Source organism: Diprion similis, chromosome 9 (genome assembly GCF_021155765.1).
Source record: "Diprion similis isolate iyDipSimi1 chromosome 9, iyDipSimi1.1, whole genome shotgun sequence".
In the NCBI taxonomy this organism is placed as follows: Eukaryota; Metazoa; Arthropoda; class Insecta; order Hymenoptera; family Diprionidae; genus Diprion; species Diprion similis.
In genome coordinates, this window is record NC_060113.1 from 3188759 (window position 1) to 3322500 (window position 133742).

At 37.4% G+C, this 133742-nt stretch overlaps 10 protein-coding genes and 1 non-coding gene across 19 annotated transcripts in view; 5 read left to right on the forward strand and 6 right to left on the reverse strand.

Moving 5' to 3' along the window:
• The first annotated feature begins 11866 nt into the window (after positions 1-11866).
• LOC124410649 (leucine-rich repeat-containing protein 15-like) lies at positions 11867-79237 on the forward strand. 2 transcript variants are annotated; one of them, XR_006929612.1, is made up of 5 exons: positions 11867-11941; positions 36559-36613; positions 57413-60774; positions 63766-63769; positions 79225-79237. XR_006929612.1 is itself a non-coding variant. In XM_046889171.1 (3 exons), exon 3 carries the CDS (start codon positions 57524-57526, stop codon positions 58838-58840), a length of 1317 nt encoding a protein of 438 aa, XP_046745127.1. In that variant the 5' UTR covers positions 11867-11941; positions 36559-36613; positions 57413-57523; the 3' UTR covers positions 58841-60969. The 2 variants fall into 2 exon arrangements, 1 of the variants encoding a protein (XP_046745127.1); XM_046889171.1 differs by lacking the exons at positions 63766-63769; positions 79225-79237 and having other exon boundaries at positions 57413-60969.
• On the reverse strand, positions 63784-66268 carry LOC124410651. 2 transcript variants are annotated; one of them, XM_046889173.1, is made up of 3 exons: positions 65632-66268; positions 64640-64857; positions 63784-64458 (listed from the first exon to the last, which is right to left on the reverse strand). In XM_046889173.1, the coding sequence occupies exons 2-3, from the start codon at positions 64855-64857 to the stop codon at positions 64203-64205; spliced, it is 474 nt and encodes a 157-aa protein (XP_046745129.1). In that variant the 5' UTR covers positions 65632-66268; the 3' UTR covers positions 63784-64202. The 2 variants fall into 2 exon arrangements, with proteins under 2 accessions (XP_046745129.1, XP_046745130.1); XM_046889174.1 differs by lacking the exon at positions 65632-66268 and adding an exon at positions 65524-65621.
• LOC124410645 (tetratricopeptide repeat protein 37) lies at positions 68972-75227 on the forward strand. 3 transcript variants are annotated; one of them, XM_046889164.1, is made up of 14 exons: positions 68972-69080; positions 69283-69616; positions 69753-70129; positions 70226-70641; positions 70737-71207; positions 71326-71480; positions 71539-71674; positions 71745-72112; positions 72310-72629; positions 72716-73012; positions 73127-73387; positions 73672-74055; positions 74126-74387; positions 74832-75227. In XM_046889164.1, exons 2-14 carry the CDS (start codon positions 69291-69293, stop codon positions 74977-74979), a joined length of 3921 nt encoding a protein of 1306 aa, XP_046745120.1. In that variant the 5' UTR covers positions 68972-69080; positions 69283-69290; the 3' UTR covers positions 74980-75227. The 3 variants fall into 3 exon arrangements, with proteins under 3 accessions (XP_046745120.1, XP_046745121.1, XP_046745122.1); XM_046889166.1 differs by lacking the exons at positions 68972-69080; positions 69283-69616 and having other exon boundaries at positions 69850-69984; positions 70067-70129; XM_046889165.1 differs by lacking the exons at positions 71539-71674; positions 71745-72112.
• On the reverse strand, positions 75136-77215 carry LOC124410650 (pentatricopeptide repeat-containing protein 2, mitochondrial-like). The gene is made up of 5 exons (XM_046889172.1): positions 77037-77215; positions 76204-76727; positions 75737-76036; positions 75568-75672; positions 75136-75412 (listed from the first exon to the last, which is right to left on the reverse strand). The coding sequence occupies exons 1-5, from the start codon at positions 77116-77118 to the stop codon at positions 75266-75268; spliced, it is 1158 nt and encodes a 385-aa protein (XP_046745128.1). The 5' UTR covers positions 77119-77215; the 3' UTR covers positions 75136-75265.
• A 2859-nt stretch (positions 79238-82096) lies between the features above and the next one.
• LOC124410647 (E3 ubiquitin-protein ligase TRIM71-like) lies at positions 82097-92864 on the reverse strand. 3 transcript variants are annotated; one of them, XM_046889167.1, is made up of 6 exons: positions 92732-92864; positions 92530-92576; positions 85578-85893; positions 85140-85454; positions 84728-85015; positions 82097-84524 (listed from the first exon to the last, which is right to left on the reverse strand). In XM_046889167.1, exons 3-6 carry the CDS (start codon positions 85836-85838, stop codon positions 83373-83375), a joined length of 2016 nt encoding a protein of 671 aa, XP_046745123.1. In that variant the 5' UTR covers positions 85839-85893; positions 92530-92576; positions 92732-92864; the 3' UTR covers positions 82097-83372. The 3 variants fall into 3 exon arrangements, with proteins under 3 accessions (XP_046745123.1, XP_046745126.1, XP_046745124.1); XM_046889170.1 differs by lacking the exon at positions 92530-92576 and having other exon boundaries at positions 92732-92824; XM_046889168.1 differs by lacking the exon at positions 92732-92864 and having other exon boundaries at positions 92530-92593.
• A 13858-nt stretch (positions 92865-106722) lies between these two features.
• On the reverse strand, positions 106723-111117 carry LOC124410354 (DNA replication licensing factor MCM4). The gene is made up of 8 exons (XM_046888642.1): positions 110829-111117; positions 110375-110700; positions 109261-110156; positions 108864-109186; positions 108486-108763; positions 107984-108384; positions 107664-107874; positions 106723-107316 (listed from the first exon to the last, which is right to left on the reverse strand). The coding sequence occupies exons 1-8, from the start codon at positions 110986-110988 to the stop codon at positions 107221-107223; spliced, it is 2691 nt and encodes an 896-aa protein (XP_046744598.1). The 5' UTR covers positions 110989-111117; the 3' UTR covers positions 106723-107220.
• Positions 111118-112620: 1503 nt separating this feature from the next.
• Positions 112621-120982, reverse strand: LOC124410138 (retinoblastoma-like protein 1). 2 transcript variants are annotated; one of them, XM_046888280.1, is made up of 9 exons: positions 120503-120982; positions 119301-119832; positions 118852-119148; positions 117753-117854; positions 117020-117117; positions 116534-116923; positions 115984-116423; positions 114944-115892; positions 112621-114846 (listed from the first exon to the last, which is right to left on the reverse strand). In XM_046888280.1, the coding sequence occupies exons 1-9, from the start codon at positions 120638-120640 to the stop codon at positions 114655-114657; spliced, it is 3138 nt and encodes a 1045-aa protein (XP_046744236.1). In that variant the 5' UTR covers positions 120641-120982; the 3' UTR covers positions 112621-114654. The 2 variants fall into 2 exon arrangements, with proteins under 2 accessions (XP_046744236.1, XP_046744238.1); XM_046888282.1 differs by lacking the exon at positions 117753-117854.
• A 250-nt stretch (positions 120983-121232) lies between these two features.
• Positions 121233-123192, forward strand: LOC124410140. Its single transcript, XM_046888285.1, has 3 exons — positions 121233-121537; positions 121670-122288; positions 122376-123192. Exons 1-3 carry the CDS (start codon positions 121386-121388, stop codon positions 122706-122708), a joined length of 1104 nt encoding a protein of 367 aa, XP_046744241.1. The 5' UTR covers positions 121233-121385; the 3' UTR covers positions 122709-123192.
• Positions 122884-127055, reverse strand: LOC124410139 ((Lyso)-N-acylphosphatidylethanolamine lipase). Of its 2 annotated transcripts, none has more exons than XM_046888283.1 (7): positions 126877-127055; positions 126534-126610; positions 126069-126275; positions 125372-125701; positions 125051-125168; positions 124781-124967; positions 122884-124649 (listed from the first exon to the last, which is right to left on the reverse strand). In XM_046888283.1, the coding sequence occupies exons 1-7, from the start codon at positions 126906-126908 to the stop codon at positions 124416-124418; spliced, it is 1185 nt and encodes a 394-aa protein (XP_046744239.1). In that variant the 5' UTR covers positions 126909-127055; the 3' UTR covers positions 122884-124415. The 2 variants fall into 2 exon arrangements, with proteins under 2 accessions (XP_046744239.1, XP_046744240.1); XM_046888284.1 differs by having other exon boundaries at positions 126534-126687.
• A 726-nt stretch (positions 127056-127781) lies between these two features.
• Positions 127782-127853, forward strand: Trnac-gca. The gene has a single exon. It is a non-coding gene; the product is annotated as a tRNA-Cys (tRNA).
• A 2295-nt stretch (positions 127854-130148) lies between these two features.
• LOC124410653 (synaptic vesicle membrane protein VAT-1 homolog-like) overlaps positions 130149-133742 on the forward strand; it is a 25373-nt gene continuing 21779 nt past the window's right edge. Inside the window, exon 1 of the mRNA XM_046889179.1 lies at positions 130149-130727. Within this exon, the coding sequence (XP_046745135.1) occupies positions 130411-130727 (317 nt within the window). The 5' untranslated portion in view covers positions 130149-130410. The remainder of the gene's footprint in view (positions 130728-133742) is intronic.

Here is a 133742-nt window from a genome sequence, read left to right on the forward strand (position 1 = left end):
AATTGTAAAATGGCTCACATTTTTCTTTACATCAAAAGTTAGACTTTATATAGTTTGTTGTAAAATATCGTGGAATTCATGGTTTAGAAAAATAACACAAATTTCAATGTTTCGCAAGACTGGCTCATTCGAACAAGGTGAGATCAAAAATGTACGACAGATTCTGTAAACCCACGTGGGTCTTGTCTGCAATAAATTTCCCTTGTAACTCTGGTGAAAATTTCTACTACTAGGTACGAATTTTTACAGAAGTTGGAAGATTTCGTATTTTTTCGTACAAGGTTGTACATATGCGTAATTTTTCGTAAAGAATTGTTAATTGACTTTGAAAATTTTCATAAAAATCTACAAGTTTTTATGAGAAACTACGCAAATTTACAATTTTTGGTAAAAACAATTTTCCCTACCGAATCGTACGAAATGTTCCAATTTCAATACATAATATTCAACGTTTTTTTGACGATTTCCTACAATTTTCAAGTATTTTTCATAATTCTAACCAAACTGCACTCGATTTTATTTCAGCATAAAAATTATTTTAACCAAGATTAGCACAACTAAAATGAAAATTCCCGTCTGATTTAGACAGCTCGCGCGTGTTTAACCGAGTAGAATTAGGAGTAAGACGCATGTCCGAACTATTGACGGGCGATTTTCCCCATTAATAACTTTGTAAGTGGATAATTAATTACGCATTCGGTAACAGGACGTCGACGTCGTCGAGTCTGGCGTCATCTCGGCGGCGTTTCGAGGCTTCCGTTTTCGGGTATCCGATGCGCAAAGCAAAGCATGAGATCACCGCAATTCTCGTCTGCATCCATGGCAGGCCCAACTTACGTCGCGGTTAATCGGATATTCAGTTTTAATGTTTCCTCAAGTCTAAGACGATGATGATGATGATGATGATGATGATGATGATGATGATGGCGAGGATGGTCGACACTGACCAGCGGTCACTGGCCGTTGGTACCTCCTCTTCCTGGCAGTCCATCCTTCTTTTGGTAGCACGCACAGGTACGTTTAACGCTGCACTTGTTCAACCGAGATCGTTGTGAGTATAATAATAATAATAATTTGCGGGTATAACATAAAATATGGCATAACGCGTATCTGCGCAGTGGAGATCCGCTGTTGGAGTATTACATAAAGGTTTAACATCGCGAGAAGAAGAAGAAGAAGAAGAAGAAGAAGAAGAAGAATAGAAAAAAGAAGAAGGAAGCGAGAGGCTCGTGACTCATCTGAAATTAACGGCAAAAAGAAGCCGAAGAAAGATCATGGATGTGTAAAGGATGAAACAAGAACCAGCGAATTATCGTCCGTGACCGTGACAATGAAATCTCATCGCCGTACTGCCATATGCCAGCACATAATATGCGTGGTTTAATTACAGGACGCATGACGTCACAGTGCTCAAACCTGACCTGAACATTTGTCAACAATCTATTTGTGACGCTGTTTTATTTAACCGGTAAATTACATACCGTCGACTTGTTATATACCTGCAACGTTTAGAATGACACGCGGTTTTATCCGAGTTTTCAATCTCTCGAGTAAGAAACGGAAGCTCGTTGTTACAGATGACGAATTAGATGTGATTAGGAAAAACTACAAAAGACTGATAAATACTATTTTCTTTTTTCTTTTCATTTCCTTTTTTTCTATTTAACACACCTTTGTAGTTTTTATACAGAACGTATTAGAAATAAGTTTCGATCAAATCCAAAGAACGTTTAAATAGAAATTAGTGATGCAGCAGTGTAAAGTGTAAATTTTTTTTTATTGATCCGAAAATCATGTACCTAAGAATTGTTGTTGACCAGTTGTTTGAAATATGAGATTCAAGTTACCAACGTTAGCGGAAAGTAAAAGATTGTTTTTCAATCACTATTCTGTAACTTTGGTATTAGTTTGAAGGAATTGAATTTGCAAAATCTAAGTTTAACTTTAACTTTATCACCGTTTACCGAATCCCAAAACTCTAAGATGACTCATTTTTTTTTTTCTCCTTTTTTCTGAACAATTTTCAACGATAGGTAATACGCAAAAAATATAATTTTATAACGATTTAATAACAATTATATAGTCTAGTGTGGACAATTAAATATCGTGTGTAGGTAATAAACAATATCGATACCGTATGATAAAAATATTACCCAGAAAAAAAATTTTCAATCAATATCTTTGTCCGCAGTTAATACGTATCTACAAATATTATTTTCTTCATCTGTACATTAACTCTTAAGTCTCGATGCTTCATGAATTATTCTTTAGGGCACGTTTTCGTTCCCGCAAACCGTATTCCCGACACGTGCTTAAATAGGTGTATAAAAAAGCCCAGTTTCACGTGTGAAGATATACCGTATAGATATATATGTGTGTTATATATGTATAAATATATATATATATATATATACGTATGCAATATACATGCCGAGTAAGAAATATAAGAACGCATCGAACTTTTATTCAAGATGCGTCGGGGGCAATGAATCTGGAGTGTATAATATGTACGTGTATGAGGCATTCCGCGCGAAATTGAGCCTACGTTCTCTTGGATTTGGTCTACAATTTTTTCTATCGTTGTTCCAACTCTATATATAAGACAATCGAATTTTTCTTCAGATTATATCGAATAAGATTCCTACACTTATGATATTTGAAAACCAAGATATCTTGGACAAAATATAAAATTGATAAAAAAAAATTTCGAGTCTAAACGTTCGTTTCTACACTTTGTTTCAGTTTTTGAAGGAAAAAAATTTCAGGTTTTTTTAATTCACACGTGGATCTCCATAAATTATAAGTAAAACAAGATTTGGCGAAAATAAAAACTTGGGACACTCGTTGAAGGAAATTGGAGAGATCGAGGGTCGATTTGGCACGGAATGACCGATACGCGTACCAAGCTCGCTGAATCTAATGTGAAATTCGACCCTGACACGCAGCGACTGCGGCGGTTCTGCAGAGCCCGGGGTAACAATGAGGCATTGACATTACGGTTCACCTTTTTGCCCAGGTAATTCGTAGACTCAAATTAATTGGTATTGACGTGTTTCCGCGACGTCGACGGCTGCAGGATACCGGCGGAATAATAGATTCGCCAATTGAATTCAAACACTGAAAGGATCCCCGCGCGAAGCACGTCGAGGAAATCGTAGATCGTATCGCCTCGATCCGTGGGTAAATTTGTTATTGGGTATCGATCGTTGGATCCTCTATATACTTGTGCGTTTTTCGATTCTCCGTTGTCACGTACCACACGGTATATAACGAATTTGTTATAACGCAGCTTCTTCGCCTCCCCCAGAATTTTGTGTATGTACGTTGGTCAATTACGAGAATCGATGATTTTTCTTTTTTTTTCTTCATTTTTTTTTACCGATAATTAAGTGTTTCAAGTTAGTTACGGAAAATATTCTTTTTTGATTAGAAAAAAAGAAATACCTACTAGGGTAGGCCAAAAATGGACAATTTTTTTTTTCTATTTTTGAATATTATTGCTTAACAACGGATTAAGAGTATCGTAAAGAGGATAATATATTTTTTTTTGGGGGAAATTGAACGATCTATAAAAAAGGTTTCTTGCAATTTTTTCGTAAATCTACTGTCGAAGAAAAGATGTGCAATTTTATTATCTTTCTGATGAAATTTGTATTCGAATATCCCATACAAAAACCGGTTTCAAATGTTATATCGGTTTAGTGTATAAAAAATTTTCTAATCCGAAAACACAGATAAATAATAAAAGACATTGTTTTCGTTTTTCAAAAAATGCTCTTTTTACAATTGTTTTAATTTTTTTTTTTTTTTTTTTCATTCAGATCTGTACCTACATTCGTAACCACGATGATTAAAGGATTTCCATGACTTTCTCTCGTTTCGAATATTGGTAACGATTTTTTAAATAAATAATATCAGACTCCATTGGCGAGTTAAGTTGTGCGAGATCTAAATACATACAGAAATGTTCGGAGAGAAATTCCTCTTTGGGAAAAATATTTTTTTAGCTAAATATATATATATATATATATATATATATATATATATACGTGCAAGGTTGTATGGATATACGAACGCTGAGAAATATCTGAAAAGAAATTGAACCAAAATATATTTCCACGAGTAAGGTGAGATTTCTGTAAAAATTTCCACACTATTATATATATATCTGTAAAATCCCATAATTTCGCGTCTGATGAAAGAAATGTGATGATATAAAGAAAAACAAGAGGTTTCAGATTGGCCGTGAGCCAACCCTCGAGCTTACACTGCAGGCTCCAAGTTCATAGCGAAAAAAAAAAAAGAATAATATTAAATTCGAAATTCGAATTAGATATGCAGATTCGTGATTAACGAATTTGAAGCTCTTGGATACGATATTACATGAAGATATGAAGTTTCTTGAATTCTAAGCCACTGTAATGGATCCACAATTACAAATCTTGGAAGTCTGACCTTGGATTCGTTATCCATGACCCAAAAAACCTTCGGTAATCAATTTCTACCAAAATCGGAATATTTTTAGATTTTTATACCACATTGGATAGCGATTTTTTATTTGGGAATCAGACTTCAGATTCATGATCAGCCAGGCAATATACCAACGAATACCAATCTTCATAAAAATCCAAATATTTTTAATTTTTTTCCCAGGTTATTGAATAACCCAAATTTAAATTTTACATATCTGAGCTTAGATTCGTGATTAACGACCCAAAAAACCTCACGGTCTCAATTTTCCTTCAAATCCATTCATCCATTCTCAACATATCATCATTATTATGTGATTTTCTTAAACCGTTATCATTAAAATAATTGAAAAAGCACTCGACAGATCAAATCCAAAATCTAATCATTTCTAAGTTTGAAAAAACCACGTCGACTGAGACAAAAAAATTAACCACATACGTAAGTAGATCCACACACACACACACACACACAGAACTCCAACTTTCCAAATTAATTTCTGTCAGTATAAATTCAAGGATATAAGGCCAAAACCCACGTTATAAACGGAAAATCTATTTACAGTTCACAGCGCGTAAGTTTTCAGGGCCGCTAATATGTATATAATATAACGGGTGGATGGACAGTTGGTGTCTCCCGTATATTAAACGCTTATAGATATACATATACACACACACATTTCATACATATATACATATATACATATATATACACCTGCGGGATTGAGTGGAAGTCGATACGAGGGCAACACGTGGCCCCTTGGGTATTTTGAATATATATTGGTTTTCGAACGCAAAGGAGGTGCAGAGGAGGCATTGCTTTTCCTCCATACCTGCCTGCCTACACGCGTAGCTATAGATGCCCACGTGTGTTCGGTTATACATACGTATATATTTATATTGTATATTACATGTTTATGTAATACGATGACGGAAATAATAAAAATACTGGCCTGCTAATAAGAGGACACGTCCACCCCCGCAGCGTTCAAATTTTACATTTTTTAATAAAACTGCGCCTCGCCAAGCTACGACGCATCGTCGAATAACGTGTGTCAGAAGCGTGGAAAAAATAGGTGACGAGTATTTGGTGGGAAAAAATAAAAAAATTTTAAAAAATTGACAAATTTTTATCCGTATAATTTGTAATTAATTGAAAATTCATTAACGAGGTGAAAACAGGAGAAAGAAAAATACACGATGTTTGAAAAAAGGAAAATTATGACAAATTATAGACGATCGGAAATCAAAATTTTTCTTATATTTTTTAATATTAAATCAGGTCAACTTATTATTTATCTAATAAATTTATTGTAATTAACGAGTTTGTAATTCAATTGACACTAGATATTAGTCATTTGGAAAAAATTAGTAACTACTATGGATTGAAATGATTTGAATATGCAGTTACTCTATTTTCATAAAAGTAATGCGACGAAGGAATATTGGAAGAAAGAAAGTGGCCAATTCGAGGTTGAAAGCTCCTTATAATTCCCGATGCAAAATTCGCGGACAGTTATTCATTTTTATTTTATTTTTTTCTTACTTTCTTTCTTTCAAAAGAGAGTATAAAACGTTGAAGTAAAACCTGTTCGTTCATTCACGTATATACAGAGCAAAAAGGTGCGGCGAAAACCTCGCGGCTTTTCAAGACTGAAAGCCGATCCCCTCCTCCTCCATTCCCTAGCTCTCATTCTCCTTCTTTCATTCTATTCACCGCAGATACGCAAGTTGAATAAAATTAAGAGTGTGAAATTGCGAACAACAAGGATAAATAAAAGTCGGTATAGATATAGATATACCTATAGATGTATATATATTAGGATGGCGCAAAAAAACCGACTATCTTTTTTTTTTTTGAGTCTCGTGTGACAAAATGTTAGTTTTTGATGTTTTAAGAGACCGCTCCAAAGGACAGTTGAAAAAAAATTTTTAAGAGGTCGCTCCACATTTTTCAAAACGACAGATATCGTCAAAATTCGATTTTTTTTTTTAAATTTTTCTTTCTCGTTACGGTATAATTTTATAGACAAAAAAAAAATAAGTTTCTGAAAGTTTCAGTTCAAAATTTGAATTTTGAAAGGACGCTCATAATTTTTTTCAATTTTTTGGTGCATTTCTTTAGATCTTTTCGAGCGACCTTTTAATATTCGTATTAAATATCATAATGTTTTTTTCTTTTATTCAGTAAGAAAGAATCGATAACAATACACCATGAAATGAATTAAAAATCAAACAAAATACTGAAAATATAATTTTTTTAATTTAATTTTTTGACAATTTTAAACATTTTTAAAAATTTGGAGCAGCCTCTTAAAATTTTTTTTCCTGAACTGTCATTTGGAGTGGGCTCTTAAAACATCAAAAACTAACATTTTGTCACACGAGACTCAAAAAAAAAAAACAGTTGTTTTTTTTTGCGCCACCCTAATATATATAAGCTGGGAAAACGTTCGGAAAATCAGGGATCGCAAGAAAACCTTCGGGCTAGAACTAAAAAACGCTTAAAGTCCCATTTTTTTTTTTTTTATTTTTTTTTTATTTTTTTTTTTCACGTAAACAAAATTTTCACCTGCCAAGCAACAAATCGAAACGCCTTTGAAGGATGAAGTGAGACGATTGGTAGCCAATTTTGTCAAAAATTTGCCAACAACTTAGCTTCGATTGCCGGCAAAATGTGTAATAAAAATTACAGCCAACTTTTCCACGTTTCGCCTGGCACTCTGCGGTGGCCGGTAACATTAGAACCGATCACAGGCGATGCGAGAAAGGCGGTAAAATTCACCGCAGATTTAATGCCACTTCAAGCCTGATGTTGTCAATTTTACGACCTACTGAATGAAGAAATATTCCAGCGCAAACCTTCGGACTTTTCCTCGTATAGCGTCGCGTCGCACGTAAAACTCGCCCGTGAAACAATCGATCCAAGCGCTACGTCATTGCCGTATTTCATTCGTTAAATTTAGTACCAAACGGTAAAAATTTCAATTATTATCCGAATTACGTACAGTAATTATTCCATAGAAAAAAGGAAAAGAGAAAAAGAAAAAAAGCAAAAACCCCAGTCGCTTGTATTTCAGCAGAATTGAATAACTCGGGAATCATAAACGTGTTACGTCACCCCTGCAACGATATTCTTCAACTTCGATGGATAAAAATTCTTGATTTTTTTCGACAGTAACCCTCCCCCCCCCCCCCCCCCCTCCTTCCCCTTACCGACGAAAAAAATTCATCCAATTTAATTAAAAAGCGTGAAGTGTAATTAATTGAATAAGTTCGTAGGTAATTAGTGTAACGTGGAAATTGACATCTAATTATGCGACTGAATATCCTTACGCTATACGCGATTAAAAGTTGGTGGAAAAATGGAGGGTGAAAAATTTCATATTTTTTGCATTATATCCCGGTATAATGGCTAATCTCAGAATTCGATGGAGAAGGAATGGATGGGATGGAACACAATCGTCTCGACGAGATAATTACAGCCTCCGATCTCGATATCGCCATCAACTCGCTTGCACACCGCCTTGTAGAAAGAATTTCCAAAGTCACCGATAGAAAATACATATATATATATATATATTTATATAAAGAAGTTTTATCTACAGCCACGTTAATAAAATTTCCACGTAATTTCTATCCGTTTTCAACGTAGTCGAGTGGCCGTTAATCGATAGAAGAAATAGGTGTAATATACCTCTCTTATTTTCTTTCTTTCTTTCTTTCTTTCAGCTGTATTATTATAGATAATAATTTCTTCCCGTTAAAGAAAGCAAAAATTATAAGCGTATATGTGTACGTAGGTGTGTGTATATATATATATATACATATCAATAATTGTATGTATATATATATATATATATATATAGGTGAAAATTACTCGCTAGATTTATCCCGGGGATTTTCTTCCACTTCGAGACCGGAGATGATGAGTTTTCACCTTCTGATCCCTTCGCAGCTGCACGCTTCGAAGGAAATGAAGAGCTCGCGTGTGACGATCGGAGACGGGAAGTCGGAGCTTGAAGAAGATGTGCTGACCGATGACGCGCTGATTCGCAAATTCGCGTTTATTTCGTTGTTCACAGAAGAAAAATATGCGAGAGACGAATTATCACTAGACTGAAACATCGGTCACTTTAATCACGAGATTAAAGAGATTAAAGAATAAAGTGCGTTCGAATTTGAAAAGTCAATTTAACTCGAGATTCATATTTTCGTGTTAATTATTTCGTGAGTAACCGAGTGGAGCAAAATACGGTTACACAAGTAAGTCTCAAAAGAGATAATTAAAATTCATAGATCTCATGGAGCAATCAACTTGTACAATATTTAAAAAATATAGAACTCATTATTGTGTTAAGGCGTTTATAGTTTTTTTTTTTTTTTTTTTCCCCCCTTTTCATTTCCCAACTCACTTATTCATTCATTCATTCATTCATTCATTCACACTTCTCGAATACATTACGTATGTAGTGTAAATAAATATTACGCCAGGTACGTGAGTCATAGACACACAATGAACAGGTACATTAAAGGTACAAGACACACTAAGTCTGTGTATTATAAGTTGCGTTAAGCAGCGTCGAGCCATTTCGTATTCCGTCGGCACGAGTAAGTTAATCGAAGACCTTGAAGAGACCGGAAGTTTGAAGGTGGGTGGGGAGTCGCAGGAAGTTTACTTTTCGACAAGAACCACGTATAGTTGTTAGAGAGGCACCAGCCCGAACCTACCTACTTGAAAATTCTCCACCCAAGTCCTTCGGTCGTTCCTAATTATCCAAGAATGGCTTGGCTCCAACCTGCATGGCAATGATTTTTCCGTTTCTTCCTTAAAAAATTGGCAAAATGCAGGAGTTCGATTCTCGAATACTCCTCGTTTCGAATCGTTAAGGGTGTGCAGCAAGACCCAACGATTCGTCGATACGGAGAAGAAGAAGCCCGGAATTGGATTTCGAGATGAGTTTAGGTACGACACGATGCATAGAATTGCGTGCAAAAACAACGCTCAGTATTTTAAAGATCGTTTCTGCAAGGTTCCACAGGTTTCCGCTAGTCACGATTAGGAAATTAGCGAACGACGATATCGTCTCATGTCAGTCACGGTTGCGATTCATCCACTGATTGGATCTAGTATTCAAAATCGTGGCATGTGGAAAAAAGGAATGAAAAAGAAATTAAGCGAAAATCAGGATAAACCAAGGATCGAAAGAACCGTTAATCGTCTTATACCCAAGACGAAAGCCCCTGCGGTTCTTCGATTCACGTCAATAGCTCTGCACTTTAGTCAGGAAGTTTAATCATTAGAAAGGATTGATTGATCGAAAAATTATCCCCTGTCCGAAACATCTGTATCACTTAACTATCCTGCATCGTTAAGTTAAGTTATATATATATATATATTATATATATATATTTATATCCACCGGAAGTCGATCGTTAATTACTTCATCAGCAGAAGTATGATAAGACTTACATACGTTTTTCAAAAACCCAAAGAAAGCCTTGTTGAATTAATTCTGGCAGAATTCTATGGCGTTGTTATTTGCAGACGAACGGCAATTCTAATATAAGAAGAGAAAATAGCCTGCAACCCTGATTGTAAGTGCAGAGCTATTTGCACTGGGTGGTGAAGTACCTACATTGGAGAGGTTCTTCTAGGCGCCCGACGAGGATGGCAAACATAATAATCTTTATACGAGCAGTGCCGCGGAGATGATCAACTATTATTTACCTCTCCTGGGGGTTAGAGCTCTTAGGAGAAGTGGCGATGAATATATACGCGACTGCACACCCACACAAAGAAAGAAGCAAACAAACACAGCATATTCACTTTTCGCAGTCAGTCCGCGGATTTCTTTGAAAAATTAACTTGAATACACCGGGTAGCATGAGCCTTAGAAAAACCTTTCCTCAACCGTATCTGCATTGCAAAATATATATCCGCCATGTAGATATAAAACACGCGCAGACTGTGTTTGGTGCGATAAAATGTTGTGGGTGAAGTTATTTCGTCACGTCTTTAAAAATAACAATCCACTTAGATGTACTTTCGGTGGAAAAGTTCGCGTCGTTGTTCAGCTCCAGTGTCACTTCAAAAGTTAATTATATATCTATAATACTAGACATCGAATGATGGTCATAAGTGTTTCCAAGAGAATAAATTCTCTCGAGTATTTCGTGTTATAATCAAATTTGTGTAAAAACTGATGGTAAAAACTGTATCAGATAGACGCAAAGACAAGCGGAATGACCAATGACGTGAAATTTCCGTCCTGCTCCAACATCGGAAGCAGCGCGTCTTTCATGCCAACTTCCGCTCTGTTCTATCGCAATATAATATAAAGTGGATAGAAAATTGGAACAACGGTGGGTGTATGATCGATACGAAGACATCGAGGAAAGTTTGTTATATATATATATATATATATATATATATATTATATATATAACGTTGTACCTTGGACCGCGACACGTAGACTCACCCTGCACTTGAGCATTCACCATAAAGTGAAAATAGGTCAGACATTGATAGGGTATAGGTTCGTGCCCCGTGGCGTTATTCAATATGTAGGTATACTTGAAAGTAATTCCACCATACGTATCCTCGTAAAGGTTTCTAATCGTCTTGAATAACGTTTGTCGACTGCGCTTATAACGGTTTCGTTGGGTTAGGATGGATCCGTGAGGTTGGTTTATACACGCCGTCGATTATCCGAGTGCAGTTTATCAGAAATGAATATTGATTCTCGGTCCTCGAGGACGGTGCCATCCGCAGTATAAAGAGGACAAGCTCACGCGATGCAAAAATTGAACGCCTTGTAGATATATGGGTGCGCTAGTACAATATCGATAGAATATTTTCATTGTATATGTATACCTTCCCCATTAAATTATCAGTATACTCGACAAAACACTTCTCTATAGCTGCATGCACGGTTCATGGATTGAAAGTAATATAAATAATGGCAGGCACTGTTGTACAGTGTATAAAGGTAGTCGTTGCATGCTCTGTAGAGTGCGGTGCGTGATTGAAATGTCACTGAGATTCACCCTGGAAAATTTTATACATCTAGTTGGCATTTAATTAACTTGCAAAATGATGGAGGAAAATTTCTTCGAGGATCTAAGATTCCAAGTTTCGGTTCTGGTTCCAGATTCCGTTACCGACACTTTATCCGAGCATTCTGGAAAAAGGTTTGTGTCTGGGCTAAGTGAAGTGTCGGTAACGGAATCTGTATTCAGAACCAGCACCCCTAGGAATGTATATCTACTTATATCCATGATTACATTTATAAGAGTTTTTCAAAATTTGATAAAAAAAAAAAATAATGCAGTGTCGATTATTCAATATTTTAATCAAAGCACGATGTATTATATTAATGATTAATTATATGTTTCAGACTTAACACTATCATGGATTACGCTTGAAGGATAAATCGGCTCGGTAACTCGAATTTCTCGGCATGAAAAGATCGGTAAGTAGATAAATTTCTTCATTTTAAAACGACCAAAAATCGCACGCTAAAAAAAGAAACAGGGCAAGTTCGATACATGCGACAGTGTATTGACAAATACACGGAGTTTCATAAATCATCCCTAAACATCTACGTACGTACATACATATATGTACTACATACGCGGTGAAAAATCCCCGGCAACAACTCACGTCAGGCATTCTCGAATTCATATAATTGATCGCTAAAGTTATAATAAGAGCTAGACGTATATATTGCACACACACACACACACGCACACATATACACACATTATATTATGCATAGGTATAATATTTCATTCGGCATTTAAAAAATAATTTGTATAAGGCAAATCCGTCCCGAGGCAACCGCGTATTTTCTGTAAACGTACCTAACACACAACCGACTGTTAAAAAGTGGAGAAAAGGGGAAAAGTTTTGCGGTCTTTTCTTCGTGGCTCCTCATGCAGGCACCTCTTCTACACGAGTTGTATCTCGGAAACGGGCGGGGCTGAGATTTGCTAACTCGTATCCAGCGTGGCTATATATACGTGGATATCTAACATCTAAAGTGGGTTCTTTGCAGTCGGTCGTGCCCGAGTATAGCGGCGAGGTAATGACCCGGGAATTATCACTCGACTCGATGATACTTATTATATATGAATTAGACTGTAGTGCTGCGCTGGGCTGAATTTTCGTATGAATATATAGAAAAGATTTGTTGGAGTAGAAATGGCTATTGGAAGTAATGAAATACGTAAATTCCTCTGCAAGTTTTTTTTTTCAGGACTGAGATTTTTTTTCAACTCACAATTAAACGAGTTCGAATTTCAAATTTGTGACTTATTACAAATATTTTCTTTTTGAATCTGATTGCGATCGAACATCGACGACTAAAACTGATTAAATTGAATTGACAAGATATTTTTCGGTTTTCTTTGTTAGTTATCTTTTACCAGTATTATATATATAACTCGTCCATCCTTAATTTTTTTTTTAATTCTATAAATATATGCATAATCAATTATTGGGTGACTGTTGGAAAACTTTTATACCTCAGATATTGAAGATATAAAAAATTGATAATATATGTATATACAGTTATATACAATTAAGCAGATCATTTGATAGATATCAGCTGGAATCTTCATCTCGACGCTTTTTCTACACTTTACACATGTAATTCCGGGATACATAGGAACGTTTAGGGTGCAGTCTGGGTCTCGTATCTCATATAGCACCGTAAATACAATTTTCCTATGTGAAATTCCCCAAGGTAAAAGCGGAAAGAACCTAAATTGCAAAACTAACATTATTTCGCGGTAAAGCACGACGCTGTAACAAACTCAAAGTTGACCCGGATGTCCTCACTATTAACGTTCAAATTCGGCGCAATACCACGAGTAAAGGTGTTTTAATGAAAAAAAAAAAAAAAAAAAAAGAAAAATAATTCATGTATTCGAATTTAAGCTCCTTTACAAGTATCAACAAATATGTGAAGCGAAACGTCGCAGATTCGAGATATCAATTGAATTAAAAAGCAATTAATAGTTAATAAACTGCCGGAGATTGGAGTAGTTCGTCTGCACGGTGAACGGAACGGATCTGTCATTGAAGGGATCGCGAGACGGGTTGTAGTTCGACCTGGACGTACGTAATCCCACCAGGCTTGGTTGAATTTAGTCTAATTTCCCCGGAGATATGATACGCGTCAGGCTTATTACAGAAGTGCACAAACTGCCAATGGAGGTTAGAATATAATGCGGGCAACAGGTAGGCATCCATGCCCAAGCCCATGATAAATCATCCAAACTCGAAGGACAAAGAAAAGTTTGAAAAAGGCGAAGTGTCTTCCATTCCATTTTCAGGGTGTCCAGTTATTTGTGAAAACGTAATTCCCAGAGAATTCCAGGTTTTCCAGACGAGAATTATTGTTTATCCAGTTTATTCTCGTGTAGACAATAAATGAAAAATACAAGAGTCATACGATCAAGAATATTCTATATTTGATTAGAGCACAGCTCATTGTGAGAGGAATTTGTAAGAATTCGCTAGCACGTACAATTTTTAAGAAGTCAAGGTTTGATTCATGACTATTGCCTGAAAGTTGAAGGAAAAATTTTTATTTTCACCAAATGGCTAAATTTTTATGAATGTAGAATGAAAATTATTATATTCTAGATACGACATGAAATTCCCTGAGAATTCCCTGATTCCATAATTTCCATGAATACTGGACACTCTGGATTTTATATTTAAGAATTGAAAAATGCTATTGCAATGTAACTATAGCGAAAAAATTAATATTGGTAGGCCTGTACGTACAGTATAGATTTAATTATGAAACCTTTGTTTCGTAAATCCTTACGGGGTCACAGCGTAGAAACGGAGATATCGAATGAAAATTAGTTACCTTTAACGAAGTAAAATTTGGAATATGAAAATAAAAATTAATAAAACAACAAAACAGGGGGAAAAAAATCGTAAGTAACCGAATTGTCAACAATTTGAGATGAAAATTGATTGAGTTACTCTCAAGACACGGATATTTGAGAAAAAAGTATGGCGATACTGCGCGATGAAAGAAAAATATTTTGTAAAGAGTGATTGAAGTTGAATTTTTGGCAAATGAATGAATTGACGATTTTTACGATAATTCATTATTTACCTTGAATGAAATCCGATTATTTCGGCTGTTTTTCACATCGAATTTACGGACGAAACGCCGTGGGGTTATTTTGACCCCAGTATGCAGCGTAAGGGTAAAATTCATGAATTCTCTGTATATATACAGTATGACGTATTTCTGCGTTTGAAAACTCGCTGAAAGTTGAAAACCGCGACTTTATAATCGCGTCCCTAAATCTCCATCTTTGCATTATACAACCAGCTAGCTGATTTAAATACGTTAATGGTATTTTCACGGTTCGAGTATATCTATACCGTGTCTTCACCCCCTCGTATTGTCTCGACTCTCAAGATTACCTATGCATTTAAACCCATTATCTCCCTCAACAATGCAACGCGTTTTTCCCGCGATTCTTCGTCGTTTTATTTTCCTTCCGTAAATTTCATTAACTTCTTTTTAATCGCACGACATTTTCACACCGACCTGAGCACTAAGCCCCAGCCACAGTGGGGGAGGGGGGGAGGCTATGAATATTGTATCAGGAGCTGGTTGACGAATGTTTATTATTTTTGAAAACAAATTATAATTCGCTTAAAATCAATACCGCATTTCAACTGGTACTACAGCATGTAGAACCTGAAGGTGTAACCTAAATACATATGATATGATATAATATCTGCAGTTGCGTATCGAATTAAGAAAAAAAGAGGGGGGAGGAGAGAGGGGGTGTATAAAGAACCGGTAATACGGGTTAAATCTTGAATGTCCGCGGTTGGAAACAAGTTTCGGTCAAAGTTTCTGCGCGTGAAGATCGGACGGTTGTTAATTCGAGATGAAACGACTTGAGTAGTTGCTGTAATCAACGAGGATTGAAGGACAAGTGGATATCGGAGAGAAGTCACTACACGTGTTGCAAATGTTTACTGCGAAAGCACGTAGCAATCTCTCGTGTAATCGATTGAAAGCCTTGTATGAAATTAAATTGAACGTTTGCAAAATGCAAGGAATTGCATATTTCGAAGGTTCACTTTTCAAAGAATGAAGAAAATCGATCTTGGCGATATTTAAAATTAGCGAAAAGTTTTCAGACAAGAAGTTTAGGATTCGAGTAATAGTGAAAAATTATTGAATTTGGTTGTTTCGAAAATTATTTTAATACGAAACTTTAGATTCGTGTACTCAAATTGTCATTTGCAAATCGACCATGGAAGGGAATGGAAATATTTTTATTTATCCAACGTGTGAAATGTGGTAGATAAAATATGTAACAATGGTCGAGGAATTTGGCGAGAATTATGGGTGACGAGAAAATTTTAAGACGAGGAATTCCTCGCTGGATGTTTGCATACTACGCTTAATACTCCAGATGTCTCTTATCTTTGCATTAATTACCGCTTATCTCCAACCTCTAATTACACGCCCGTGAATTTTAACTTTAGTTTATCATCTTGACTGTTACTTTACGTTCGGTCTTTTAAATTCGTCGTGATTCTATATAATAACCAATTGAAATTTCTTGTTGATATTAATAAAAATGAAAGCAAGATACGACGAGAAGCGATTTAAAATTTAATTTTCTGTCTTGTGTATAAAATATTATTATAATAACAAAGAGCGTAACGAAAAGTTACAAAATATAAGAAAACTTGAAACTTTAAAACATCAACAAATATGAACATCGCGATATAAAGTACAGAAAATCAAACCTCTCGAAAAATATTTCATCAAACGATTATAATAAATACTGATTAAAAAAGAAAGTATAAACTGCAAGAAAAATTAATTAAATATAAATCTACATGTAAAATCGATTTGCCGTTTAATTTTTATTGATCACGTTCACGGTTTACTAGATTAACGGTATAAAATAAAAGAAATCCAAGTCTAATTGCCGATTAGTTCTAGACGCAAGAAACGAATATCCATCGCAGTAAAGAATAAAAAAAAAAAAAAAAAATCGTGTTGTTGTCACTACGAAAGGGGAAAAACCGTGCATATAATAACAAAGAAAAATGAACAATAAAAAAAAAAAAAAAAAAAAAAAAAAAAAAAAAAAAAAAAAAAAAAAAAAAACAACAACAACAACAAAAAGGAAGAAAAAAAAAAAGAAAACGTCACGATATCCCGCGAGGCGAAACGCCGCATCGGAGATACGGTAAAAACTCAACTGCGTGCTTTTTATCTCGAGGGATCAATGGATAGGCAAATACCAAGAGGGGAACTTGGCGGTTTTATACTTGTTAGCAAAAGGCCGACAGTATCCTCGCCCTGCCGTTCTCTTATCGAGAGTAGTGTCGCCTCGCCTCGCAGATTTATCGTTGCACATAGATTCGCGGTAGAATTTCTCCCTCCTGTAGTGCATTTTTATATAAAAATGCAATCCAAAGTTTACCCATTTCGGATGAAAATGTTTACTCAATTTTCTTACAATATTTTCCACCAATGAAAGAGGACAATTTTTTTTTTTTTTTTTTTTTTTTTTTTTTTTTTTTTTTTTTTTTTTTTTTAAACCTTTGATCTGGAAAATGTGAGTGATGAAAAGAAAATGAAAAAAAGAGAGAAAAAAATACAAACTTAGCTATTCGCTCAGGCTGCACGTGCGTCAAGGTGTGGGAGAAAAAAAAATGTATCGAAAACTATTCATATATCTTTATCGTTCACTTCCTGCTTCCGTTTTATATGATAAATCGTCAAGTTTCTTATAACACCCTCGGGATAAGCTCATGTACCTTATACAGGCCTCGCTTCAAGTTTGAACGGAATATACACAGAATAGAGTGAAAAATTGTCTTCTACCGGTAAATTTCTTATATATACCAAAAAATCAAATGGAAGAAATGTGAAAATTAAACTTTTTACCAGGGCGAAGGTATATCGATATTGATAAAGAAAAATTCGTACTGTTGTTTAATATTCAATCGAGAAATATTGAAAAGAACTTTATCATAACTGCAAAATGATTAGATAGAAAAAAAAATATTGTATAACCTGAAGACTAAACGACATTAAAAACATTGAGGAAGATCAAAAAGATGCGGCGCGCAGCACCTGCTCAGAACTTTTCTTAGATACATCTTTCGGCCCCGAAAGAGTTGATTAAAAAGACGAAAAAAATACACACGATACATTGTAAAAGACTGCCGCGCCTCTGCGTTCGTCCTGTTCCCATAAGGATCCTACACCATGGTCACCATCACCTGCCGCACACCTGTCTTTACCCCTGCGGCGTGTGCTCAATTGTATCATTCATGTATATATATACACACCGCATTCCTTACGAAGAAAATGAAAAAGAAGAGACAAAAGGAAAGGGAAGAGCAAGAAGCTGTGGTGAGTTTATAGAAGGAACGAATTGACACCCGAAAGAAGAAACCAAAAAACTTGATTCGGTATACGTGAATTGAAAGGATATAGAATTGAGGAAGAGGGTTTAAAGGGGTGGTGGGATTGAAGTCCCATTGAATTCCGAATCATTTGGTGGCGGAACTTGAAGTAAAGAAATCAAAAAAGTTAAATTTTCTCCACGAAAAAATTTGTAAATTCAGGGCTTTTAAAACTTGTTAAAATCGGCAATTAAAAAAGGCTGTAAATGGCTGGAGGGAAAAATTGTTAAAACAAAACCGTTGAAAAACTATTTCTCTTCAGTTCCTACATAGTCGATTCGACTTTGTTTGAATTTTTTATTCCCTTCAACTTTCACTTCGAGCAATTTTTTAATACCCGTCTTGAATTAACGTGCGATTATAACAAGTAAAAAATGTTAACCAAGCTGTAAATTTCACGTATACATATAAGTATACACAAGTTAAACGAACACGGATTACGAGGAAAGAAACTTGACGCGTCTTCTCTTCCCATGAAGTTTGAAACAAGCATATTAGAGCCCAGAATGTTGCATAGAAGTTTCGGGTAAACATATAATCAACAAACTCGTCTCCTGAGGCAAATAACTCGAGGCTAAGAAGGATGGAAGTGCAAGAGAGGCGCCACTCGACGCCTAGATTTGCCTATCTCAACGTCTACGCCTAGCCTATGTATGTATATACATATATTGGCTTCACCTATGCAATATACATGAATGTATGTATGTATGTATGTATGTATGTACGTACATAGGTGCAGCAATTGTTTGAACCCGAGGCCGGAGGGCAGGCGTTACTTTATGCACCCATTTGCATTATGGGTATGTAGGCATACGTATACATTGTATACGTAGATAGATAAGACACTGGAAAGTATTCAAATGTGCAGAGTACGTATGGGAATGTTTAAAACCGGAATACACTGAATTATGGAACGAATGGGATTATTTAAGGTGAAAAATTGTGACCGTAGGTCAGGGGGGGGGGGGGGGGGGGGGGGGGGGGGGGGTTAAAACCGAAAAAGAGACATATTTTCGGTAATTTTTTTTTTTTGCGGTAATATAAGCAATATTATTTATAATTTAATTTATATACATATTGTGGTACAATTTCTGAAGTATGTTGGAGAAAATTTTCAACAAAAAATGTTGACAAATACGCCTGTGACGGCGAATTTCCGGAAGCGCCTTGAAAAAGAATTGTTTTGCGGCGAACATTGTTACTCGTTACCGAATCATCTGAAACAAAAAAATCGATATACATTTTAAAGCTAATATGTTTCCCCAGGTAATCGGGAAGAGTTTTTTTTCCCCCCCATTTTTTTCTATTTTTTAATAACAAATGAATCGAATTTTTTTTTTTTTTTTACCAAAATCGCGTTTTTCACTTCAAAATGCTGAAAAAACATAGAAAAAAAAAAATTCTTCCCGATTACCTGGGGAAACATATCACCTTTAAAATGCATATCGATTTTTTATGTTTCAGAAAAAAATCACGAAAAAATGCCTCTTTTTCATTTTTAACCCCCCCCCCCCCCCTCCCCCCCAAGAAAGGAAAGAAAAAAGATCGGGTAGATGATCGTGTCTCGTACTTATGCTCCTACGTATGTATAGAATTATTAGAATAAAGTCGAGTCAGCTACTCGGTTTTACATTCGATGAAAGAAGCGGTTCGAAGTGCGATTTTCAAGCGAATATATATGTATACGAGGTTAGCGAAATGAAAGGGGGAAAAGAATAGAAACAAAAAAAAAATCAAGTTAATAAAAGCAAGCAAGCGATCAAAGTAAGTGTGTGATAATCCCGGTTCCCAAAGGGGCTTTGATAAAAAGCTTGAAACATTTTAATTACCATGATGCAGAACGTTGTTTGAGGGAGATATGATGTTAAACGAGATTGGCTGGCTGACTGGGTGAACGAATTAGGGGAGAGGCTGCAGATTTTAATTTTGAAAAACCGATAGCTTTCATTTTACATCCCTTAATACAACGCCTCTGATAAGATATTTGTTTATACAAAGGAAATTACAACCGTCTGTCAGGTGTTAAAGGGTTGTAAACAGTTAAAATTTTCAAAAAATCGTGCTTGTTTTTTTTTTGAGAAGCCACTATTTTGTCAAATTCGGTGCTCCCGAAGATCAGCCATTGCAGCTTTAAAAAGTAATTATTGTTACAAATAAAAAATGTTGAAAATACAGTTAAAATTTACAATAATATGAGTACAAATTTTTACTTGAATTAAATGAAAAAGTCTTCTCATGAAAAATTCTTGAACAATTGATATTTTTCGAACTCCTGACTGTATAATCGATGCTGCGTGTTTTGATACAGCATTTTTAACAATGCAGAGAAATTCTAACAAACAACAATACTAATACATGTTGTACGGTCACATCTACGAAAGTAAAATTTCGAATGACAATTTGCGACGATTCAAAATTACGTTTAATTTTGTTTTATATTTTTTCAAATCAGCGACTCAGCCTTCGGTAAAACGCCTTATAATCGATGTCCGGTAGATCCCATAAACTTTCGATCGATCACCAGGCCGAGAGGAAGGACCATTATGCTCTCGGTGAAAGGACGTTGCACCGTGGCAAGTATGGAAGGTCTCTAATAAACTGATCCCTTTCTTTTACTGTCCCCAAGCAACGAGGGGTTAATCGTGACAATCTCGCCTCGAAATAGCAAACAGCACTCTCAATCAGTGCCGTTTTCCTAAATCTTCGCTCGGTGGAAATGGCCGAAAAGAAGAAGAAGAAGAAGAAAACAAAGAAAAAGTAAAATAAGAAGAGGAAGAGAAAGAGAAAGAGGAAGAAGACTCGGAGGGTGAATCCAATCTGAAGAATTCAGGTGGACGGAGGTCCGTCCATAAAAAAGTGATTGAAACGTACAGAAATCCAAACACTGACAGATCTATCTCATTTAACATCAATCACGTCCGCACTTCTCGCCGATTCTGTGTAAAATACATACATATACGATGATCGAAACCTCATTCGTCTCTCTGAAGCTCTCTGAACAAGCCATCAATTTATTTCCTTAATTAGCTTTTGCAATTTAATGGAAATTATAAGAAAAAAGAAAAAGAAAAAAACATACTATATTTGTTTATTTGTTTATGTAAATTGACGCGGTTTGAATATCATATTTTTAGGGGAAAAATATTTAGTTTTATTGAAAAGGAAAAAAAGTTGGTTGGCCATAAATAGATTTTATTGTTAATTAATTTTATTATAAAATGATATTCCGTTGCGTATTAATGAAATTATGATTTTCTTTTTGGAAATAATATAAATAGTAGATACTGGAACTATTAACGAAAGTTTAGATATCGATGCTTCGTTTCAAATCACTTTGAAATTATTCAAAATCTGGCAGTTTCTTTCGATTTTGTTCTACAATTAAAATGGCTCATTTTACCTAGAAGACAATTTTCTACAAACTCGTAGAAAAACACTTTTTTTATTATCATGGTGTTAAATATTCGATTTTACAACATCGCGCCGATATTTATTACGATCAATTAACGCTTCTGTTACAACTAACTAACCAACGATCAATATCCAAGCTTCTCTCATAACTCCAGAATATATAGTTTTCAAATTTTCCCAAAGATCTTCATAGATTAGAAATAATCTAATAACTTAATCGCCATATAATCAATAAATAAAATAACTCGATAAACACTCAACGTACGATAATCTCGTAAAAAAACTGAACTGAAAGATCCAGTAGAATTTTCTCTTTTCAAATCTCTCTCTCGCATATCGATGAACGAATTGACAAGAGCTCTATACGTCGGCAGAAACGTATATTTACACAAGTCACGAAGTGCTTTCTTTCCTCATAGCCAGATCTAATTCGTGCCAAAGCAAAAAGCTCTCCGTTGCAACATGCAGCCTGGCACGGAGCATTGGCTTTGCGCAAAGGCATAATAATATGGCGCGTCGCGATGCAGATGCAACGAGTGAGGCTAGGTAGTAGAGGAGGGTGAGTATACCGTTTGATATTCCCTAGGTAAACCCTCGCAAAGTGCAAGTTTTAAAAGAGCCGCCTTTAGCCTCGCCTCTCGTATCTAGGTATCAGCAAGCTTTGGGCGACGCGCTTTTAGATACAACGTACAAAGTAGAGTCAAACGTATCCTGCACCTGTCGCATAATGCAAGCTGCACGCAAAGTGCACCTAGTAACTGTCACCTAAGTTTCTGCCTAAGGTTTTGCAAACACGAGAAGCGAGATCGCGATTTGGTAAAAATTCCTCGTCACGTGGTTTTTGGTCAAATTGGCGAGTGTAATTTATTTTTAAACGAGATTTCTAAGAAACCATAATTTTTTTCTTTACCATTTTCGATTGCTAATATTCTCAAAATTATTGAAACGTATAGATTCGTCGAAATCTGCAATGTGAGGAAAAAAATTTTTCGAAGATATCAACAAAAAGTTGTAAACGTCAAGTTTTTTCTTCTTCTCCAAACGCTTCAAAGACTTTTAAAACGAGGATCTCAATTTTCTAAACGTCAATTATCGGAATAAAAGGAATAAGAATAATAATTTTTGGCTGTTACGTCCTTAAATTTCATCACGACGAAAGTTCATATCTACCAGCAATAAATTTATAAGCCTAAACACGATCAAAAAGAAAAAAAATGTACGCCCTCTTGCCTTTTTCAACAGCAAAATGTCGTCAAATGGCACTTACGATCCATAAATATTGCTATCTAAATGCAATGATCAGAAATCATTTGAAGTATTTTAACCCGAACTTGAATTAAACTGAGATTTGGTTCCAATACTAGCTAAGAACAGGCGAACTAGAACATATTGTAGATCAAGGATCAAGGATCAAGGGTATCTAATCCGCAGCCGATTTGGCTGATCGATTACATTCAATACACGAAAAGTGACGGGCGCTGTATCGAATCTGTGCCACCGCATGAGTTGCGAGTTAAGCATGATTGATCGGTCAGGATTGCTCTTGTCGAGCAATATACCGACGCTATAGACGTGATTAAACGAGCAAAGAGATTCTGAAATTCTAACGTTAAAGTAGGTTGTGAAATTCTCACACAGGACGTAAATCCAGCGTCGATAAACGGCGATGAAAAAAAAAGGAAGTGGCAGAAAATTATGGATGCGGTGTAAAAAGTCAGAGAGAATAAAAACGATCAGAGATAGCATCGAAATTTTTAACTGAAATGTACCTCGAGCTAATAGTGAGTTTAATTGAAATTCAACCTTCTCGATGTAACGAAAGAAAAAAAAAACACGCACACACACACACAGAAATTCAAACCTGACCAAATTCTAACTAAATAATAAGTCAGGTTGTAAATAATTTCAAAACGTTAACTTAATAGCGTCGGTTTTCGATGTTAAAATTAAAGTATCAACGGTATTCCAATATCAATGAATTCTCAACCTCACCGCAGTTGATCGTAAAATGTATTCACTAAAAATTGACGTTGAGATGAATTCTTTAATCTATCGCATTTTAATATTATAGGTATATACCGTTATATTAAAAATTCATTTCATACAATTTGTACAAAATTAAATATTCATCGAAAAAATGAATCTTGAAAAATCAATGTTACATGTTTGTATTATTATACCAATATAATGAATTAACGTACTTCAATCTTAGCACATCTTAAAAAACCACTTCGTTTCAAACATCGATTTTACAAGATTCTTATCTTTAATTACTAATTTTTCAGCCGATCTCAACCCTCGATGGTTGCTTAAGAAAAAAATAAAAATAAACAAAAAATAAATAAACCAATCCAACTCCACGAAGCTCATCCCGTTTCCGGTCATCAACTAGCAAATCTCCATTTTCTTAGTGCCGTCTCAAGTTGTCGCAACGAGGCCGAATCGGCAACGCGACACCTCCGCGTTTCTATGGGGACACTTTACACCCGACAGTTTATGACCCGTAGCCTTTTTCCTGTACAGTATAGACCTCACACACACACATATCTATACATATATATATATATATCTATAAGCGTATACAGACGTTCCACGTGAAATTTACCCACCTAGGTAGGATACAAGTACGTACGTATGTACATACCTACGTGGAAACGTGGGTCCCGCATTGACACCGACTTCCCATAAGATCCCGTCGCGTTCGCCACGCTGGCGCGAGTTGCGTGGGACGGAAAGGCGACACCTGTTCTCTGGTTGGATGCCTCCAAGTTGTTGGAATATAGCCTAGAATAGAGATTTTCGGATTTTCGAATACACGCATGCCCCCTCTTTTATATTTCAGGACATGATTCGTCCTCGTACCTACATATAAATAATATATTACACGATCGTAATCACTTTGGAATAATAAAAACGGAAACATTGTGATAGAATTTTGGAAGAAGTTTGAAAAACAGGGAAAAATTTTTTCCAGAATTATTTAATACGTTTAAATTGTGTCGATCGAGTATATTTTTTATTAAAAATTGTAGATAGAATTTGAAATCGATTAAAAAATTTTTGGGAAAATACAACTCAAATGCCTTTGAGAGTCAAAATAATGGTGTAAAAAATCTCGAGCTAAATCAGAGAAGTCAAGGGTCAGACCCAGGTTGATTTGGATCGGAACGCCCTATGTATAAATTTATAAAAACGCGGGGAATGGAAGGGAAGACGAGGCGGCGCCCCGGTAACGTCCCAAGTAAAGTGTACGCCGGTCTATTACCGGTTAGCAATGGCGAATTGGGCTGGCGCATCGGTCGATGTTTCCGTTTCCGGTTACCCACTGCAAGGAAATTCCCTCCTAATGCGGCCGAAAAGCTATATGCCGCACAAAAAACCCCCATGGATACACCATAAAAGTAAGATAAGTTATTAAGAAAAGTCTAAATTACGTGAATTTTTCAAGGGAAGTAAAAGCTTTACTCAAAATCCGTTCATGCGTGAGGAGACGTGTAATTAAAAAACGTCAAAAAAAAAATTTTCTCATTCTATGTATAAACTATAAAGCATCGACACATTTCTCTCATGCTCACAGAGTAAATAAATTGTTTCAAGTATAAAAGTGGGGAGAAAAAAAGAGAAAAAAAATTTTCGAAGGTGATTGAAAAAAAACAATTATAGAGAAATAATAATTTAAAAAAATAGGGCAATTTTTTTCTCGTTCCAATTTATGATTATATACCTACTCGGTGAGTTTTATTTTGAGCAAATAAAGCTACGGTCTGCACCTTTCTAGGTGAATAAAATGTTGTTAAAAAATTTTCACCATGCGCTGTAAAATGAAGATTCAACTTTTTTGCTATCAAATTTCAAACTGGAATAAATGAATAAATATCTTTGAAGGAGTTGAGGAGAAAACAAAAAATAAATAAAAAAAAAAAAAAAAAAAAACAAAGAGAACCAAATGAAAAAAGAAAATAAATGAATAAAAAAAAAAAAAAAAAAAAAAAAAACTTTTTGCAATACTTGAAATGACAAAATTGAAGAAACATGGCATGCAAAAGTGTGAGTCTGCACTTCGGGTGTTCGTTGATCATTATTCTCGGTGCAGTGCTGCGGCAAGAAAGAGGGAGGAAAGGGAGGAGGGGGAGGAAGGAGAGGAAGGGGAGGAAGAGGTCGACTGTCCAGGGCGACGACCCTCGCGATGGCTAACAATGATTTAAATTTTGCTCACTCCTCGTTGCCGAAGCGGCTATAAGGGGGCCCCGATCTTCCCGATAAACGCAGGTACATGCATAAGTCTACGTACATACATATATCTATACTTATGCCTGAGGTTTAGGTGCATAGAGTGTAGGTGCAAGGATCGCCGGTGATACCCGACGTCGAACTCTGATCTTTGGATATGGGGAGGGGGGGGGGGGGGGGGGAGGGGGGTGCAGATTGTGAATGCATCGCTCGGTGGAAAGTAGAGGAGGTTGATTTGAGAATTATAGATGGAGGATTAATCGAATTTGAGTTTTTATTTTTATTTTTTTTTTTTGATTTTCTTCTTTACCATCTCTCAATACAATTTTTTACGTAGAGGATAATTTTTATGAATTGCGGCTAATGAATAGGAATTTTTTTCTTTACCGATAGTATTTATACTTTAATCATTGCATTAGGTGCGTTTGGAACTTTTTAAATTCGGACTTTCAACCCCGCCCCCATAGAATTACCACCTCAGTAACAGCAAATTGGATATATTGGTAATAAAAATTAGATAAATATACTTACAGTTGAAAGAAGGTAAGACGGGGTAGGTACTTAAGGAAATATTTAGTTTTCGAGGGCTCAAATACTTTTATAACTTTTTCCGTTTCATCGAAGTATGTACACAAGGGTGGTCCTTATTTTTCAACTTTTTCAAAATTCGACCGAGACACCTCCAAATTACTTTCAAATAAACAAGCATAAATCTCTTCAAAAGCACGTATCTCCGTTAATTTATTTTTAATCAGTCTCGATAGCGGACAATTCAGAATTGAAAAAAGTCAAAAACATAAACCACCCTATAGTACATACGGCTATTATTACATTGTAACGTAACTACAATTTACCAATTATAAACCGAAATAAAGTAACTCATTAGTCACGATATATCGAGACTACAAAATCGCGAGCCTCAACCCTGGAGAAAATCTTGCAGACTGCAGGAAAACTTGTTGTTTTTTCGACAAAAAAAAAAAAAAAAAAAAAACCCAAAAAACTGTGGAATGAGAAATGAAATCAAGTTCCACGTTCCACGCATTGGGTACCAACGTATAACTTTTGAAAGGCACGGTAAACGCACTAGACCGTGGTTTCGTACGTCTTGGGTGTTAGGTATATACTACAAAGCAAAAGTGGGAAGAGGAAAGGCCGGGATAGCAGGCGGGGTCCGGGACTCCCGGCACTTCAGAACCGTCCCCAAAAGCCAGTGATGGATGTTGGCTTAATAACACGCCCACATCAGCATCCACTTTAGGCCAACCATACCACGCGCGGAATATCCCTCTTGGGACGACGACGTTGGCGTCAAGACGACGCGCGACGTCGCTCTCGACGAGACGAGACGAGACGAGACGCGGCGCGAAGCAGCAAAATTTTTGATAAGAAAAAAAATAGAAAACGAAAGAACTGGTCGACTCGAACTCAACTTTGACTTTTTTTTATCAGCAACAATTTATTTGAATTGTTGAAAGAAAACAAAAAAAAAAAAGAAAGAAAGAAAGTCACTTGTTACTCAAAAAAAAAAAAAAAAAAAAAAAAAAAACAACTCGTTAGATTATTTTTACGGAGTATACCTATAGTGGATAATTTTTTTGAAATTGAAAAATATCTTAAGTACTGATTTTACTTTTAAATTCCATCGTATCATATCATTTTATAAGATCAATGAAAAGCCCAATCAATTGGGATAAATAATAGTCTACATGAGACATTCCTTCGATGATTTAAGTGAACCCAAATCGTATTATGCAGAATCAAAGAATATCGATCAACGATTTTTTTCATCATCATCAGTCTGCCGCGCGGATCTCATTAGGATAACAATAAGTGGTTCAAATTTTGAAAGATTGAATATATCGACAAGAAAAAAACTGATATACCGAGCATAAATTCGTCAATAATCTAAAAATTTTTACAGTTTTTACTATTTTCATAAATAAAGACCATTTGCACTTTTATTTTCCGTCCCGCATCAACGCCGCCAAGTAAACAACGACTTATGCCAACCAACTAGTAATCCGTTACGTCATCGAAGCAGCAATTCTAATGCCCCGCCTAATAATTCACGAAGCATTAACCCCGCCTTGTTCAAGGATTTAACAGAAGTTCTCTACTAACAGTAAGACCGAAGGCTGACTCGCCTTGCGGGCACAGACCGTTCGTGTTTCAGATCCGTAAGTAACCAGATTAGCACCTGGCTGGGCAACAAGACGGAACACCGTAAGACGTAGTGGTCAGCCTGGAGCCAGACGCTCGCTCTGCGTTTCCTAGTCTCTGTATATTTACCGTCCAATCCAATTCCGAGTCTAGGAGATATGGTGGATGGTGACTGGATAATATCGAGATTCCGTGTCAATATAAGAAAGGGATTGAAAAGTAATATTTTTGTTAAGAAAGAAAAAGCCGGAAATAGCTATTTATTTGGCATGCCCGTAAACCGACTGTTTTTTTTTTTTTTTTGCAAGGATAAAGATTTTAGGACGAGCTGAAGGCGAGCCGGAAAGCGAGTACTGAAATTATCCGAGCCAAAAAACGGTTTACGGGCATGCCACGTACAATATTTTTTACGCTATGGGTATTGAAAAGCAAAACGAAGAGTGAGGTTATGTCGCGATCTGTTCGACGAAGCTACTTTATAAGGCAGTTTGGGATGCGCACTTCGAACTACGCGTCAAAACTCCGGAATAAAGACTTTATTCCGCAACTTTGTTCGCTGCTGTACTATAAAGCGTCACTTTACGGAACGAAAACTGCCACAAAAAGTTGACTTTTCAATGCCCATGCCGTAAAAAAGAATTATTTCGCCATACTTTTCAACGCCATGAAAAGGGAAGAGTCCAACAAAATTTTGGGACTATCTTTGGGACTAACGGCCGAGTAAAAAATCTGAAACTAACAGACGACTTGGGAGCCGAATGAAAAAGTTGGAAATAAAAAATTTGAAGATTAAAAAAATACATCAGGGTGGACCAAAAAAAAGACTATTTTTATCTAAAAAAAAAATCAAATTCGAAAAACTCAAATTCTGTAAGAGTTTGAGCTCTGAATATAAATATTAAGAGCCAAAAATTTTTTTTTCGTCATCTTGTAAAATATTTTCACAGTGACTAACGAAAATAAAAATAATCATTTTTGTCCCACCCTACCAAACATAAAATTTTTTATTTCGAAAACATTGGCCGTGGCACATGTGTAGATAGTTTGCGAAGCAAATTCTTTTGTTAAAAAAAAAAGCATTTACAGGCTGTTTTAGTTCGGCTCTTCAATTATGCGGCCGTGAAACAACGGAACGGTCAAAAGGGGTGTAATTTTCGTTTTTCCCACTTTCATCGAGCGCACTCGAGTCCCACGACTTGCCTGGTTGAACCATCAACCGGGTCTTTTATCGACTCACGTGTACCATGTGCAGGCCAATCCTGACCTCGTCTGTAAGCGTCCCTTGCGTGCCTTCTGGCAACTAGGACCACTCAACTCGCGCAAGTTTGCATGGCTAGTCGCGATGCAGTTCCACTCACGGCTTGTTTCAAACAGCGATTCGAAATTTACGAAGATAGCCGCAGACTCAGCGGCAAATCGTTTCAACGTCCTTAGAAATTGCGTGCTGATTATCGAGGAGTAGATAATTTTTATCACCTAATTCAGAATTTTCAAATTTTTAAATCCATAATTATCTTTACTATGTAGAGTGGCGCATCATCGAATTGGTGAAACCGAATATTTACAAGTCAATTAACCCTTGTTTGACACTTCTGATTTGATCCTGCGTTAATTTTAGGTTTTCAAAAAATAATTTGAAAAAAATTCAAGTCACGTTTCTTACCGAGTAAAATGTTAGAAAAAAACATGAAATGATTTTGAGATGGTCAGGGTTTAACACTGGTCAAGTAGACGTGGAATACCCCATAAATAAACATTAGGGTGGCGCAAAAAAACCGACTATTTTTTTTTTTTGAGTTCGTGTGACGAAATGTTAGTTTTTGATGTTTTAAGAGCCCACACCAAAGGACAGTTCAAAAAATAAATTTTAAGATGTCGCTCCAAATTTTTAAAATGTCAAAAATCGTCAAAAAATTAAATTAAAAAAATTATATTTTCAGTATTTTGTTTGATTTTTAATTCATGTCGTGGTGTATTGTAATTGAAGAAAAAAAATTTATGAAATTTTAATATGAATATTAAAAGGTCACTCGAAAGACCTAAAGAAATGCGCCAAAAAATTGAATAAAAATTATTAGCGATCTTTCAAAATTCAAATTTTTAACTGAAACTTTCGAAAACTTTTTTTTTTTTGTCTATAAAATTCTACCGCAACGAGAAAAAATAAAAAAAAAAAAAAAAAACGATTCCTGACGTTTTCAAAAATGTGGAGCGACCTCTTAAAAAAAATTTTTCGAGCTGTCCTTTAGAGTGGGCTCTTAAAACATCAAAAACTACTGTCACACGAGACTCAGAAAAAAAAAAATAGTCGGTTTTTTGCGCCACCCTAATAAACATAATATATGTCCCAGCAGGTCAACTTTATAGTTATTATATTTGTTATTTGTTACACATCTGTTAGTGAATATGACGCAAAATTTTTGCAATTTTAACATTTAAATTGTTATTTCAGTTTTCTTTTTAACTTAGTAATATATTAAAAAATGGTTAAATTAGCTCAAAAATTTTGGTAGACCTGCTGGTACATTTTACGTTTCATCAAAATTTTCAAATGATCTTAAATCTAATAAAACCAATGATCTTCAAGCCATTCGGAATGATTACAAAGGCAGACTTTCACACGCTCACGTACCAATCACCGTGCAAATCACCAGACAAATCAAATTGAAATCCCGAAGGGTGAATGAATTTCAAAGAAAAAGTGTGTGTATATAATGATATATATATATATATATATATATATATATATATATATATGAATATAAGTATATCAAGCTGCAAGAGCAGTGATATCATCAGACTTTGATTGATACGATTTTAACAACGGCGAGAGCGCCTTCTTGAATTATAATAATTATAATAATTGTAATAATAATTCGCTCGCTGTCGAGAGATCGGGAATTTTATTGTAAAAGTAAAACGTCACTCAAGCACGCAGCCTCGTGCATACAGTATAATCTATTTAAAATCTAAAGGGTGCGACATTTTTCTTGATTATTACAATTCGGACGATGAAGGACGATGATATGCGGTTAAAATTTTCAAAGAATCGAATTTTTTCTTTCTATTGCATTTTCGTAATGCACATATATTTAAGTACACACACAGAAAATTTCTTGTAAATCCGGCAAATATTGACAACTCGATGTAAGTTGAAAAAAAAAAATTTCTACTACTTGTAATGTGCTTTTGAAACTTTAAACGCGTTTTTCTCAAAACTGTGTTATCAAAATCGGTGAGTAAGATTTCTCGGAAACAGCTCAACCGAACAGTCTCAAATTTTAACACAAACTTTTTAGGTATATTTTATAGTAATTAATAAAAGATTTTTTCTCACCAATAAATATTTTCCATTTTATAAACAATTCAAGGCTTAAATCTTTGTCAAATTCGGTGCTCCCGAAGATCAGCTATAGCAGCTTTAAAAATAATTATTCTTACAAATAAAAAATGTTAAAATACAGTTAAAAGTTACCATAATATGTTTTTAAATTAAAACGTCTTCTCAAGAAAAATCTGTTCCTTAATTCTTTTGCGACTGCGTATAAACAATTTCTTTGCTTTCCTTTTTCGTCTTGGATCGCGAAAATTTTTTGTCGTCGTATCATTTTTCATAAAATATATCGGAATACGATTCGTCTTTATTGTTATATATCTACTCGGTCGCACATCGTTTCATCGCTTTAAAAACCTGCCTCGCCGGTCGAAATTGCGTTTCAGCTGTTGTTCCGTCGTTGAAAAACGCGTCTCGTCAAAATGTTTTTGCGACATTTTGCAAGTTATGGGGCCAAAGACACGGGCGTCCCGCTGTCTGGCAGCTACGCACCTGTTGGCAGACATGCCCTCGTCTCTCTCTCTTTCTCTCTCTCTCCCTCTCTCTCGCTCTCTCTATACTCCTTTGTCACCTCTGACGTGAGCAAATGACACTGAGTAATGAATAAATTAGTCCTCGCACACGAAATTCTTCAGAAATCAGGTACGACCGTCCGTCCGTATGTGGCAGAGATGCAATTATGATAAATAAATAATTATACACGCGCAAGAATGTCTGTAAATAATTGAATATGTAACGATTTGAATTCATCACTAATTGTAAGTACCTGCGAAAAATATTCTATCAGCGTTGATCAGAAAGATTTCAATATAAAATTCATAAATATGTGAATATAATTATTATAAATGGGATGATTAACGATTCGGGATAATAATTTATAATAAATACAACACGATGGGAAAATTAGGAAAGGAATTGAATTTCGATGCGATGTGAGAAATTTTTCAATCCTAATCAACGGTAATCTATGTTCTCAAATCAAATTGAATAGATCAATTGTGTAAGTATTTGTTTGTGATAACGTTGTGAAAGTTGATATCAACAATTTTTTTTGCAGCTTTTCCATCAAGTTACACGAAACTCGGAGAATTTTGTCTAGTTTTAAATACTCGTGAAAAGAAAAAATCGAAAGAATTAAGCAGCCAATGCGAATACTTCCCATCAAATTTAGCAGAATCACAAGAGTCAATTAATTAGTACAACAATCCAATTAAAAGTGATTCACAAGTAATTCAATGACATCGTTTCAATTGCTTAGAAAAATACTAACGCGTGTAATAAATTCAATAAAAAAAGTAATATCTTTGAAATATAACTTCCGTGAAACTATTTCATCATAAAAATTAACTCCTCAGAGATATTTTCGGATCTAAAACGCAGGCGTTTTGTGTCTGAAAAGACGCAAAAAAAAAAACAAAAAAAAAAAAAAAAACGAAAAAATCTATAAACACGCCCGAAGAAAATTTGTACACGCGTTTGTCTTTACGTGATATAGATATCTGCTACAGCAGCCAATAACTTCGGTTGCACAAAATAAATATAAGTTGTATTATACACGAAAAGGCTCGAAGAGACTGAGTCTATAGTTTTTACTACCCAACTCGTCAACTCTGTGTCTATAGCTGTGCTTACGAGCCAGCTTTTACTTCTTTACAGATTTATCTACAAGACACCTAACAGAGACGTCCATTTGCTACTATATCCACAGAAGTTGTTCTTTTTTCCTTAGTCACTGTGAAAATATCCTTCAGGACGAAGAAAAAAAAATCATTTTTTTTAAGTATCATTCTTCTGTTAAAGAAAAAAAAAAAGAAAAAGAAAAAGAAACTCCAAACTAAATGCGGACTGCGGAGACATTAATTCTTCAAAATTTCGCGTATTTTATATACCTACACATACACAACTCGTCTATGCAAATAGCAGCATTATCTGTTCTGTCGAGACAAGAAAAACGTGGTGGAAGAAAAAAAAAAAGAAAAAAAAAAAAAAAAAACGAAGAGAGTAAAACGATGTAGACGAAAGTTACGTATAAAAATGACCCATTTTCCACACACTGTTTATCGTTCTGCTTATTTTCATTATTTCGGGTCGCGAGGCTAAGTATAGCCGGAAAGCACGCCGACGACGCGACGCAACGCCGGTCAGCCCCTAAATTTATCAACGGACTTCCGGCCCGACTGTCTACCGTTGCTTGAACAGAACTGTTGCCACAGGAAGCTAGCGCGCCGGCAACTGCGACGGGTTCTAACGACAGGTGTGCTGCTGCTGTTGCTGTTGATGCGCTTTTGGGCCAGGTGCCATCGGCCAAGATGAGAAAACCTTTGAATCTGAGGGTCAGCCGGTTTTATTTCCATTTTATTTTTTTTATTTTTTTTTTTTTGGGCTTTTTTGGCTTTTTTTTCGGGGAAACATTCTTTTCTCCTGAAATGACTGTTGGATTTTAACGTAACGCGCCTGATCACTTGACGGTGATATGAAATCTACGCATAAATCAATCGCGGAAAATTAATAGAGAGAGAAAATTAGCGGAAGACGGTTTTTGGATGCGTTGAAATTTAACGAAATTATTCGAAATCCGATACGGAGGAGCTTGCTTGGAAAAATTATGAAAGATTAAAATAACGTTGAATTCGCACCGAAGTTATAATATACTTAGATGAATAGTTGTAGATTCGTGAAAAAGTAACCCCTAAATTGTTTTCACATTTTTCTCACCACTGGATAAAAAGTTGTCTAATTTTCGCAATAATTTATAACCCAGCGTCCGTCAGTCGTGTGAAAAAAAACATTAATTAAATGCAAAAATTCTTTGCGACGACGTGAAATGGAAGAAAATATTTTTTTGACGATTTTTTTAGCCACTGGTAACATGTTTTTTGTTTTTTCTTTTTCTTTTCTGCAATAAAAGTCCAAAATCGCGACTTAAATTGTGCAGGCTTGGCTACCTTCGATTATCACGAAATTTTCACCATAAATTCCTTGTGAAAATACGAAAATACTTCTGAGACTGCAAGGTCAAGGAATTCATGGTGAAAATTTTGTAACCAACACTATGAAAGTCGCGGTTTTAGACCGTATTTGCGAAAAAAAAAAAAGCATCAAGTTGCCAAAAAAAGTCGTCAAAAAATAGTCGACAGAAATTAGTGCGAAAATAAGACGAGTTTTTAGTCACCTGTTTAAAAGGTTTGACATAATTTAGAAGTTACTTTCTAGACCGCCGAAATACTTCATCGAAAATTCAAGCAAAATCTGAGATGGTGAGGATTGGCGCGGAATGCCCTCTATAGAATAATGAAAGTGAATAGAACCCCTCGGTTTCAGTATTTCATTTCGCGTTATTACCTGCAACATGAAAAGTGATAGCCGACGAAATTAAGGGTTAACTTTCCCTGATGCGATGTTACTGAAAACCGTGATATTTGATCTGTCAAACCGGAAACGCGAGGGATCGAATCGCAGGCTCGTTAAAAACCGACATCTCAAGTCACTGCGGTGAAACTTTCAATTAATATATCCATCCGAGAAACGAAAATATTTTACATTTTGTTTGTCAGACCGTTTAATTATTTATTGATAATAATTGTAAGTATGCAGTTTTGTTCAATAAAACATTTTTTCACCAACCTCAGAGAAATTATTTGATTAATTTTGGTGCCTGTAACCAGGCTTGCAAAAATGATTGATTTTGTATTTTCAATTACTAATTACATAAAGAAAATTGTAATTATCCTAAAAGTGATGAATAATTGTAAAAGAAAAATGATAATTACATTCAAAATAATTAATGAATTGTACAAAAGAAAATTTCTATTACACTCGTCATAATTAATGATTACATAGTAGAAATTGTAATTTTACTCAAAATAATTAATAATTACAATTTTCTTTCGTATTTACTAATTATTTCGATTATGATTATAATATTCTGTTATAATTATTAATTAATTTCAAAGTAATTACAATTTTCTCTATAAAATCATAAATTGCTCTAGTAAATGTAATTACAAATGTAATTAATTAGTCTCAAGGCTGTCTGTAACGAAACATCATTGTGTTTTTCATTAATTAAAGAATAAATTCTGTAACATGAATCTAGAAATTGATTTCTTTCAACAAAATCAAATAGTTTCCTTTGAAAGTGAATGACTGAGAAAGTAGTTGCCCAAGGAAATTCTTTGTTCAAATAATCTCTGTAATGTTCGAGAGAAGAGAAGAGATTATTCTACTGTGCAACGATCAAAGACTGAAACTTGGTGCAGCGAAATTAGCTTTGTCAACCCATCTGGATGGCGGATCTTGTACGTCTCTGATATCGCGAACATCAAGAACGAAGCGTAATATGCATTAACAATATACGTATATACATACGTGCATCATATGTCTATTATATTATTTTCATTATGATTGATCAGTTGAATAAAAAATTTGAAAAAATTCAAGGCCAACTCCGAGAGTTGGGAAAATTGCAGAAAAAATTACAAAATTTCCTTACAACATCAAACTTTTTCATCATAACTATGATATTATTATACAAGGGTAAAGGATAATTATAATTATTATGTAAGAAGTTTAAAAATTGTTCAAAAAATAAATAAAAATAAATAAATAAATAAATAAAAAACGAAAAAGTCGAACAAATCAAAGGACTAAAATCACGTTGTTACGTAAAGAAAATGTAAAGAAAAATCGAGGGTGGGACAATGTCGCGGGAGAGAAGCAAATGGTATAGTATACGTATATATATCTATATATATATATATATGCAGTACGTGTACCTGCAGCGAGAGTCGCGTTTTCGCAAAATCCGCGAAAGGGAGCAACGACGACGAGCGGTAATAAATCTCTTGCCGAGGGTCGTTGGGAAGTTGAAAAACCGTGCGTCTCTGTTACAAGACGTTTTCAGCTTCCTCTTAAGTATGCATATCGTTACACCTACAACGCGGCATCAACATTCCGCCGTATTCATGTTAATATGGCCTCAGACAAACACACACACACTCACACACACGAATTATGTTTTATTACTAGTATATGTATATGTAGAATGTGGATATATATGTATATATATATACAAGGTAAGGCACACAATTCCGTAAGTTTTTCAAACTGCATGCCTCTTTGCGAATTTCAATGAAAACTTTTCCAAGCTCGCGGTCCCTTCGTCCCGTGATTAAACGCTCGTACAACATATATATAAATACGAAGGAGCCTCGCCTCTGTTCGCATTTTAGATTATAATATCACCGTAGTAATGAAAAGAACGAGTGTGTATGATAATAATAATAATAATAATAACCAGAAAAACGAAAAATTTTATTCTGATTTTAGGCATTATTTTCTTAATCGGCCCACTTTGCTCCACCCTTTCCTAATCTGAAACGTATCAAGGAATCGATAGAATCTTACAAGTTTTTTATACAATAGTTATAATATATTAGGTAATCAATTTTTCTCGATGTTTGTTTCAGGTAGCAACGATTTCAATGAACGAGAAATGGAGATAGTCAAAAGCCGGCTGATCGCGTGAGTGAAGTTGCATATTACACACAAACTAATTTATTCACATATAAGATATAATAATAAATTGATCAAAATTTGATTTTCACTAATCGTGAAATATTGTACATCCAACTTTTACGATGAAAAACAAAAATGCATAGCTGCTGATTCGTACGAATTATTCAACGGATTGTGTACCTATTAATTGAAAACAACGAACTTTAATAAATACCAAATCTAATGTAAATGAAAAGGTGCAAATAAAAGCAATCTTGCGAATAATCGAAAGACGTATACAATATCCATATAAAAAAAGGGAAGAAAAAATAAACTAGGATCACTTTTTTCTTGAAATTTAATCAGGATACCCGCAAGTTTTACTGATCATCAAATTATTTAAAAAAATTCCATCATTACTCCACAAAATTATCACATAATTATGTTGAGTATTATATATAATATAGCTATAGTAACGCGGTGTTAATTACCGCGAGATGTGGATGTATACCTAATTCACGTAATACACCCGGGCTGTTTTTACCGGCGTTTAAAAGGGTCATATAACGTTGTGAAATTTGTATTCAAAACGATCATGGGACTGTGATTCGTTCCAACGGTTCCCGGACAGAATTCTATAAGGTCGTGACATCAATTAACGCGTGTGAACTTCTCTCGAACGTATAAACGCGCTTGAAACTTACATTCATTCTATATACCTATACATTTGCATTATACTAGTTGACTAGTTAGGTATTGCATGATACAGGTGTAAACGATACGCTTTGCCTTTTATTCGTGTAATAAAATCTGAGTCCTAAACAAGTACGATAACGCACAAATACGCTTAGGATTAGAAATCGACGAAATTTATAAGTGAATAAGTTTTTACCCCCGGTATCATCGGAGCTTTTTATGTTATATGTTAAATATTTGACATAAATTTTTTAATATGTTGTAGGTACGTAGTGGAGAAAATTTTTTCCTTCATATAACCACCGTCTTGTTAAACTACGTATCTACATTTCTATTTCAGGAATATATGTATATATAATAGAGTAACGCAAAAAAACCGGCTATTTTTTTTTTCTTTTTTTTATTTCGAGTCTTATGTGAAAAAATGTTAGTTTTTGATGTTTTAAGAGCCCAATCCAAAGGACAGTTGAAAAAAAAATTTTTAAGAGGTCGCTCCACATTTTTTAAAACGTCTGAAATCGTCAAAATCGATTTTTTTTTTTTTAGTTTGTTTTCTCGTTACGGTATAATTTTATAGACAAAAAAAAAAAATGAGTTTCTGAAAGTTTCAGTTCAAAATTTGAATTTTGAATGGTCGCTCATAATTTTTTTTCAATTTTTTGGTGCATTTCTTTAGATCTTTTCGAGCGACCTTTTAATATTCATATTAAAATTTTATACATTTTTTTTTCTTCAATTTAGTAAGAAAGAATCGATAACAATACACCACGACATTAATTAAAAATCAAACGAAATACTGAAAATATAATTACTTAATTTAATTTTTTGACGATGTTTAACATTTTAAAAAATTTGGAGCGACCGCTTAAAATTTTTTTTTTTGAGCTGTCCTTCGGAGTGGGCTCTTAAAACATCGAAAACTAACATTTTGTCACACGATACTAGAAAAAAAAAAAAAAATAGTCGGTTTTCCGCGACACCCTAATATATAATATATATATATAAATATACGTTGTTGAATTAATATACCTGTTTCGAGGGCGCGGAAGCAAACAGCAAACAGCAATTGTGCTAATTACTTAGATCCCAAGCCGCGTAATCCGAGCATCTCTCTCTCTCTCTTTCTAATTCGCTTTATCTTTCTCTTCCTCGGTCTTCCTCTTTCAATAGAACTTAAACGCAGAAATCCATGTACAGTTGGATTGTATTACGATGAAAGCCGACGTAAATAATGGGGCCGTATTATATACATCCGTGCTAATTTAATGGTGCAAGTATAATTGTGCAGGACGATCGACTGCGGATATAATCGAATGAGTGATTAATTAGTTAATTAATTAATTAATTAAAGGAAGACTCGACTAATTGATATAACGATAATTCATTGGATAAACGATACACCGGAGACAATGCAAATACACCGAACGCGTAATTCCTTTCAATTCGTTTCCACGCCCCTCGCGTCTATTTCATAGTGAAATACAGGCAAGACGTTACGTGATATCGAACTGTATGAATATAATATATTTGGGTGAAAATTTAGAACAAAGAAAATAACTGAATCCTCAAACAGAAAAGTTTTGCTTTCGTAACCCACAATGAAGAAATACTTCATTTACGATTTATTCCGAACGGAGGGAAAACCGGTAATATAGCATTAAGGCCATGTAGCAGTCCTACCTTTACCGACCGAGCGCCCAGCTGATCGCAAGAGTATCTTTTGTTTAAGAAATTATTGTAATCACTAGTTTTTGTCTAGCAGCCTCAATATTTCATGAAGACAGTCTCTGGATGGCTAATTTTACTCCTCATTCTTTTCGCTCTATCAGAAAATTTTTTTTGCCCCTGAAATTGGGAAAATGTGGGAATAACGACACGTGTGATAAAACCGCAAATTTTTTTAACGATTTTCGATATACGCGTAACCATCCTCGATTCCCTTAACAATTTTCAACCCATTCCATTCGTTTGTTTATTTAATGTAATAAGAAAACGGACGAGTTGGCTCGGTCGATAAAGGTAGGACGACTGCTACATCGCTTTAAATAAATTTCGACATCAAGCTTTGGGACAACAGACTCGATTTATTACTCGGCCATATTAATAGTCGAGTGGACACGCTACCAGGAAGCGTGTATCCTGATGCTACTACGTCTATAGAAACGACTGAAAAATCGATATCGTTGAATTATTACTCGGCCTGCGCATATTCAGAGAGAAAGAGAGAGAGAGAAGGAGAGACTAGTTACTTTTGAAACTTTTGATAAGTAAAAAGAGCCCCTTATCATCGTCGGCGAAAGACCAATACAACAAATTGTCGATACCACGTGGTTACAGGCAATTTGTCATGCGGTTATATATATGTATGGTGTATGATAGAATATGAGACGATGGCACGTATTGTATAACTGCACGCGCGGACGATAATAATAGCTTCGATTCGAGAGAGCGCACTATGGAGACCCATTACCTATCCATGTAATTATAATATATATATATATATATACATTCACGACACGCGCGATACGCGTGTATAATTATTGTATAGACTGTTAAAACGCGTAACAAGAATTAATTGATTGTTTGAGATTTATGTCGCACACGTATGCACAATACGAGTGTATCTACAATTGGATGGGATACGCTAATCGTAGGGATCGTACGAAAAATTATTATAGAATTTATGGGACGGTGGAGATGATACACTAATGAAGCAATTTTATGCACGATAAATCTGGACGCCGAAATAAGGGTTGAACAAACGGGTTTCGACTATACCTACAATGATATTCTTTCCCTTATCATGCAATTGGAGACGGCAATAACGAGACATTCGAAGGGGCCTTACAACGGCATTTTATTTTAACTGAAAAAAAAAATCACTTCCTAAATCGTGAAGAGTCCATTATTTATTGCTACAACGGAATGGGGGAATGCTTTAAGTGGAAAACTATGGAAACAGATTTATAGTTATAGACGTTGGAGGATTCTTCTTGAGGGAATATAATCCTTGACTAATTTGGGACTTACAAAAGACAAAGGCACATCTAAATACCACGCTCACGTATGGAGATTGATATTATAAACTCACCCCAGCTCATCGTCAGCTGATGACCAACCGCATATGGGGATGAAATCTCACCATCCATAAATCAGCGTCCTTCTGCAGTCTATTCGTTGGTCGATGTCGGGAGATAAGGTAAAAAGAGATGAAAAATGATCCGTCCAAGGATTTTCCTCCCTTATTTGAACCTCGGGTTAAACTGCTGTCCGTGGTCTGAAAAATAATGCAACAGTGCTTTTAACATTTGTAATAATAAGAGGTTGAATTTCGCTTGTCCAAACTAACTTTTTCACAATCTAAACATTTTTGTACGTAATAATGGGAAATTATCTCTAATTTATGAGAAAATTCTTAGTAATATAAAAATTTTCACCAGGTATAAGCCTGGTTCAAGTTTACATTTCAGTCAGGAGTCACACGATTGTGTAAATTAGAAGTAAAAATAACGAAATACGTGATGTTATCGGAAAATGTCCTGATGAGGTCAGAGTCTGGTTATGAGCGCCATTTTGTCACCACATGACCTAAGTTTTTACTTTTAACGAAAGCAAATCGTAATTCTTAGTGTTTCAAATAACTCATGTCACATAAATTAATGAAACATAATCAATAATTTACCTATTTTACCATCCAAACTCGAAAAAATACTGTCAAAGCTCAGCTGTCGGCGTGATTGCTTTAGTTTGATGTTTGTTTGTCCACCAGATGACGTATCGCAATGACAATCGATTAATTATTAGATATTTTCAATAAGTATCGATGACGCGGAAGTTTTAAAATGACAATGATCGTCTTTTGTTTTACTCACGATATGAAAATTCGCTATTTAGTGGATATCCGTATATAAAAAGGAAAAAGAAAAAAACAAACAAAACAATAACAAACCGTGAAGTCCGTCAGAGTTCGCGATATTTCTAAGAAGACAATCCGGCATAGAGCAGGACATAACTTTCTCAAAGAACCACGTATGGGCGATTCATACTAATGTTTATACTTCCGTTCATTTTCGTTCCGTTAAGTTCATCGTGACCCTGTCTGAAAATCGGCTTTCAAGAGCGTAGATTTATCGCGACCGCATCGGCGCAAGTCGCGCGTGTAAATGACGCCGTTTCGTAATGGCGACGCGAGCGCCATGCGGCCGAAACGTGAAGCAAATGGCGGCGCGGCGTCGAGCGCGAATGGATTAGGAATTCAACAGGCTGGCAGCCGTCGCGTTGCGTCGCGTAGCGTCTGTCCGAGTGGCAGTGAGTGCCTTTAGGCTAGTATCAGCTGTGGCTCGAGGAGGAAAAGACGCGGTTGTTACGGTCGCTCGCGTGAGCGCGTCGACGCCGCGTGACTAACTGTGCAAACCTTGTCGGGAGCGACGCGAAGTGAGTAACGATTGCGAGAATCGAACGCGCGAAATTCGACGTTTACACCATTGAGGCTCGATTGCACTCTATCTTAAGTTGTGTCGGTTTGTGTTTTTCCCGGTTCGTTACCTCTCGGATTACCACCTTTGTTTCTATCGGTCGTTGGATTATCACCCGCTATTCCTCGTTGAGATGAAACGTGAGTATGATACAGCAGATTCGCGCGTTATTATTAACCTGTGAACGTATGTATGTATGCATGATTCGTCGTGTTCGAGTGTCTTATCTTGAAAGTAGGTATTAATCGAAGACTCGGGAAGCGGATTTTAGTGAAGTTAGGAAGAACCGTTATTTCGCCGTTTTCGAATTGGCTGAAATTCGGTAAAATGTAATGAAACAAAATACACTCATATTTCGAAATCTTAGTACGTTAAAAATATAGTGATTTTTCGTTATTAACTTCAAGCTTGTGGAAACGGGGAAAACGATCATGCTGTTGAAATATGTATATACAAACACGATTTCTGGTTGGTTTTAGGAACGCGATCGACGAATGCTGATCACTTTTTACAATGTTCTTTCTTCTGCGACCGAAGGCACGAAACGCCAGACGATCAACCAACAACGCCGCTTGTCTCACACGTTCGTCTAAAATTATATTCCCCACGTGCTTGCTTTCGAAATCGTCCCCCGAGGACTGCGCGCTTCGCCAGGTATAACCCAAAGAACATGTCGAAATGTCTAGAAGAACTTGTTCTTATTGTTACGCTAGACACTGGCATTTTAGCTCCAACATTCACGAGATTGAAGTTAGTAACGTCATCGTAACGAAAGATTGGGAAAAAATCATTATCTTCTTATTTTTACAACCGCTAAGCTTTGAGGCAACGAAGATTTTAAAATACGAGTCTGTCTCGTTTTACAACGATTTCCCGCATTTCAAACAATTCGAAAATCACGAAGTAACGGTTTTTCCTCAGCGTAAATCGCTGCGATAACGTTACTAACTTCGATTAAAATTCAGACCGAATAAATGTCGATCATCTTTATTCTATAAACTGTTAAATTCTAGATCACCCGTGCAAACTATCAGTATCTGAAACAAACGATAGGAACATCTTTCTACGTACCTTCTTCACGTTCTTCTTCAACATAAAAGTCCCTTGGTCAAGTTATAACGCGTGGTTATAACAGTGCAATGCAGCAGGAACGTGAGGAACGGCTGAGCGGCGCCACCTGTTGTGCTACTTTCGTGTTTTCGTTCTAAAAAGGCCTTTCCGCATCGCACCGTTCTGGTTCTCCATCCTAGATCGTCACATTATAGTTATTCAAGAATTATCAGGATGTAGAAATATTCTCTAAACGCTGTGTTGAAATAAGGTGAACGAGAAAATTTTCGGCGTATCGCAGCATGCACTTATCGCTTTCTATTTAGGCCGTGCGGCACCGACTCTCCATAGGTGTGTTTACTTAAAGCGAGACTGTCGCCGGGCGATAAGAATGACGTGCATCATCAGCTAGCCGTGATGAAATTTTCTCGCACGATATCGATAAGGAGGAAGAACAGAACGACTGCACCCACGTAAGTTCTTTCGTCCGAAAGCGAGCTTCTCGAAAAGCAATTGTATGTACCTATGCGCATGTAACATTCTAACGTTTTTATTTATACAGCATCTGTTGTGCCACTGCACGCAGTGTTCAGGACCCTAGCTTTTATACAATCTACAAGAACACCGAGAACGAGAAGGAGAGGAACAATGGCGGCGCGTGTAATGTCTTCGCCTCTCCGACTCTCTTATCTCTTGGGTTGATTATTGGACCGAGTCGAACGAGCTTAATGGCTGAACTTTCGACGACGAACCGATGCCCGCGTTATTTTCCCGAAGAATAACACAGACTCTGTCTGTGTGTGTGTGTGTGTCTGTGTGTCTCTCTCTACCATGCGGCAAATAATCGATAATTATATACCGTGCGAACATCAACGCTGCGAAAATGGGTATCCCGAGAAGTTGGCCTGACGGTCGTCTGTTGCGATACAATCGATGTACACACATGACGACGGCTGTGCGCAGCCATACAGTGTATTAATTATCTTCACGCACAGTCTGCACACACACACGCACACACACATATATTCGTGGAAGCGAATCGTACACATGAGTCGCTAGTCTCTGAGTCAGAGACTCTGTCACTGACCATCGGAAACGAAGAAGGCGATGATGATTATAACAATTTTGAATCACTCACTTGGTTGCCTGCGATATCGAGTGAAAAAAAAATTAATAAAGCAAGAAAATTGCGGCCGAATTTGATCGAAACGAATTTTACCGTAGATCTTAGACCCTTCTCTCGCTATCAGCGGCAACGATGGTTATAAAAACAGTCCCGCGTGCCATGCATGGACTTGAATGACCGAGTGACCGCCGATGAATGAGTCGTCGGAAACTAGTTAGTACCGTTAGTAATTATTATGTTTCTGCGATTACGATCTCTGTGTGTATCCGTAAAACTTGAACGAATATACTGAACGCGGTATAATTCAGACCTTCACGATCCGGGCATAAGAAACCCACTCTCGCTTCGCATTCCGAGGCATAAATCACCCGGACACGTGCTCAAGTTCGCGTATACGCCTGTGTCTCACGCGCCATTAAACAACAACGCATCAACGGGACTTCCCCGCTCGATGGCTTGCCCGCCGCCGTACGTGTGAGATATGTAACTAGTAGTTCGAAAATAAATTTTTTCACACCGAAATGTCTGATGTGAGCAGCCAACTTTTTCCTAACACATTCCGTACTCTCTTTACCTTATACCACTGTATTCATATACCTCTGTGTGCCGATATATATTTGTATATATACTCTATTCTGTGTAAACTCCTGTAACCTGTATACCTACGTCGAAATAAACTGTATATATAAAACGAATTTTTTGTCTTTCTTGTGTTTCCTTTCTATATTTTTTTTCTTCTCTTCTCTTCTCTTCTCTACTCTTACAGATATATATGTATATATCTATCTATTATCTGTAACCTTCGTATATCCTAGTGTCTAGACAGTTCTGAACAGTTCGCTAAAGAATATCTAATAATTTTTCTTTTTTCTCTATTTCATCAAAGAGAAGTTGATGGAAAAAAACAAAGGAAACAAAACAGAAAAAAAAAAAAAAAAAAAAATTATCGACAAACTCTTCCTAGAGTAGAGTTATACAAAAGCGTTGAACTCGCGATCGGAAGGCATTACCGCAGATTGGAAAATTTAACGAGATATTATATACCTATATCTACACACACCTTGTGTTTAATATATACGTATATATGTTCGTTCGTCGTTGATCCTTCGAAATTACCCCATCATTTCCATGACTGAGAAATTGGCTCTTGACGTTGTTTTTCAACACCGTACACCCCGCGCATACTTTGACGTATACCCACAGCCACGGGTGGCTCTCTTCCGCGAACAAATAAATATCAACGCGAGCTTAAAAATACACACGCGGATAGCCCTCGGATGAGGAGACGAACCGAGGAACTCTGGACCCGAGACGCGAGACTCGAGGTCGCAGACACTGCGTTCCAGGTTCCGCTCCGTAGCACCAGCACGCGTGTAAGTATATGCGTGTACAAGCGTGTATATTAACATATATTTCCGGCACGGATGTGCGAGAATAGCAGCCGTGCGCTCATGGCAATGTAAGGACTCTTCTCTGTCTGCATGATCGGTATAATATAGCATATGTCCGTCGACTATAGTATCAGATCTAGGAGAAAAAGATGAAAATATTTTAGATATAGGTACAGCTTTTCAAAAATTGAAACTCCAGCGCGAGATGGTGTACTTAGAATAAAAATCTACAAACATAACTGATCGTTCGAACTTGACTAATTCTCATGATTTCAATCAGAGAAAATCGTAGATAATTGAATAAATGCCAATCAAGGGATGCAATTATGTCGTTTCTAAGCCCTCGAGAGAGCAATGAGTCCCAATCTACATCCATTGGATTTGTACTTCACCAGCACCAGCAAGCATGCTTCGCAGGATCAAACAAGCAACCGTTGCAAACTGTGTGCCCGAAGAAGTCAATTATATCATCGAGTGGAGTAGTAAATGTGTAATAAAATGCCTTCGTAATTCGTGTGACAAACTTTTCAACTTTTTACTCGATCAACGTCGCACAGCATGACATGGCGCATTGACTGCTCTGGACGCAGCAAGAGTAATAAGTGGACAGCGACAGTTTTGCTTTAAGTTTTATCGTCCTAACCATTTCGAATGCACGACTCCTCCTCGATACCATATCAAGCTGCTGGTGCCGCATGTAATGTCGTTGTCTCACACCAGCCGCGCTCTTCAATTGCGGCTAAACGGTGTCAAGTGATGCGAGAAATTACACGTTCGTTACACCTGCATATATACAACATGTATGTATGTATATGTGCGTACATACATCACTTTGGTTTGAATTCCAGTGCACTAATTCACGCACGCGTGATATACCGTAAATTCAAAGAATGCCGGAGGGACTTAAAAAGTAAACACAAATGTACGCGTATAGTAATGGATATGAGTTTTCTCGGCTTCGTTCAATCAAACATCCCACACGCGATCATCCGATGAGCCGATTAATTCGAGTGGGCTTTACAGATCGTGCGGGCAAAGCCATTTGCAAACAAACCTCCATTGACTGGGTCAACAGATTCTGACCCGCAGGGTTAAAAATTGCGGATGGAATAAAATTGGGAACGAGGTGCGCGGTCAACCGTATTACAAGTTTAGCATGCGGGGACATGCGCTCGCATTTTCTGTATCCTATTCGCCTTTGTTTCATGTATGGTTAAACTACCATGACCAGCAGCCCGGAAGATGTTATCAAGCTAAAGAACGATTATGAGAAGGAAGTTATTAACGTTACTGTAACGATGCATGTTTAAGAAAAATCGCTACTTCGCATCGTCAGGAATGTCCGAGATTTATAATTTAATTTTTAAAACCCAACTCCGTGGAAATCATTTTTAAATCGTCCAATTTTGTTACGTTAACGTTACTACTAACCGACTTCGGCTTCAGAGTTCCACTGTTAGATAAATTGCGATACTTACTAGCGAGACAGTGAAAGCACCCGTTACTGTTATCGTTTTACTACTGTAACCCTCGTTGCTATTTTAGATTTACTATATTTCCCAGCAGCATTGCAGTAGCAAAAATTTAACAGCTCGGGGAAAACTAGGGACGTGGTTTCCTCTAATTAACGGAAAACACATCGGTTTACTCGGGGCAGTCTGAGCTTTGAAAGACCGAGCGAAGAGAGAAATAAAAATGTCTCTCCTAGGAGAGGTAGAAGAAGAAAACATCGGTGGTGATGCACCACGGTACAGTAGTAATGGAAAAGCCAACGGAGTCGAGCTTTTGTACCGCACATGAGAAGGATAATAGACGTGTCTCTGTTGTTTTCTCGTTCCATTCTGCGACCGTAAGTCGCCTGCATTGAGGGAAATTTTTTTTTCTCTTTCCGCTTTCTTCACTCGTTTCGTCGATACCTCTAAACTCGATTGCAAAATCGTCCCGCTGCCAACTTCGGACATTTTTCAGCATCCTTTGACGTTTTGTAAAAGTTAATTATCGTAGGTACTATAACCTGGAAGAATTTCATCTCCTCGGCGGTTTTTGATGGGTGGAAAATTGACAATGGCTCGTACCACGGCCAAACACACCAACGTCAGTATAAGCATGGAGGATTACTCAATGATGAGGGCGGTTTGGTCGAGGATTGAACTAGAGCCTAAGATGCATGGGATCGGTTTTTATACGAAGTAAAAAATGCGTTCTTGCGTCTTGCGCTCGGATCGAATTCGCGATTTAACAAATACCCGCGCCATGCGGTGTGTGAATTTCGCAGATACTTCGCCAAGTACCCACAGTATATAAAGTACTTCAGCGACCAGGAAAAGTCCGACGTAAGCCTGGACGCCTTCTTGGTCGTCAAGTTCACCGTCATTATCGAATTCTTCGGTTACCTGATCCTTGACTTTTACAACAAACCGACAGAGTTCCATCAGCTGATTGGACACCTTGGTATGATGCACAAGGACATGGATCTGACTGAGAAAGACACCGACGTACGTGAAAAATCCTAAAACCTCACCGCGGTCGTGCCAAGATAATTTATAATAACTCGATTCTCCAATCACTCCAGACTTTTATAATGACTCTGATCGACTATCTCAAGGACGCCGTCGGCGGTCTCATGACGGAGAATTGTGAGCTAGTTTTCGTCGCTTTCTTTCGACACATTCAAGAGCTGCTGCTGAAATCGATAGAGGAATTGCGACAGCGATTCGCTGAGGAAATGAACGAGGATTTCGCTCCACGTTCTCCGTTCAAGACCCTCGTGGTATTTATAAGCACTAATCACGCATTTCTAACAGATAATAATTTCACAAATTTCTTATCAACGTCAGCCGTGCTTCGATTTTCGTAACAAAATGATCTACGGTCAGCCGAGGGAATACTGGGAAGCCAGGCAGCGGGAGTGGAAGATGAAGATAAAATCATGGGAGGATGATTCCGAGATGCAGGCGCCGGCAACGGCGCCTCAGAACGTTGCAGAGAGCTCATCCTCTGAGGATGATCTTCCAGAAAGGAGCAATAAAACTTCGAAGAACTCGGAGATCGAGTCACGGAAGACCTATATTAACGACGAAAATCAACCCGATTTACTCTTCATGCAGAGGGCGAGATATATGACTGTAAACACGGTCTCGTAGCACATTCAGCATCGATTTCATCATTCTCTGTCTGTTTTCCGCAGACCGGTGTCCTCGTTTCGATGCCACACTTCGATCAACTCGCCCCCAAGTTCTCTGACACCAGTGTTGCAAATGAGATCGAAGAATCCCACCTCATAAGTGACTCTGAGGCTCGCTCAGCCGGAAACGTAAGACTCACGCCGAGGGAACGTCACAGAGCAGCAGGCAAGTCGTGTGATAAATTTGCAGTTTTCTGACTCCAGAAACGAGAGGTTTTATCCTCTTCTTAACCGTTAACTAAACTCGTTGTCAGTACGGTGGTGAGAGATCGAGAGATCGATATACGTTGCTCATCTTTAAGTTGGATCAAAAATTCACAGTGCAGGAAAGATTCCGAGTTCTCGTACTTACCCTAGAAACTTCCCAGCACCCTTTTCTTCTGCTTATTGCTGATACTGATTTCTCGTTGAACAATTGTTCTACAGTCGTAGCTTCGAGGTCTCTTCTTCCGAAAAGATCTAGGCGTATGATATCGAGCACCGACACAGGGACTCCTGCTCGAGACTCCGGATCATCCGCCCGAGAAAGACGTCGTTCCACCTGGAATTGAATAACGATGATTATTATAAAGAAGAGATAAGAATTTAGAAGACGTAAATTTATCGATCAGTCGATTTGTAAATATGTGTACAAGGCTTTCAACGTCTGACTAACTTACCAACGACATATGTGTATAATATATCTGCATCAGGGTGGCGCAAAAAGACACTGTTTTTTTTTTTTTCGAGTCTCGTGTGACAAAATTTTAGTTTTTGATGTTTTAAGAGCCTACTCCAAAGGACAGTTCAGAAAAAAAATTTTAAGAGGTCGTTCCACATTTTTTAAAACGTCAGAAATCGTCAAAAATCGATTTGTTTTTTTAAATTTTTTTTCTCGTTACGGTATAATTTTATAGACAAAAAAAAAATAAGTTTCCGAAAGTTTCAGTTCAAAATTTGAATTTTGAAAGGCCGCTCATAAATTTTTTTCAATTTTTTTGTGCATTTCTTTAGATTTTTTCGAGCGGCCTTTTAATATTCATATTAAAATTTCATAAATTTTGTTTCTTTAGTTTAGTACGAAAGAATCGATAACAATACACCATGAATTAAAAATCAAACAAAATACTGAAAATACAATTTGTTAATTTAATTTCTTGACGATTTTTGACATTTTTAAAAATTTGGAGAGACCTCTTAAATTATTTTTTTTGAGCTGTCCTTTGGAGTGGGCTCTTAAAACATCAAAAACTAACATTTTGTCATACGAGACTGAAAAAAAAAAAAAATAGTTGGTTTTTTTGCGCCACCCTAATCTGCATGTATAACACAAAGTATCGTCAAAGAAACGTTTGTAGGAATGTAAATAATAAATTTCGTATTAGAGTAAAGGTTATGGATAGTCGAAAATAATAATGCAATAATTGCTCCTCCGAATTTAAACGGCAGAGAAATTATAGTCTTAGGTCGACTCTAAGCCCCGAAAATGTTTGCCGCGGAATTAATATGCGGTAAAAGAGCATAAATTGCAAGACTGCAAAAGCACGCGAGCTTGTAGAGATTTACATGAAAATTTGAATTATGCAATGATTTCGTAAGGCCTGATAACCAGACTCTAGCAGTCCGTGACCAGAAGATATCAAGCGTCTGGGTTGCCTCATGTTTACAACGTGCATCTACATCCTTGATCAGCAACTATAATCGGCACCAAGGGACTCGCCCCGAGTTGTGCGATCTAACTTTTCCGCTAAGCGGTTCCAGTTAGTCACGAATTATTCCCCGAGGTGGTATTTCCCCTTCGGAGGCCAATTAAACGGACTTCTTAATTACTGGTTTATATACCTACAACCTAGGGGATGAGATGGGGGAGGGGTTCGGGCATTCGGGGTGAAAGAAACGCAAACCGTGCCGATTACAGCTGATTTTCTCAATTACTTTTACTTTTTTCCTCCCTTTCTCTTTCACCTCTCGGTTATCGTGGTCCGAGAAGCTGCCAACTTTCAAATAAACGACGAGTTTCAGATTATTCGTACCAATAAGAAAAGCCGCGAAAATTGTTGTAAAGGTACCAAAAGGACGCAATATCCCAACTTATGCAAGATGAGTGTGAAAAGGTCTTAATAATCGTAAAATCTAACTCCCTGAAAGTGAATAAAAAATTGCACAGTAATGACTTTTTCCCAGATGTTTCGTTAGGTTAACTTTACCAACTTCAACCTCGTTTACCAAGCTGCTTTACGGTCACAACCAGGAATACTGGACAGCGAGAAGAATGCAATTGGATGGTTAATTGAAGAAATCTATGGAGAACCGGGCAGGTCAGCAACGAGCCGAGGCATTTCGTCCGACCTGTTGATCGGCTATCCCGACGATCAGCTTCAGCGACACAGTCGTGACTCGATCGATTCGGCGAATGCCTGCAATTTGCACGTTCAAGGATCGTTTTTGTCTCAAATTTTATAAAGCACGAGCCGAGGAAGGTTAGATACTGAGAGATGTATTCGAGTGGTGAGATTGCAGAGAAAAATAAATCAACCCAGTGCGCTTTACTATCACGAACAGGGCAAGAAAAACCGCAAAGATCTCCAAAAGTCCTAACAAGTATCGAATCGCGGGATTCTCAACCGTGTCTTGAAAAAAATTTCGCAATCGTCACCAAATTGATAGTTCTTCTCGGCTTCTGTTCTCTTTACTTACTGCTTTATTGGAAGGAACATTAGAATGTTTGGCCGCTAGTTTCAACCTCGTTTCTCAGGTTCAGTGTATCGTTACTACCTCAGTCAGGGTCTCCAATTCAATCTTCTCCAGTGTCCGTTGATTCCTGAAACGACTTTGCCGCCAACCCTAATGGTCCAAAGCTCGATCCTTCGTCGCATAAGGGTTAAAAATCCGAGACGACAACCTTCACTCGGGCAGAAACTAGGAAATGATACGATAGACTACTAAGACATTTTTTTTATTCTATATAGTTTTTTCTTTTAAATAAAGAAAAGCTTTCCTGTTTCGCAGTTTTCGTTCAATCACGATTGGTCCAGCTGAGTTCATAAATCTTAGTCCCAAATTCTCAACAGCATCAACCCCAATTCCAACAACGCTTTACTAATTTTCAATTTAATAACGAGGTATTTATTTATTATAAGTCATGAACATATTAAACATCTATCGCATAAAATTATCCAAAGAGGATGAAGCAGAGACCCTTCATCATTCAAATTCCCGATAAAACCGCGAATCTGCGGTGAAGCCTAGCGGATGCCTCTTTCGCGATTTGTACGAGCGATAAGGACGGTCGCCACCGCAAGTGATGAGCGAATACCCGCCATTCTCTAGAGTTTTATCGGAACCCAACACTGTAAGCCCCATACTCGGGCATGTGTGCTACTGTCTTCTATAACGAGGTGACCACACCTAAGACTCAAACGTTTTGTCCTTTGATCCTTTCGAGCTGAATCGAGCAAGAGATCAAAAATCTGATACCCCAATGACTTCGAGTCGTCATCCATTAATCTCTTACCACATTCGTCGTTTCGTACTGCGCTGTTGAATTTCGGCCCAAGCGATAGACCAAGCTGAAGCTGATAGGCATTTCAGAATCGGAATTCCGCCAGCGAAAATTTTTAATAAATCGCATCGGATCCACCAAGTGCGGTAGTTTTTGCGGATTTATTACTAGCCCGGATCCACCCCTTACCAAGCGACCTTGACGCCTCCGGGTAACTCAGCGAGGGGATTTTTAATACCCGTAAATTTATTCATTTTACATGCAGATTTAAGGGCAGAGGGGAGGGTTGGTGGGCGAAACTCGGCGCCATAAATACGGATAAAACAGCCGGATCAACAATTTAATTATGTTAAGTAGACCCCCTTCGCCCCCTCCCCTGGAAACACCCTCTACTTCACTGCGAAACCGTTCTCGGCAGGACTATACGAGATCCAGGGTCAGGGGCGAAGGTGGATGGAAGTTATGTGATCAATCACGTGGGTGCGGCCGTGTCAACAAACGCGAACTGAGAACCAGTCGGCCGGCTGGCAACTTCGCGCCCCGATCTTGACGGCTGGTTTAACCATCCAACTGAAGGGGGCGAATAATTGTTTCTCCGCAAATATTTGCTAACGACATAATTTCGGCGGTTGACGCCGCTGTTCACTTTCAGCGCTTGCGCCAAGCAGTCATTGTTTGTATTTTGCAGTACCAATATAGAGTTAAACAGAGTTCTGTTATTTTGCATATTCGTATTCCCCGAAAATCCAGAAAAAAGTGGGCCGAGGGGGGGGAGGGGTCAGATCCATGGGGTAGAGATATACTTGAAAGAGAATTGTTGAAGAATCCGCAACAGAACCGGGTGTTCAATTTCCGTTCTGACTCACGATTTTCATTGGTGAATAAAAACAGGATAGTCCTCTGGGTTAATTATTTCCTTGTATATAAAATCATTTTACGGATTGTTGCTGCGCAATCAGGCGACAAACGTAAATGACATCACCGTCAATAAGTATCTACAGTAGAGGGTTGATGCAGCGGACCGGAGAAGCTTGGTTCACTTGACGTTTCTCACGCATGGATGAATAGATAGTTAGGCGGCAACAACGCGATCATATATTTCTGCATAATAGGGGTGTTGTGTAGCATAACAGCAATGCTACTGCTGCTGCACGCTCGTTGTTTCCGTAAATAACTGCGCCAGCGACGCGACGCCTCTCCGTAACAGGACAACCACAATAGAACGAAGATGATCAATAGACTGAGAGGATACGCGATCCGGATGCTGAAATGTTGAACGTAGGGGTTAATTACAGGTGTGTATGTATAATACCCGCGAGGAAGGATCTGCTCCACGTATCGCTTTCTCAAAATCTTGAAACGCATCGCGTGCTCTTGAAAGCGGAAACGGACGGATCTAATTTCACGAGAAAAGAGCTTATTCAAAGAAAGGCAAACTGTCACCTCATTTGCATATTAATTTCAAACCGTACTCCCGTACGTATACCTACGCCTTTCTCAGCACCAAGAAAACCGCGTTGAGTATCAAGTATAAACTGCTTATGAAAAACTTCTGGGAATGATTTCACCCTCTCTTTTCATATCTTCCAAACGTTTACTTCCTTTAGCGTCAAACCATACGATCTATCCTGCATTGCTTACCATGCAGTTTAATTTTCATTCCACAAAGTGACACCGTTTGGTTAGTGCCTGGTGACAAATGTTGTTTCAAGCTTCACGATGATCAATTGAACAATGCAATTCATAAACACGCTTTGACCGCAGACACTCTGCCGATTCACGTTAGTTTTATCCTGGACGTGCACCCTGGCTGGTCCACTGCAGTGAAATACCCGTGAGAGTATCGTGAAGGAATGCCAGAAAGAGGATGATAGGTATTGCTGCGATACTAGGCGATCTAAATCCATCTCCTTGGGTTCGGCACGTGAGGCGTTCGCCGTAAATCGAGATGAACGTAAGATGTGAAACCGTTACCTGCAGAGCTGGCAGAGCTCGTATCGCCGAGAGGGTCGCGAGACCCTGGACCGACTTAGGGCCTCTTAGACTCACGTTGTATATTTTTAATGGGTCATTTGCGGCTCCCAAGACCAGCCTTCTTATTCTGGCGCCGAAACCCCGTCCAACCGGCCATTATACGCGCGTTTCTAGCCAGCAGCCAGACTCCGCCACCGCCCGTCTGCGTCTGGTGGTTATACGGAAGAGTGAGAGGCGCATTTTATTTCCACATAAACAGAGGAGGACCGACAATTACCAGAGAGTGCTTTATGGCTACCTACAACTACAGTAGCAAATAAGACGGACGACCAAAAACTCGTCGAGTTCTGCACTCGGTTTTTCGCCAACGGAAATCCGATTGATACGTCCATAGCTCTGCATCCTGCACCTGCAGAAGGACTCCATTCTGTTATAGAGGAGTGCGCATTCCTCCTCGTTCCCTTGATCCCCTTCTTCGACGCGCCATCCCATTCCTCTTATTCGACCATAACTCGATGCCAGAGCGAAGTCTCTACTATTTCTCTAGACCAAACGACACCTGCTCACTGCTAAATAAACTCCATGCTATCAATTACTCTCTCCGTCTATTTAATGCCACGAAACGGGTTCCGAAGCGCTTCGCCTCGTCGAACAATGAAATGACCAGACTGCACTGCAGGTACCGATTCTCAGCTGCGGTTGTTGGCTATTCGCAACAGATTTTATGTTTTACCGGACGTTTCATGGCCTCTGCTCTCTCTCTCTTTCTCTCTCTCTCCCTCTTCTTCTCCATCTCCTGCTCGCACATGGAGAGATTCTATGGTTACACACACACGTCGCGATGCGTGCATCAACTTCGGCCCGGTAAGAATAGCCGCGTCTTCTGCAGGAACAGTGTCGTTAGATGCTGCTGGTACAGGATCGAGCGATACTCAGAGAGATAGGAGAGGTTCGGAACACGACTAGCCCAGGTCTGGTGATGTTGATATCGAGGTCGTTATGTTTTATTCATCAAGTAGGTACCCGCGATAACTGAACCTGGCCAGTTTCAATCTACAGCAACGTCTACTTCTCTCTCTTTCCCTTTCTCTCTCTTCTTCTCTTTCACAAGCAACGAAATCTCGTTCTAACTGACCACCAGAATCGCCTCTGGGCCGATGTTCCTGAGTTCCGCCAGTTTCGAGTTGCTGGTCAAAAGGATCTACGCACATCTTCATGAGACTTCTCCAGAGTTCTTTGTCCTTCTTCGCATATCATCCTTCCTACTGTGACACACGTGATCACTGCGCTTGGTCTGGTCATTGGTGACGAGGATATAGTATTTCCGCATTTTCTATTTCCTTGTTTAAAAGCTCAGAAGAAGGATGCTTTAGTTCCAATTCCTAGAAAGAGCCGTGGTCTTCAACACTTTTCGAACCTCAATCCCAAGCTCGTTGACCCTGTTGTAACGATCACCGTCGACGAGACCCTGCTTGAGGATGATCTTCGTCAACTTTTCGTTGCTACTAAAGAAACTGCTGCTAAAGATAAGGTCTTTAAATACGTGTAGCACAGCGACGACGTGGCTTCATTGGTCTTCAAGAGCGCAATTATCTATCGCTATAATCTTGGCTAGGTATAGATTAAGTTGTACTTGTAGATTAGGTTAGGCTAAACCAGCATTTTTGTTACTTTTTCTTTTTTATATATGCTTGTGCTTTTCTACCGCTTTTTTTAAATCTATTTTTGGCATTTCATTCCTTAACCTGACTAACGTATTTTTTCTCTGTATCCAGTTACTTATTATCATGTCGTCGAACATCACTACGGATGAAAAAATAAATCTATCTGTCTGTCTATCTATCTATCTCTTGAGATACGTGAGCACCGATTAAATAGCTGCCGGTCAACTGGGGAAAGCATCATCGGTTTTAACGTCTGCCGTTGCACCGGTTACTTTAAGTAAATACGATTAGCCTGCTCGCGCACGTTCTATAGCGATTGGACTGGGGATAGAAAAAAGTGGACGGTGGGAGAAAAAATGAAAACTAATGGCTGGCTGTCTTCGAATGGTAAATTACGTCGCGCATAGCTACGTACGCTGCTGCATTGTTGCAGTGAGATATACATATACGAATAGAAACTACTGTCATGACGTACATACATACGTATTTATAGTGAACGTCCGGCGAGTTTCGTGTCACGTAGAATATTGAAGACATTTTTCATCCCCGTCTATACAATCAACCCAGTCTCCATTTCTCTCCTCCTCCCATTCCCAGGATCGCATCACGCCCATGCAAAAGACCGAATCACATTTTTAGGAACGGGAAATCACGGTGTATATATATCAGGACAATAGCAATGTGGAATCGAGAATCGTGGTTATAGTGTCATCGGCCATGATTTTGTTATACTTATCCTCGCAATGCCACTTCGAAAACTGCACATTAAATTCCAATACCTATATACGAGACCACGTCTACGATCATATATCTCGTTAACCACACTTTGAAGCACATAGAGTTCAGAAAAATACACACGATCGTTATAAAAACGCGCAAATACAAACTAGTCACTGTTTGTACAGCGTTAATATCGTTCGAACGAACCAATTAAAGTCGAGCAACTCATGATAACCATGAGTAGGTATAAATTTCATCTCGTACAGCCAACTTCACCGCAAGTGACCAAATCAGTGAGACTCATGGTTGTCCTATTTGGATAGGACTGTGCACCCGTCGTATTTGGCACCAGCAAACTCGGTGTGTCTAGTATCTCCTCCGTTCATTATCAAACAGAAAGCGCGCGCGTGTACGCGAGCGCAGGCAACTACTACTGCCTACTAATTCTCGTCTCCCCGATAATTAGCAGATACTTGTACATTCGCTAATGGGTCCTGGGAAAGCAAACGAGTCGCGTATAGGAGGCGAGTTCATAGCGTCTGCAGCAAAGAGAATCTAGAGCGATGCAGAGCACTACACTCACCACTTTTTCTCCTTCATCATCCTAGACCTAGACGCGAGGAAGGGAGAGAAAATTATTGTACAGAGACGCGTTTCCTCCACTTCGAAGTGGGACAAACTCTGCAGACAATTGGCCAATTATAAATTAACGCAATTAAAGAGCGTCTTGGATGTGAAAAGAAACAATGGCAGACCATTTAATGCGCTTTCGTCATCTACACTTATGCGACAATTCTCTGTACCTTGGAATTCTCCGGCTAACTAATTTCAACGCGTGTCAATTAAAATGTTAGTTACAAAGTTGCGAAACGTCTACGTATGTAGCAAATCGTGCACATTCATGAACACGCTCAAATTAATGCCCAATAAATATTTTTGCAACTAATTGCGATAGTAAAAGCCGATATATGCATAACTGGGTATTAAAAAAAAAAAAAAAAAAATAACAAATGAGAACCAACAAAACGTTCCAAATTCAAACCTCTCTTTTTATTTTTGTTTCAGATGCAAGGAAGAGATAATTGAGACATTGAAACGTCGATTACGATGATTTTGCTACCCCGAAAGCCAGCGGCCACGTAGCGAGAGTCAGCTCCGTGTTAAACGGTACACAGTATGCCGTATGTGCGGCATCTTCTCGGGTTCCTCGCCCTGATATTGGGGGCGAGTTTTACCTTGGGTTTTGTAGTAAGCGAACCGCGCCCTCCGTGTCACGTTTACAACGCCGTAACGCGGTGTTACAACGTCCAGATACCGGATTTGGAGAATTACTTACTAGATATCGAAGAGGAGGCGAGCCACACGCTCGAGATAACGCATTCGAACTTAAGTGTTCTGAGCAGGGAGCCGTTCCACGTGAAGAGGAACTGGGAGGTGTTGTACATGGCGACAAATGGCATCGCCGAAATCGAGTACGACGCTTTTATGAAGCTGGAAAAGGTGATAACGATAAACCTCGAGCGAAACTTGTTGACGTCGCTGAATCCGAGGACGTTTACCTACTGTTATTTACTTGTTAAGTTAATATTAAGCTACAACCCACTGACGTTGAGCGACGAGGAATCCTTCCTCGAGGCGAACCAGATCCAGTATCTCGACATCTCGTTCACCAACATAAGGAATCTGCCGCTAAACACCTTCAAGCTTCTCCTCAAGCTGAGGTACCTCAACATCTCGAACAACCAGCTCGAGGTACTCGACAACGAGGTATTCGCCCCTCTCCTCCACCTCGAGGTCCTAGACATCAACAACAACAACTTCAAGGTAATCGACTACAAGGTATTCTCGATCCACAGTCTTACCCACCTCTACAACGACTGGGTCTGCGACTGCAACTTCAAGATCGTATTCTACAGAATATTCGAGAATGTCACCCTCGCCCACGACGCTGTTCGATGCTCGGAGAACGCGACTTGGACGGAGATGAAGGCCCTCGAATGCAGCCACTACGTGCCCAACAAAACCCTCTACAACAACCTCGAGGAATACTGGGCGGCAACCGGTGTCGGGAAGCAGATTTCACCCATCGAGGAGACCGTCATACCGCCCGACATACTGCTCGTCATTCTATCCTCCGTGATCGTCTTCCTGGTCCTGATACTCACCCTTGTGCTATTATGCTGGTGCCGGACGAGGAACAAAGTGAAGATCAATCACCCGGAGGAGCACAGCTTGGACACCAGCTGGCAGTACGGCACAGTCTCGTTGCACAGGACCGGCTACGATCCTGGCAAGGGTGCGGGTGCGGGCACCCCGACCGTGTCGGCACCGATCCTTCAGAACTCGACGATCGAGGGAATACCGATGACGAGTATAAGGCCCACCGCCCCGAGGATGGCGGACGTTTATCAGAGGATAGATCCAGGGGAGCATGACGTCAGCTATTCGGATCAGGAAGCCGACGACGTTGCCTTGTACGAACGGATGCATTGATAAAATCCGGGTTTAACGCGTTTGTAGGATGATATCACCCTTGCGTTTTTCTTCCCTTAATAATAATAATAATAATAATAATAATAATAACAACAACAACAATAACGATAATATTAATAATGAGTATTGTGATAATATGAAAGAAGAGAGAGAGTTGCGTTTAAGTAAGCTTACCCTTTTCCACACCGCCCTTTCGAGTCTCTCAACTCGGGCTATTTGCACACAGCTTGGTACTCCAGGTTTTTTACTTTTTCTCCTTTGTTTCTCCTACGGCGCCACACGGCAGGAAATTGCGTCAGTGATATTGGATTTCCGGTCAATTCAATTCGGCTTCAATCACTGCCTCCTTTTGTAGCAATATCGCAGGTTTTAGTCTCGTCATACTTATCAAGTTTTTTGTATGCATATTTCGTCCTGTAGAACATGATGTGGACTTATCTCTTTTCCGGTTCTCTGCTGCAGTTTTAGTTATCTTTCTGGACTTTTACGCCTGAGGTACACGCCTTCCGAACAGTTATCCGCCAGTGTTTGCCTGTCTGAAAGAAAACTTGCGATAAAACAGCAGTCGTGTTGTTTCTCTAAATAAGGGCAGGGTATCCGGCTAATCAAAGGAAACATCACAAGGTCGAGATCGGAAGGATCGTGTCCAGGGTGTAATTAACAAATTGTAACTTGGTGTGTAACTCGATTTAAATCAGCTATCCAACACCCCTCCCCCTGGTAATCATTTCGAAGGGGATGTAGAATCTATGCATCATGCCTACTTACGATAATCACGCTCTTCGTCCAAATTTACTAACCGAGTCGTGCACAGATCGAGGAATTTTCAGACATTTAAATACTCTATGTAAAGTTATATTATCATTTATCGCAATTGATTGCATAAAGGAACGAAATTTATGAAGATGGGTAACGATATCGATTTTTTTACTTCCACCTCGAAAGGGTTACTGGCGGTTCAAGAACCTCGACTTGAGTCCTCAACCTCGTTAAGTAAGCTTAGGGACGTTACTGCTGTTGTATTTGATTTTCTATATTGCTCTATAAAAGAAATTAGAACGTCACGAGCCTCGATCGAAGATCTCAAAAGTAACTGATTGGGTTTCAATCTGTTATCCTGTGCTCGAAGGGGATTTGAAATTGAATTGACATCACTTATCGTTAACCGTAGTACCTAATACTCGCGAACGTGTGACAAAAAGTTTCGTCGAACAAGCTTGGGCAAATTTTATTAATGTATTATTTTCCTTATTCTTTTTTAATTCCTGTTTATCATTGTCACTGATTTAATTCTCTTTTCTATCTTACAACTGATTTTTCTAAATATAGAAATAACCTGAATAAAAATAACAACAATTTATTCGTGCGAATATCCATTCTCCACGTGAAAAGAGTCAATTTTTACGCACGATATTGATAAGTTGTAATATTACATTGTATTGTTAAGAAAAAATTTTATTAACACTGAATTCTTCGAACAAAGAAATTCTTTATGGGGAGACTGATGCAGCCTGCGCAATGAAACTCGGTTTTACTGACCTACTTTTCGAAACATAATCTATAAGTCATATATACTATACATACACAAATAAACATAAATAGATATACGATAATCGGAATGTGTATAATTAAAATGAAGATGTATAATAATAATTATTATTATTATTATTACATGTATGTTAACATAATTATGATTGAATATAATGTCCAGTGTCGGTGAAACGTAAATATAATATATAATTACCCATAGGTATATACATATATACAATATATATAGTATACATATATGTATATACGTATATACATATATGGAAAAAATTTCTCCGCTGTGTGCCTACATATCACGATCCCGTGGAGTTATTTTCTATAGTGACGATTTATTATTTAGACACGTGCCCAATATTTCCTGATTGTCAATTATTATCTTTTTTCACGTGGTAAAATTATTAGAAATCCAGAGATTTTCTTTCAACGCGTAGAGATTAATAATTAACCCCCGAAATAACACCACGGAATTAAAATGTAAATAATCATTAAATTAATGTAATTAAGAGATGCACAGACGATGTACTAGTTCCTAATTACCTTTATACATATAACCAACTTCCGAAAAATTAATCCTCATAGAAGAAAGAGAGAAGAAAAAAAAAGGAACAAAAAAATTAACGAGCAAATGGAAACGGAATAACGAGTTACCCCAATATTTGTCTCTAATAATAATAATAGTTATAGTTATAGTAATAATAAATATACTTGACTCGCCAACGTAAAATTACACTCGAGGGGAGATTTTTCTCTTACTTTTTCCCTTCTGGTAATTTTTTCAACCGCGCTCACTTGACCTTAATTGGCATGTTTTAGATACGCTCTACCTTGCGATATTTTTCTATCAGCATACGAAAACAGAAACAATTGTTGTACAAACTCTTAATACAGATCTCTCGATTTATTTCATTCTACTTTTTCACCTCAGTATACAACGTTAACGTGTTTCGTTGATAGAAAGCGGTTCAAGGATTATAATTTTTAAACAAATTATTCGTACTTCAATTTATTTTGTACATTTATTGTAATCTTGAAAAAAACCATTTCTTTAATGTATAACGGAAGCTTTCGATGATTGCATAATTGCCAGATATTTCCTCAACTTTTTTTCTACTTTATCTTTTCATCACCCTTGGCCCCGAGATAAGTACCACTTCCGTCTGATATGATAAACCAGAAAAAAATATACCTTACCCCCCCCCCCCCCCCCCCCTCCCTCCCTCCCTGTCTATAATATATCTCTACGCTATACGTGTTACTTATACATGTTTACGTGTGGCATGTTGAAGTTCGTCGAAAAACCGCCTAAACATACTATAAAATACGTCTAAGTGTACCATACATCATCTTTGTTCTGTAAATTGTTTAATAGAATCAAACAGTAAATGAAAGTAAGTCTTCTCTCTTCCATCCGTATTTGAAAAAAAAAAATTGAATGAATAAAAAATATGTACCTAAATGTATGATTAATTACGTAAATATAAGTTGCCTGCATAAGCGTCTATCAATTATGTGTCTATATATAGTATATTCTCTGTGCGAGAAAAAAGTTGAAAATCAATTGAACTAGAGAGAAAAAAAAAAAAAAAAAAAGGAAGAAAAATATTTAAAAAACGAAATTAGTCTTTAAGTCGTTTAGTAAAACTGTAAAACACATTGCGTTGCATAACTTGTATACCAAAAACTACGCTACATGGCTCCGATATACATATGTATATGTACATACACATGCATATGTAAAAATATTGTAATAAGGCAAAGACATAATATAATGGTCTTGAGGCATAGCGAAAATAGAAATAAATTATTAAAATTACATATATATGTATATGAAACGTAACTTTGTAAGCGTATATAATGTAAATAAGTTGATATAATTCATGTGTGTAAATATGGATATAATATTGATATATTATATTGTTGCCCCGAGTCTTCAGCCATGTTGCTGTAATAACATTACTATTAAAAGGTAAAAGAAATGAAAGAAATGGGGAAAAAAAGAGAGAAAAATAAAAATAAAGAGAAAAAGAAAGTGAATTATAGTATATCGCTACGACAACTGTAATATATGTACATATATATATATATACATTCTAAGCATGACCTAATAAAAAATATATATATATAAATATATATATATATGTATTTTATAAAATCTCTCGCCTTCTCTGTCTATCTACCTGGATAAAACCCATTCCCTTTTCAACAGTTGCAACCACTGCGGTAAGAATAACAATTTAGAACTAAATTGCTTCGTAGAGATTTTCGAATGTATATGTCGAATAGACCTTCTCATTACGACACCATTATTTCACAGATTTTAATCTTCGTTTTTTTATTGTTCAACTAATTAAACGTCGAAGTACGATCATTATACGTGCTTGCAGACTCAATCGGTGATTCTGATCACGCGTTTCGATCTATTCATCTAACGTTACAGTAACCGTTTCACGCTTATTACGGACCGTGAGTCGAACAAAACCAATTATTCGCAATAGAGTAGATAATACAACATAGGTGAACCACGAGTGAAAGTGTCTTCAATATTGTTGATCCACTACGCGTTTTTGGGATAGGTCAGCTACGGCGTGTGTTTTTCCTGATATTTTATAATTCATTAATAAAAATTAGAAATTCCAAAATAAAGTCCATTTGAACTATCTTACTAACTGAAACTTCTAGTTTAGTAACTAGAATGAATCTACGCACTCTCGAATTCACAGTAATTATTATTCCGCGTAAAACTAACGTCTTTTAAATTATTATAAGTAGATACGTGTTGGTAAAAATTATAATATAGCAACACTTGAATCGACTGGCAATTTAATTCAAATTTCCACATGTACCGACCGCCGGCGCTTTACTCACAGTTCGAGACGCCACCGCATTAAGGAAACACAGCAGCACCTGTCGACGGTTACAACTGGGTAACATAAGGAAAGAGTGAATGCGAGGATTGCAGGAATAGTTACCGATAATTTTATCCGATTGATAATAACACGAGGCGTGGTAAGAAATATAAATAGAAACTTTATTGACCACTTTCTTCGTCAAAAATGTACACGTGTCGATTTCTTATACTTTCAACCAGCAGTTGAATGTTCAAATGCAGTTTTTTCTATATTCACCTATATCATGAATTCTACAACGATAATCACGTGATACAACGTATCGTTTATTCAAGATTCCAAAAACGTGCCAGATGAATCAGAGCCGCTTATACTTTGTTATATTACCTTACAATAATAATACTTTGGAGTATTTTCCTCATACAATTCACGACTTTGTTTAGCTAGAAATAAATTCGAACCACTTTTTCAGCGACTGAAATGTGGTAAAAATTTACCGTGTTTATTCTTTGTCTTGTGCTATTTTTATAGATGGGTACATTCGTCGCTTATCTTCCCACCAAAGGCACGGGTACTCAGAAATATTCACAGTCCATTGAGAATCGTAGATTTATGGGTTCACAAATTAAATGCACGAGGAGTATAAACAATTAATGTAGAAAACATGTTTATCAGCAGTTTAGTATTTCAGAAATTAAATACTGGACGGGTTTTCTGAAAATGTATTCAGAACGCATTACGCATTCGACAATTGTGCAGTCTGATAAAAAGATACTTTCCTCGATAATTGATCGTAGGACACCGACAGGAGTCCGAGTATCATTTGTTTCTGCTTGATTATCTGCGAGGACTTATCACTTATATTCGCGACGAGGTAAATCCCTGTTTCGCAACAGCAAAACCTGCAATCCGAACCCACTTCGCATGACCGATGATTAATATTTTGCCCGCAAATAAGGCCTCGGATGTCATTTGGTTCTCGGACATGGCTGTTGTGCGTATCGCGAAAACGCGGTGTGCGATTTCCGGAGGTGATCGGACGCGGAAGTCATCGCATCCTTAAGAACATCCAGCATAACGTCCCGCTGTCCGCCGTTCCGAGCCTCCCCAAAACGCTCCAGCAACGCTAAAGTGATTTCCGAAATCTCGTTAAGATCCGCAGCCTCGTACATCGCCGAGTCAAATTCATTTAGAAATTCTTCGCTTGGCCTGTTCGTCGGAGATCTGCGATCAAATTCGATGCTATTAAAGTGGATCAACAAAAGGAGGCAACGTTCTTCGAACGCCGTTTACTGAGGTGGAAAATCGTTCCGAACACAACTTCGTCGCAATATTAAGGGTTTCAGCAATTATTTTAAGCAATCATTATAACCATTTCGTACGACTCATGATCATTGATACTCACACGAAGGATTCCTCCTTGGAGACGATGCTGTTACACCTCTCGTAAAAGTCAAGACATTTTGGATCGTCGTGACGTCCACCTTGTATCAGGTACTTCCTGAGTACCTTTCTGCCGACCGGATCTCTCAACGTTTGTTCAATGTTTTGCGTGATCCGACTGAGGTCTTCGAGTGACAAGCCGAACGTACATTTTCCTATGCAGCCAATTTTTCGTGCCATCTGTAAAAGCGATTATGGTTAATCCCGAGTTACAAACTAATCAGCTTTCTGAGTCACGTGATCTTAAAATATACGTAAATGAAGTCACTTAGTTAAACAATAGCAGAAACTAGCGAAGAAAAGTGACTGAAATCGGTTCTTTAGAATCATGTCTTTCAAACCGTGTTTTAGAGAACGTTTCAAACACATATTTTGCGGTTTATAACGATTCTGAAGAAAAAACAAATTGTACAACAAAATTACTATACCAACGGGGTGTCTTTCCTTACAAAATTGAGAATATCGAATAATCTTAACTGTGTACACAAATCTACGTACCTATACGCTATATCTCATTGTCAGATTCACACAATTGCGAAGATTCCGCTATACAAGGTTGAAGTTAGTAATTTAACGTTATCGTAACGAAACATTGGGAAAACATCACTAATATCTTAATTTTACTACGATTTTTAAGCACCTAAGATTTCGAAACATGATTGCATTTTGTTTCATTGCGGTTTACCGAACTTCAGACAATTCCAAAATGGCGAAACAACGGTTTTTCCTAAGCATGAATCGTTACGGTAATGTTACTAACTTCAATATGATTCGAATATAACATGTCACGTGCCACAACAGAACCCTGAGATTTAACTTTCATTCGCTCATCAATATTACACTTACATTCTGCGTTCTGAAATTATTACGTCTGACTTATCTCCGAACTTGCTATCATCGCACTGAAATCTCAGGGATTATAATCTGAGTCACACAACCTGATCATCAACGAACCTGCTACGTGTGAAGTTGAGTTGTCAACAAGAGGAGAATTACCGTTGCCTCTCTACCTCACTCGATGCTTCGCTTCGCGACTATGATATAGGAGCAAAAATCCAGTCCTTCCGTTCGCCGCGATTGTTTAATTCCTCGGAATGATTCCTTGTAACATCGTCAGCTGGATTTTTATTTCCCCTTTGCTGTTTAATTCCACGATGAAATATTCAGCCGACTTCCGGCGAGACGTTTTATTGCCGGCTTTTGCGTCTACGCGAAAGACCCGACGCTATATCGATCGCTACTAGCATCCGCCATTTTGCACGATTCGAAGACAACTTCAGACTAGTTATTTTTTCACCACTCAAGATGCCCAACACGAGTCAAATAGTAATAAATTTATTGCGAATCTCAGCCGTATTCCACGGCTTATAACCGACTCCTTGGAGGGCGGCTGTATCGAAATACTTAAAGAGAATTTAAGCAGCTCGTCGAGTGCCGAGCAAGCGAAGCGTGGTTCCTCAGGGAGTCAATCCTCGTGACTGACGCGCTTAAAATAGTAGACCTTCTCAGCGAAAACCTGCGCCGGCGTAAGAAAATCTACTAACCGTATTTACTTGCGTACGATTCATCGCGTGTGTCGTTTATCCGAGTTTTAAAAGCGCGTGACAGTACCCTGGATTCACGGTACCAGTTTTGTCTTAATTTTTCACCGTGCGATAAAAGCGAGTTCATTTCACTCGAAATTATTTCTCTGCATGCTGCAGCAACTCATTATTATACATATACGGTTTATAATTGTAAACTGCTCGTTATTTCCGTCACAACACCAAGTTGAACTGGTCTTTTAATTAGCAGCGGTTATCGCAGTAATGCGATAACCGAACAGGAACGGATGATAGTGATAAGTAGAGCTAAGGAGTTGAGAAAGCAAGACTGCTCTGAGCTCTGTCTCGAATTACGTGTTCGGTTGAATTTATAAGAATTATGTACATTTTCAACTTACAGACTCGCGGTTCGCGCTGTTTCATCAAGCGGCGTGGATGCCGGTCTTGAATAAACAGAAACGAGAACACACGAACCTGCCACAATAGAATTATACATATATTACATTAGAAGAATGACCGTAAATTTATCACGGGCTTGAATGTACGTGAGAATTTTTTTTTTTGAATAATAACGTCATCCGTTTAATACCACCGACTGACATTGTCCTGTGCGGAGAAAGAAAAAAATGAAACGAGACAGAGTGAGAAAAAAGCGGAAACTATTACGAGCTACTTCAAAAAATTTACATGTTGTAACCGATTGCGACAGAAGATTTCATTGTACTTCGTATGTGATGGTAATTTATTAATATCACGTTTTATCATCCGATGCCGCATACTGTTCTTTTGTGACATGTGTGAGTTTTCAGAGTCTGTCAGGCATGCACCGATCGCCTTTTCATAAATATAATAAAGATATCTATTATCTGAATATATAGTACAGTCGATACATGTATACTGTTCTGAAGTGTAATTAAAATTGTGAAATAATTATATTTACTTGCATCTTTCACATTTTTATGTCTCATTTTTTTTTTTTTTTTTTGGCAATGAAATCTATAAGACCACCGTAGTTTCTTGCATGTACCTTAAACATATATTTGTACATAGGTACGTAGTTGGCAGGTTGATCACGAAACATGTGGTAAATTAGTCGAATAAGTTACCGAACAGAGGCCACGGTGGTCTCACGTGTAAAAATAAGACAACGAAGAGATCCCATTGTTAATGATGTAACGTCGGAAAATATACATGTATGTACATTTTAGCTGCGTGTAAGTTCTCAAATGTATGTGCATGGAATATCGTAATATCCTTATACCGTCACAGGTAACGTAAGAGGCAGAAGCAAGGCAACCAACACCAAGAACACGAAAACTGTTGAACAGCAGGTGGAATGATCACCTGCTTCACCTGCATACCGATTATGCCATCCCTGCCTTATAGCTGGTCGAAATTCGCTCATTGCTTACAGTATATAAAAGTTCTACAGTTGAAAAGAAAAAACTTTTACACTCTGTAGAAAAAATATGTAACATGGATACTAAGGTTGAAATCCAACTTTTCCGAAGGCTTCATAATAAGTTAGCAGAAGATATGTCAAAAGCTAATTGAAACGTAACGAGTAAAGGCCTATAAATTTTCACCTAAAATGTATTACATCGATAGTATAGTATAGTAAATAAATCCCTGCAATACTAGATCTTCAATGATTATGTTTTCACTTCTTCCGTGTTGATATAAGATTTGTAAGTAAAGTAAATACCAAGCGTAATTTTAAACAATTTTTCAAGAGCTTTGAAGACTGTTCGAGTATCGCTTGAGTATTTTTTATCACTTCAAGTATGCCATACATTATAGAGCAAGCACAGAGATTAAGTTTTCAGTAACAATACAAGGTCTGTCAACTTTCGTATAAAACTGAGGCGCTTCGCTAAATTATACTCCAATATATGTACATTATACATAGCCTTGACACACACATATACATTTGACGACTGATTTATGGTAATATGTTGTACATACATATTTACTGGCGTGGGTGTGTATTATCGACAATCCGTGAAATTGTTACTTATAGAGTTAGCGCCTGTAGTAGCTAAGCACATAATGGTATTGTATGTACCCTCCCGCACGAAGTAACCATAACCTTATGCTGTATTAAATAGCGTCAAACTTATGGGGCTGATTGTTTGCACACAAATTGGGTGATAACGTAACGTCACTTACGGTTATAACAAATCAATGCACGACCTGCATTGCCGGCACAATATCAACAATGACGTGCTCGATTCTATTAAAAAGGAATAATGGATATTTTGTTATCGGCATAAAAGTATATCGCTGTCTTTGACAGTCGCAGTCGTTGGGTAATTCATTTGTTTGGTAGCTGATCCAGGGTGTAAGGCCGATAAGTTGATGTCAATCGATAACAGTGGGCTGCAGCTTACCAACATTTGTGTGTTTCATACGTGTACAAAAGCCGCAAACCTGTAAGGGGCTTTTGCAATCAATATTCTGACACAACACGATACTAAGTGATTTCATTGGCTTATTCCGTTAGATCCGACCAATGAAATCACTCAGTTTTGATTTGTGTCAGAAAATTGATGGAAAAGGAAGTTAGTATATACCTATCAGTGCCATGGTGCAAGAAATGCAAGAATACGTCAGTCGTCGAATCTAATAATCTGCCATATGAGCTATTGCAGATTTGTGGTTATGTTCTAATGCAAAATCAAGTTTCAAAAACATAATAATCTTTAAAAAAGGATGATGGAAAAGGAATTGATACTGAGAAGTCCGTATTTCTATTGAACGTTAAAATACCGTGTTGAACACAACCATTAAAATTCCCATTGGAGGTTATCGCATGTATTGTACATACGTAAATTCGAATATTCTTGCAAGTAGGCTCGGGTACGTACCATAATAAATTAAAGATATCCGATAACATAAACATAAACACTACTGAAATTATTTCTACAAGATATTGTCAATTTTTTTACCTTTCTTTGTTTAAAGCTGCCAAAGAAAATTTGCAAGAAATTCACCAATCTTCCAATTAATCAAGTTCACAGTGATTATTTAGTCAAGCTCAGAACGTTGCCAATTTTTTCAGACATCAATATGTCGAAAGTGACGAAATTGGGCTTGAAAGAGGCTCGGGAATTGATCAAGCAAAAAGAATTCAAGGAAGCTATAAAAAAATGCAAAACCATCCTTAAGGAGGATAAACATAATTACATAGCACTAGTCCTGCTTGGGGCTGCTATGCAGGAAGTAGAAGAACTGAGATCTCAAGCTCCGTTAGCTCTCAAAAAGGCATCTGAAATCCAGCCCAATAATATCTTGGCCTGGCAGGGTTTAGTTGCATTTTATGAGCGAGAACCAAGCAACCATCTTGCGCTGCTGGAGCTGATCACAGCTCACAGCAAACTGTTGCAGCTTGATAGGTAATTTTTATTGACAATTTTTCAGATCTGAAACAAAATATTTAACTTCGTATTGTTCAATAGATTATAGAGCCACCTTAATTTCGTGTTTGGTAAGAGTTTATTCAACAAAACTCATTTATTCAATTAATTCTAGCGATCCAGCAAAGTTTTCCGACACAATCAACAAAATTGTGGATCTTGCTTTAGAATTACAAGATGATACAGCCTTGGCACAAGTTATATCAACTTTTAACCAGCTTAAAGAGAGAGAAATGTTGAGCGAGGACAGAGTAAGAATAATCAATTCTAGCTTGGCGAAGATTTTAACTCAATATCCAAAAAATTTAGAGGAATATTCTGCTCTGTTAGAAGATACTCTTGCAAAGGTGTGCAAAGATCTGAATGTAACTAATAGGCAAGAATATTACAGAAAATATTTGAAAATTCTATATAATATTGGAAAACTAGATGCTTTACTTACAGAAGCTGCTAGGATGCACGAAGAGTTCTCCGATGACACATATCCGTTGGGTAGGTTGACGGGGAACTGTCCGTATTGACAAACTTTGTTGACAACTTTTCGCATCTTGTAATTATCATTACTCTCATCGCACTCTTTATTCTCAGAATGGATCTGTCGAGTGTATTCCGAGAAAAGTATTTTAAATGGTTCATGCGATGGTATAGAAATAACACCATTCTATGAAACACTGCAAGCTCTGAACGTCGATTCGAGTGTGGCAGCGATGGCTAAAGCAGTAAATTTGTACCAAAATGCTAATTTCATTGAGGCAAGGGACACTTTAAATCACGTCGTCTTTCTTAAACCAAACTGGTTGTACCCATGGGTGACCTCAGCAGAAGTTAATCTAAAACTCTATTGTTTTGAGGAAGCTGAAAGGGCAGCTGCCCGTGCCAACCGATTAATAAAACCTGACACTCCAGGCAAGCTAGAGCTGAAGATACAGCTTATTATGTTCGAGGCAATAAGTCGAAATGCAAATTCAATAGACTCGAGGTTTTCTATGGAAATGCTTGAAGATGTGAGTCTTAACGTAGTCGAATCTTGAAAATGTCTGGTTTACTGTATTCTGAAAATTAGGGATTAATTGAAAATTTGTGAATATCCTCTTACCAGAGAATCAGCAGAGATTCGTCTTCACACAAATTTAAATTAATATTGGCACGCGTACGTGTTCACGTTGAGGATCCAAAGGCAAATGAATTGTTGAAGGAACTTCAAAATCACTCGGAAACAAAAGTTGAAGCTACCATCCTTAAAGCAATTGCTTTAAAAAACCAAAAAAAATTAGATGAAGCTGCAGACGTTATTGGCTCAGCTTTGGAGAACTCGGAAGCGTGGTTGGTGCTGGGAAAAATCCATTGGGAAATGGGTGACTACAATCACAGCCAAATGGCATTTTTGAAAGGCATCCATGCCGATCCTTACAACTGGGAGTGCTTGGTTTATTTGGGTCACTACTATCAACAGTATGGCAAAGACTTGGAACGGTCCCAAAAATGTTATCAAAAAGCCTTGCAAATCAATCCAGCCTCTGAAGAAGCAGGAATCGGTCTTAGTACAGCTTTCAGGCTCTTGAAAAACAGTGTATGTATATTCCTATGAACTACGCATCACCGAAGCGAGTTAGCAGGCAATTTTCTTCTGAAATCATGTCAGGCATTTAAATGTATATATAATCAGAAAATTTTTATATGTTCTACAGGAAGCAAACATGCAATTACTGCAGCGTGTAACAATGTACGGAGGGGGTCCTAAGTGGGCTTGGCTTCAATTGGGTTTGCATTATTTAGACCAGGGAAAGCCTGAGCAGACAATAAACTCATTGCGTAATGTTGTAAGAAGCAATCCAAATGACAAGTAAGTTAGAAACATTGTCATCATGGGTATGAGTATCTGGTTCATTTAATTTTTGTAGTCATTGCTGGGAGATTTTGGCTGATGCGTACTTGGCGAGAGGGGCTCATACATCAGCACTAAAATCATACCACCGAGCCCTGGAACTGATTCCTGGATCTTTATATCCCATGATACAAATAGCTAACATTAAACTGGTAGTTATCACGAGTTACTTCTTCGAGCTGTATAATTTTTGACCCAGTTTCAACCAACAAACTCTTTTAGATGCTGAGCCAATTTATAGAGGCGAAAAATGATTTCGAGCAAGTCTTGCAGTCTGAACAGCGCTATATCCCAGCATTAAAGGGACTAGCAGAAACATTACTTGGCTTGTCTAAAGAATATGCTTGTAAACAACTACTGGGTCGATCACGAGAAAATGCAGAACTAGCTGCTGACTACTTGACTACAACCATTACAGAAAATAGTGGGTTTTCTTGCATTTGGAAACTATTGGGTGATGCTTGTTATCAAATAGCAACTTTACCAAAGAAGTATTGCTTCATGAAAATTAGTGCAGGCTTAGTTAAATCTGAGAGCCAAGAAAAGCATGTAATGATTGAAAGAGCAGATATATTCTCATTGTCCATAAGGTAATAATCAATTTTCTAATTTTAATTAAAAAAGACTTGGAATTTCCATGGAATAAATAATCTGCACAATATAATCACTGCCTTTACCACTGTTTTCATAGCATCTATTTGACATATTTTTATGATACAGAGAGCTATTTGAAGTCTGAAACTATGAAAGGATTTTGCAATGATTAATAATATCATCTTGTGTCTAGGTCATACTGCCGTGCATTAAGTTTATCACCAGGTTCTGCATTACTTTGGCACGATCTGGCATCGTGTTACTTATCACAGTTGAAAATAAATTCAGCCTCCGATCGTCATGACGTGGCTAATAAAGCTGCAGCAGCTGCTAAGCAAGCTATAAAACTATCACCATCGTCGTGGATGCATTGGAATCTGTTGGGCGTGATCTGTATGACACCTGAAATTAAGAATTACGCCCTTTCACAGCATTGTTACGTAATGGCGATCGACATGGAATCGCAAAATGCTGTAGCTTGGAGCAACTTAGGAACTCTATACCTACATTTGGGTATATATTTTCTTGTGCTTAACATTGGTTAACCAACAACTATTTCAATTTTAAAAACTCACTATTTCTATTCCCCCATCTCCAAGGCGATCCTTACAGGGCAAACGAGGCATTTTCACGAGCTCAACGAGCCGATCCTGGATATAACAATAGTTGGATAGGTCAGGCTCTAATTGCTGAGAAAATGAATAGGAAAGAAGCTATGGATCTGTTCAGACACACTACCCAGTTGGGGTATCACCATCAGGCTGCATTGGGTTACACTCATTGGGTTTTATCAACTCTTTTAAACTCCGAAGCTAAAAAAGATCCTTTGTACACATACACAATTGAAAATATGCATGCGATATCAGTGGCAATGGACGGGATAAATTGGTACCTTGGTAAGTCAATTACTATCATTGACTCGCTATTCTGAGGAATTTATTTTCTTGATATATTTATTTCATATAGTTTATATAAGTATGGAATACCATTATAAACTACATTTTTTGCAGAACATGTTCCTGATGATCCCTGTGCCTTGAATGCCTATGGTTTATTACTAGAGCGCCAAAAATTGTATAACCCTGCAGTCAAAGCATTCACCTTGGCTTTAAAATTAGCCACCAAAGACAATGAGAAAGACTCCTTGCGGGTTAACTTATCACGCAGTTTAGTGCAGCTCAATAAATTTGATGAAGCTGTCCAACTTTGTCAGAGTGTCAAAAATGCTGATTTCAATTCCCACTGTCAACTTGCTCTTTCGCTATTCAGAGGTATGCAACATTCAATACATACAATTACAGAAAAAGTTTAGACGTTTTTTCTGCCGTCTTTTCAAGTCTCCAATCTGCCATTCCAAGTCTGAAATTGAAGCAGGAAATCTCATGACATGTGACCATTACTATTGAAATGTTTTCAATTTTTTTTTGTAACTTACTAGAAATGAAAAACTGTAGTATTGTTTGCTGCTGTTAAAATAGTTCATCGTTATAAAAAAAATTGTCCCAATCACACCTCCTCCTAAGTGCTGTTGAAACAATTTTCTTGTTGCAAGTAGCCGAGAGATACGAAGAATCTTATGGCGCTTACGAAGCAGCCTTGCATTGGCTAGCAGGTGATGGCTCAGATAAAGCGCATGTACTTTGTGCGATGGCAGCTATGGCCTACATGTTTCAAGGTGTTGATGATGCGAAGACTCTACTCTTCCAATGCATTCGAATTCAACCGCCAACCGTTTCCGGACTTCTTGCCGCAGCTGCACTTGGATTACTTCATCAAGACATTAACTTGGTTGCCTTGGTTCTGAAAGAGTTGAAACCATATCAAGATCATCCAGAACACAGAAATCATATTACTTTGCTCTCTGCTTACTCGCATGTTGTTCAAGATGATAGTAAAACTGCTATTAGAGTATTGAGTAAAGCTGCACATAGACATCCTGGTAAGTAAATGCTTGGTGTACGAATTTCCAGAACTTTTGGACGATTGTTGGATGTTTGTTTCAATGTTAGGTGACGTCGAATCATGGGTTTCATTAGTGCGCTTATTGCCTGAGTCAGAGCCAAAAATCATTGGTAACAGTGCAGAGAAGGCTTTGTTTTTGGGCCTGAGAAATTGTACAGATGTCGTGGCAAAAGTGAGCTGTACTTCATCGATTAGTCATCTCATTTTGGGTCTGGGTGATAAAGGACTAAAATCTAGTGAAAAGGCAATACACTCATTTCCCTATATGGCGGAAAGTTGGGCTACATTGGTTGCAGCACTTCTTCCACGGTAATATATTTTTCTTCTTTAAAAGTGAACAGATGTCGTATCACATAGTGAAAAATCGAGTTTCAATGTTCATAATTCAACGGACTGTTGGTGCGGAGGGCTACCAGCATTGATGACAGCATGTGAAATAAATCAAAAGCTGGCTTATTTCACTAATGCTATGGAATAAATTAATTGGCCAATCAATTATTGTTCAAACCAATATTTTAGAAGTTACACGAAATTGTAAAGTCAATCCACCCGAAATTTTAATTCTTAGCCTCCTTTTGTTACTTGTGTAATATTCAAAATATTGACTTGGAAGTCACTATTTATGCAAATATTGTTCGTAATCGTTGATAATATTGGCATTATTTGCTCTATTACAGGCTTTGGAAGCCTGGTATACCTTATATTTGATACATATGACAAACCTTGTAAGCGGAAATTTTCCCTCAATTTCAGATCCAAGTGTAGAGATTCTAGTCCAAGCGCTCATTGGCTGACAATGTTAATTTCCACCATACGACGGCGTTTTGCAATTACAAGACCCATGACTCAATGGCTATCGAACAACGAAAGAAAGGCTAGTTTATGGCTGACCAAATCGTGATATCAGGACAGGTTGTATATTGGTAAAACTGTTCAAGGCATTAAATTTTTTTGTATGCAATCAAATAAAGAAATATCCTGAAATAAAGGAAGTATTCACTAATTGTGGTACATTGGATATCCTATAAATATGTATTAACAGGCTATACAAAGAAACTATCAGTTACTAACGACTTGTATTTCATAAGTTTTACATTCAATTGTGATTTTTATATGATATCGTCACTAATGACACGAATTGTAATGTTATACGCTGCAAGTTCTGTTCCACCTCTAAACTAGGTCTTTCAATACAACTCTTGAGAGTCAGCTGTGTACGCTCTACGTATCCTTTGATTTCGGTTATATCCTTTAAATTTCGATGGTGCCTCTCCAGAGGTCGTGTTATTCCGCACGAACCCTTGTATCGGTAGGCATAGAATATCATCCAAGGTCTGCAATTAAATGCGGTAAGTATCTGATGATTCGAATAGCAAGATTCACATACAACATATCATGAAATAAAATTTTTCGTACAATTTCTAAATTTTTTAAGGAACACAATGAATATTAGTCAGATATTTTTGATCTAGAGTTAAAGCCTACTTACCGAGTTTTCGATCTGCTCGTTGAGCTTCAATTGCTTGACTATAGTCACAATGGGCTCATTCTCACATAGCTGTGCTCTCTCTATGGCTTTCTCAACTCTCTCAATCTAAACAAGTAAATACAACGACGAATCAAACATCTAATAAACTAAAAATATAATAATCACGTACCACTTCTGCTGGATAAACATGCTTGCGCAGATTTGGTCTGTCAAATGTCAAGGAATTTCTCAGTATTGACAATACATCATGGAGCCTGTCAAGTTCCGCCAGAGCTGCAACCTTGAGGAGCCTGACCGACACATAATTGCTTTGATGTTCACTGAACGTAATCTCAACGGCAATATCTGGTCTACCTTGATGCAAGGCAAGTCCTGCGAAGAACGTCGAGGCTCTGCGGACTAAGTATCCACCTTTGTTTTTCAATGTTCGGTGAACGTTAATAGCATACTCAAAACTCTCGGGAGAATTCTGAAATGAAATTCAAGTACACCTGTTAATGATACACGCGGAAAACCGATGACTCTAGGATTGTGAAACTGGTAAAGGATGAATTTTCTTAAAAGAAAACGTTCTTCTACGAGTAAAACATGGTACCAAATAAAACGAATAATTGACCATTCGTTAAAGTTGCATACCTCTTTGTAACACGCTGCAAAAAGTAAGATCAGAAGACTCTGTGGGGTACCGGTACTCAGCAATTCGGTCTGAACAGTATCCCAAACTTGTCTAACGTCGGCATATCTTGCTTGTTCGAATAACAAATCCATTAAGATTTGGCAGCTGGATACTTGAAAGAAAACTCCTTTCAAGTCAGGATTATTGAATGCAGAGAAAGCTTCGTCGGCTTTGTTGAAATGATGATAGGTACGCATGGCGACGGGCCCAAATACGAATGAGCCAAATCTCAATTCCTTATTTTGACTGTTGAATTTTACCAACATCTTGGAAAGCAGTTCAAAGTCACTTGGATTATCGTTCGCTAAATGGAACATATTCTTCAGATCTTCTGTGAATATCATGGTCGATTCCCCCTTTACAGCGGCTAGCATTCTTTCACGGAAATTATCGCTTACGTTATGAAATTGATTGTTAATATTCTCGCGTTGCCTTCGATAACTTTCCAACCCCAGTGCGGAGGCTGTGTACAATGATCTGATACCTTAAATCCAAATTCATAAAATTATCAATGCGTTCTTTAATTTTAATGTAAATAAACAGAAACTAATACAATCAGGAAAAATGTCCGCACGAAAATCCGGCATTCGACCGGTGGAAGTGAGGTCTGGATTGTTAAATAGATACCAACAAAATGTAAACTTGATGGCATGGTTTAAGTGCGTAAATGAAACGTGTGATGTTCCTCTAGGAGTATAAAACTTATTGTTGAGCCTTTTTTCAAGCTTCGGTTTTTATCGGGAAATTAACAGCGTTGTTTTAGGCTTGGGTAGTTAGTGAAAGTAGTTCTTACCGCTGACACAAATATTTTGTGTAATACTCCAGTTGAATACATTTGAGGTAATTCTCCATAAACTTTGAATATTACGAGCCATCGTCAACTAATAGATATTATCAATTTGACCAACAGTTCTCAAATAAATTCGTTAGCTGCTCACACGACGTTCGGCAGCTTCCCAGGGTCACAATCAGTATCAGAACATGGACGACGGAAATACTGCTGCTAATGCTGCAATCTAGACAACGTGTGTGTCGACAACGACCAACGACATTCGATACACAGCCTTCGATTGTACGCTCGCTTTTCCGGTCTTCCAAATCATGTGCATGTAAAATATTGGTTTATTCTTCTTGTTCTCTCAATTTGCAGGCCCCTGGATTCCCCCATTGAACCACTATTTATAATAGACCCGTTCCGTTATGTAATGATTCTCTTCATGCACCGATGACCTTTACAATTAACTGTTGAACATTGTTGAAGTATTGTTTTTTGCGATGTGAATTTAGCACCAAGGCGGCCTAACTATAATCATTTACTATTTTATTATTTTCACTATTTTTCAGGCACACAATCGCGCAGAGCAAATATTTCAATTATAATACTTCAGTCTCTTCGAACGTCATAATTAATTAAGTTGAATTCGACCTACGCTTGACCTCATTTGTTCAGATTTAGTTCTAAACTTTTTTCGGAATTCTATTATAGCCCGAAAGAAAACTTTCAATTTTGTCAGTGTTTTGAATCGAAGGGTTTAGAGTTACGAATTTTTTTTAAACGACCTTTGCTAAAAAAAAAATAACAAACAGTGAAAAAACGGGAGGTCAGATAATAAAATTTCGTTAAAATTAAATACTCAGTTCCGTTCGAAGTTTGACAAAAAAAAAATGCTATAAAAAATCTGCAACTTCTCCAGGGGTGATTTTTTCCCCCTAAAGTAAAATCAATCTCAAACGCCTAGAGGGTTTATGAATTTATTTTCAAATTGCGTGTGCCATTGGAACTGCCCTGATCACTTTTGGATACGTATATGGCGTTATTTTTACATCATTAAATTGTAAATATTTCATGTGTTAAATGGTATATTAAATAAGGTATATTGAATACAATACAACATAAGTAATCTGAGGGTCGTAAACAATGGTTCAAAGAAATTAGGAACTTTATTTTTCACATCTTACACATCGTAATATGGATGATATACATGAAGTGTAAATTCTCAACTAATATTAGGCTCCATATTCATCGTAGTATTAATTATTAGCATAAGTTTCAATAATATTATAAATGGGTAACTCACACCATGATCTGGATTGTTTAAAATTTCCATCAATATATATTGTTATTGTTAAAAACCAAATTTTAAACTTGACACGAATAGCATCAAAATATTCATTATTTATTTTCTGCGCAAGTAATTATTGCTTGGAGATATATATCATTTATTACAATAATTACAACTTTCACTTGATTTAAAATCATGTCTTTTTCCTTGCACTAAAATAAAACAGAATCATCATTACACACAAAAACGCACACTTTTATAAGACTTGCTTCATCAACAATAATTATATAGCTTGCACTTGACAAATAAATTTACTTGCATTGTTTCATTTTATACTTTTTTTTCTGACTGTATTGGCTTCATTTTAATGGAGCGAAAAATTGACAAAAATTTATATCGATTATAATACAAATGCGGGATATATTATGGCGTTATGTACCGTTTTATCGTATCTAAATTTCCAATCACAACTTAATTTTCTACGCGGCATTTAAATCACTCTCGTACAATGTTTCCACCTATTCCCGTAATTTTAGACTTGTGTTCAATGGGTACATTATTGTACATCGATTTAATACTGTATGAATATTTTCATATACAGCATTTGGGAATCATTGTATGCTAATCAAGCGGCGAGTGTGAAACCTTTCAGAATCTCCGTTAATGTCCATTAATAAAAATTATATTCCTTCATCCATTCAAAATATTAAATTGAAACTTCGAAAAGGAAAAGAGTCATGCAAAAATTCCAATTATTATACAAATGCAAATGAGTAACAGGGGAACTTTTCAAGAAATTACTGAATTTCATAACGTAAGCCTAGTCATATAGTGCGATACACCTGGTCTTATATTCCATTTTTCATTAATTCCCAATAAGCATTACTTCAGTTTTAATGGTATGGCAAATATGTATAGTTTAAACAATGTCTATTGCACATGTTACTTTTCCAGGTTCTCAAGTAAATGTAATTGAGTAAAAAATAAAATTTGCAAAAACACATCATACCATTTGCAATTGTGTAAATTATAATTGTTGATAAAATTTTATACACCACAGCGTTGAAAGGTCGGCCCCAAAAAATGGAAAACTAACGTTTGCCATACTGCAGCAATGTTTGACTCGAGTATGAATTTAGTTACAATAACTGTATAAAATTGTTGGAAATAATGGAACAGAAATTAATAGTTTCAATTTTTAGTTTTTGTCCCAGTAAATGAGCAGTAAAACGTTCGGAATTGTCAGTGGAATTTCACAGTTATGAATATTCAGATCACTCAATAAATACATTCTTATGTCACGTTATGACATTTTTTTACTCTGTAACAGAGGTAAATAAAAATATTGTAAGCATTACTTACACGTACACACGTACTTCACTTTCTATTTGATTGCGCGTGTAAATAATTGAAACATGCATATGGTAACATTATTCGTATTTTACGGTAAAAATTCAAACAAAATATTATACTTTTAGCATAGACCAACACAGATTGATAAACGTTAAGCACTACATCATTTACACTCGTTAAGAGAATGAAATTTTAGTATTTTGAAAATAGTCGGTCTGAGGTATTGCTTTTTTGTACTAAATTCTGGGTACTTACAAGCGAATTTGGTTATTAAATGTTACAAATACATAATCACGAATCCATGTTATTCTATGCGCTTAAAGATATTTTAATAGAATCACCACTATTCCATGAGCAAATAAACCCTGAGATCAAGTTTGATTTTAACAAAAGGTTTGCGTATGATTAAATTTCTTAGCACTGTGTAGAATATCTAAGTTTCTCACTCGGTCATTTTTTCATCCAGTCTCTCTACGGAGAGTTAGCAATTACCAAACTTATTACGATTAAATTTCATTATCTGGGCAAAAAGTCTAGCATTAGAGTAATTCAGTATCAAATAATCAGTAAGACCTGAATTTAAATTAAAATTACCCTTTACGATAAACACTTAATTTCGTACAAATGTAAGTTGCAACTTTCGGGTATTTTATCCATAATTTATCAGGAAAATCGGCCAATACCGCGAAGTTGAACTAATTCTGCATATAAAGAGCAGATATGGTACAGTAAGAAAACAAATACACTGGAAGCGTTACACAGTTACTCCTGATTTTAAGTATGATTTATGCCGAATGATTCCGTTTTTACACCAAAATCGTAAATGCTTGTTGAATCCAAAATAGAATTCCGATCATAGGGATACCGAGTTCTATGGTTCCCGTTAGTATTTTTTACTTTCTTTTCATGCATTTCGGAAGCAACGGTTGTTTCCTTAAATTTATAGGAAACATAATTAAATCAACAATTTTTCGTCTTAACTACGTTCTGGGACTACGAAATTCCGAAAGAAAAATTATAGCCACGTTATACAGCACACCCTGCATTATATGTTACCAAACTTTCATCTAAAAGTTTAACATATTTAAATATCTTATAGCTGGCTTAGATTACGTGCAATTGTTTAAATAATTGAAAATACTATTCTCTACCACCTGAGACCACTCTAAATTCTCTAAATTTTTTTCCCACAATTTGAAATATTGTCTACATTTCAAAATTTCAATATTTTGAGTAATAGTTTATAACTGTAAAATAATTAAGCAATAGGTGATATTGTTAATATTCAATGTTTGAAAAAAGGATAGCACAGACTTATTTCAAAATTTGCTTCTAACATCTATTCTTACTTCTCACTTTTCACTCTAATAGCGACACTTTGGCTGTACACATAATTACGTGTGTATGTGTGTGTGTGTGTGTGTGTGTGTTATAATATATACACAGACGTAGTTTTTGGAGTAAAACTAGATTAATTACATTCACCCAAATGAAATTACCCCTAAAGAAGATCAAAAAGACATGGAAATTCTCTAGGACAGTAGACTATCAATATCGTTATATATTTTCGATTCTCTTTTTGGACAACATACAACATAATTCTTTGCATCAGTCTTCAATCAGTCTTACTGGTGTGTGCAATCAATATTTATTACAACTTAGTTCACTCTTTTTAAATACCTAAACTACAAAACGACCAATTGCTGATAGAATTCGTTATTTCCATACAAGCCATTACTTTCTATTACACGAATACTAATAATAAACCTTGCCCTGTATGCATAAAAATAAACAGTTTATCTAACAAAAAGCAAATTATTAAAATTTGTGAAGTTCATATGCGATTAATTCTTACGTATACGTATATAGTGGCACCATATTTGAAGAGGGAAATAAAAAAACCCGTCATTAAACAAATTAAAAATCAACCCATTTAGTCACACAAAATGTATTCTATGTAAATATTTTTACCCTCATTTCTTTTCTCTTTCCCTTTTTCTACAACCCAAGGTAATGGGGAAAAAAGGATAAATAAGCTGTTGTCCGGGACTATTTTTAAGCTAAGTAATGCTGTTTATACTCAATATTATATAAAATGAAATTTGTTTTAAGATTAGCAGGTACGTTTGGAATTAGTGTTAAAGTAATATGAGAGTTTATAGTATTAGTTAAATAAATAAGGGCTGCTTCAATCGACATTTGGTTCAAATTTAATTACACCATCACCTTCCCCTCTTTTCATTCATAAGGCCTCTCTGGACGATGCATTCATTCTTGCCATTAACGGATTAAAAAGAATAGAGAATTGTGCAAAGTATAGTATCAATCACATACCAAAAACAATATCCTTAATTTCTTTCTACTGTAATTATAGCCTAGCGCATACAGGGACTTGAGTGTCAGTCGGTTCTATTTTGATTAAAAAAAAAATATCCCTTTCACTTTTTTTGTAGTTTCTTTTCAAATTTAAACATAATCACATTCATTAATTGTACACTTTTTTTCACTTTTAAGCATTTCGCTAACTTTGGATAGATTATTTGATTTTAGTTCTGCAATCCTGACACATAACACGCTAATGTTAAAAGTTATTTTCAGTTTTGCTGTCATGATATTAGCACACTCATGATTTTAAGTCAATCTTTTGTCATCCAACTGACTGTAACTTGGTTAAATTCTAAGATATCAATTACCGTTGTCATTATTATTGTTATTATTATCGTTATTATTATTAATATTATTATAAAGTATCTTACCAGTCCTATATTTTTGGAAAATAAGACATTATGCATCATCATAAAGTCTTGTCAAACAGTGATAAAAATTTCTGGGAATTGTTATCAGACATATATACGAAACTTGGAAAATCATCGACTGTGTGAATTATATGGTACTTTTGTTTGTAGTGAGGTAGACGCGGTCTAATTTCTATTTGACTTCGTTCTTAGTTGTTTTGTCAGGTTAAATTTATAAGGAATACACAGTAACAATAAAGCCTATCATAATATTTAAAAATCTTTGTGCGACGTTTCATCAATACTGCCTTTGATCAGTATATCATTTAAAATTATATTATAACAAGTTGTAATTGCATTACACGTTTCTTAAGATTTGTAAAAAAAAACCTTGCATAAGTCCGCAATGTCTCGAGCAATCATCGACAATCATCCATCAGATTTGTTATCTGAATACTATATTTACTCAATTAATATATTCTTTCAATACTATTTGCAAATAAAATACTTCAATTGTGCTGCAATATACCTTGTTAAACTTGGGTTTACGGTTCAAGAATATAACGTAATCTTGTCTTCACTTTATATAGTTTAAGATAGACGTGAAATAATTTTAGAGCTGCCATTAATCTGCAGCTTTGTAATTGCAGCATGACGACTGTTGAAACGCTTGGAAATTTATTTTAGATTCGAGTTTATTTCCACCATCTGCCTGTTATAAAGCGCTATTCCATTTGCATAATAAGATGATAGCAGAAATAACTTGAGGATGATTTTACCTTTAATTGCGTGTCATAGATATTGCAGAATCAGTTCTCAAACTTCACTCCCATACATGTATATATATGCCTAACGTCACTCGAAAAAAAGATCTCGTAAATACACACTATGTACTCCTTGCTAAACACGTATAAAGCGATTGACCTTGATTTCTGAGTTATGTAGTTTTGTAACGGTGTTGGATTTGCTTCTTAAAATCTAAAATACTTGAATTCTGTTATTACCAAAGTCGACTACAACTATTTTTCCACTAGGTGTTAGTGCTACACCCGAAGGTCTATCGAGCTCACCCGGTGCTTTGCCCGGGCTTCCTAACTTCCACAATAAGCCTCCTGACGGCTCAAATACCTGTATTCTATGATTCCTTGAATCTGCAACTACGATATGCCCATCGTCATCTATAGCCACACCCTGTGGTCTCAGGAATTGTTTCAAGCCAGTACCTTCTCCACCCAAGAACCTTGCATTCACAAAGTCAGGCTCAATCACGACTAGTCTGTGATTATTAAAGTCTGTAACAACAACGCAGCCCTCCGGACTGAAGGCAACACCTCGAGGAGAATCAAAGTGCTTCCAAAGTCCAGCACACCCTTCAAATCCATACTTTCTCAAAAACGTACCTTCGGATGTGAATAATTGAACGCGATGATTCCGTGTGTCAGATACCGCTATTTGGCCTTCCGAATTAACAGCCACATCCCAAGGGTAATTAAATTGGCCACTCTTACTACCCTTTTCACCAAAGCTTAGCAGAAATATTCCTTCTAAGGTAAAAATTTGGATTCTATGATTATCTTTGTCAGCAACCACAATGTGGCCTCGCGCATCTACAGCTACACCTGCGGGTCGATCAAATTGACTCGGACCGGAGCCTTGGGTACCAAATTTTCTTACAAAGGTACCATCTTGTCTGAAAATTTGAATACGATTGTTCGATCTGTCTGCTACGATGATATGACCACCCTTGTCGCAGCATACACCCCAAGGTCTGCATAACTCTCCGTCGTTGTCCCCTTCTGAACCCCAAACAGAAACTGGCTTGAATCCCATTGGATTGAAAATGTGGCTGGTTCTCACGGATATGGGAAAAACATTGCCTAGCACAGGTCTTCCACGAGGTGTGGCACTCGGTGGAAAGTTGATTGCCGTTCCATTATTGGTGTTGGGGTTGTCTTCCAGCGCCATACGACCTCTAACAGCTCGACGATCTCCTACCGGACCTGGATTTACAAGAACCACTGATCCCATGGAGGCAATTGCATGTAAAATAGTCATGTCTGGACCTATGAATGATATCCAGTCTTCTTCCCTGGGTGGTAAAGCATTTTGACCTTGACGAATTTGAACCACCTGAACACAGATATAAGTAGATTTTAGTAATTCATTATCTGACCTTATAGACAAAGATATTAGAATGAGCAATTGCACCTTCTAGATGTACAAAATGTTCACTACCTTTAATTGACCGCATATGATTGGCAAATAGCTAAGATATCAAATTTTCTCATAATAACGATTTACATATTGCTAAATACGAAGAAAAAAGAACTAGCCTCTGTGGCAGCTCGTTCCTTGATACGCAAAAGTTCGACCGGATTAGTTGTCACATTTGTATCCATTGCGTCGCTGAGTGTCTCAGCAGTCATCGTTAGTCGCGTCAATGCTGTTTTCAAAGCATCTGCTCTAGCCTGAAGTGCTGCCCCTTTCATCAGCCTTGCTCTCTCAACTTTAGCCAGCAATTCCCTTTCTCTTTCTTCTAATGCAGAAGCCAATCTACGCACTGCTGTTCTCACTTCAGATGCTGCCTGACGCGCCTTCTGCTCCACACCTTCGGCAGCAATCTGAATCATAGAAAAACAGATAACAACTGTGTATTTTTTTATGATACAGAACTGTGGTATCAAACTATTCAGCCAAACCACTTTGTTAAGACATGCGCTGGGATTGAACGAGATAAGACATTACTTGCACCGCATCCAAATCTTCTCTAACTGCTGCAATACCAATTCTAGCTTCACCCAAGACTTGCATCGCCATAACGCCAGCACTTCCGACAGCCTCCACCAAGTAAAGCACAACATGACCCCTGTGATCCTTGATTCCACATTCTTCACACGAAGGCAATCCACAAGTTTCGCAGTAAAATATTTGAGCTTCGTGGTGTGTATCGCAATAGAAGGAAGTTGATGTTGGGGGTGAGCAAGAGGCAGGAGCTGACGGTGGACTTGGTGTATTGCTTCCTACGTATCGTTCAATTCTATGATTGCATGTCAGACGAACCTTTGGATAGAAAAAAGATTTTCCATTGATACATTTATTCTCCCATCAAAGTCCGACAGTGTGTTTTAGCATGAGCTAAAAAACGTTAAAAGCACACAGACGACAGTGTTAATCAATTTGTACCCTCTGGTGAGCCGTCACACATGCCTCGCAAAGAGGTTCCCTGCAATCTTGACACCTTGCCGCCGCTGGTGGAACATTTCTGGAAGACGAATGCTCATCGTAGTTGCCACAGAGCTCACCGGTGACCACTCGAAGAAATGAGCTTATTATCGAGTCCACGCTTGAAGATTCCAGATTCAACGGTGATCTGCGATGCGAGTGAGTACTACTCCCAGAAGAATATGTTCCTGTGGGACTTGGATTGCTTAGACAGGACATCATGCTCTAGGTCCTGTTCAAAGACCTTATTAGCTGCTTCCTCAACTCGAAATTGAATCTGGAAAGAAAAATAACAAAATTTTCAGGAGTTTTCTAAGAAAACGAACAACAAAGTTCTTGTTTCTAAAATTTCTGTCAAATTCATTTCGGATGAAATTTGTTTACAAGATTGAAGCGAAACACTTTTGAATATGGCAAGTATGGCGACTATAATGACAATGGAAGGTCAAACAAAACTGGAACGTTGCTGAAGTTTAAATACCAGGGCTTCAAGTGACTGAAGTCCTAAAAAATATTTATATTAGTGGCATCTAGCATACAATATAGTTGCTAAAATAGTGACAAATTGCATCTTCAACCAAACGAGAGTCCATTCTTTAACAATTTATAAATATTGGAGTCTTGAAAAAGTAGTATAGGCCAGTCCGACCTCAAATCGCCTGAAAATTTTTAGACGAAAAAGTCAAACGACTTGAAAAAAATATATATGATAGTTTGGAAAATTAGAGGGAACCCATATTCCGCCATGTAGCTTTCAAAAAATTTCCTCTCTCTGTGAAACGAAATTTAGTTTCGTTTTAAATGCCATAACTTTTGAAGCAAAATAAACTGACTCCAGTAATTTTTTTCTCAGAATATGAGTTTTTTTTTTCTTCGTTCAGAAGATCTCGAGTTAAGGAGGATCGATTGTAAATTGCCGGAGTTATTCAACGTACATTGTTTCTTTCTGTGTAATACGTGTATTACGAAGAAACAAGTAGGGAGTGAAAGTACGGAAAATCCGGCAGAAAATAAGACTGTACCTGCCTCAAACAAAACATGAATACCCCACGTACAATGAAACAAGAGTTTAAATATAATTCTGTTTGAGTTATCTCATAACATCGACAATTCATGCAAATTGTTGCTCCTACAACCCACGGTTGTTGACTTGTTCTTGCAGCGAAAGTACGGTTCGTTTTTATATCATTTATTCGGAAGGTGAATCTTTTGTATTCCTTTCATTGTTTTAACATTTTCCATTAACTTGCGAAATTTTTTTGGAGCAGAATAACAGAATATGGGTCTCCTCAAATTTGCCAAAAAATCATATGTATTTTTTACAAGTCTTTTGACCCTTCTGTTCTGACTCTGTTGGGCGATTTGAGATGAAACAGAATCATATTCAAGTTAATAGTAACGTTATCGCGACGATTCATGCTGCGGAAAAACCGTTATTTCCCCATTTTTGAATTGTCTGAAATTCGGTAAACCGTAATAAAACAAAACACACTCATATTTCGAAATCTTAGTTCCTTCGAAATCATTGTAAGATTAAGAAAATGATGATTTTTTTCCTCAATGTTTCGTTACGATAACGTTACTAACGTCAACCTCGTCCTATGCAGAGGAATCCAGACATTTTGGGGGACACGTTGATGCTAAGAGCAAAATTTTTGCCTTCTCCAGTTGTCAAATAGAGACAACTGGTTAAAAATAGAAGAAAATAGTAGCGAGTGTGAAATATAGTAGCAAAACAATGTCATTAGTTGCATACTGGCAGCCCTGAGGTGCATACTATAGTACGAGTATAGTATCTGGACAGTACATTTATGGGTACGGGGATGATTCCGAATGTAAATTAATGCAAGGTGAAATTAGAAATTCCGGGTCCCGGGACGAAAAACTCGTTCACCCTGCTTTACAATCTGGATTGGGCCACGGTCCCAGGTTCGTGACAAGTTGCAGGGCTAGGAAAACAATTGAAACTGGGTTTTTGGTACGGGACGGGCCCAAGCCTTGGGTCTGGTAGGGTCCGTGGAGCTTGAGGGATCTTTTAAAAATCAATAACCGTATTTCGAACTGAGAAATGCTTTTTTTCCATGCGGAAAAAGGTATACAAGGTTCTGAGCGAGATTGTATGAGAAAAGTCGCATCGCAACGATGAGGATGAAGTTAGTATCGTCACTGTAACGATGCATGTTTAAGAGAAATCGTTACTTCGCACCTTTAGCAATGTCAGAGATTTAAAAAATCATGATAAAAAAAAAAAATACTCTTATATTGAAAAGCCAACTCCTTCAAAACTATTCTAAAGTTGCGCAATAATGATTTTTTACTTGATATTTCGTTACCTTAACGTTCAAAAGTCACACAACTGCTTTTTTCTTTTAGCCAGCCGATCACAATAATCGTCTACTAATTAATTGAAAGTTCGGCAATGCGTAGGATTTACCATCGAACTCGTATCAGTCCAGCTAACTTTGCGACGTATCGAAGGTTCAGGAGTAAAATCGTAGAGCGATAAATATGAAATCCACAATTAATTGTAGACAGTAGACTTACCAACAATATGCGATGATGTTAAAACGATGTCGTGCAATATCGTATTCAGTCGTACGACAATAATTATGTGTAATTTTTAATATTTTCCCCCTTCTATCTGGTCTTCACAATACCTTTTCATCTGCGATTGACTCATCGCTCATCATCATTCGTCTGTTATCATGTCCGTTAAATATCCAACTGAGCTTTAGGTATATAATATCCTCGTGAGGTTGAACTTGCTAAAGCCAACGTATCACGGAACAATATGGAAAATGAACACTATTTTAGAATTTTATATTGACTTTGAAGAAGTACAGGTTCACAAAATATTATCATATTTTGCTTTATCACGGTTTACGGAATTCCAGACTATTCTTAAGCTGCGAAATAACAATAAGAGACTGAAGTTAGTAACGAAGAATCACTACTTTATAAATTTATAATGACTCTAAGGTAATCAAGTTTTCAAAATATATGTATATATTATTTCAAAATACAATTTACCGCATCTCAAAAAATTCCTGAAATTACGAAATAACATTATTATACTATAAACTTGAATCACGATAATACGTTCGATAAAACGTTCCCAAATTTTAGTTTCATGAAATAACGTATACTCCTAAGATGCATTTACTATTACTACAATATCGTTACTAACTTCAACCCCATATATCTCAGGGTTAAAAAAAAATTTGTTGACTTTGAAACTATAACGCGAGTATAAAAGTATATATTGTATGTACATTATAGTACAAGGACGCCTAGTCCAGAATCTGGTTTTCCGGAATGCATGCAGCGTTTCGAGAACATTTGTTGGACAGATATTTACTGCAGCAGCAGTACTACGCTGCAGTTGTTGCCTAGAATGAGATAGGAATAGGGATGTGAAACCCCCAACATGGATGGAGAAGAGAAGAGAAGAAAATGCTTGGTGTGTGTAAGAGAGAGAAAGAGAGCGAGAAGCTTAACCGACGATGAGAGAGGACCGCATTTCCTGGAACAAGCCTAAAGGCCACCTAAAGGCCACCCGTATTTGCGGGCCTTCTTCCTTACTGCAGGCACATAGTGAGGACCTCGCGGTCCTTTTCGGCTTTGCCCGGTATCCCAGGTCAGGTCTAGGTCGGAATGGAGGATTGGGCCTGGCAAAGAGATGCATCAATCACGACCGGCCGAGTATTTTCCGTACAGTCATTCGAAGCAGCTACCTTCGCATGCATTTTTTCTCTTCTCTTTCACCGTGGCAACACATCTTTGATGATATAGTCCCACCTAGTATACTGCATTTTCATATGCATTTTCGATGCTGTGCGATTTGTACACAAAACGTGCTGGATTAGGTATATTATAGCCGTTTCAAGGCCAACGATGTCAGCTATTATCTATTTCACGTGCATAGCAGACGACGACACGGACAATCTTAAATCTACGGTATATACGCGACTACGAATAATTTTGAACAAAATGAAAAAAAAAAAGAAGCTTCACACTGACGTGAGCCCAGATTGAGTTTTTTGTTTTCCTACTGTACAGATTTCGACAACGAGGCTTAGAGATTCGATATCCACCTTGAAAGGACAAATACAAGCACCGACGAACGGAAAAACCGTGGAAAAAAATCTTTTTTTTTTATAAAATTACTTGTAGTATACACATTCAAAGATAAAACTGGTTCAGTTTTTCTCAAGCGAAAATAGATGATACGGACCATCCTCGGAGTTCTCGAAGCACATAGGTTACATATAGGATATAATGTATGGGCAAAGAAAGCTTTACAAGTTATTTTTGTAACAGAAATACAATTCACCCTGGTGCTGCAGCGTGCTCACGATCAGTGCTGCTGTTACAGTAGGGAAAGACGACGAGGGGAGATGAAAATATATAAGGGGACGCCCCCAAATTTCTGAAACCGAAACACCAATCGATAGGTTTATCCTGCACAAGAGCTACGTACCATACATACATCTAAAGTATATAATGCTATGTATTTGCCGAATGGGCAAATACAACAAACCGTTTTTGATAAATGTGTTTGTTGTAATAATATCATAACGGCAATTAGCACTAATCGCAGCTCAAGATTCTCTGGATTATCGCTGCAACGTAATCCGACCATTACATTATATATCTATATTATATGCGTGTATGGTATGCAATACCATGTATCGAAAATTGAGGTTATATTCGAATTGTTACTTTGCAGCGTGACATCTGGTGGGAAAAAATCAAACTACTGCAACCAGGCTGACTGCTGAGCGTTGATCGTTATTTTTCGCGTTTGGATAATGAAACAGGTATATCATTAATTGTGATTACTTAATTTATGTGACATGAGTGATTTAAAAGCCAAAGAATTACGATTTGCCTCCATTAAAATTAAAAACTTAGGTTATGTGGTGACAAAATGGCGCCGATGATCAGACTCTGACGTCATGAGGACATTTTCCAATATTACAATACCATAATTAGGCCGATTGATATTAGGGCCCAATTGCTAAGTTCATCGTGTACAGACGATAGGGTTCAACAAAATCGTCGATTCTTTGAGAGATAAATACTGAGACGCGTAATTTTACGATAACGCCGGACGCTATCTGCTGTAACGTTAACGCGCACGCGGAGAAAGGTTAGAATCTACCAAACAAACGTGTAGTCAAAAAGATTATTTTCTCTTCCTTACAGCTTTCCCTTACCGCCTTGCACTTCGAGTAATACGCATGTCGTATGTGAATTATATTTTACGTATTATTATCAATGTATATATTTACACTGGTACACGGGTACGATATTGCAAAAATTTCGATACAAAAGTATACGAGTGAATCAGTATTTTCATATTATATTCTCAAGAATTATATTGTATACAACAGCATTTGGTAAGTATCTAAATTATACACTTTGGGTATAATACTTGGATGCTATAAAGCAACATAATAACAGTAATTACGAATAGAGGTGCGATTAAACGGGGATCCCCTAAATAAAGGTAGTCATTTTGTCTGTTATTATATACACAAGGATCATCCAAATGCATAAGATGAGTGTTTAGATTTCTTCACCCATTCCCGTCAATAAATTATCGAGATATGTATACTTAGTTCAAGACAGTCGACGAACAGAACGGAATAAAATATATGACATATACATAGATCAAGATGAGAAGCATCTTGACTTTGTGCACAGAGCCATGCCTATACTATATATGTATGTATCTACCCCATAAAAGCGTCAATGCTGCCATAGGCCGAGAGATTCGATAAATAAGTTTGTAAAGAAAAAGTATCTCATACATTATTATATACATATTATAAATATATGTATATTTATCCATATACTGCATCGCCGTGTGTGCCTGTACGCACTTTATGCGTAGGGCAGGTCGTGTATATCGACGTCATAACAAAACAGAGAGACGCACGTTCTGCGCACGGGGATCCTGTTCTGAGTGGAGAGGGAAAAACATCGTGGAGGAGGGGGGAGGATATTTTTGATCTTTTGATCGTAAGTCTGAGAGATCTCGTTTATTCGAGAAGTGAATTAATGCGTAATTGGTAATCGAAAAATAGAAGTGTATTATGTGTGTACAATTCTTGACGAAGCGTAAAGTCTATCCGCGTGCATTTCGCATGTGTGAAAAACTGCGCGAATCTAAATCAAGCTACAGCTCTTTGCTGCATCCGTGATAAAATACATATATCGATAAATAATGAAACTGTTGTCAAAATTCTTCGCACATTATTGTATTATTATATGAGGGGAGAGGAGGTCTATTTCCCATGCTAATTGCAAGTCAGACAAGAAACGGTTGTAGTGTATAACCGATTTAACTGCAGCGTATTTGGATTTTTGACAGTGTTGGTGTTTGGAAGAGATACTGCTTGATAAAAATAACGAGAGACATAACCGTCGTCGTATTCGTATCGAGTAAATTTTCGACGGTCTCGGAACAGCGATAAATTATATGTATACATTACATGTGTATGGATATTTCCCGCTTCACTCTGTTCTCAAAGTTTCCAGAAAAACACCCGCGGTTGACTCAATTACCATATTACTTTTCGCGTGTCAATAATCCCGTTTATATACACGCGAGTTGTTGTGGATATTTTTTTTTTTTTTTTATGTAGTATCCATAAGCAGGCATGCGAAAGCATCATAATTGTTCAGTTACTCGTCGGTATCTTGAGAAGAAGTAATATCGAGAAAACGAAAAAACAGACAATACTATCGAACGCTAACTATGATCATAATCCGTAATAGTCGATTAAGAACACAGCGATCACATTATCGTTAATGAAAAGAAACATAACAACAACAACAACAAATATAGAAATTGATTGTTCAATCATGTGATATATTTTTAGATTGCTTATTTTTTAATACTTACAAAATCTCTGTCTCATAACAGTTCAGAACGAAGTTGGTTGTGCGATACTGTTGACAGCGGGGTCGTATTGGAATTTTGAATTACAATTCACGTTGTCACATTCGATTATATTTAGTGTAATAAAAAAAAAAAAACCTTGGTAATATTATATAAAAATAAAGAAACGTATATGAAAGAATAAAAATAACAAAGCAAAACTCACGCCGATGCGAAGTCAGATCAAACAATATATAATACAAAAAGTCAGAGAAAATAAAAACCCAATACCCGACACGACTTGTATAACTGCTGTTAGTTTACGCGTTTGATTTCTGCCGAATAACCGCGCGTTATAAGTACTGCAGATAAACATAAGTATACAGAGTTAACGTGTAACATCTATGTAAGCAAATATTACTCTATATCGATTAAATATTATACCTTTTAAACAACCTATTATAACTCTCAAAAGTCGCGCCGCAACTTTACCCTCCCTCCAATATTATAATATTACGCGCGTAATAAATATAAATATACGATTAACAAAAGAACATAAACGAAAATCACGCGTTATTATTTTATACTTGAATAATAATTCTCAAACTTCGATTCACTAGACAAAGTCTCAAGATTATCTCTATTCGTATGTTAGAAGCATACGAGCGATTCCCAACGTCACGACACCATCCGACGAATGCTTCGTCTGTACTGAAGCTGAGTCGCGCTACTTGACGCGCCCAGCCTCCCACTCTGAGTCAGTCAGCCATCCCCACCCCCTTCACCCTGCCCTGACGAGGCGCCGCGCGTCCCCCCCCCCCCCTGCTGCCTCGCCGCCGCCCCTTCGTTCGTCCCTCGGCGTCCCGTCGCAAGCGCGGCACTCACCGTCATCCACCCTCTCCTGCGAACCCTGTTGGCCTTAACCCCCCCCTTCGCCCCGCCGCGCCCTTTTGCCACCCCCGAAAAGCATGCACTGCGTAGATTTTCCTTTTACGTGCGGTGCTCTCTGCGCCGTACCGACGACGGCGGCACCCTCTTCTCGGTTTCCGCCCCTCCACTACGGCTTTCTCTTACTCTTACTCTTACTCTTACTCTCACTCTCACTCTCGATCTCGCTCGGAGGCTGGATGCCCTATACATACGCGTTCAAGCAAACACGACACCCCATCGATGTGTATGTGTGCGCCTATCTACCAAGAGTAATGTGCGTACATAATGTACCACTATGTGTGTATGTATGGACGTATAGATAGGACGCGTAGCTGGTAGAAATAGCGGAATATTGTCGCAGGTCAGTTTTGTTCGGGGAGTAGTGAACGCGCGAAGGAGATCGAGCTGTTGGTTAAATTCGTTGGCAGGTTTTCATGCGTGTATGGAATTTGGTAGGGTTCTTAAATTTTTTTTTTTTTTTTTTTAAGGATATTTCACACGATAATGACTTTTTGAACGCATTTAAATGGCAAATTGCAACGCCGATTGCCTGTCTTTAGGCACCGATTGCCTGTCTTTGGTATGATATTATACACGACGGGGCGCGAGGATTATTGATAAAATTTATATGATCCTGAGAGAGTATTTTTATTTAGCGCTATTCGACAATTTAGCTGTAACTATACCTTAGCTGAACGTACTAAACTTGTTTTCGCGGATATCAGTCAGGGGACCCCTAATTATAGGCAATTCAAGGTACAATTCCACTTGGCAATTGAACAACGGAGTTGCTTACAGTAAACCTCATGGTGCGTATCAACGAAAACGCGCGGTATGATGCATTGCCTGCGGTTCTTTTTTAGGTGTACGCGTTTGAAAGAAACTGCAGCTTGAACATCTCAGAGCTCTAATGTAATCTCCAGGAATAGCAGTTAAGAGTCGTATAACACGTTAGGTATATTCATGCACATAATATATACAAGGTTGAGAAGCGGCTCGTATACTGACTTGTAACTTTTCCCAAAATTTGAAACTTCGTTACGATCACAAATAAAACTCAACCTTATTATAATAATAATATAAGGTACAATCCGCGCAGTAAACTGTATCGTCCGGAACATAGCTGCCGTTGCCAGATATAGAAGTTGTAGAACGAGGAAAACGAGATACAGATAATAGAAAAAATCCAGACACGCGAAGAATTTCTATACCTGCGAGCTGATTAGCTGATTACTGCATACATATGTACAGATATCTACCCGTGTATGTACATACATATGTATGTACGACAGGGGCTGTAGCAGAATAGGTAATCCGACTCTGTTATGCGGGGCGAATAACGCGACTGCTGCAGGGATGATCACGACGTGGGTACTTGGGTAAATAATAATGTAAGAAGAGGCATGTACACCTACAGATGTGGACTCTGACCGATTTAGAGGCATACCCGTGTGGCCTGCTACGCGGGACAAGGGCAGATCGAAGTTCCGACGAAGTGAACAAATCGTATTTTACCATTTTTTTTTCTCTGTAGCGTAACGCAGTCGTTCCCATCTTTGGGGAGTGATTGTTTATTTGTAATTGGCTCAAGCTCGAAAATTGATGGAAAAATACGGACAACATGGTATTAAGCTATCACCGAAACCTCAAAGTCGATGAAAATCTGTTGTGTGTCAAATGTTTTCGTTAATTTTTTAAACTTTCTTTTAGCCTGGATACAAGCACTTTATTGTCTTGTAAAAAGTAAAATTATTGCTGGAATTTTATTACCGATATATTTCGTATCGTATTCATAATCTAGCAATCCGTTATTGTATTGTTAATATTGCAGAAACAGCAATAAACTTTGTTCTAAGAACATAACGTGGAATGCTCAGTTGCAATACTTTTAGTACTCAAATTTTATTGCGGTGATGGCAAAAGTGTCTACCGCTTACATAGCAATAAAACTTGTATTAATATTGCAGCAATAAAATACTCCCGGCAGAAAATTAGGAAAATGACAATATTATACAGGGTGACCCAGGACTATTGCCCCATAGGCTAGCAATATGTTCCTCGTAAAAATCTGCGATTGAAGCGTTTTGTACTTTTGACAGGAAATTTGTCGTTTGCGAATTAGAGCTGTTTGAACTCGTGTTTGAAATTGGCCAAAGTGGTAGCATTTGATGGCTTAGAACAGCTACCGAGTGCACGAAAATCTGCCAGCCCTGTTCTTGTTCTGTACCTGAGCCATCAGACGCTACTGGATTGGCCAATTTCAAACGACTGTAATTTGCAAGTGATACATTTCCTACGAAAACTAAAAAACATTTCAATGGTAAATTTTCACAAATAATGTATTAGTAGCCTGTGGAGCGAAGTCCTCGATCACCCTAACTTTGTTTTCAAAAAACGGTTATACATCATAATTATACAATGCATTTGTTTTGCACAAATAATATTGTTTCGACATCAATGGTTCAGAGATTTTCGCTATCACGTAAAATTAAATTTTTTATCCGATAGTCTTTGTCGCAAAATTAAAAAACAAACATTACTCTAGGTATTTCAGAAATAACTTTTTTTTATAATATACGCAAATGATGTGATGATTTTACAATCAACCGTAGCTTAAAATTCCACGGTATTTTCTATTTCCCTCAGCTAGTATCTTCTCAAACGAATGGCTCAGCAGACGACGCCGGTGGCCTTGAATCGGCCAGAATCCAGCGCCGCGGGTGTACATGTACAGTGTGCAGACACTCAGATAGTCGCGCTTGGTATGTATGTACCAAGGTATGTACGACCTCGGCGGGACGGCGGCGGCTGGTCATCAGGGCATTTGAAGGTGCCGAGGGCAAATGTAGGTGCACCCCATGAGGGTGGATCGGCGGCGGCATCGGTGGTGGAGGTCGGCTGCCGAGCCTACTGTATGGATTATTTGATTGAGAGAGGCGTCGCGTAAGCAACAGAGAGAAAGAGGGAGAGTCGACTCTGGACGGGCAACGAGGGGACCACGAGATGCTGGAGAACGTAAACACGCGAGGGATGCTGCGACGTCCGACGCCGCCTCCGACGCCCCGCGTCCCGACGCGCTGTGCGGTTACGCAAGGCGCCTGCGCGCGAAATCCATGAATGGGACGCGACTCGTCGACGTGCTTCTGTTGTCGAGAACGTTGTGTCGTGAAACTAGAGGGGGGCGCAGGGTGCATACTGCGAGGCGTATCGACCGATGGCGCCATGTTTGTTTCAAATGAAACTGGACAAGCCAACGCACGCCAAGCGCATTGTGTGCAGTTGAGAAATATTTTCCTGCACAATGCTGTTCATTCCACAGAACGCAATTTTTGGCCATTAAATTTTTAGAATTGCAATAATTATATACCGGTATTTATACAATAATTTTGAGGTAAATCATATCATATGGATTGTGCAGTTTTTTTCCTTCTGCAATTTCTCCGCGCTCGTGGATATATCTGATATTACATCCATGAGGTACTTTCATATGTTCTTTACAGTGTAGCTGCAGAGCGATAAAGTTAGCCGCGGTGAAAAAAATAAATTACATAGGTAGGAAGGTACTTATACATTTCGATAGCCGCATGATGCAGACACCGCGACCGACCGAAGTTATAAACAAGTTCTAGGAATGAGTTAAGTTTCTGTTCATCTGTATAAAATATATGTGTGTTTATACTGTTATACAGATTCATGTATTGGAAAGGTTGTGTAAAGTTTAAAGCGATTGCTAAAAATACGCAAAACACAGTTACGCGACAAGCACGCACTTCGATTGCGCAATGAATACCGTAATTACAAAGCGTTGTAGATGTAACGATAATTTTAACACAGGTAAAGCTATTCAACGTCGAAGAATCGAGACACAACTTTTCTTTACACCCTACTGTTGCCTTGTCGGTTGCAGAATTGTTATATAACCAATGACGAAATGTATAACAATTACGTCAGAGATATTCGGTTGAATGAATAACAACACGACAATGACAGGCAGGCGAGTAACAAAGCCATTCAAATATATAAGTCGATTTTTCCTCAGCGGTTTCTTTGCGGCTTGTGATAATGACCCAGTTAATGTCTGTGAAACTGTGGAGGAGCGCGTGAACTTGAAGAACAATCTAGTTGCAAGGGTGCAGGTTGGCGGATCGATCGAACGCCGCACAACGCGAGAGAATCGCTATTGCAATGTAAGAATCAAATTCACGTATAATACCTATCCAAGTGGAGGATGGATAGAATCGAGCTGCCGGATAATGTGCAAATTTAAAGTCCTAATTCAAATGGTGTTGTAACCTGAATGCAAAATAGTTAGCCACTCTCAATAGCCAAACAACCAACTTCTATGGCCAACTTCAGTTCGCGATGAGACACGTAATATGAAGAAGTGTAAAAGCCTATCATTCACTAATATGAATATGATTAATCATTGCAATATGAACTCCTGTGAGATTTTAATTGGGTTTAGACGGGCGAGTAACTTCTTAAACATACCACAAAGGGTTGAGATACAGAGCGATTTAGATATCTAGCTAGATAAATTAGACTTGGGAGAAGACGTTCGTGACACCGCATAATCCCTGAAGCGTCGGGGGTTGTCTGAATCCAAAACAGAGGGTATACAGTATTTATTAGTCATTGTACCGTATACGTTGCTGCACCCTGCATCGCGCGTCGTTGGAACGTTTGCATCCCCGATCAATACCGGCTTTCCATGGGCAGCGATTTCTCTCGAGCCTCCGTAATGTGCGTGAGCGATTTAAAACGATGCGATAGTCTTAATATAAACGGTTTAAACTAAGAATAAGTACTGCAGACTGCCAATTGCAGTAGACTCTTAAAGGCAAATAAAATATGATATGTTTACAAAATTTGAAGCTTTCGCGTGGGAGGATTGGGTTAGCGATGTGCTCTCAACGATGATCATGAAAATTACCCGAGCGTAAGCTTATGAATGGACGCCTGGGGCGCGAGAGGGAAACTTTCGGACGCGGGGGCGTCGTGACGCTTTAACGATCGTGTGTCGCGGATGCGAGGGGGGATGGACGCCGGCTCCGAAGGGTGGGAGGCCGCCAGACCGCGTCGATGAACGGAGCTCTGTAGCGTCGCGTGGGCGACGTTCAAGGTCACCCCCAGAGCCGAACAACGTAGTACGACGCCTCCGTCGCGACGCCCCCGCGTACATAAACGATATACGCGAGTACCTATGTGCCTGAATGTATTGGATGGATGTACACCGGGGGTGGAGGGGTGAGTCTGTGTGGAGAACGACGCAGAGGTGACCTTAAGGTTTCAACAACCCGACGTCGCAACCCCGCAAAAGTTCAGAGCCTAGACCTCTGGAGCAGTTCTTTCGACCTTGTCTCGGAGAACGCTGCTTTTTGTTATCCGTACTATTTCCATAAGAGATAATTTCAGATCGCAAGGTATCGAGCGTCCGGCGCTTTATTGAAACAATGCAAAACATGAGTGGCGCGGTATAATTTATAGAAATAACTGCGTTAATGATTGTGAGCGGTGAATGTTACTCGTGTTTTTCGATACACTCTTTCCATTGTATGTTAAATGTTACAGTAATAATGTATAACCAAGTACGCAATAGGAACATATAATTACAAAGGCACCCCAACTTGCTGATAATTAAATCGAATCGTCCCTGTCTTTCTTAACCCTTCAATTATGCAGATGTGCTAATTTGAATCTAGATATTTGTATCTTGTGTGTAGATAATCTGTGATTACTGTTATTAAGGTCAAGCTTTTGAGTATTTTATCAAATTTCGTTTTTACCAGTCGATTGGAGACATTCTGAACCTTAAGAAACCTTAATAAAGAACTAAAATTGCTCAATTTCAACTTGACATATATGTATACACCGCTGAAGACGGCTGATGCAAATTAGCACCTATAGCTTACAATTAGTGTGAACTAAACGTGCTGTATTAAATGTGTATAAATCGAAGGGTTAATGCTAGTTACTTCCAATGTAAAAAGAACTCGATAAATTGTCTCAATACGATCTAATTTACAAACATCTCGTTCGTTGAAGATAAAAAACTTAATTGAGTTGACATTCATTTATGATACAGTGAAATTTCTTGATAACAAAGAAATTGTTTATTTTCTTATGCTATACATTTTTTCCGATATACTGTTTGTATAGTATTTACTTGTCCAATAAATATCGAGTACGTGCAGTATCAAAAATTATTAGTCTCAAGATGTGAAAAAGCTTTGTTTTTTCCATTCTTTACGGTTTAAAAATCCCACGGAATAAGTATACATATATATGTATACGTATATACGTATTTATATACCTTTTTTCGAATAATGAAGTATTCTGTGAAAATTTCATCAAATCGCAGATCCTCGCCTGCAACTTGAAATTTTTTTTCCCCGGGTCTTAATCTTCTTGAGAAGAATATATATATATATATAGCTTCTACAAAAGTGTATTTTGTAAACTATAGTGCGTGGGATGCTGACCTTGAATAAGGGTCTCTGGTTTACCGATCCATTTATTTCACAATAGAATCGTTGAATTTTGAGAACCGGGACGCATCTGTCCATAAAATCGATAACCGGCATTGATTCCATTCACTGCAACGGGATGAAAAAAGAAAGATGCATTCAAAGGACTCACTGCATTTACGAAGATCCTTCCTTCTACATATATACAGCTCTACATGACCTGCTACATCCGGAATTTTTGCTCCTATTAGACGGTGTGAAAGTTTGTATGTGTGTGTGTGTGTGTGTGTGTGTGTGTGTAACGATACGTATCACAGCGTCATCGGTCCTTGTTAGATTTTGAAAAAGGCTCACGTTGCGCGTATAACCCGAAACCCGATCCCTTCCACAAAGTAAACGAATTATCAATCTAACCTTTGTCACCATTTAATTGGGTATTAGTTGATGTCCTCTTTTTTGGTCCAGATTATAAGTGTGTGTTATTATATTTGCTCTATGTATCATAATTCTAATAAACAAGTTTCAACATACAGGCTGGATGGATATGTGTATTTGGTATATTTCTTTATTCATCTTAACTGCGTTATTATATGCTCTGAAATTACCTCAATAAAACGAAAATAATGTTAACATTCTACTTTCACGAAGAGAAGCCAGTGGTAAGTATAACAAATACTTTTTCATTCAATCTTCAATTTGCGATGCCGATTTCGCGTTTCCAAGGTATGCATGTTACAAGCGAATCGGTACATGAATAATGTCGTAGACACAATGCCTTAAATCTGGCGTAAACCTGAAGGCATGAAAACCCCGAACAGCTTGTCAAATCTTGAGGGAAATTCCTTGACGAGGAAAATCGAGCAATAATACAACCAACTCGATGGTCCTGCAATGCAGCGTTGAGTATATTCGCAGGATTTGGGTTTCCTGGAAACTCCACGAAACTGTGTATATATATACATATAAAAGAGCGTAAACCGAGAGGTCTGCAGAGGGTTTAGAGTTTGTAAGTGACTCGCTTGTGTACCTGCTTTTGCGGAAAAGCACGCGGTGCAGAATGCAGCTCGGCTTGTCTTTGTTGTAAGCTCACAGGTGCAAAGCAACGAGCTTCATGCACCCAACACTGTGTACTTTATGCCTTCTATGTACAAATCTGCGCAGGTGGCGAGGCGACCTACGCGGCAAAGATGCCAATGAGGGAGAATGAGCCCTTTGTGAAGGGGCTGAGCGGTTGGGACCGACCGATAAGATAGAAACGAAGCTATTGCTGCCTCTGCAGCTCCGGAGAACTTTGCTTATACTTATGTCTATACTTATTGTCGAGATAAATGTCTCGTCGCTGCGTCGGTCAGCCATTGGAAATGTGAAATACTGTGCACGATGAATAGTGCAAGTAGGTTGGTGTTCGGTACATGGGTTGACAGTCCGTAACTGATGGTTTTAAAAAAGATAAAAAAAAAAAGAGACAAATAAAAAGTAAGCACGTGTGATGTAAAATTTGCGAAGTGCATTTGCAGAGACTGCAGTAGATTAATTCGCATTAATTGCGTATAGGTACAAGGTAGTCTCTTCAAAGTAGAGGGAAATTTGAAGAAAGACTGTAGAAACGACAAACCTAAACCGCGTCGGGAGAAATTTCTACCTGTGGTTAGTATATATATATACAGTCTCTAAGGGGTGCCCTGGTCGATTTCCACGTTGACGTGTATCTCTCTAATATCGAAGTTCACGTATCTCAAACGCGAAAAAGGACTTGACAGCCCCATTCTATACGCAATTTTGAACAAAACTACCATAACGAATTTTTATTAAACGAAGAAATAAAGAACCGGCATGGATTCTACGAAATCGCAATAGTAAATTCGTGGAATTCATGCCACTTCTTCATTTCTGCGTCAAATGAAAATACATCTGAGTGTTTGTGTTCGGGATCGTGTATAAAATGGGGCTGTCGAGCCTTTTTTCGAGTTTGAGATACGTGGACTTCGATATTTAAAGACGTATACGTCAACGTCGAAATCGACTAAAGCACCCCCTTAAATATAGTCTGATTTTTACCGTAATCGAGAAATATAGTTCTGGATACAAAGTGAAAACTATTTTTTCCTGCAGTAATTAGTAACGATAATTATTTCACTAAAATTATCTATAACAACTATAAAAACAAATGAAAAGTTTTCACAATGGAGTCCCCAAATCTGCGACGGCAAATTGCTCGAAAATGTATAAATGAGAAATCGGGCAATTTGAGTAAAGCATCGCGCTTTCTACTGCGGAAGAGGCACGTTTACACACGTATAGAAGGATGAATTTGGGCTCTATTCTATGCGCAGTAAACGCTTCACGGCATAACGAAACGGCCGCGTGATGGTCATTTCGGTGTGTCTCTCTTCCTTTAAAACCTCGAGGTTCTTCCACGCGTTAGACCCTTGCAGCGTGGTGATTTACAACCCTAGGCCTGGGCAGGCCGGCTTGGGCCTCTTGGGCCTGGTATGTGCTCGATGGGCTCTGCCTAGGCGCCTAAACGGACTCACCACCCTCCCCTTTCCTTCTTCTTCATCTTCTTCATCTTCTTCATCTTCTTCTTCTTCTTCTCGGCCTCATCCGTGTACCTTTTCTCGTCCGCCTCTCAAACGAAGAGGAGGATAAACATGTAGAACACGAATAGTATGTTCGACATCAAATAAATGGTATCAGTTTATGGCTATTTTTATTTTACACATTATTTTGTTAGTCTTTTTAAAATGCCGACTTGTATCATGATACTTCTCATGTTGTGCATGAATAAATGTATAAATAAGTACATAATTATAAGCGAATCACTTTAATAAGAATTGAAGAGAAAATTTTAGAAGATTATTTTACAACAGAACAACTATCTTTTCAATAATATAATAGGAAAATAGTTCCTTTTAATAAATAATTGTTGTAAGAATGTTTAGTCAAAATTTATTCTGGTATATCTTTCTGGGAAGAAAATATGTGTACATAACCATTTGCAAAATTGAAATGTCCCTCGGTCGATTTATTAACCGTTTATTACTTTGTAGCCATTTTAAAACTTACCTTCCTCTGTAAATATTTAAAATTTATTATACGCCCTTCTGGGATAGGTACCATAAGCTCGGAAATTTTTCAATTGTTATTTAAAGTAGTAATACAAATACCTGGTCGACTGTTACACACACATATATATATATACAGTTATCTCGACATCTGAATTATTGTTTACGAGGTTTGAAAAGGTGGCAATAAAACATATCAATGGATGTACTGTCTGATATACGACGAGCTTTCGACGTACTTTCGTCATATCCCGTTTATTATTATTTGTCCTATCGCACGCCCCGCAAAATTTCCCCACGAAATTCGGCAAAAGTTTTAAGCTAATTTCAAGGATCAGGTTGTGAATTATTTTATTTTCACAAACATTCTAAATTTTATAGGAATCTTTGCATTCTGCATGCGGAGTAATCTAACCGTCTCTATAATGGACCTTTACATGTGACATATACATACAGCTGTCTAATTTAAGGTATATATGTACACACAAATGTCACCACCCGCGCCCTTGCTCGGATCTTCATTCTTCTTCTCTCTCTTTCTAGCTCTCTATATACAGGGTGGTCTAAGACTATAACCTCATGTTCTTCTGAAAATCTGCGATTAAAATGTTTTTTTAATTTTTATAGGAAATCTATCGTTTGCAAATTATTACCGTTTCAAACTGGCCAATCTGACAGCATATGATTGCTCAGGGCATAATAACCAATTTTTCATTCAGACACGCCATGTTTTGAGAGCATTTTAACAGCGAGAAAATTCGAATTAAAATTGCAATCCCTATGTTAACGGCCATATTCTCAGAGCATTTTCGCACACGTATGAACATACATACAGCACACAAGCCCGCAGAATGTTTAGAATCAATATGGCTTTCAAATATCTCCTCTGGTGCTCAGGACAGCTGTCGAGAGCATGAAGCTCAAATGAAGAGGAGAATTAGAAAAGACTGTTAGTGCCATTCTTAAAATTATTATTATTAGTATTTTCTTCAGAAAACACTGAGCTTCATTTATACATACTGTAAAAAAAAAAAGGATCCTTATAGCCTCTTTTAATAAATAGTCTTTTAGGCAAATCAAAAAGACGCTGTTAAAGTTTCTTCTTTGCACAACTTCAAGACATGAAGAATTAAAAGACGTCTTTCCGAATTATAGGGTATCTTTTCAACGGTGAATGTCTTGTCTTGCAAATTTTCTTTCAGAACTAATAAAGAACGTTTCAGTCGCAGATTTTCACGAGAAATATATTGATAACCTATAGGACGATCATAGTCCTGGGTCACCCTGTATATCCGACGATGAGCGTCTGTCAGACTCTCTACCACTTCGTTCCAGCAGTAAAAATTCGCTACGACGCAGATTCCAAGCAATTTCCATCCGCGAATTTGGCACGGGATTTCACCGCTCGACATAGAGAAGAGCAATGCACGATAAATTACAATATTTCGGGGAATGTAACGGCAGTGCGGGAATCACTTAGCAATTCAGTCAGTGAATTAATAAAATTGTTCGATTAAGAAATGGGCTGCAAATACAAGACAAGATGAAACAAGATTTATGGTGACCGGTAGGGAAATGCATACAACGATTGTCGTTGTGGCAGCGTATTACCAGCCCACAGGATGCACTCGGTGAAAAGTATATAATGTGAGTAAATGGAATTCGACTAACTGTGCAGTAGCCGTACCAGGTATAATTCGTACGTGCGAAACAGACGGTTGGTTGCATTAACCGATTTTCCAGGAAGGTCTCGGTTTAGGGCCTCAACCAAAGCTTCAAAGGACGCACCTATCCCGACCCGTCCCGGCTCATCCCATCCCATCCCATTTCGTCCTGTTCCGCTTCGTCTTTTCTTCTAAATCGGGTTTCTTACAAAGAATATTTCCTCGAGCACTAACCGAAGAGTGCCCTTGCCCCCTGTAATAGCTTTCCGCAAGAAAACGCGATTTCTTTCTGTAATTGCGTGAAATTTTAGCACAAGATAAATTTAATATTTTATTCCTTTTTTTTTTTTTTTTTTTTTATCAATCTATAATCTTATGTTGCTGGTGGAAAACAGATTTGAAAAAAATCACGACTGGATATCGTGTAGTTAATTAATACATGTATAATCCTTTTAAGTATGAATTTTGGGGTTGTAGAGTTAAAAATAATAAAATTTGTATCAACACCATAAAAAAAAGATCGAAACTACGATTTCCTAGTTTTACATCGCATCGATTGCAGGAACTAACTGCCCATCAGGCGTTTGACGCTCGAAATTCGGGACCCTTGAGACCGGAAACCTGCAAGTACTTACCGGGCGTGAGGTAAAGTGGATTTCGAATGCGTTCGAGTAGTACCGTAGAAAGTTTAACATAAAATTCACAGTTCCAAACGCCCGAAATTTGTCTGTTTATTCCTATACTTGGCTAGTGTTAAACTTATAGGCGATAAAAAATTGAAATAAAATTTATCACACCCAAGTTTCATTCGAAATGAAAACGAACATTGGAAATAGGAATAAAAGAAGTCACGAATGTAGTAAATTGTCTGGCTGGCTACGAAAGTTATTCATTTTTTAGTTCCCGATCTTTTTTTAATTCGAATGAAAAATAAATAAGGGAAGATATTATAATCAATCCGAAAATGAAAAATTGAGTTTTCATTAGAGAATCACCTCCAACTATTTTGGGATGGATACAAGGTGTTGTAACAGGCAATAAGCTATAGAGGTAATTAAATTCAACTTAACACTATATAGTCCGAAATGTATAACGCTTATCCGCTAGGTGCGAATAAGAAGCAAAGGGTGAGAGAATTGCTGGTCACTCGGCAAGTAGCATTTGGTCAAACAACACGAAAATCGATAAATCTATCATTTAGCACTTGCCGAAGCCTTCTAGATTCGTTGCTTTTTCCATAAATTATATACTTAATATCAAGAAAACAGTTTACCTACATAGTTGTAATAATAATAAAATTGTTGAGCAAAAAATTTACGAAGCCTGATGTGATTTAAAATAATTAACATTTAACGGAGACTAGAAGGGTAAATTAAAAGTTTTAACTATCAAATCCATACTTATTCATGGTTTTAACCAAAAATCTTTACACCCTGATTTTTTTTATACATATTTAGAACTTCATTGAAAAAAATTTTGTTTGACTAAACAAGGAAGGATAATTGTGATTGCGATTAAAGAAAAATCTTAACAAATGATTGAATAGGAAAAAAATACTGAAAATCTTAATTGCAAATTATCTGACGGATTTCATTTATTGACTTTTCCATATTTAATGTAAAATATTAGTTTTTAAGAATAGAATCTGTTAGTGTATGTGTGATCAGTTTTTTGCTCTACGATGTCAATCAACGAGGCTTTTCGCAACTAGAAACTGATTAGATTTTGAATTTTATTCGTCATTGTAGCTTGCCAGTTATTTGATTAAAAAAATTAGAACATTTCATTTGTCAATGTTTGAATGGAAATTCTTAGACTGGCCCGATTAAAATCAGTCACATTACCCGCTTGTTTTTATTTTTCATGATTATGCAGTTACAGAAAGATAAAAACGCAAATGAGATCTACAGTTCGCGTAATTAGAGGTATAAGGTAAGATGACGTATGGAAATGGATAAAATGCAAAATAAAATTTGGTAAGACCGGTGATAATTGATTTGCTACGGAAGACAAATGGGCGGAACACAGAAGGAAAATGAATATGATTTTAAGATGAATGAAATGAAAACGACGAACTTTGACACGTTTTATTGAAAAATAACCATGTTGATTATAATAATGGTTTTAAAAGGAGTAGAAAATTAATAACTTAAGATGAATTTCAAACGGGAAAATTATATATTGAAAATGCGAAAATCTATAGGGCATAGGTATTTGTTTAGGCGCCAATTTCGGGCTGTTTTCACAATGCAGCGTTGCAGAAAAAAACTTAAGAGGAAATATAAACTGAACAGTTCCGCTGCTCAGTCACTTTGGTCAAAAATTTGTTTGTATAGGATATTTTTTTGTTTTGCATTGTAAGAAGGGTCAGTAAGAATTTCTACGACTGATTTTCAGAGAAAAATGAACAAGGAATATTGTTCTCTGGATTTCATTTTTAGCTGGTTGGAAATATGAATATTCAAGTACGAACTTTGATGTAATTATTGTCATAGTGGCAGTGCCTTGCAAACGCTCATTTGCCTTATACAAGTTTTCACATTCGTCCCAAAAATCTGAGAGAGCTTGTCTAGACATAGTATCAAACTTTCAGCAGACTCTGATGGTATTTTTACCGATAACAATAATAAAACCGTCATCTTGTAGCTCCTTCAGTGAATCTTCAAACATCTCACGCGTTACCAGCTGAAATAATAGTTTTCACCAATATTTTTTTTGTAGAAAATTGCGATGCCATATGCGATAATGTATTGCAAAATGAAGTAATGAATTTACGGTCTTTGATTTCTCTACAGATATTCCTTTTTAAATTAACACCGCTCTCTCCGTAATTTATTTATTCATCAATTTGTTATTAGTGCTAGACTTTTGGCATCCAATTAATCTTCCATGTAATAACAAAAAAAATATCAGTCTAATGTCTGCCATATCTAGATACCCACTGAAATTTCAGAACTGTAGCAATTCCTAGATACAACCGATATTTAATATAATATGAAATATCATATATAATAAATAATATGGTTACTCACGATCTGAGATGCCTCCTTAATTTCGGTGAAGATCTTTTGGTAATTCAAAGTTGGAATCTTTCCCTTGCTTTCAATCAAGCTACGTATCGCTTGTGTTAGTTCCATTCTTCGTTTCCTAGCAGCTGCTGACAAACCAGTTGTCAGAATGCCAACGTCAATCTTCCCGCTCAATGGATCCGTCGCCGACTGCTTTAGAGCTTCGCGATGTAGCCTAAAACAGAAGCAAAAAAAAAAAAAAAAAAAAAAGAAAATGTCCAAGGAATCGCGTTATGAAGAGTCGAACATCTTTACTACGTCAGAGTTTCGGCTTCATTACTCACCTCCACGCCTCTTCGACGTCTTCCACCACAACTAAGTTGCTCAGTCGTACTTTTGCATGTGCTTCCGCTAATCTTATAAGGGATTCCAGTTGCCTCGGATACGCACTGATCTGTCCTCTGCCGCTGCCGACTTTTCTCATGTCTACATACGCCTGCACTAATCTTTGCTGAGATTCTTCGCTCATAACTGGATGCACGTGTTCTTTGGCATATGCTATGTAGTCACGTAAAATGCTCATATCGATAAGATCATCTTCGACCTCAGGTCTGGCTTTGTAATAAAGAGAGACCAAATGGCGAGCAAGTCGTTTATCGAATAGTTCGTTTTGTGGGTCAAGCATAAGAAAGATTAGGTCGAATCGAGACATCAGGGTATGAGGCAGCATAACATTCTCAATCACCTGTGCGATAAATATATTAAATTATTTTCAGAAAAAATGTAATACTGCTGCTGCTGAATTTCCAACTATCAGCACAGGTGCAATGTATGTACTATAATTACCGTTTTATTCTTATTCCATTGGGATTCAGAGGGATTAGCTGCCGCCAAAATGCTGGTTCTTGCGTTTAGTTGACAAATGATGCCAGCCTTGGCAATACTCAAAGTTTGCTGTTCCATGACTTCGTGCAGTACAGATCGCGTAGCATCGTTCATTTTATCAAATTCGTCAATGCAGCATATACCGTTGTCAGCCAAAACCAAAGCTCCCGTTTGCAGTACAAGCTGTCGTGTTTCTGGATCTTTTGTGACGTAGGCAGTTAGACCAACAGCACTAGAACCTTGAAGCGTAAATATAAAAATTACTCGTGTAAGAATAGAATAACAAATGCTGAATCGCAATTGGGGGGAATATTAAAATGACCAAAAAGTGAAACGTACCTTTGCCACTGGTATATTGCGATCTTGGTACCAAATTGTAGATGTACTGAAGCAACTGGGATTTACTGGTACCGGGATCTCCGCATAGCAAGATATTCACTTCGGCGCGAAAATGATTTCTGCCTGACGTAGTGTGGGTCTTCTTTGTCCCTCCAAAAAGTTGCAGTAATATTCCCTTCTTTATATCTTCGTTCTCATAGATACTCGGTGCTATGTTACGCGCCAAACGTTCGTAGACATCCTCCTTCTGGGACAACAATTGTAGCAATTCAAGTCTCTCAGGTGGGAATGCATGATCTTTGCCATCCTCTTGATCGTAAAGCCTGAAAGCAACAACGAAGATGTACTGCGAATATTTTTTTCATCAAATTAAAACTTGCATAATGAGAAATCAAACCTTTTAGAATCTTGCTTCCTAAAGTGAACGACGTCTATATGCGTTTTGTACACGGAGCGAACATTACTCTGTTTGAAACTAACTCGGAGAGCCGTCGCGCGATATATTCCTGTAACAGCAACTCGATCTCCTGGTTGAACAGCGTCAACCAGATCGTTGTGCGCATATAAAACAATAGTGTGCGGTGTTTGACCAGCAGGCATGTCATCTGGGGATTCTTGAAGTTTCACCATTTGTTTGTCAGAAAAGTGGCTTCTATTGTGAACCAGCCGAAAACAATGATTAGTGTTACAGTGAGTGCACAAAGTTGGTTCGGGAATTCGACCTCGGTCAATTTCTACCAAAGTTGTGAAGGAACAGACTGTACATTTGAAGAAAGCCTCTCGCATTTCTGGTATTAAGTTTGAAGTTCTGCTCACCATCCCTGATATTGTAATCAATTTATCAATATCTTCGGGATTTAAACCACGCATGTTCTTAGTCTTAGCTGCATTGAATGGTCGAACTTGTATTTGATGGTCCAGTACTGCAGCTGGGTACTTTTCAAAAAACATTTCATTCGCCGCCATGTCTAGGGTGGGTATAACTTCTTGTGGGTAGCAAATCAATTGCCTATACAATTGCTCATCGAAACTTTCTAAGTGAGCGCAGTTTATGTTCAAGTATGGCTCCTCTAAAGTATGTATTTCATCGAGTTTTTGGAGGTATAGTGGCTCGGCAAGATTCATGTTCTCTGGTAACTCATCATTTTCAGCTTCAGGGTCAATAAACCGCCTAACAAAACGTTTAAATTGATCTTTGCATCTGTTTACGACAACGTTTGTCCCCCAAATCACGAGCTGCGGACCTGCATTCTCACTCTCAGATGATCCAGGTATAAATGGTTCCTCGGGTATCTGTAACATTGAGAGAAAATTGGTGAATTTGAATTTGGGAGGAAAAATTTTGGCGAAGCACTGACAGTAATGGTATCGTGTATATTGAATTTTTAAAATTACAATCAATGTATACTGAAATAGAATGATGTGTTTGGAACTGTTGATTATGAAACATATCTGCCGAAGACACAAAGAATTGAATTGACAAATTATAAGCCTTGAAGATAATTATTTACCGGTTCGCCAAGGTTGACCTGCCGGATTCGTTTGTCCGTTCTGATATCAGGTCTCTGTCTAATCGGAGTACCTCTAACGCCACTTCTAGGCGTTCGTATCGATCCCAAAGAACTAGGTGTCCCGTAATACAAGGGCGAAGACAAATCTATCTCACTCATTCCAACAGCTAAAGGACTAGTCATTTGTACTCCCTGAGTCGGGGACGAGGCAGGTACAGAAGATGTGCCTTCGGAAGAAGGGGCAATCGTATCTCGAGTGCCACGTGTTCCCCATCGTAGCGGAGTTTCAGCTGTTGGATTATTTCTCTCTCTATTTGGTGTACGACCTACAATGACAATATGTATAACGTTAATTACAATTTTAAGGTGGAACAAAATGCAGAGCAGACGTACAAAGGAAAATCAAGTATTACGGAAGGCGAATAAAAACGACTTTAATAAAACATCGACTCACCCTGTTTATTCGGTGTACCGTTTTTGCTTGGCGTGCTTTTAACGGATGAAGTACCCGTAGGTGTTGGTGTTTTTCGCTGGCGGCTTGGCGTTCCACTAGTCGAGTGAGTATCAGCATCTGGCCTGTTCGGAGTCTGCGGCCTTTTCATTGGACTCGACATGTTGCTTATGGTAGAGTTACACCGGGATGAATGAAGTAAAAAACCAAGTATTACATCTATTAAATAGAGAATTATCTCACACTTTCAACGCCGGTAGTAGAATACGAAGCGAGTGACGGCCATACTAGATACTTTTATTTGCGCGGGAAAAACCGGGTATCGAGTGTTGATATCGATGTTGACTAACTGAAGATGTATATCTATAATCGATTGTATCGAATGCGACGCGGAATATTCTATGATTTCGATTTTCACCTTGCACGAACGTACGAAACTTAATAGAAAGCAATTGATTACGAAAAGATAATTTATTTTGAAAAATTATTAGATATATAAAAATGATGAATAATTATAACCTCAAGATGGAAGATGAAAAGGATAGAAAAACAAGTGTTTTCTTACAAAAAAAACTTATCTAAACGTAAGTATAATTTACTTACACTTACAGAAGTAAAATGAACTTTATATGCAGCACAACAAGATCGAGGCAGGTTTTAGTTACTAATTTCTAATTTTTTATATTTTTTTCTTTTTACACAAGTATTATAGTTTAGTAATTAATAAAAGATACGAGTAATTATGAGATCAAAATGTAATATATAGAATATTATATAATTTCGACGCATTATTCATGCTGACAGACAAAAATAAATTGCGATAGTATTATACAGCCTATAAATTTTAATAAATTCAATTGGAGGCAGTACATATTTTGACATTATACATATATATATATATATATATAATATATGTATATATATATATATATATATATATGTATGTATGCGAGTGTGTCTGTATATAAAATATAATTCTAATTAATAAGTTGTCATTGAATGTACGAATGATAGGTAATGCATAAATTTACCATCAAAACTTTAAGAATTCATTATTTTCGTAACAGTATATATTGGTGAAAAAATTGAACTTGACCTAGTTCGCTTCAATGTATACACATAGTTATTGTTAATTGTACAGATTTCTACCGACTGTAAATTTAGTCTAAAATTAAAGTTGAAATTACAATTCAGAATAGTAAAATATACTATTACAATAACATAGTCACAGATAATATTTAACAATATAAAGTAATCCATTGGTTACGGCGATCAATAGCAGCTTAAGAATATTTTTTCAAGTGAAGTCTCAAAAGAGCAAACATGATTGAGATGATTATTCTCTAGTCTCTCAGATACCGCAAAATGTGAGGGTAGTGCACAAGTCTGTTCTGTCGAAATTAAAACAGTTTTACAGATTAAAAAAAAAAAACAAAAACAAAAAAAAAACAACGAATGAAACAATTTTACATGATTAGTCTAGTAACCTATCCTAAAAAAAAGTACATATAAGATATATATACGTGAATGTATATATATTTATACATTTATCACCCGAATCGCAACGATATAACTACCCCGAGAACCATATACTATACTTTCTCTGTATCGCAGCTTTAGTGAAATGGTAACAAACCAAGGGTTCACTGTATACCAATATCAACAAATAATTGTTGTCCGGAATTATTTTGATTTTCAAATCCACGCAAACATGTTCAAGAAATGAATGAAGTAACACTGTGTAAACGTTGATCACACTTGAAAAGAAAAAAAATAAAGATAATAATATTAATAATAATAATAAAACGTTTTCCTTTAATAAGATACACACACTTGGTACAATGCTGCTGTTATGAACGCAAAGTTTTCTTGCAACCAGATAAAATATTCAGTCAAAGTATCTTAATTTGTACAAGGGTATATAAATGGTTTTTAAACGAATTTGAGTTATTTAAAAATACATTCATTGAATTAAGTTGGATATTAGGTGGAATCCATCTTTTACTATTTTAATAAATTAAGAAAAAAAATATATCGACTACCAAAGTAGTCATACTGTTCACTTTGTACCATTACTCAAAAATTGATGTTAAATTGAACACAGAAGAAAATAGAAACGAGAAAAAAAAAAAACAGATCTTAATATCAAACACTCTGCATTATTATTCCGCATTCGAAGCATGACACTTTATTACGTGTGGAAAAGAGTTCCCATTCGAGTAACTACAAAGTTTATGAAACACGAATCGTCGTCAAACGTTCAAACTGTGATCCTTATCATTTTTTTCCCCAGATATCACAAATTTTCAGTCATGAAATTGTCTATTTACAAGAACCATAAGCCGGCCCACTGGTGGCAAATATTACATAAGTATCAGCTTACTGGCAGCGAAACTTTGCAATTGAATATAACTTTCGATACAAACCATTTCCAACATGCATGTTTACGGATAGCATGAACGTGCAGCACTTGCTCGATACGTAACATAATTGAGCAAAGAGCAAAAACAACTCTCCGATATTCTTTCCTGTGACAATTGCATGTACTATTTAATTATATTTTTATAATTAAACATACTTTCAACGGTTCCTCATGTCTGTTAATTGCTTTTACACGAAATCTAATGCATAGACTACATTAAGCTACAGTCTGCTGGATGCTGATTATATATTACACTACGCCATGTATGTCACAATGTAGCAGTACCCATAATATGAGTGTAATGTGATATCGGTGTTATAAAACGTAACAAGTGTATTACAATGTGTTGTGTTCATTGTAGGTGTAGATTTACAAATAAGCGTAGTGAAACTCGGTTCTTAGAAGTTTTCTTTCAGAATTGTATACTTATAAGCCCGATTCACGTTGTAATATGAAATGAATATGAAAGTCTAAATTGGTGCAAATTTTCAATCGTAAAATCATTTTAATCGTCAAACTTGTTCTATAAGGAAATGTGAATTTTGAATGCAGCAGCCGTATGTGTTTTACACTTTTCACAGCAGCAAACAATATGCAATGCAATACATAATATCAACGAATACTGTGTAGCATATACTCAAGCACCAAACAGATTCCTTGTACCTTTTCTAAACTTGTGTGGTTTCGAGTAGATAGTGTAGAAGCAACAAACAGACTTGTTTTGCCTGCCAGATGTATTCAATATTAATGGGACATAATTGAAAATTTTATTATTAGGCATGAGCGAACAGAGGTGGGCGGGATGAAACAAAATTCATGTTTCTCAAATATTCGAATGAAATTCGATTGTCATTAAAAAAGTGATCATATGCCTGGGAGCTAAAAGTACAATATTTTCAAATCTGATTTGATTGATACGTGAAATATGCAAAAAGACAATAAGATTAAATTCATTCATGTTTTTGATTTAGCTGTTCTATTTCTGCATTGAATATGCAATGTTTTCGACAAAGCTTCTCATCACGTAAGAATAGAATACAACCACCCACCTCTCATATGAATGTACTATAAAAGTTTTCAATACATTACAATGTGCAACTTACAATCTATATTCTTTAGTTTTCATATAAATTTCACGAAGGGAAATTTATTTCGCTCGTTCAACGCATAATCTGTACAGAAAATTCACTATGAATTAACACTGTCAATGGTAATCCCGTTAATAAAAAAAAAGGTATTAATGATAAAATATATATGGACATGTATATATTTATTTCAACTTATCTACTTATCTTTGTTAAAGAATAAAGATGGTTCTCTAATATTCCATGGTACTCTTTCAATTAAAACACGAATGTTCTCTCGGTATACGTAGATGGTCAAACTACAACTTTGATTAGTCAATTATTACTGGCTTTGCGTGCGGCGTTCACCTATTATATTCTCCAATTTTCTGGCAACAAAAGGGGTTGTCGTTTTCTTAGCAGGAGACTGGTCCACTGCATTCATATCAACATTTGTATCATCAGTTAGAAGGCGTTTTCCAACAGATTTCCTAGCGTCAACAGATATCATCATCCGGTTGATTGCTTCCAAATCCTGAAATTTCGAATGGTCCATTTTCAATATGCATATTTTCAACAATAGTTAATTGCAAATCAATATTCGGACCAAACTGTTATATGAATTTGCGAACCTTGGCAGGACTGCGGCTGAAACAGTAGCTTAGCTGAGGCGCAGGCGAGGCTGTGATAGCTTTTGGGTCCAGTGTTCTCGTCATGACACTGTTCGTGACACGTCTGACCGGTGACTGTATTGTTGATTTACTCTTTGGTAAAGGACTCAAAGTTAAATTCATAGATCCGCCTCTGGACGGAAATTTATTAGCGAATTCTTGCACTTGTGGTACGTAAACGTTGTTGTAAAATTTGATCAAATCTCCTCGAATTTGAGTACCAAAATTTTGAGACGTGCCAGCCATACAAGTAGGAGTGGGTGGAGCATCACCGTTATTTTGATCCATATTATCATCACAAATTTCTAATTCTCTGTCATTCATATCGTTTTGACCAATCTTAGCAATGAGAACAGATCTATAAATGTGAGACTCTGCTTGTGGCTGTAATCTGTAGCATCGCATGATCTCTGTGAATGAATTTCTGTCGAGCTTTGCTATTTTACAGATCACGTATACAGCGCACATTAATATTTGATCTAAATGTCTATCCTTCATAAGTTCCGTTTGATCTTTTACAGAATATTCGAATATTGTCCATATCTTTTTTTTCAAGTCTGTATCAATTAATTCCAATTTTGTGCACAAGTCATTCATTCGCACCCAAGCAAGGTGATAAAATTTCCTGAAGAACAAGGCTACCGAACCCATTCGCCTTGCCTTTCCTGGTTCTTTATTCACCGAGATTTGTTGTAAGGGAACATTCGTGCCGATTGGACACGCTGTTTTCAAAACTGTTATCTGATTCGGAGCCAATAGCAATTTCTGATCACCTTCAACAGACGATAGTTTACTTTGCAACACACTTTGCCCAGAGCCGACTCTAAGAACACTCTGCTGACCGCTAAGTCTACCTTCTGAGAATAATCTTTTCTTAGCTAAGCCTGTAACTGCCACCGGTGATTGAAATCTGTTGAGAACCAAAAATTACGTCATTGTGAATACGTGTAATCTGCAACGTTTTTGACATAACTGTCCATTAATTTTTTCGTTTTACATACCTTTCAGAAGCGGAGGAAATTGGGCTTTGCTGAACATCATGATGATTACCTCTATCCAATGCAAGGCGTCTCAAAACAGGTTGTCCAGGTGTATTAGGATCAACCGCATCCAAATGTAAAGTGCCAGGTAAGGAAACTTCCTCATAGCTCGGTACACCACCTGTGGTGTTTTCGATTGCTACCCACAGGGGACTTTCACTTTTCCAAGCTAGAGTTTCTAGTATCTTTTCCTCAATGACATTCAAGTGCTTCACTATATCACGTGACAATTGATCTTCCGATCTTACAATAATTTCGATCACTTTGTAGAAATAGTATGGCTCGACATTGAGCGCAGTTAAAATCCATGGGAATGATCTATGACTTTTATAAGAGTAGATCACAATCTCCAAACAGCAAGCGAAGAGACACTGGTGAAATATTTCTTGCGACACTAGGTTCTACAAACATTGATATATTTGTGTTTTTAATCAACAAGTTAGTTTACTGTAAGATCATTTCAAATTCGAAATTTTCTAAAAGGAAAGTGTTAACAAATTGGTTTTCTTACCGTAATATCGAAACTGGGGTTTTTACGTTTTTCATCAGATAAAATCGTTTCCAATAGCTTGTAGAATAAAGTCTGTGCCAGTTGAAGTCGTTTTCGACCAAAATCCACATTCGTGGTGTCACTGTCTTCCGTATTTTGGGTGTAATTACGATAGAATTGTTCACCAATTTCATTAACCCTTGCTTCAATCGTTGCTTCGGTATCCTGTGTACAACTATTCAGTATTTCTTTGAGAGTATCGCTTGGTGCCGGCTTACGTCCAGCTAGAAGGGCTTGTAAACGACAAACGCCTTGTGTTGCTGTTGATAGTAATGTTACATTCGCTACATCTTTGGATCGCAGGTACTTGCGGCCAGTCAATGGAGTCGGAGGTGCTAAATGCTGCATTTGCTTGAATAAAAATTAAGAATTGACGTTGATTATAACGAACGAGCAAGAGAATAGAATGTGAATTTGATTACGCATAACAATAGAGCAAACACTTACACCACCATATTGTTCATGCTTAAGTATAAATTTCTCATGGAAATCTCCTGCGTTATTAATTAATGTCGGTGACCCAATATTGTCACTGGCATCAGCATCTGAAATAAAGATGAAACAAAACCGCAAGCATTATTGATTGGTAGATGGAAAAAACAATCTTTTTCTTATTTTATCTAATGTAAGCTTGCCTAATAATGCCTGAACCAACTCTACTTCTTCTTCGAACCAAATGAAGTGTAAATAAAAGTTAAATTAGAAATACGACTTAGAGTGCTTCGATAAAAGGAGGTACATAAAAATGTGCAAAAATCAAATTAACATTTTACATGCATATTTTAAAGGAGTAATCAGAATTCACCACAGCTATGAAAAATGCAATGATTGGCTATTTAAGCATACAATACAAGATGGAAATATGAGAACTGAATTATAGACTAGTATTTTCACATAAGCTTTTTGTACTATGATCCAAGCTGTTGAATTGTGTTTTAAAACTTTGAAAAATGTAGTAAAAATATTTATAAGACCAAAATATTTCAGCATTCTTATCTCATTGTAGCAAAAGTCTGGTGAAATTGTGGAGTAATCGGTAGCTCATTCCAGTTAAGCCATATTCGATAATGGTGTTGATCATTGAGTGAAACAAGATAGCGCTGGAGTGTCATATATGCGGTTTGGAGTCTATAAATAAACGCGCCTTTGTTCCACCATTTCCTGGCAAATGCAAACCCACCTTTAACCTTGTAGTGCCTGGGTATTTTACCGCGGAATGTAATATCTCTGCTAAGCATCTCGATGGCCGAGATTCCATTCAGTCTCACTCGTCTCCATTCGGCTGTAAACCATAGCCATAACGAAGCGAACACAAATCGGTTAACAGCCATAAATGAGAATGATTAAAATGGAATGCAGTTGAATTTACAAATAATATTAACACTGCGTGATATGGAAAATAAAGAATATAGACGATGCAAAGGTGATACAAACGAACCAAAATTAAAGGTCAATAGTAATAATAATAACTAAGATGTTAGAGAGTGAAGCAAAAGCCAACAGCTGGAGTCAACAGCTAGACATGCTAACGTTTCTTCATTTAAGGCAGTGAAATATATGCCCAGAAGATTTTCTCATCAAAAAAATTAGTACTTATACAGAACTGTAAGTAAAAAGTTGCACGACTGCTAACTTTGACTGTTAGCTTCCGCTACATATCAGGATAAAATATGAAAATTCCAGCCATTAGTAACATTCAAGTAAGCAAGCATAGAGATGTCAGTAGCAATCTGATGACGAATGAAATACAGAGAATAAAACAGGATGATAAATCTTCATCGATGTAGGGTAGTTAATCCTAGCTGACAAAGTATACTTATACAGAATGTACCTATAACAGTTTTTCATACCCATGTACTTATTGAACTTGGCATACTTTGGCGTAATGTAATATTTTTTCTCCAATTGCCAAATGGAGTATGTGACTGATACGTATTAAAGTACTCTATATCAAGAAAAACCCAATCACCTAAGGTAAACAATTACGCACACGAAATGACGCACTTTCATATGCACCAAAAAATATACGCTTAAAGTTTTAAATGTTCATTTGAATGAGAATATGAATGCACCTATACCACAATAGATGTTTCAAAAGACTTGTTCACAAAAACTAGTATGAATAAATATATAATTAAATTTATGGAAAAATTTTGCTAAGAAGAGTTGCGTAATTAGAATTGCTCAACTTGCCGATTGAACAAATACTCGGAACTTGAGACATATAAAAAAATATTGTATGCTATTAGGACGATCTATGTTCAGATGCAGTTTCTTACCCAAAAATTTTCTCTCGTCAAAATCACCGACACTGAGAACGTGCTGTTCATAAGCCTTGTTGACAGCCTTGTTGTTGCCATCAAAATTTAACGGTTCCAGGATACCTGAGAAGTTTGATTGATCTCCACGCAGAACCTTTTCATTGAACAACTTATTTATGTGGTGCTTCAAGTAGTATTCTTTAATCACTTTAGCCTCCACTGCAATACCTTCACGAGTCTCACACAGTAAACTTATAATACAGTTTGCTGTCTCTGGTGGTACGTAGTTACTGCTGTTGTAATTCGCAGGTAAGCCTACATACAAAGAATATCAAATTAATTCCAACTATTAAGAAAACTTTAAGCAAGTCTGAAAGAAGGGTTTGAACTTTGAACAAGCATGACAATCCGAAACTTAGTAAAATCTCTACAAAATAGTGCATATCGTATATCAATCAACAACTCACCGGCAAAATTTGGATTGAGCAGATCTCTCCTATTGGCCAACAGTGCGTTGCTATAAATGAGATCGCAGCAGGCAAGAAGTAAATGATTTAAATTGACCAAATCATGTGAAATATCAGGGAAAGCTCCCTTTATGCAGACAAACAATGTCCAGCAAAACTCAAAAACTCTCGATGGTGTACATGGCATTGCTCTCTGCCTCCTGGATCTCGAGGGTCTAGCGACATCATCAGCCGGATTTTTGAATATGTCAGTAAAAATAGGTTGGTACTTTTTGAAAATAAGCATCGAGACAGTAAAATTCCTTTCAAGTTTGTCAATTTTCGATCTAAAATCTTGCGGCATATTTGCCATGTCTGCCCAGTTTTTACTCTTCGTGAAAAATTGTATCAGCGATAAATTGCACAGACGGAGAAGGCGCGTCAATGACACGCAATTCCCCTCGACGTTTGGCCCTGTTCGACCAACCGTTGGCGTCGATGACTTTCGACATGCGACGTACAATGCACACCCGATCCAATGCAGTTGATCTCCCTGAAACATGATTCCAATAGATAATTAAGTAAAGGAACAACAATAGAAATTAGAAAAGTTCTGGAATGACAATAACACAGATCCTTGTTCGAACTTCTGATATGACTCGTGAACTTGAGAACTAATTGTGGAAAGAAATATTTAACCATACAAAAGAAAATAGCTTTAATGTGAATGAAATATAAATCAAATCGAACAAAATATTCAGGCAATTTTGATTTATGGAAATAATTCGTTAATGAGCAAGGTAATTATTCAAATAGGAGTGATTTTTATCAAGTTACTAAAAATATATCTTGAATCGAAGCAGTTGTGTGATCGCGACGTGTCGTTGTCGGAGCAAATCATAAATGTTACAACTGAGAAATGGATGGAGTTTGATCAGATAGTTCATGATGATCAAACAATACAAATTGCAGGGCCATTTTGCAGCGAAGTGTTTGAAGTTTGCAATTGTTTGATAAATGATTATTGTATATTATTGCACGTATCACGAAATCCTAGAATATTTTTGAATGATTGCATTGATGCTTTGGAGTCATTGAGAGGTGATAATTTCAGTGTAATTTTGAGACGGTTGTCTTAGAATCATCTTCGAAGAGGCTATGTGCAGATGTGGAACGTTTGAAAACAATGAAAGTTTTGTTAGGTAATTGGAATGATAAAATACCTCAAGAGTGTAATTCTGTCGAATAGTCTCGTACGATTTCCAGGCTTCAGAAGCTGCTGTTGCGTCCATATTGAGTTTTTGGCATAAATCCTGATGCCTACTGTACGTAGAATCTTCAACATCGTCCGACTGCCCCATTTTTCAAATGATACTCACTATAAAATCACTCAAAATCACGGAAAACCCTCAGCAACACAACTGGGGTGCGCCATACGAGGACCCGTAGCACCTTGGCGGGAAACGATGAACTGTCGCCATGTTTGCCAAGTTGGCGGGAAATATAGAAACGAATATTTCACCGAAAGATATCATATTTACGATAGCAAATTTACACAATTTTCCGATCGCAATTCAGTATATCTTTTTCATTATTTAAAAGCCGTATTCCAAACAGTTTCGAGCTTATTTATTTCGTATTTGGTACTATTTTATTACGCGTATTCTGAGGTTGTGCCAGATCCATATCAAGAAATGCATAAAAATGTGTTATTCCTCTAACTTCACTGGTTTATAACTCGACGTACAGTTTCTCCAACCGTCTTTTCAATTCATCATACTTTTAAATCCCAGCATTCTCATTATTTCACTTCGTTTTCATTGCGTTGGTGATGTAGCAGAAGTTGCACGTTGACGCCTCGGTCGCGGGACTACTTCCAATAATTAGTTTGGGCACCCCTTACTTATTTTTTTTCTGCTTTTCTTCCACAAGCCATCATCTGGTCGCAGGTCGATCCACCTAGAACATAACCTCAAATAATAAACACCTACGAATTATCGTTTTTCTGTAACGCCGAAATGTTACTACCGTAAAATTCAGCGAATATTTGAGTTCATTACCGTTATCAATACTGTCTGTAAAAAAAATTACACAGATCGATAAGGCATGGCTTGCAAGATAAAAGATTTGACAAAAATGAAATTGCTCTATAACTTGTCCCGCGGTATCTCTACTTCTGATACGAAATTCGCAAAATCCTACGCCGCGAGAGAGGGAAAATTTTTTTCAAAAATCATGAAAGGAGAACGGACACCAAGGTGAGAGTCACAAATTGAAAGTAACATGCGACAAAATTAACGCGGTATTTTTCAAGATTTGTTAAAATAATACGATTTTATCTTTCCACATTTAATTTCAATCTCGTTTCATTTATGACAATCTTATTTCAGAACATGGAGTCAGGGTGGTAATAACAATTCCTCAAATCCTCAGACCTTATTGAAGCCACGCGTGCCGTACCAGAATAAACGCAGAAATGACGTTCTGAACAAGCTATTCATGAAGCATATAACAGACCTATTGACCACTGGAGAAGTAACTCCAGACATTGTTGTTCAAGGGGTTGAAATATCTCGTGTCAGTGTGACTCCAGATTTTAACAAAGTCAATGTATTTTGGTATGCCAAGGATGGCGCCGAGTCGGATGAACTTACCGAGCAAACCTTGCATAGGGCAGAAGGACCTCTGAGGCACGAGCTTAGCCAGCTCAGAGTAATGGGGGTTGTTCCGATGATTAAGTTTGTGAAAGACAGACAGTATATCAAGATCATAGAGGTTGATCAGAGGTTAAAAGTCGCCGATTTTGGGGAGGGTTTCGTTCCTACAGATCCGGCTCAACGCCTAAAGACTATTCCGGTATTAGACGTCGAGTTACCCTCTAAAGTATGGTCTGAAATTGAAAAATTAGAAGAGAATACACAAGAAATCGAGGAACAGTTTACCGAGGATCCATTACCAGCTATGAGAAATGATGTTTTGGGATTAGATCAAGCTCTAATCATGGCCAAGGTATATTTCGAATGATGCTATATGCTAACTTTACTACACGTGTATTGGCTATCAGAAATAATACTTTCATTCTGTTTTCTCTGTCAGGTTAAAGGTTCTTTGGATAAATCAAGAGTAGCTTTCAATAATCGATGCCTCAATATTCCGAACCCTGTATCCGAAGAAGTTCAAGAGAGTTCAAAGGTGACGGAATATTTGTCTGTGAAGCAGAAAAATGCAGCATTTTCTGCATTCTTGAGCAAAAGACAGATTGATGAAAAAATTAGAAAAAAGATTAAAAAAAGTAGGAATTTAAACCGTGAAGAGGAGCTTAGCTTTTTCGATAAACCACGAATTGTTGATGATGATGACGATTTTTTAGATGACAATGAACAAGAATTGAATCATTCGGATGAATTCTATGACAATAAACACACATAAAATATGTATATTCATTGTTTACCTCTGTTCGGAAACTTCTTGAACATAATTGTAACGCAACGCTTGTTCAATTACTTTGTCCCAGTGCTTTCAGTAGGTGGAAAAATTTATGAGGTAATCGTTAACGGGTTATTCATAAATTTTCACAATTCAGCAGTGCAACATTTTTTTTCCGTTTTACATAAAAATTTGTACTTCAATATATTTCTCAATAATTGACAATACTTCAAATTAGCGGCTTTTCCTCAACAATAATGGTGTACAGCATTACTTAAAACAATGTTGTTAAAGTTGTAAATAAAGAATATACTTTTATTGTTTCGTATAAATACAATACTTACATTATTAAAGTTGCGTTTGTTTTCTGTGATGCGGAATATGTAAATATACATGTATTTCGTAATACTTTGACAACTCGGTAATAGTGTTGTAAACTTTTATCAGTTTTTTTGTTCATAAATATGGCAAGATTCAAATAAAAATAGGTAATAATAACAGAAAAATAAATTTCTCTTTGTAATATTTCATTTAAATTATTTTTCTAGTTTCTACCTGCACAACTTGAGGTAAATTATTAGTTTTCTTTCAGTGTAATATGCAGTGATTTACACCGGTTCACAGCGTACAGAATATAACATTAACAACATAAAATTTGATCCAATATTCATATACCCTATGTACTGGCAATATTCCCGACAAAGCAATCTTGATTTGTACTTCATATTTTATAACCACTTTCTTTGACATAAAAGATTTTGTCCTGCTCTTATTATCGAAAAGAACAATTCGTAGTAATCTGACTCCAGAATTTTCTACGATATTTCTAATTTTAGCTACTATAGTAATGACATACAGTCATAAAATTTATATAATTATAATATTAAAATGTAAGAGCATCTAACACGTTGAAATTAAGACTTATCTAACAAAATTATAATTGTCTATCCAAAATCTCATTTATGTATAGCATATACGTATAAAATTTTGAAACAGTTAAAGTGTTAGTAAAACGAAGAGTTTATAGGGTGCAAGTTTGATCAGTATTTTGCCATCGACCGCGCAAAATTTTAAACAATTGTCTACCTAAAACAGTTTCAATTTTTACACAAATTTTACCATAGCTTGATAGTATGTTTAACTTTATGTTGAGGTGATCTTAGATACATGAAATCTTGATTTTGAGTTTGAGGAGCAAGTTTTGATGTCGTAACAAAAAACATCAATGTAATGCTTAGTTTTAAGTAACTTGCGTGGAACACTTGTTTTGCTGTTAAAAAAAGTGACTGAGATTGCACTTTGCCTTTCTAGAAACAATAATTATAGATAAACTTCAAATTTCGAAAGTATTGAGTGTGAAGCTAGCTGCGTAAAAATATTTCAGAAAGTTTGGAAGTACCATAACAAAACCTCAGCGAAATAATGCAGTTTTCAAAATATTTAAATATCACATTATCAGAGATAGGTAATTTTTGATAAATAAGAAGCTCGTTTAACATATATCGAAATGATAAATACAAAGGAAAAATGAAGAGTAAGTAGGCTTGTATGACATAAAAATCATCATTTGTCGCGTTGTGGTAAACTTGCTGAATAATATCTACAACCGATCATCTCATATCTATTCTGTACCAGGATGAATCGAATATAAATAAAGGCAAGACCACAATGCACAGCGTTCAAATTTACATAAAGCACGTTCTACGATCTTCAACTAGATCTTGGTCGAGAGCTGGTTAGTTCGGGCGGTTCTAGTCGGTCTACTTTAGATCCCTCTTCATCATCTCTTGCTGCATATTTGTCATTGGCATCTTCTATTGCCAAGTTCAGATTTGAAGATGCAGGCTTCTCAATTTCATCACACTGCTCGCATGCCTCCAGTATATGTTTATTAAATGTTTCACTCTTGTCAGCATATACATGGTGACCAGCACCACTTATTACCTATGACAAATAATCAAAAGTTCTGCAAATTTGATTTGGGGCAAGATGAAAATATATGCAACGAGAAATTCTGCTTTTAAAATGCAATTCCACCGCAACATTTACCGTCGTTAAAAATGATGTACACTTACTTGTACATTAACATAAGAGTTGGATCTCTTTTGTTTTATTATTTCTCCGACGGTGTTGTCCACCCATGATCGACTGCCATACAACAATGTAATAGGGATATCGGCCTTTAACTGGTCCATTCTTTTTACAATTGGATATTTTGCCCAGCCAAATCCGTGCATCATGGCATGAAAAGCACTCTCACCCCTAAAATTTGATTAACCATACCATTAATACCATTCGAAAATTCTACTAAAATTCGACAAAAACCCAACATTACGCATACTTACGAAGGCGTTTGTGCATTGCATTGATGAATGTATTGTGCAATAATTCCTACATCCTCCTTTAATAGAGGAGTAAATTTCTTTACTATATCCGGTCTGGTTGTTTCAATCAGCCACTGTCCTAAACAACACGTATAAATAAGTACTATTCAATTAAAGAGCAGCATATTGAAAAGCAAGTAAAAACAATGAGAAAAAATTTACAAAAAATAAACGAGTTTCATTATCCAATAGAATGTAAATCTTTAATCACGTTGTATTTCTCATGCAAGCTGAGTAAAAGTAGAGATTTCTGTCATAGTACTAAATGAAAATCAATTGTACCGAATGGTCCAGCAACTCTGACCGCCCATAATGGATTCAAAGGCTGTACAACAAATGCTATGGCTTTGACCCAAAGCGGAACATTGCTTTTGGAAGCATAATCTGATGGTTTCTCCGGGAAGCCCCAGGGGTCAGCTAGGATCAGATGTTTTACTCGTTCTGGATATTTCATGGCATATGAAGCTGCTAAATAACCCCCCATGGAATGGCCAAGGAGGACAACCTTTTCAAGCTGCATTTCTCGCCTCCATTCTTCGACCGATCGTACCAACTGACTTTCAGCTTCTTTTGCATCATTGCTAAAATCAGGCCTGCTACTCCGTCCAAATCCTGTCAAAAGAAAGAATGATCGCTTCAGCATAAGTACTTAGACTCTGGAACTGATTGAGACTAAGATAATTCACACTACGGAAGATTAATTGACATAAGACAAAGGATATTAAACGAAAAGAACATTGGGGGCAAAGTTCGTTGTCTTACTCATGAGCGAGTCATAAAGCAATGGAGCAAGAGGAAGGTCGGTCTATTATCAAAATAGATCATCGGCTAGTAAATACCAGCTGTGTTTTACTGGTGGAGGAATTTTTTTGTATTTGACAAAGTATATAGTAAATGTAACATTATTGTGTCTGTTTTTTCCAGGGGATAAGAGTCATTGTACGTCAATGGTCAAAGAAAAGGTAACAGTTTTACTCACCTAATAAATCTATGGCATAAACTGGTCTCTGAGCCGCCAGGCCATCCAAATTCAAACACCATAAAGCTACACCAGCGCCTAAGCCATGCAGCAAGACGATCGGAGTTTTTGGTGATTCTTCGTTCAATGATATTGTCCAAATTTTGTCCGCGTTTCCTACAACCGGTCCGATATCAACATACCATCCGCGATATGCCGTTTTCAAACCTTGTCACAAAGTTACAATGCAAATTATAAAACAAATATGAGTTTACCAAATATCGATTAAACATTATCATCAGCTTATGGTAACGTTTTTGGTTAAACAATGAATTTGCTCATTTCATTGTATCATCATGACTCACAACATGTTACATCACATCAAGTAATCAATACAACATACATGAATGTATATAACACAAGTCATTTAGTGGCCTTGAAGATTGTAATCACAGCAAGGATGAAACGAGTATCAAAAATACTTACATGATAGTATTTTCTTCTCAGCAGCCCGTAACATAGTGGTGGACGATCGAGACCAGCTAAGCCATCCCCAGGTCCAGCTATCAACGTTAGAATATACCATTTTCAAACGCTTAGATATTGAATTTATAGGTTATGTAACGTGACGAGTCTTACTCTGTTAGCGAAAATGATTATAAATAGAATGTAGCCGACGATAAAAAAAAGTTCAGCACATACATATAGGTACACGGAAATACGTAGCTGTTTTGTAACCGAAGCAATGCGACGGGATGAGACCACATGTTCTTGACAGTTGATGACGTTTTAATCGTCACATAAAATCCACCTGATATCATTAACTTACCTATCGGATTGAACCACCGCATTCTCGGCCATCGAACGAATTTCTACACGATACAATATTATCCTTTTGAACTTTTTTATTTGTATATTATTACTTTTTTCTTTAAGTCTATCTTCCAGAATTTAACGTAAACAATCGTTGTTAACGCAACGCGCGACCACCTAGCTGTTCAGCGCTGAACACTTGACTCTGTCGTCTGCTAGACTCTCAATGGCAGAGCTGTGTGAAGTGTCGAGGGGCGAGAGAGGGACTGGATAATTCTAAGAATGTACCGCGCAATTAGCTCCGACTTCCTACGCGGCGTGTAGATATTTCTGTTGAAATTCTAAGATCTCCTAACGTTATGACTAATTTCTGATAACGCGACGATTCACGTGCGATCGCTTAAATCGCACGCAAAGATAATCGACGAGTCCTTTAATTTACGATTTCAAGTACTTTCTAACTTTTAAACCATCAATTTCTCACTCTACAGTCAATACAATGCGTTCGATCACTTTGTCGACATACAATGTAGTTCTAGCGTTTAATTCCCCCGACGGGTAACTCTAGTATGTACATATATACAACTTTCATCGGGGAGATATAAATCATTTTTTACGCTGATAAGCGTTCGTATGTGTTGACTTACAGCCCGAACAGAAGGACGTAGAAGGGGGGATTCAAAGGCTGCACACGCCGCACGTACTTCCTTGTTCAAGTATAATCCGTCGGTGCTCACTAATGTACGCAAAATACACCCTGTATGCATGCGAATTTTTCACAGCTTCAATTGTTCAAAGATATGGCAAAAAGATATCCGGAAATTATTTTATCTCGTAAACACTATTATCAAGACTCAATTTACCATTCTTCTGATTTTATAGTTTACTTTATATAAAATTAGAAGTATATCACCAACACTCGGGGATATAGCTCAGTGGTAGAGCATTCGACTGCAGATCGAGAGGTCCCCGGTTCAAACCCGGGTGTCCCCTACCCCATACTATTTTTTTGATGACGAAAACTGTCGAGCAATACGATAAACCGTGGACAAATTATATTTCATTCACTGTCAGTAGAATAGTTCCAACATTTATTATTGACGCACGTTTCAATCGGTTCAATGTATTTTTCGAGTGTCCGATGGCCGTTTGAAGGTGAAACTTGCGTTACATCTAGATATAGAGGTATGCTAACTTATGGGCGTGGCTAAGTAAGCAATACGGAAATAGAATGAGTGTAATCAGCAAGAAATAATTCAAGGTATAAATTTTGGGTGAATGTAAATGGTCAGGAAAATTTCTACGTTCTTTTCCATTACAGGTAATATGCATGTTGATGAGAACGACTTTTGTAATTACGATATATACGTATGACTTTTTGAAACGTTTATCTTCATCCACTAAATTGCAATTAGATTCCAGTACGTTATATTTTTCAATTTTCCGATCAATTCCCCGTGAATTATCTCTACAGAAAAATATTTGTACACTACAATTAATAAACAGCAATATAGGTTTTGCAGATTGCACGAGCAACCATATCAGACGTGAGCACACCCAAGAGTTAATTATCACATTGTAACGGTAAATTCGCCAAACAATTGGACCGAATCATGAGAACTGCAAGTCCGCAATGAGGATGTGCTGATTGGAGTGAATGACTCAAATGCTAATCTGTGCTCCGTATCCACGTACGGCATTCGTACGGTGCAACACGTTGCCATGTAGCTTATATACCCACATTATTCGTGTGCACGAACATTTCTTACGTTAATACGTTGTCTGTGTCCCTATAAATCCCTCCTGATTTCAGCTTTCAAGTGTGTGTGGCGTGTATGCCTAGTTGCATCCGAAAAGGGGGAGAAAGGGTGTTTGTTTCGTAGCGCGAAAATTTGATTTCTGCAATTTGAAGGAAAAACTTGCGTAACGTGTTGAATAATACCGTCAATCTGTGCATGGTAATGAAAGGTTTAATCAGCTACCACGTTACACGTTTCGTATAAATTCATGCCAACAGTAGTGGTCCTTCTTTCTCTCGATACAACAGAGCTCTTTGTTGTAGCGCATTGCGACTGTTTTACCATACCATTTTCCGGAAAATTATTCTGAAGTAGACACAATGGGGTGTATCGCTAAACTATTGATGGCAATTGCGTTATTAATTTTGACGTGAACTAATCTCGTTCGGGGGTATAGATTCAATCATCCATTCACAATTTTATCGAAGTGGAACTTATACTCGGCGATTAGCTTCAACGACATGCAGTTATTACAATCGTAAAGTAACAATCGATTTGCTCACGTACACGATAATTGCTTATTGAAGTAGCGACTGGATTGACGTATCGACTCTCATGGAGCTGCCTGTAATCAAACAGTAGCTCTTACCTATTCAACAAGGGTTTGAACCTGGCGATTCTAAAAGTGAATCGATTTATTAAAACATTCAAATATTCAAATAAGTCCTGTTATACGTCGTCGCTCCTTCTGACCACAGAATTGTACTCTGTCAGTGCTGAAAGTACCGCAGATTGCGTATCCGGAAAATCGTGGATGCTATAGGAAACCGTGTGACGGCGGATTAATACAGTCGGGACGCCGGGCGTCGTCTGCTGTACTGCTTTTCCAATGACGAATCCGGAGCCACCCCGACGCCGGTTTCGCTCGAGCCGCGCTGACTGGTTGGGTTCACGGGTTCAGCGATGAAATACTGCTCGTAAGGGCGTCCAGAAATCCCGTAAAAGATAAAAAGAGACGCGTCATTATCGATGGAGAACGTAGGCAAAAAAGATGGGAAAGAGAAGAAAAATGGCTAACAATGACGATAATTTTACACTGCAAATGAAAGATTTGTACGTTTCGATATTCTCCATGCAAAACGAAATATATCACTTTTCAATGAAATTACAAATCAATTACAGATATGAGAATTTCGGTTTATCTTTAAGTCGAATTTTGATAACATTCCAACCATTTTTGATAAGTTTCAATAAAGTACATGCAAATAAATTCACGTCCTTAGGTTGTACTAATAAGCCGGTACATCGCACTACCGGCATTATCGCTCCGATAATCGCAATTTAACGAGCACGAAACGATCCAAGTATAGTATGAAAATACGAAATATAGTATGAAAATGAATCTTTATTTCTTGACATATTATTATTATCATTGTTGTCAGTGCAACGGCGTTAAATTGCGGCGTAGGATCAGGGACTACTTTACGTGGGCGTAGACAGGGACGAGGCGTCGTCGGGCACCTGTTACAGGGGCGGCGAGTTGCTAAGCGACGCTGCGCGTCAGATCGCTGTCAGAGCTTGTCTCGCGCGGACGTAGTGTAGTCTTTGCTGAATTAGCTGGTAAATTCGGCATTAAAAAGCGTAGGAAATCGAGCTCTGCACTCCCGGTAATCCAGGAAGACACAGAGGTACAGAGAGGAAACACGATACGCGTTTTGGCAGATATACGCACGAGTACAGGTAACGCTGACCGGTTGTAGAAAGACAAAGGGAAACGAGAAGCCGCACACGCCGTGTTTGAAAACCGAAAAATGGCCGAAGAGAAAAACGAGACCAGCCCGACCGTAGAGGGGGATAAAACGGGCGAGGAAATAGCCGCGAAGGACGAAAACGAGGTGAAAAATGAAAAGAGCGAGGGTCAGAAGGAGTCCGCGGAGGAGAAAAAGGCCGAGGAGAACGGGGACGGCGAAAAACCCAAAGAAAACGGCGAAGAGAAGCCGTCGCCGGAGCCGAAAGACATGCGGGCCATCGTTCTCAACGGTTTTGGCGGATTGAAGAGCGTCAAGGTCCTTCGCAAGCCCGAACCGGCGCTCGGCGAGGGCGAGGTTCTTATTCGCGTCAAAGCATGGTGAGTACTCGAAAACGCCCTTGCGATCCATCTATCTGCATGCCGGAAGTTCCCCGTCGCTCTTCTGTCAATGTCAGAAAACAAACGACGGCTCAACTTGCACCGGTCTTTTTTTTTCACTTTCTTTTGTTCTTTATACATCTTTGTATACATATAGATATCGCTGACATAAAGATGGCGATTTTTCTCGATCGTCGTTTGTTCTTCGCTCGACGTCGCGCAGTAGCTTTTCCAAAAAAGTCAAGTTTAGAAACTGCCATCGTGACATTAGCGAGCCGTAACGTGGATTTTAGTCACACCCGTTGGTATCCTGGGACTCGGCTCGTTAATTTTGATAAACCGCAGTAGAGCTCGAGGCAAGATGAACACGTGAGAGCCGGCGAATCGTCCGTTGTTTCTACCGCTGGATGCATTTCCACGCGTGACTCACGTCGAGCATCGCTTTACTATAGTAAGTGACGCGACGGATGCATTAGTTTCCTACCGCCCGAAGGCGCGTCACTCCGCTATCGTTGATGCACGGCGAGGAAGGGAAGGAGAGAGATAAAGGAAAGGAAAAGGATGAAGAATAAAGGGGATCAGATTTTTTAAACAGTTATAAAAGCCGAAATAAAAGCCCCGCGGACTGTCTTTTCGCTTGTCGCGTATAAGCAAGGGAGGCTGTTTAAACTTTCGGAAACTTACAGAACCAACTAAGCATTTTTTTCTGCAGAATAAAATTAGGCTCGGCAATTCGACTCCTTTTCTCACGTGTGTCTTGCTAGCGTAGAATTTTCTCGACACCAGGAGCAGAGAGACTCTTGTTGCAGGTCCGATCCTGAAAGAAGGGTATTCATATTCCGGCGTGGAGAGATATTAGGAGGCAATTAGTCATTCTTATCGGTCGTAGTAACTAAAAAACAAAGCGTCTTTCATTAGAGCTGAAGGAATTTTACCCCGGTCTTATATATATATATATATATATAATAATATCTTCGACGTTATTATACGAGTCGGAATGTATAAGAGTAATAATAATAATAATAATAATAATAATAATAATAATAATAATAAAGCTGATTAAAAAAACATCGTATAAACGTTAGTACCCATAAACAGTTGACGCGATTGAGATTCGATAAAAATGACGAGTAAATACGTACATATTTCACATTTTTAATAACCGAGTAGCCTGTAGAGGAAAAAAAGTCTTCGAATAAACACGATAAATTCATGACGGCTGACTGTTAGCCGGTACAAACATGACACTCGACACAAACGCACACCTTTCGATGCCCCTCGTATATCACCGATCGACGCGTCATTCGTCCAGTCATCAGGGACGCTATCTCTGACCTGCGACTCTTCGCGGTGCGTCGCATTATACCGTGATAAATATGAAATTGCATCACCATAGATTTTCCGAGCGCAGGTATCCCCGTTTTTTACCATCGTTTCTTCGTCATATGGATATCGATCGATAATCATCATCCGAATTATATTTTTCTATGCTTCCTTGCAATGCATATTTATTGTCGAGCCTAGGTGATCGAGCGGCGTAATGTATACGGGATGCCATGGTGTTGGGCAAGGCGTACATTCTGAGGCCCATGGGGTGTGGCCCGATCAATACCGCCACCCTATAGACACTTTGGTGCCAAGTGCGTCGTCCTACGCAATGGAAATCGACGCGGAGAACCACTGTCTGAGCGTCGCGACGCCCCGAACCCGCAGGGTGTGTCCGGCAAATCGGATTCAAACTTCCTTCTTACTCTCCCACTAACGAACAACGCGTTGCACAGCGCCTGCATATCATCTTTGTCGATACACGAATTTTCTTCTCAATTCTCTTCACATCTCTTTTCATAATTGTTTTACCGTATGAGTAAGACGTTATTGTCTTGAGACAACTTTTATAACAAGACAAGGTTCAAAAATTCCAAATGGCGGACCTAATATGGTGGATAAAATTTTCTAAATTATCGAATCTAGTCAGAAAACCCTATTAGTACGCTATTAGAGATAGCAAAAAACCATAAGGAAATATGCTGAAAAGTTCTCTAAATGAACAAAAAATTGATATAAAATAGGTAGTAAAAATACTTGGACTATGACTCAAAGGATTAATTAACTCAAATTATCGTACATATATAGACTCTGATCCCTTCGACGTCTTATTCAAGGCTTGATTTTTGTTTTTTCTTTCAATTTTTCTTCTTACTTTCAACAATTCTAATTTTTTCACATGCAAGATAACGAATTCAGATAATTTCGTCAAATATAGCCACGTTTTATATCTGTTAATTCAATTCTTTAGCGCAATGATAATTGCGATCGTACTTTCGTTCGTTGAATTCGTTTTCAAATATCCTATATATGTACAAAATCATTCATACACGTGTGCAGATACTAATTGCAATATTTGTTCGTTAAACTGAATTTTCCTACTTTATTATACTATTTATATATTATTCTTATATTGCACGTAGGTGTATATAAAAAGCCTTCATATTTCATTCTCAGTATTCTTCTTATAAAAATATTATGTCTAGATACGCTTGCAGACGAAGAATATAACCTTACAGCGACATTTTTTCTTCCGGTATTTCTATTTTCCTTTATTTATTTTATTTGCTCTTTTCGTTTTTTTACTTTGCTTTTTTCCCTCGTCTTTCTTCAGGGGTTTGTTTGTTACGTTCACAACGTCTGAAACTCGTTCGACCTCGTTGACTTCAGGGGGTCTCCTTCTTCCTCTTATTCTTCTTCTTCTTCTTCTTCTTCTTCTTCCTCTCCTCATCCTGCACGCGTGTGTTATGTTGCCTTTCGTAAAGGCACCAACGCGCCCGCTCTGACGTTGTACACCCTCAACATTTCCCTGTATTCGTATTATGCGTATGCGTGTGTGCGTGTGTGTGTGTATTTATTATGTGTGCCTAAACATGCATACTCTCTCACGTACACTCTTCTCCGCCGTATGTATAAACTCGACGAAGCCAGCTGCGATCGCGATCGTCAACGCCGAGTACGGAATGACAT

Coding starts and splice junctions, on each gene's coding strand:
- LOC124410354 (XM_046888642.1), bottom strand. CDS start 110,988: ATGTCGAGTCCAATGAAAAGGCCGCAGACTCCGAACAGGCCAGATGCT. Junction 107,875..107,983: donor GACGTCGAAGAGGCGTGGAG/GTGAGTAATGAA, acceptor CTTCTGTTTTAG/GCTACATCGCGAAGCTCTAA. Junction 107,317..107,663: donor TTAAGGAGGCATCTCAGATC/GTGAGTAACCAT, acceptor CTATTATTTCAG/CTGGTAACGCGTGAGATGTT.
- LOC124410139 (XM_046888283.1), bottom strand. CDS start 126,908: ATGGCCGAGAATGCGGTGGTTCAATCCGATAG. Junction 124,968..125,050: donor TGCAATGCACAAACGCCTTC/GTAAGTATGCGT, acceptor ATCAAATTTTAG/GGGTGAGAGTGCTTTTCATG. Junction 124,650..124,780: donor ACTCTTATGTTAATGTACAA/GTAAGTGTACAT, acceptor TATTTGTCATAG/GTAATAAGTGGTGCTGGTCA.
- LOC124410650 (XM_046889172.1), bottom strand. CDS start 77,118: ATGGCTCGTAATATTCAAAGTTTATGGAGAATTACCTCAAATGTATTC. Junction 76,728..77,036: donor ACAAAATATTTGTGTCAGCG/GTAAGAACTACT, acceptor TTTGGATTTAAG/GTATCAGATCATTGTACACA. Junction 75,673..75,736: donor ATGTTTATCCAGCAGAAGTG/GTACGTGATTAT, acceptor TTACTTGTTTAG/ATTGAGAGAGTTGAGAAAGC.
- LOC124410140 (XM_046888285.1), top strand. CDS start 121,386: ATGGCTTGCAAGATAAAAGATTTGACAAAAATGAAATTGCTCTATAAC. Junction 121,538..121,669: donor AAAGGAGAACGGACACCAAG/GTGAGAGTCACA, acceptor ATCTTATTTCAG/AACATGGAGTCAGGGTGGTA. Junction 122,289..122,375: donor AAGCTCTAATCATGGCCAAG/GTATATTTCGAA, acceptor TTTCTCTGTCAG/GTTAAAGGTTCTTTGGATAA.
- LOC124410649 (XM_046889171.1), top strand. CDS start 57,524: ATGCCGTATGTGCGGCATCTTCTCGGGTTCCTCGCCCTGATATTGGGG.
- LOC124410138 (XM_046888280.1), bottom strand. CDS start 120,640: ATGGGGCAGTCGGACGATGTTGAAGATTCTACGTACAGTAGGCATCAG. Junction 116,924..117,019: donor AGCATGAACAATATGGTGGT/GTAAGTGTTTGC, acceptor TTTTTATTCAAG/CAAATGCAGCATTTAGCACC. Junction 115,893..115,983: donor ATTTCCTCCGCTTCTGAAAG/GTATGTAAAACG, acceptor GGTTCTCAACAG/ATTTCAATCACCGGTGGCAG.
- LOC124410645 (XM_046889164.1), top strand. CDS start 69,291: ATGTCGAAAGTGACGAAATTGGGCTTGAAAGAGGCTCGGGAATTGATC. Junction 69,617..69,752: donor AAACTGTTGCAGCTTGATAG/GTAATTTTTATT, acceptor AATTAATTCTAG/CGATCCAGCAAAGTTTTCCG. Junction 73,013..73,126: donor CGGGATAAATTGGTACCTTG/GTAAGTCAATTA, acceptor CATTTTTTGCAG/AACATGTTCCTGATGATCCC.
- LOC124410647 (XM_046889167.1), bottom strand. CDS start 85,838: ATGATGTCCTGTCTAAGCAATCCAAGTCCCACAGGAACATATTCTTCT. Junction 85,016..85,139: donor AAGATTTGGATGCGGTGCAA/GTAATGTCTTAT, acceptor TCTATGATTCAG/ATTGCTGCCGAAGGTGTGGA. Junction 84,525..84,727: donor AGGAACGAGCTGCCACAGAG/GCTAGTTCTTTT, acceptor ATCTGTGTTCAG/GTGGTTCAAATTCGTCAAGG.
- LOC124410651 (XM_046889173.1), bottom strand. CDS start 64,857: ATGGCACGAAAAATTGGCTGCATAGGAAAATGTACGTTCGGCTTGTCA. Junction 64,459..64,639: donor TCCAAGGAGGAATCCTTCGT/GTGAGTATCAAT, acceptor ATTTGATCGCAG/ATCTCCGACGAACAGGCCAA.